At 32.1% G+C, this 144,179-nt stretch overlaps 3 protein-coding genes across 8 annotated transcripts; 2 read left to right on the plus strand and 1 right to left on the minus strand.

Annotated features, from left to right (window-relative positions):
• Positions 1 to 18,171: 18,171 nt before the first annotated feature.
• On the minus strand, positions 18,172 to 40,009 carry LOC148611191 (ryncolin-1-like). 2 transcript variants are annotated; one of them, XM_088591463.1, is made up of 7 exons: positions 39,897 to 40,009; positions 36,185 to 36,396; positions 31,751 to 31,787; positions 23,488 to 23,612; positions 23,143 to 23,239; positions 20,646 to 20,810; positions 18,172 to 19,058 (listed from the first exon to the last, which is right to left on the minus strand). In XM_088591463.1, the coding sequence occupies exons 4-7, from the start codon at positions 23,539 to 23,541 to the stop codon at positions 18,799 to 18,801; spliced, it is 576 nt and encodes a 191-aa protein (XP_088447589.1). In that variant the 5' UTR covers positions 23,542 to 23,612; positions 31,751 to 31,787; positions 36,185 to 36,396; positions 39,897 to 40,009; the 3' UTR covers positions 18,172 to 18,798. The 2 variants fall into 2 exon arrangements, with proteins under 2 accessions (XP_088447589.1, XP_088447588.1); XM_088591462.1 differs by lacking the exons at positions 31,751 to 31,787; positions 36,185 to 36,396; positions 39,897 to 40,009 and having other exon boundaries at positions 23,488 to 24,706.
• On the plus strand, positions 39,153 to 90,521 carry LOC148611192 (uncharacterized). 5 transcript variants are annotated; one of them, XM_088591459.1, is made up of 3 exons: positions 39,153 to 39,364; positions 84,926 to 84,960; positions 86,729 to 90,521. In XM_088591459.1, exons 2-3 carry the CDS (start codon positions 84,951 to 84,953, stop codon positions 87,934 to 87,936), a joined length of 1,218 nt encoding a protein of 405 aa, XP_088447585.1. In that variant the 5' UTR covers positions 39,153 to 39,364; positions 84,926 to 84,950; the 3' UTR covers positions 87,937 to 90,521. The 5 variants fall into 5 exon arrangements, with proteins under 5 accessions (XP_088447585.1, XP_088447587.1, XP_088447584.1 ...); XM_088591461.1 differs by lacking the exon at positions 39,153 to 39,364 and adding an exon at positions 70,832 to 70,900; XM_088591458.1 differs by lacking the exon at positions 39,153 to 39,364 and adding an exon at positions 81,058 to 81,932.
• A 37,370-nt stretch (positions 90,522 to 127,891) lies between these two features.
• LOC148611193 (uncharacterized) lies at positions 127,892 to 136,253 on the plus strand. The gene is made up of 2 exons (XM_088595279.1): positions 127,892 to 127,982; positions 135,826 to 136,253. The coding sequence occupies exons 1-2, from the start codon at positions 127,937 to 127,939 to the stop codon at positions 136,206 to 136,208; spliced, it is 429 nt and encodes a 142-aa protein (XP_088451405.1). The 5' UTR covers positions 127,892 to 127,936; the 3' UTR covers positions 136,209 to 136,253.
• The last annotated feature ends 7,926 nt before the right edge of the window (positions 136,254 to 144,179 follow it).

Raw genomic sequence — 144,179 nt, forward strand, 5'->3', positions numbered from 1 at the left:
GTTGGGGTTTAACGCAATATTTCAGCTAAATTCAGGCGATGAACATGAAGTGGACGATAAAATGAACATGAAATGATGATGAAATGAAAGATAGGATGGGACACAAGGATAATGGGTCGACAAATTTTGATTGTCACTGGAAAGAGGGAGAGGTGGGTAGGGTCGGGCAATTTAGCCTCCTGTGGCGGAACCCTATGGTTCCTACTTCGGGAGAATACCACAGTAGGGTTCTTTAACGTGCGAGGAACGTGGCATCTTTCCCAACACGTTGCACCACTATGGTTTGCGGTCAGGTTTTCCGTATTATAGCCGGACAACCCCAGCATGTTACACGCCAGGGGTTTCCCATTCCACCACCTGGGGCACACAACCCAGTTGCTCTGTGGGCAGAGCGCCATATCCCCCGGATAGGGTTCTGAGCACTATTTAGTCGCCTTTTACGACAAGCTTAGCGCTGCTGCAGGCCTATTCTTTTGACACCTGGACCTGCACGGGGTTGTATTGTGAAGAAAACGAAATGTAATATGATTAAGCAATCTTTGCATGTTTTTTAAAGCTTAGATATAGAAATGAATGTATTGAATAATATGATAAAAGTATACGACTTTCGGAATTTGTATAGCATGATAATTTATATCTAAACTGTTCATATGGCCTGCACTGTGAACGACTGAAAAACAAATAGTTTGTTGTATCAAATCATCATAACAAATTGAAGAAAAAGTTACATATTTACAATATTAATTTTAGATGCCAAGGACGTAAGACCTATGATTTGCACATATGGTCGTTTAACTGTAAAGCGCGAGAGATAGTAACTTTATTTACCGGTTTTATATGGAAATGATCTACTCATTCGTACTTATCAAATTGTCCTCCTCCCGAACATTACGTTGATGCTTGAGAATTAAATCATATTTATTTCTTTATGTTTAAATCATGTTTAAATCATTTTTTTTTATTATAAATAACTTATCACAGATTGGTGATTGTTATCCACATTCAATTTCTCGTCTTTTTCCTTAATTAGAAATTTCATTTGAGCTACTTAGTGCTTTAATTGTTTTAAAAAATCATTTGAAAAAATGTGATTCTTTTTTGTTTACATTGCAAAGAGAATTACCATTTAAGGTTGTACGTGTCTAAGTTTGATTGTTGATGACGTTTTGGACCGTATCGGTTTGTTGGTTAATGATAAAACTTAAGACAATTGACAAAAATGTCTTTAAAACCCCTTTTTATAATCTCATATTTGAAGTGAGATTAAACCATACCATATTTCACTCGCTGCCTGTTTCTTACAGAGAATGGCACTTGATTGATATTATTATAAGCGTAATTAAATTTATTTGGGAAAGTCTTTGATTAAAATTTAGAAGAAATTTGCCTTTTTAAGATATCACAAATTTTTACGCTACATAAGTATGTATAAATCGAAAAAATGATTTTGGGTAATGGTTGACAGTAACCTTGGTTGGAATGTTGTTGTGTGTCTAAATGGTTGCTGGACAGTCACTGCTTGAATACCTTTAGTAACATCTTTCTCCTCTTCCGGTGTTGACTTGGAATTGGGAGCCATTGTGTCTCAAGTGTTGGGTGGCACGACTTTTTGTTGAAAAAAAGTGATATATAACTGTGCATTTGCTATATGTAATTTAAAATGACAGCGCAATACATACTTGCAAGTATTTATGATAAATCCAAAGCATAGGTGCTCTAATTAATAATGAGTAATGTTCAAATTTTAGAAGTTTTCAGTCATTTGATATCGAACTGAGCATAGTCGGCTTTTTCGTATATCCCAATTGTTATTATCAAGTGTAAGTATTTGTAAGAATGAGTCCAAATGGAAAAAAAGCAGTCACATGTATATCAAAAACTGAATAAAACATTATTCGATCTTTGCAACACAGGCCTAGAATTTGCTCAGAAAATTCCAAAGAATGTTAGAAAAAGGAGATTTTGAGAGAGTTTCCTGCCATTGAATTGTTTATTTTAAAAGCATTTCAATGAAATTATAACTCAATTTATGGAAATGTTTGTCTTTTTCATTGATTCTGGTGTGCAAGTATTCTAATTAAACATTCAAAAATATGTTTGTTTTTATTATACCATGTTTCACTCCCTGCCTGATTCTTACATAGGTTGATTTGATTGATATAATTATAATCAAATTTATTTGGGAAAGTCCTTGATTAAAATTACCTGTTTTTAGAAGAAATTTGCCTTTTAAGATATCACAACTTTTTACACTACACAAGTACATGTATGTATAAATCGAAAAAAAAAGTTTTACATGTAATACAATTTGATTAATAAAAAAAATCATCAGTACTGTTTCATATCTTCAATAAATCAGAAACCTACTTTCAATTTCAAAAAAGTTTAAAATATTTTGTGGTTAAAAACTTTCGTTTGTTAATCTTATTGTTGATAAATCGTCAACTGTTCAAGCAAATTGACGTTGTGTTTGCGCATTTTACCAATATGTTGCGTGCACTTACTGTATTTTGACATTTTATTTCATTTTCATTGAAAGAAATGTTTATTTGAAATGGTTCTAAATAAAATAATCTCATACTTTTTGTTTACATGTACATCAGAAACGTAATGTTATACAAATACAACACATACAAAAGTACAAATATTGGTTACAACTACTTTAATTGAACACATTATCAACGTGTATTTAAACAATTGAAATTAAAGTTTATACTTACTCTTTCTTACACGCTAATGTTTATATCAGGTTAAGAAATAAAACGGTTATAGGTATGGAGTATATATATGTCAATGAGACAAATCCCAATTGGAATGAAAATGATAGCCCAAGGCCATCCATTGGTCTTCAATGAACGGTTGAACAATAATAAAGTTTTACATATTACGCCTGCTCAGTTAAAATTAGACTGATATCATGGAATCTTTGTCTAGTTCATCTTTAAAAGCGGTTTTAAATTAATCCATCTTTAGAACTTGAGATGAAGGATACAATAAACATCATGACGTCACCTTATACCTTGACCTAAGAGATCAATGGAAAGGAAAAACGTTTTACTTAACTATACCACAAACACAATGACTGTAAGTATCAAAAACGTTTCTTTCATCTGTGAAACATCCGTTTAATATCTGCGTGTGGAATTTTAATATCAAAGCTCATATGTTATTCCGTTGCTTGCCGGAAATACGCGGCCATGTTGTATCGTGCAAGAAGTCAAAATAATTAAGCTTCTTGAACTAGATTATGTTGCTACAAAGTTAAAGTTATCACAACAAAAGTGTTTTGGCTGTCATTTTGAACTCGTGGGTCGCCATAATGTATTCATTTGTACCATGAGATCTAATTTGTTCATTTTATGATTTATAACTCTGCTTCTTTCATATACACCGGTGGACTTTTTAAATAAGTAAACCCTTACCCCATCAGTGCACCTAATACATGTTTCCGGTTTAAAATAGAGTCTTAACGTCTTTGCAAGTGAAATCAGTCATAAAGTCATGGCGTAATTTGAAAAAAATGTTCATTACAATAAAGCAATATATGGAAATCTGCGAAACCACACACACAGAGAGAGAGAGAGACAGACAGACAGACACACACACACACACACACACACATACACACACACACAACTGAAAATAAAAGGACAACAAAGAAATTGCCATAGTCTTTGATCAATTGCATTATGTTTTAGGTAATCATCCACCAATTCCCAAGGTATAGTTTAAGAAAGCATGGATAAAAAATGTAGAATTGGAATAAATTTGTAGTAATTGTGGAAATTGACCCACCATGACGGCTAATGAACAAATAAATTAATAGCTTGTATACTGAGATAAAATTCAAATGAACATTAATGGTTAAAGGGGAGGAATTCTACTATTTCTTAAATTTTCTTTAACCATGTCAAACCTTTACCATGTAAAAATAACAGCCATTTGTTTTGTCTTCCTTTTGAAAGACATAATACCGCACTTTCGATAAGAAAAAAGTTAATTTCACAAATATCAGAATAATGACGACAAGGGGAAATGAAATTCCAGATCAGGGCTATGTAAACACGCTTTAAGGTCAGTCATAAAATTCATTCAATTAGACATTACGCTGCTTCATGCATGCAAAACTGTTAGTAAGACAGAAGCTTTTATTTGATGCTCCATCTTTAGAAAAGAACATTTTGTGTATCACAAACATTATAAACATAATTCAGCATTTTCGAGCAATCAAGGTTTGACCGTACGATATCTTCACGAATCAAGCACGCCCTTTTGAAATTTCACGGGAACAATGTCTGATTATGATAAAGCAAGATTTGAAGCCCCGAAAAGCCTTTATCAAAGAACAGAACTCCCTGTTTGTTTTACTAATCTTCACATGACAATTAATAAAAAGGTAGAAATTGTTAAACATGAATTAGAAGAGACAAATGAAAAAGTATAAATGATAGAGTCAGCTATGATGCTGGTCGATGACCAGATTAAGGTCTTTCATGATGAGACAGTTCCGATTATAGAGAAGAAGATTAACAAAAAGACAAATGAGAGACTCCGTTTGGAGCTATGGGGAGAAGGTAGAATACGTGATCGGTGGTATTGACGAAACTTTCAATGAGGCAGGTCCGCGTCACTGATAAAAAAAATGAGGATAATCTTTGAAACATCATTGAACATGCCCAAGGAAGAGGCGAATTCATTCTTCTTCCAAGCAGTTCATAGGCTTCCGGGTGGTGCCGACGAACACAACGCAGGATCATCGTTCGAGACGATATCTTAGCGGAATCAATGAGTCTCAAGAAAGGCACCGGCTACAACGTTGTCCCAGATGTCCCGCCGTCCGTGGCAAGCGCCGTGACAAGCTTCGTACGAAACGTAGTGATATGGCACCAGAAGAGAACAGCTATATCTACAATATCATGCTTTCGTGATTTTAGTTACTTTATGTTATTTGTTGTGTATGTCTGTTTTCTATGTCTGGTCTTTGTCCTTGGATTACATTCTTTTGGTTACCGCTATAACCTTGGTTCCCTTGATTACTCTTTCGTAAATCTAAACTAAGAGTTATGTTGAACAAATATTTGTTATGTGCTCATCCCAAAGAATTTAATTTTACAAAATTGGGTTACTAGGCAAAGTTTTGCCCTCATAAATCAACAGTGGAGGGATAGCAATCTTGTTCAAAAACTCATTTCATTTTGAAATTTAAAAGAATTATATAATGAGTCAAGCAATTTTCTGATCATTAGTATGAAAGTGCAGAGCTTTCCGTTTACTGTGGCAGTTGTGTATGGTCCAAATAATGACAATCCTGATTTTTTCGATAACTTACAGCATACGATTAAATCTCGCGGGAACAACTCTCTTATTATTAGCGGTGACAGGAATAATGCTATGGATACACTTAGTTATATTCACAAAAATAGTTCTAAATCACGGGAAAGGATACGTCAAATGATGGAAGAGATAGATCTTTTTTATACGTTTAGAGAACTCCATCAAGATACCAGAAGGTATTCTTAGCGATGTCCAAACAAGTCTGGATTATTTTCTATCATCTGCAGATTTTCAAGCCATCATTACAGAGTCTGAAATGGGCATTGCCTATCTCTCCGATCACTCTCCTGTTCACCTAACACCTATAATTTTAATAATAACCCTAGAGGAAAAGGAAAGTGGCATTTTAATAATTGTCTACTTTATGATGCAGAATATATGGACATTGTCAAGAATTGCATTTATGAAACTATCAGTCAAATTAAAATCGATGGTTGTGAAAATTCGTTTGAGTTTGCATTTAGTATTGATGACCAGTTACTTTGGTAAAAGCTTAAGGTGATGATTAGGGGTGAAACTATTTCACATTCATCTTATAAGAGAGACAAAAGGGTGATTAATTTAGAAAACGAATTGGCAAAATAAAATGAGAATCAATATAAAAACCAGGATGAAATAGATCAAACGAAACATGAATTAAAAACTATACATGAAGATAAAAAATATACGGGATATTATTTTGAGAACAATGGCAAAATGAAAAGTCGAAAGGGATAGAAGTACAAAATACTTCTGTAATCTTGAGAAAAAAATTTACACAAAATAGACATGGCGTTATTATCCAAAAATTATAATTAATAATAGTCTAGAGGTTATAAACCAGACAGACATATTAAATGCGCAGAAAAACCTTTATGAAATTCTGTATTCCATTTTGAAAACAGAATCTTAGATTAGCATTTGGTATTTTTTTTTATTAAAATAATCCCTTTATCTGCAAATTAACTCATGAAGAAGCCGAATTTTAGAAGGTAATTTAACACCTCATGAAAATGAAAAATGGAAAATCCCTAGGTATTGACGGATTTACCGCAGACTTTTACAGATTTTTCTGGTCAGACATAAAGTTTTTTTCATAATCTGATCAAAGACACAGAGGCAAGGTATTATTACATGTCTACCTAAAAAAGGCGAATCTGAATTTTATTTAAAAAATAAACTTGCATCAAATTTCACTTCTGAATGTAGACTACAATATTTGTGCTTCGGCAACTGTTTCCAGAATTAAAAACGTTTTACTGAAACTTATTTCAGGTATTCAGATGGAGTTTATGAAAGGAGGATATATTGAAGAGTGTGTAAGACTGATATGCGATATTATAGAAAAGTGTGACGAAAATGAAATCCCGAGTCTTTTAATGTTTTTAGACTTTGAAAACAAAAAACATTTGATTCTGTCGGGACTAAAAGGAGCTGTGAAATGGAACTTCAAACAAAAACTGCGGTAAAGTGGAATCACTCAGGACCATTTAAGCTGCTTGTAATCCGATACTCCATTGCAAAACCAGAAAAAAAATATAATAAAAACTTCTCTTAAAACCAGGAAAAGATAAAAAAAAAAAGGCTACTAAAGGACTAGTCGTTGAGAAATATATCCCTGACTGGAAAAGTTAAAATCATTAAATCTATTGGGTCTTCCAATTTTAGTGCAGGCTTTCACCGTTTTAACTGATCCTCCAGGGCGTGTTATAAAGGAAATCCAAGATATTTCTTTTTATAATTTTATGGAGTAGTAACATTGACGAAGTTAAGCGAAGCATAAATGAAATGTCGGAACTGATGATGAGGGAAGTCTAAAGGTCCTTCACATCCCAGCATTCTTGAAAGCTTTAAAATTTCTTGGATAAAGTAAACCTTAAATCCTAAGAATACTGCCCCTTGGAAGGTTTTGCTTGCTGATAAGGTAGACAACTTTGGCTAAGACTCATTTTGGTATTACACTGGGATGCATTAAAAGTCCATTCATATCAATTTAATCCCTTTTGGAGAGATGGTATAAATATTTGGGCATCTATAAAAGAAGATCCGACCGCAGCCTCATAAGACATTAAGCTCAACCAATTTGGCATAATGATAGAATAATGATAGATGGTAGACCAATCCGATTATCTCGCTTTGCTAACTATGTATTTTTTTAAATAATTTGGTTAAAGAAGGCGGAAATTTTCTCTCCTGGCATGAATTTAAAGTAAAATATGATATAACCATTAATTTTTTAGACCACAATAGCTTGATATATGCTATTCCACAAACTTGGAAACTTGACAATATAGTCTACAAACATTTATTACTTGTACGTGTCATCCATAAAGTTGTGGGACCATTTTACAACATTGAAAAATGTTTTTGTGTCTCCGTCAAAATCACAGACAAAATGGATAAAAAATTTAGATCCCAGAAATGAAGATTGGGATTTTTGCTATCAGATTCCTTTCACAACAATACTTGGCACTAGACTAGACTGCAATCATTTCAGTACAAAATAAATCTATATTTTTTTACACAAACAGTTTATTAACAAAATGCAATCTTTTAGAAACGGAGGCGTGTAGTTATTGTTGTGAAAGAAAGGAAACTTTGGTTCATTTACTTTTTTTTGAATGTTCATTAGTACGTTCCTTTTTTGGCTACAGTTTAAAGAAAGTATGAGGTCCAGATGTGGCATTTTGGTGGATATCACTCCATTAGCATGTACACTTGGTATTCCTCCTTCTTTTCCCCAACTGCGAAATTTTGAACACTTGTCTCATATATGTTTGTAGGATAAATAAAGAAACATTAAATTTGTTAAAGTGTCTAGAAGCTTTGAATTATTTCAGAGATCACGATTTGAAGTCTCTTTATCTTTGTTCTTACCGACAGTCACATTATAGAAATGCCAATACATAAATCGTATATTTCATTTTGACCAGTAAAGCACCATTCGGTATTCACGAATTACAAAACTATTGACCAAACTTTACGACAAACGTGATGACTTTTCATTCAGAATTGTCAACTTCCCTTTCATCTGTGGCAACATCCCTTCGGCTCCTGCGTATGGAGTGTATATATCACAACTCATATGTTATGCCAGAGCTTGCCGAAACTACGCAGACTTTTTGTATCGCGCTAGAACTCTAACAAATTGGCTTCTGGAACAGGATTATGTTGCTACAAGATTGAAGTCATCACTACAGAAGTTTTACGGTCGTCATCATGAACTCCTGGATCGTTATGGTGTATCCATCAACACCATGACAACTGATTTGTTCAGCGGGTCATAGTTTTCCTTTCCTCGTTTGTCTTCCCAGGACTTTTTATGAGCAACTCGGTAGGTGTTTCTAGAAAAGCAGGGGACGCTTACCCTACCGGTGCACCTGGTCCATGCTCCCAGTTTTCAGTGGAGTCTGAGTTTTTTGTTACTTTGTATGTATGATTTTAGTTACTTTATGTTCTTTGTTGTGTGTGTCTGTTTTCCATGTCCAGTCTTTGTCCCTGGAATAAATTCTTTTGATTACCGCTATAACTTTGGTTCCCTTGATTACTCTCTGAGTGTTATAAATGTCTTGATATTTTTGCTCTCATAAAAATAAATAAGAACAATGAAAGAACTTAATTTTGGATATATAGAGCTTTTATCTGCAACTTTTATTTGTTTTGTACTCCTTGCCAGCTGATTAAAGCAGTTGAACCTCGAAAATTATTTATTCTAACCATAGCAACCAGTCTGCTTGTTTCTGAAATTTGAGGTATAAAATAAGGAAACGAGTGTTTCCAAACAAGTGTCATTATCAAATAACGAAAGATGAAGTAAAAAACACATTAATCATAAATTTTATAAAGAGATAGAGCATCAGTTTTATACATTATATCTGTGCTTCCTGATAAATCATAATGCAGAAAGGGGTGGCTCCTAGAAAACGGCCACAAGTGTCAAGTGAAAAAAATGATGACACCAAGGCCACTTGTATTTATATTGATAATTTATAACAGTGAAATGTCACACACACACACACACACACACACACACACACACATACACACACACACACACACACACACACACACACACACACACACACACACACACACACACACACACACACACACACACACACACACACACACACACACACACACACACACACACACACACACACACACACACACACAGAGTTAAAGATGGTACACTGGAAAATTTATAATCAAAACAACAATAACAAAAATATATTATACAAGTTTGTGATACAGCACATTCATTTAGATAAACAATTCTTGCTTTTCAGTCACTTTTTTAAATAATAAGTTGTCGTAGTCATAATCTATGTATTAACAGCATTTCATTAGATGTAGCAATATTTAAAACACGGCTAACACATCACGAAAAAAAAAAACATTTTGTTTTACAGTATTTCTGCCCCTAATATCGAACATCTTATTTCTACGGTCGACAGTTGTTCGTCCATTTACACCTAACTAGAGGGTGCATCTGAATAACAACTATTTAAATTAAATTTAAAACAAAATGTTTTAATTTTGTCAACTTTTGATTTTAATATAAGTATCCTTCATGATATATGGGCAAAACAAATAAGATTCAATTTTATGTATATTGTATGTGGGAAAAAAGGTCTTTAACCTATTCATACCAAAATGATCATTTTGGCAACCTTATCCACAGGGCGCAATTATCCTGAAGGATACATGGATTTCTTTTTTAGACATAATTTTTCGAAATACACATACGTACGTTAAAATAACTAAACATGTCAAAAATAATTGACTGACATTTAAGAATCCTCTTGTTGATTTTATCAGAACCTGGTTTTGTTATCAATAAAGCCTATCAGATGTTTTTTACTAAATAAATACGGAATTTCTTTCGAACTTTTCACAAAATGGCGGTCGATATTTGTTTAACATTTATCAAATTGTTTCGCAAGATTGCCAATTGTAAATTGGCAAACAATGGAAAATTAAACATATTTAATGGTTGGAAATCGTGCGACAAATCCTCGCCTCGTGAAGACCGCAAAATATAATCGAACAGCCTTCCAAACAGGTGCCCGTTTTGTTCGTTTTAAATCCGAAAGACTTCCGAAGAGTTTCATCGTAGCAAACAGTTCCATTCGACACAAAAGAGTTTTAAAATGATAAAAAATATTGTATACGCAGTTATTACCTCTTGTTTATTTCAATTTATTTCTCAAATCACAAAACGTGTTCTAATAGTAGAACGGGAAGGCCCTATCACTAGATAATTAAGTAAACAATATGGCTGTCCGCGATTCAGTAACACTAGATGGATCGAGGAAAGACGCAAAATATAAGCTGTTTTACGGTTTAAAATTATATCTTTTTTTGAGTAATTTATATCATGATGCATGTAGCCAGGTTGCACTTTGTTGTGTCTGTAATTATTTTATGACATCTCTGTCAAAAATGTCGTCTGCTTCTGATGAAATTGATGGTTTTAATGCAGCTGAGGTTCAGTAAGCTGAAGCTATGCTTCGAAGGCTACTGCAATAAAAAGGTATAAGGGATGATGATACTGATGCTGATGGTAAATAAGTTCTAAAAAAATCTGATACTGACGGTTTCCCTGGCCCGGAAGGTGATGCCCAGTTGAATAATGTTTGGCATGATGACTTTGTGTATCATAAAAGAGGTTTTTCTCAACTTTTAAATCCATAGCACTATGTACAGGGCCAATAACGAAAATGGGGCAATAGAAAGATCCTCTTCACCTCTTTAAATTGCAGCAGTCATTCAATTTCTAGTCACAACAACTGACCGGTATACCCAGTTACAAAAAGTTTTGCATCCAAATGAAAAAAAATCATGGTCTAGTCCAACAATACGTGAGATGAGTGCTTTTCTTGGGCTCTGTTTCATGATGGGAATTTGGTCGTAAACCTTTAATAAAGATCTATTGGTCGACTGATTCATTTCTTCGTTCTACTTTATTTTCACAAAGTATGAGCAGAGATTACAGTTCAGACAAAATATGCCTAAACAAAACTTATAAATGGGAAGTAAAAGCATGGGTCAACCATTTTCCTCATTTATTCCGGTAGAAATTGAAACCAACAAGAAAATCTTTGGTAAAAGGGTGTCTAAAGAATTCAAATTTGACTAACAAGGGTTATCATGTTTATACCGATTACTGTTTTACCAGCTCTAAATTTTTTCTCTGATTTGTATGAAAATGTTGGAACGTCAGCTTGAAGCACTGTGAAATTCAACAAAACAGGTCACCCTAGAGACATAATGTGCAAAATAAAAACTGTTTGCATTAATGAGAGAGGTGATGTGAAATTTCGGTCAAAGGGATGTCTTGTTGGAAGGACAAGAACATTATCTACATGTTGTCCACTATATATGACAATGGAACATGAGCGGTTCAAAGCACAGTATGAATTGATGATTAGTTGATGAAGTACGTAAGACCACACCGAACAAAATTAAAATAGATCACTTAAATATTAATAGTCTTAGAAACAAATATGATGAGGTTAGAACAATGTTAACTGATAACATTAGAAACAAAATTGGACAGCTCTTTCAGAGAATCTCTTTTTGACGCTGATGGGTTCTAGCTCCAGTGCAAAGTCAGAGATAAACATGGCGGAGGCCTGGCAGTCTGGATAAGGGGAATATTCCACCCAGGAGACGTAAAATGAACAACTTGGTATCTTGGTGTATGATGTAATGCTTGATAGTATGAAATGACTAATTTATGGTGTCTACAAACTACCATCAATGCAAAATGACACATTAGTAAAATTATAGACCGAGGTATTCACCATTGTGAAAATAATATTGTTGTAGGAGATATCAACTACGACATGACTGCTGTAGATAAATCGCAAACTCTGTTCGACCTCTGCAAATTGTGTAATATGAATAACCTAATATCAGAACCATTCTGTTATAAAAGTAATTGTTATCCTTCTTTAGTGGAGGTATTTGTTTATTTTTACAAATAAGCTAAACATTTATGAAAAACCAATTAAGAGCAATACTTGTATAAGTGATTGTCACCACCTAGTATCTACATTTAATATCTAAAATTTAATATGTCAATTCTAAAACCTCAGAATTGCACATATAGAAATTTCCAAAAAGTTGATATGAATAGTTATCAGGAGGATTCACCAAAAAATATAATATAACCTCTTCATGAATATCAACCAAACATTGATGTGAATGAGCAATACAATATTTCACAGATGACTTATCTCGGATAGAAGATAAACATGCATTTATCAAATCTAGGCTTCATAGGAAACAAACTGTACCCTACATGAATTCAGAGATTAGAAAAGCAAATTATCAGATACAAATGCTGAGAAACAAATTTGAAAAATTTAGAACAAATTGTAATGGGGAGAAATTCAGAAAACAAAGAAATTAGTGACAAAGTTAAAAAGAAAGTCAATTCAGCTGTACTTTTTAAAGAGTTCTGCTGGTGGTTAGAAATCCAGGATTTCTGACCACCAATAAAACCATTTTTGTCTAAAAAAGAAAATCAGGTCAGCAAAACAGTATACTGAAATGTAAAAATAGTATTAAAAATAAACGTACAAAGGTATATGACACTTTTAATAATTTCTTGTAAATGACGCACAAGATATGAGAAAAGGAGTTTCATATAACCCAAAAACATATCCAAGCATAAAAGCAATAAAAAACAAACCAAGCATCCCGGCAGAATCAAATGGTTTTTTTTCAAAGTCTAAAAACATTAAAAGACTCGGGATTTTCAGTAACCAAATTATGAAGAGGTATCTGAAATAATATCAAAAATTGATGTCAAAAAAGCAACTGGAGTTGACAACATTTCAGCAATATTATTGAAGGCAGGTGCCTCTGTTTTAATTTCTTATATAACAACTCTTTTCAAATCTTCTTTTAAACGTGGTTTGTTTCCTGATAAATTGAAACTTCACCAAGTGACAACATTGTTCAAAATGAACCTCTAGAAGTAAAACAAAAACACCGTCCAGTAAGTATACTGTCAATATTTTCAAAGATATTTGAAAATATTATATCAAATCAATTATCTGAGTATTTTGATAGTTTTTTTCACAGTTTCTTAGTGCACTTAGAAAAGGGCATTGTTGCCAAACAACATTATTAAGATTGTTAGAAGATTGGAAAGCAGCATTAGATAAAAAAATCTATTTCATAGCAACAGTATTAATGGATTTGTTAAAGGCATTTTACTGTCTTCCTCGTGAGATCTTATTGTGTAAATTATAAGCATATGGTTAATCTGGGTCACCAGTCATTCTTTTGAAAAAAATTTTATCTAATAGCATGCAACAAATTAAAATAGAAGGTATTGTGCGCCAATGAGCATGCATTAGTTAATGTGTTCCACAATAGACCATACTTGGTCCTTTGCTATTATACAGTTATGCAGATGACAATACATTAGTTTTTGCTTATCCCGACAATGCTTTAATTGATACTTTAGGAGAAGAATGTCTTACTTTAACAGTCTGCTTTAAAATAAACTGTATGCAAGCTAATGCTGACAAGTTTCAGGCTCTGGCAGCAGGAAACAAAACTCACAAAAATAATCCGGTATTCAATATAGACGCTGCCAATATATCATGTGATGAAATCGTAAACTTTCTTGGTTTAAATATTAATAATGAACTGAATTTTAGTAGTCACATAAGGAGCTTGTGACGAAAGGATTCACAGATATTTCATGTTTTAAAACATATTGGCTCATATTTCTCTCGGCTTAATAAATTAACAATTTTTCACACTTTCATATTATCTAACTTTTACTTTTGCCCTTTGACTTGATATTTTTGTTCCAAAACTAACACAATAACGCTAGAAAAAATTCAAGAGCGTGCACTTTGGTTTTTGTACAATGACTATGCCAGATTTTATTACTGCAAACATTCCATCCCTTCACATTAGAAGTATGAGAATAATGGCAATAGAAACATTCAAAATTTTGCATAGAATTGCTCCTCCCTGTCTTGATAATATGGTTCATTTTAAAAATAGTAATTACAGTTTTCGATATTCTAATATTGTAGATATACCCAGAGTTCGTACAATATTTGGAAAACGGGCATTCAGATATAGTGCTGCAGTTATTTGGAATGACTTACCCGAGGATATCAGAATTTTAATCAATTTACAAATCTTTAACAGTCCTGAAACGGAAACATCTGTAGTTACGATATGTTCGTCTTAATTCTTGTGTCTGGTAATATCAGATATGTTGTTTCAATCCAGCTTTAAAATTTTTATTCATCTGCATGCTTTTTAAAAAAAAAAACATATTTTTGTGTTACTGCTAGTGCTTTGTTGTTAACCATATGTGTTTTTGTTTTTTGTTTTTTTGCTTATTAATATGCATGCCTTTCATTTTATAGTAATACTTATCTTAAGCTTTGTATACATACATGCATGTGTGCTGTTTATTTATATATTTCGGCATAAAGCTTTTCAAAGCTTGTGTTTGTCTATTTGTGTACATACTGACTCTCAATTAAACTTGTCTTATTTCCTATTGTTATTATAATCACGGGCCAACCAATACTTTGAATAGCATCACTGATACTTGTTCTTTTTCCCTGTTAATGTCAATTGCATTAAGTGTAAAGAAAAATTCCATTTAGCTGGGATATCAATTGTGACTTTTGGAAAATGGCACCCCTAACTCCTTCATGCTACGACGCATTTTGAATTAATTCTCTAAGGCGACGTAGCTGCAATGATTAACTCGGCACTGGAAGTTCGCCAAAAAATATTGATTCAGGGTTGAAAGTGTTAAACGATGTTAAAAGGTAACGAAAGTATTTAAGTCTATTACTGCTCTCCATAGTGACGGTTCATTTTATGAAATGGCAGCAATGTCTCTGTCTGTCTATCATAAGGTTAAAAATAAAGATTTACTGTTCATGTTTAAGAAAGGTTTAAATTTCATGTTTGCTGAAATACTTAATGTTGCAAAATACATCGTTTCAGAAAATTTAAAATGAGGTTCGTTTGACAGTAGAATTGAAATAATCTCACAACTCTGTATTAACAGATAATTTAACAGAAAGTCCCGTCTCCGGCAAATGAAAGTAAACACAAATCAACCGCGGTTAGGACATATTAGTTCGTAATTGGCATGTAGAAATAAATAAATGAATAGATATACAATATGATTGCAAAGATCCAGAGATATAATATAAGATGGAGTAATCAAAATGGTAATCAATAAGAATTTAACCTTTGACCTTAGGAGCACTGAGAGCCTAATTTCAGTCGAACAGAAATTAGCCTGTAATATTGAGTGAGGATCTTTACTAGATTTGTATCTTAAAAAAAAACAAAACAAAGTGTTTATCCTTTTAAGTAGCGGTCTTTATAAAACAAAATCAGACATGCGCGTCAAAAACCAAACAAAGTTAGTTTTATTTCTTGTTCAGAAACAGTAACTGATTACATAACCAATCTTAGTTTTTTATATGGTTGTTGTGTTTTCGACATAAAAAATATATAGATTGTACATGAAATTTGCTCTTTGCAAGAGTTATCGTTATTGATGTCGTTTCATTTGGTTGATTTTAGTGGGAGATAAATGTATAGTTTTCTAAAAAGCGCAGATCTAAATGCAGAAATGGTTATCGTTATGTGAATATATAGCATATGTAGACCGCATCATTTGTTTGGTGTTTTTTTTCTACACCAAAAATCACTTTACCGTAGGCAGTGGCTAAATTTTCTGTGGACTTGTACTTAAGCACACATCTTTTAGTTTTGTTGATTTGTGTAGAAAAATAAGTCCTAGTTGATGTAAACATATAAATGTATAATCATAAAAAAATCCAAAACATTCAACTTCGTCCTTTGAAAGGATACATCTGCGTCATATTTTTGTACAGTAATATTTTATGAATTGAACGTCAAATCAATTTTGTCTAGATACGGTACAGATTGATTCACAGTCTTTACACAATTGTAAAAGTATAAACATTTCTTGCGCCAAATTCACACATTGTATATCAATCACAGCAACCTCTTCGAACTTAAGTTAATGAGTTTACTTTCACTCGTCGTTGCATCTTACCGTGTTCGTATGTTTTTATATCAAAGAGTAATTATAAGTTATATATTTCAACATATAGCAGCAGTTAAATACAAATACAAATGCCAGACAACAATAATGTTTTATTAGTGCTGTGGACAGGTATCAAAAAGTGCGTTAGTTTTCGAGTTTAATGGGCCTAGAGGGTATACGGCTATATTATATGTCAATGGAAAGATAAATCAATGCAGTTTTTGAATATCCTTCTTTTTAAACTGAAAAGTGGTAGAATTTTCAGCCATTTTCCATTAACTAGAGGTGGGGTCTAAGATCAAATTTACCCAATACCCTTTGATAAGTAATTTAAGTGAAATAATTTATTGTAGGTATTAGAAAACAAGTAACATGTAAAAGTCACATGTATAGAATTTCAAAAATGGTCCATGCTCCCAGTTTTTACTGGAGTCCGAGTTGCTCATTGGCTTTTCTTTACTTTGAATGTAGGATTTTAGTTACTTTATGTTCTTTGTTGTGTATGTCTGTTTTCCATGTCTGGTCTTTGTCCCTGGATTGCATTCTTTTGATGACCCTATAGCCTTGGTTCCCATGATTACTCTTTCAAATAAAATCGGCCTTTACTATCATATAGACTGCGGAAAAGTTTCCAAGTTATGAATTGCTTATTTCCGATTCCTAGATTTTACAGCATCTTCGTTAGGCCAGGGTTACGGTCATGCCCCTTCAATTGTGTGAAGGGAGGGACAAGACCGTAACCCTAGGGTAGCAAAGTTTTACAGTTGTGATCCCATATTCAATTTAATTCTTTTTGGTATTTAGATTATAACAAAACAGAGTCAGTGTGAACTATAAATTGGCTCACTTATTCATTGTATGCGTGACTCATACATGCTTACTGCCCGAAAATTAAAACCATGATATTGTAATTGTTCAAAACAACTTCCCTACTTTGTCAAAATATGACAATAGAAGTAACGCACAATTCAATGCACAAATCACTTACTACAACTGCTCTGTACATGTAAGTTTAGGACAACTTATAGACAGTAAATATAGATTGTTTCCATGTTTTTAAACGTCTTGATCACAGCCCTTCTTTTTTTAATATTCTTGATCCGCCCCTGGCCTGGACAGTGATGTTTCCTTTGAACTAATATTCTATAACAACTATGTTACCATTGTGTCCTATTCATACGACTACATAAACTGGAGTCTTTTTGAGAGGTAAAGCAAATCTTAGAAGATTTTATTGCATCTGAGCTTCTTTCTTCTTTTTGTGTTAGAATTTTTACAAGGAATCTAGGTTTTTTTATCAACTCGTTTAGTATAATCCGTTCAGAGCAGCGGCGGATCCAGAGGGGGTGCATGGGATATTGTCATTTTCATTTGTAAAATTGACAAAAATGAGTAATAATATCCTAGTACACACACACAACCTTTTCTGATGAACCCCGTCCTTTTCACATTATGGATATTTCATTACAAGCATCAGTCTGGCGCACAGTTAAACATCATAAGACATAAATATTGTGACAACATGCATTTGCATGTTTGCACATGCTTCACTGCAAAGTTCACACTTTATGTTTTGTCAACTTTATTACGAAATCCAGCCTTACCATAAACCCCCAAGTTTTTTTTGTACATTTTTGTTTGAGAATCCTGATACATGGTTAAATCTTTAAGGTTTTATTTGAAGTCCAATCATATAAAGACAAATGAAACAAATACAAAAAAAAAATATGTATGATTTTTGTATGTGCAAAATTAAATTTCAAAACCTGAAGTCTTTTAATCAAAACGTACATGTGTCTCTGTCAAACAAATTGTCCGGAAACGATTCCGTGTTATACAATTTTAGTACAATTAATAGTTCAAATATGTGGAAATTTGCAACTTCAAACTCATTTTGCAAAGCACATGTTGCAGATCGAATCGAGAACGTTGAGTTTATTTTATTTGTTATTTAGTAACGAATATTTAGATATACATTGTAATTTTCTACGGTGTCTTATTATCTCTTAATCATTGAAAAAGCGCTAAAATGAAACCAATTTTAGGGTCACTTTTGTTATGTGGTTAATAGTCAACTTTTGACACATTCATGAAATTCTATACATATGATCTTTACATATTACTTGTTTTCCGTTACGTACAATGAACGATTTCACTTAAATCACTTATCAAAGTGTATTGGGGTCGACTGATCCTTGACCCCTCCTCTAATTAATGGAAAACCGCAGAACACTCTACCATCTTTCTGTTAAAAAAGAATGATATTAAAAAAATACATTGAATTATCTTTCCATTGACATATGATACGGCCATATACCCTCAAGGCCCATTAAAGTTCAAAAAATCCTCAGCCGTCCGCAGCACCACATAAGGTTAAAATCCTGAACATTGAAGGTTCTTCACTGAGGTCTTATTTTCATTGATATAGATTTTAAAGCATCAAAATTTCTAAAACCTCTCCAGTGGATTGAGTCGATTCCTGAATATCCAGCCGATTTATACAATCCGTTTGGATTAGAGGCAGTACAACCTCTATACCACCAACCTCCCATACGGCTGTCCCTAGCACAGTGTAAACTCATCGACACATCATTGTCTTTGTCTGGCGTCGAAAACATCATACCGTTTAGTGTGTAGATGTTACCGTCCATATTATTTCCTGGAAGTAAGAAACATTAAGAAGATATGTAGGCGATTTCTTTCATATTAGAGAGGAACAGAATTCCTACAAACCAGTCAGTCCAACTACAACAGAGAAATAATATTTCTATTTATTTTCCTATTCAAATATTCTTAAATGAAAATGGTAAATAAAGATAAGTACAGTTAAATTTTTCAATAATTTCTGTGTTCGAATTTCATACTTATAGAGTAATCAACACTCAAAATGCATTCTATAAATTTCATTTTCTATGTTCATTTTGATTCTTTAAACAGCATCAGGATTATTTTTTTTCATATCACAATCGTAAACTCGAATATTTTTTTTTGTTTGCTTTTTTTTTCACCAGGAATCAGCCTGGTTCTTATGAATTTATAAACTGAACGTTTTATCATGAAATTTATAAATGTTGTATTTAACTAACTCAAGGCTTGCATCTGAAAAAATGTTTGTAAAAAAATCAGTGGATTTCATTCACAAGAGTAATCGAGGGAACCAAGATTCTAGAGGAAATCAAATGACTGTAATCCTGGGACAAACACCATACAGAGAAGGAAATAGACAAACACAACAAAGAACGTAAAATAACTAAAATTATACACACAAAGTATTAAAATCGTTTAGTTAGATTCTTTAACCTCAGTTTCCGCTATATAGATGACGTGTTATCGTTAAAAAATCCTAGTTTCGGGAATTTTATACATAGCATATATCCCAGAGACCTTGAGGTAAAGGATACTACAGACACGATGAAGTTAGCCTCATATCTTGATCTACACTTTGAGATAGATGATAAAGGAATATTATTGACCTAACCTTATGACAAACGCGACGCCTTTTTATTTCAACTTTCTTTTCATATGTGGCAACATCCCTTCAGCACTTACATTTTCATATCACAGCTAATGTGCCAGAGCTTGCTGTAACTACGTAGACATTTTGTATCGCTCTAGTTTTCTTACAATTAGCCTCTGGAACAGGGTTATGTTGCTACAAGATTGAAGTCATCGATTGAAGTCATCTCACCAAAAGCTTTATGGTCGTCATCATGAACTCGTTGATAGTAACGGTGTATTCATTTACACCATAAAAATTGGTTGTTTCAGTGTGTCATAGTTTCTTTTCCTCTTTTGTCTACCCTTGACTTGATTTTTTATGAGCAACTCAGTGATTGTTTCTAGAAAAGCAGAAGACGTTTACACCACTGATGCACATGGTCCATGCTTCCAATTTTTAGAGGAGTCCGAGTTGCTTATTTACTTTTGTTACTTTGTGTGTGTTACTTGGGCTATTTTATGCAATTTGTTATGTGTGTCCGTTTTCCATGTCTGATCTTTGTTCCTGGATTACATTCTTTCAATTTTCGCTAGAATCTTGGTTCTCTTGATTACTCTTTTAAAATTCCATTATGACTTCATATTGTTGCGGAAGTTGGAGACAAACCCTATCCATAATCTTGCAGAGTTATTTGAGAGTCATAAGTACATATATCAAATCCTTAATTACTATTTTGGAACACATCTTCCATGTAGCTCCCTCCGAGAGCATATTTTTTATGCTTAAGATTTTTCTAAAAGATCATACCAGCTGTTCCCGTGTAACCACCAATCGTTAGCCTATATTTCGAATCTTCATCACCAATTGTAAACTTTGTATACTCAGCCCATGCAGTAGCTCCATCAAACGCTTCTATGTCTATTCTCAGACTGTAATTTTTAGAGTTCAAAATAGCGTATAGATTCTCATTCCCTTTGTAAAATAAAACAAATATGATTTAATAAAATGCACAAGTACACATTGAGTAATTTCCAAAATGGATTCTGAACAAAATGAGACATTACATAATTTTAGTTTTGATCTACAATAAATTAATATTGATTATTTGAGAAAATTAAATAAAAATCAAAACCTACCGAAGCCATTCATTACCATGTTACTAAAATCTATCAATCTCAGTACACACGGAAATTCACATAGATTTTTATTAATTTCAAGGAAACAATCTAACTTTTAGTGGCAGCTTTTTTTGTACAAAGAAAGCATGATTCCAAAACCATATCGTATACCAAACTTACTTAATATTCCAAAGCCAGTTCACGTAACATGTGACAGCTCACTGAAATCATCTATTGAATAGTTCTTTTTCATATTTACGGAATGCAAGCCAATTTAGTACGTTTTTTTTTTCAAAAGGACATAACCCACCAAGACATGACAACCTAGTAGTCCTTTTGGTCATATTGGGGAAAAGAAGAACAGTAAGCATTTTCCCTTGAAACTAAAACTATTGTCATTTCGGTAAGAATCAAAATGGCTTGAAATAAATTATTTAAAAGTATCCAAGTACTTACCACAACTTCAATAAATCAAACATTTGAATTTAAAGGCTAATGCTGTTCATTACCCCAATCGGACAGTCGACCAGTCTATCGGGCTGGAGAATAACTTTCCTTTGTTTCAAATTTTAGAAAACAAAGTCAAAGTTGGGAATATGCAAAAAAGACATCATTAGTCACTATGGAGCTTACTCTCTGTGGTCATTAAGGGGGTGAGGAGGGGCTAACGTTGAATGATATTGAATTAACGATATATATAATAGGGTATGGTTGCAATTACAGTTACAAAACCAAAAAAATCTTTGGATACGCTAATGGGAAAATCACTTAGTATATTTTTATTGCATAGTAAACTAAAAATTTTCAGGATGGTTTCGTAATTCAGTGTGCCTCATGTATATTTTCCTCAAATAAGTTATAATTGCATGTATCAAAATCTTGGGAAGAACTTTTTAAAGAGATGGGAAAACAGTATTTTGTTAATTGTAAACTGATTTCACCGAAAATGTTTTCATTCTATCACATTTTGAAACTCCAAACTGGCACATTTTTACATGTAATGGAAAAAAGACTCCGACCATCGGCAGTTTAACTGTAAGAGTGACATAAATAGAAGATGTCTTCTAGAAAAGCAGACCACGCTTACCCTATCGCTGCACCCGATCCATGCTGCCAGTTTTTAGTGGAGTTCGAGTTGCTCATTTAATCAAGTTACTTTGTATATTTTATTTTAGTTATTTTATGTTCTTTGTTGTGTTTATCTGTTTTCCATATCTTGTCCTTTTTCCTGGTTTAAATTCTTTTGATTTCCGCTAGAATATAGGTTTCTTGATTACTCTTTTAAAATGATCACAGAAATGAAACTTCATGGTTACTTATTCAATAGATGAGTTCACTTGGCAAAACATGTATCTATTCCAGTTCAACATGTTCAAAGGCCAAATTGAATTAAATACAAATTGAATACACTATAGTATATGGAACATGCGGTGATAAATATGGTCAAGGGTAGAGGTCCATAGACAAATAGTTGCTCTAAGCGTTCTTTAAACGTTTTGTTTTTCATTAGCGGAAAACCTGGTGTTCCAAAAAATAAATCGTATACAAATTCATTATATGCAGTAGTAAATATTTGAAATACTTTGTATGTGACAATGTAGTAATGAATAAGAAAATTGATTAGTCGTTGTGAGTATTATATCATAATGTTTTGTTGATAAGTATTAAGTAAATATAAAAAATGCTGTATCTACAGTTTAGTTTGAGGAACATCAGATAAATAACTAGACTTCAAATTCAAGTACCTTTTTCTTTCAAAGAATATTTCAAATGTGTTTTCCTGGTTTACACTTACTGTTTTTATACATATTTCCAATATATATATATATATATATATATATATATATATATATATATATATATATATATATATATATATATATATATATATATATGATTGGTGTTTTTTCTGAATATACAACTCACTTTTACACTTAAATATTTATTTGATTTTATAAACGTTAAAATATGTTTTGTATACTATCAGAACAGAAAATGAATTATCGTTTCAACTCTTTCAATAATTAACGATATACTCGAACGAACAAGATATATATCTTTCGTTTTGAAGGAAATATTCGAAAGGTGATGAGGTCTATTTGTAGAAAAAAATTAAAGTTTGTTAAAAAATGTCTTGGTTTGTTTTAAAAACCAAATGTACATATTTGACAGCATTTATTTCTTACCAATCCAGAATTCATGATTTTTGTCTCCAAATCCTTCCTTATAGGACAACCAGTCAAGGTAAAAATCTGTTAATCCATCGATTCTCCTTTGTATAAGCTATAGTTTAATAAGCAGAACAAAAACAAAATGTTAAGTTTTGATAAAATATTATATTAACCCTGACCAAAGCCTTAGAAAGAGTTGGCTAGAAATATTGAATTGACCAATGTACCAACTTTACTATATAACTTTAATAGCTTACATATAAGTTAAAGTGAAGGAAATAGAAATGATTTTGATCGATGTCAATGATAACATGTAAAACAAATTTTCATTGAAAATTGTCATGATTTGATTTGATTTACCGTCCATACACCACTTGAAAATTCACAGTAAACGTCAACAGGGAGGGACTCCATTGGTTGGATAGTGAATATTCCACTGGTACTTCCGGTTGGTATCTCATCACAGTCTTGTGGTAAAGTTATGCCTAAACAATTACATTTGTTGGTCATACATATCATATATGAGATGTTTGCTTTATAAACATTATATGCAAAAATATCACACAACTCATATGTGTATCTAAACTTATTTAATAAAAATGATGATTGTGATAATATTCGTGGAAGAATCCAACAAATTAATGTTGAATCACTTGCCATATACCTTACTGAAATTATTCACTTTACTCTTCCTCGAGAATAATTCTTCATTCTCTCCATTTGTCTTTCCAAGTTCCCTCAGCAGCTTTGGTGGTATCTTAAACACACTATTGGCATGCAAGAAAAAAGTTCTCTTTGCACTTGATTGGTGACAAGGGAAGAATTGTAAAGTGGACAGCGCCATCATGACTTATTTTGGCCTCTCTCCAACATTTGGTCAGATAGATAGATATTTTTTTTCTTGCTAAAGAGGTTTCTAGCGACCATTTATTTAATTCACTCATACTGTGTGTAGAGGTTACAGGTTATTCCTAGTTTTTACCTATTCATTATTGAAAACAAATTAAACGTTTTGTAACGAGTTAACAAAATCAATACAACAAATGCATTACTAAATAGACAGAAACCCATTTAACTGCCTACAAAATCACCGAATCTCTCTAAACTTTCTCACAAACATTTTATTATGATATGACAAACTGAAATACACAAAAAACTATCTGAAAACAATATATCGCGGTTTAACACTACTTTTAGTATTGTTCTTACTATAAACAGTTAATTGTTAAAATGAAGCCCTGTAAAAGCTCTTAATTTTCATAAAGGTCGCAACACCCCCACATAACTTTTTTATGCACTCTGTTGATATTCCAAACCCTGGTATTCTTGTCTTCTATTTTGTATTGGAAATTATGTTTTGATGAGCCTAAATGACATGAAAATGATTTTGATTATTTGTTCTAAATAATTTTTATAAGTGGGCTCTATCCCTTGCATTAATGGATTCAAATTCCTTTTCAATAAAGCGCTTTTCTTAATTATTGCGCATAACTACTGCTTCTTCTGTTTTGGACATCATCTCAATTTAACTAAAAATGAAATGACAATGTACTGCAGAAATTTATGGTTCGGTCTTTTTTTCTATTCACTAATAGAACTATTCGCAAGCTAATACTAAAACACTAAAACTTTACTGATAAACAAATACAACAACCAGAATATTACAGCTATGGCGACAACACACAACATTAATTATATAAGAAGGTCAGACGTAGCGAAAGCTGGAATAACAGGTAACCAACAGTTTAGCGTCAATTGTTTGTCTTGAAAGCCAAAATAAACATTTCATGTAGTTTGTCCAGAAACCCAAAATAAACACTTCAGGGAAAGTAGTTTAGTAATGAAAAAGAAAGGTCTGATTATCTGATTAATTGATTGCATCCCAAAGCGGTTATTTATGAACCTTTTGAAATGCCTGAACCAAGTAAGGACCATTGCGGTGGTTTTCCAATTTTCGGTTTTCCCGCTGAAATCGCATTTCCTTTAAGGCTATTTCTTTTGACTTCTGCTTAGATTTTATCAGTTCTGTAATTTTGTTACCCACCATAATGTTTTAAAATCAAAATACCTATTCCAAAAGCTACACTTTCATTTGAATCATGATTCAGAATATAGAGTCTTTATCCAAATATCGTTACTTTGCAACAGCCTTCATACATACAACACTTAATTGTGCTACACAGGTCATGAACATTAACATTACTAATTTCAATTTTGGGAAGTTTTTTAAGGTGCATCACACCAATTTTCCAACGACGTGAGGTTCAATACTGGGTGTGGCAGAAGTGGTTAAACTTTAATATATAATTTTTTTTTAGGAAATTGGTTTTAATCTAAAAGTATAAGACTAAAAATGTTTGAACTCAGTAAACGCTTATTTTTGGTTTGACAAAGTCATCCATCATAAGTCATTCACTTGCATTGTGTCATTGACACTATATAATTACAAGTTAATTTGGAAATATAACAATTATTCAAAGAAAGAACTTTTGATTGATGGTAGACTATATGACTTTGATTGTTAATATCTTATAGGTTTAATTTGAATTTAATAATCGATATAATTTAATTAAATTTTATCAGAAACAATCGACTAACACTTCTCAGATGTGTAATAAAGCAGGCTTTATCATAGCGAAGACAGAAAGACATTGAAACTGCGTGTAACTCTTCCGAGTAAACTAAAAACAAGCACAATAAAAAGCTTGTTTTCCCCTTTTACATGGTAATGATTAATTGTCGCTATACAGTTCGTTTTCAATAATTTTGAAATTCCCTATGACTCCTCAGAAGTAAAAAGTACATTCATAATAGATACATGCTTCAGTTTAGTTGATATTTTGGCGTTCTTGTCGTTTTCATCTTTTAACATTTTTTTATACATAACTATATTTAATGTTGGCAACATAAAAATAGAATAATGCCACTTCAAACGGACACTTTAGTGGATTTTTTTTCCGTTTGGAGGAATTGGAAAATAAATATATGTTAAATGCATAACTGCAATTCTTCAAATACAATTTCATCAAAATCTTTAATTGATTTAAGAAGATTTGTGCTCTCGAAGTGCCCGTATGTACAATATTGAAGCTAAATTAATTCCTTTCAATAAATCAGTTAATTTTGTTATTTTCCTTTCTGTACATATACTTTTGATGCCCAATCTTACTTATATGTACTAGAAAACATGATCCTTTAAGAGGATTTGTGCTAACGTGGTTTCAACATGCAAAATCATTTAACGGGATTATCGCCCTTTAACGCCATCAGACATTAATTAATTAATTAATCATATTTCTTTATGCACGTCGACATATAATGAATAACTTTCGCAAAAATTTCTTGAATGTTATAGGAATAGATGCCCTTACCGAGTTTACAATATTTAATCCTTGAATATGGGTATCTCAATTTGAAAGCATTTAAAGTAATCATATTTTGTCATGTACGGCTACATTCATATGTTTTCCAGCCTTTCAGTTGTTAAGAAGGCGTTGCACTTAAAAGATAGGTGAACAAACGAACGAAAGGACGGTAAGATAGATAGACATGGTGATTACTATAATCTTTGATTTTACAGTAGTCTACGTACAAAGCTATATGACAAACGAGACTATTTTATTTTAAAAATCATAAATTTATCTTTCTTGTGCAGTAATAGAATATTATTGCGTGAGGTTTTTAGCTTCGTGTCGTATAACTCTTTGTATCATATTTTCTCTCATGGATTGAAAATTTGCATCAATTCACTTTGATGAAACTCACCTAAAGGCCAAATTTTGGTTGTAATAAATGTCAAATACTTATTGAACAAATAGTCTTCAGACATGAATAATCATATAGTAATTTGTAAGGGTGTAAAGATGAAAAGAACTCATACCTGTACTTGGTGCCCTTTTTATATGTATAAAACCAGCATCAGTTTTAAGCTGAGGATAACAAACAGAATAAAGATCACAAACTGTTTTACTTTCATCATACGATGCGGAACAACATGTAAAAAACATGCTACAACTCACGGAACAAGCTATTACCGATTCCACATGATGACTTTGAAATACACTTGTATTGTACTTAATTCCCTCATTATATGTTAACACGAAGTTATTTTCGTATTTGTGACATTTCACACCGTATCCCAACCGAAAAACTAGAAAACGTGTAAAAAGAAACTTGAATAAATGATCCATTCGCAAAACAGTAGATATGCTAGACGTTGCCTTTGCAACCACGATTTCCTTTAATACAAAATGTTTATTGGCTATGTCTCGTGATGCTGAAAATGTTATGTACGTTTTTTGTAGACATAGTTTGAAAGCCAATAATTAATAGAGAAAATTCTATATATATAAACATAGACAACAAACATAAACGGAACAGAGATCAAACTTATTTTTTTCTTATTTAATAAGAAAATATGTTCAATCATTGACACAGTCTCCGCGCTGACACTTTTTACAATAGTGTACACCCAATGCACTTTTGTAGTTATAATAAACATACAACTATTCAACAAAATGTAAAACCTTAGAATGATGAAAAACGGCAATTTTACAGGTTTGATTTGTCAGGATAAAAGTTGTTCCGTTTTTATTTGTCCTTTCTTAATGTCGGAAGTATTATAGGTAACATCTCGTATATATTACAAATAAGATATTGTTTTCAGTTCTAACCAATCCTGAAAAATCTTGATAAGAAAGAATTAAATGAGGACTCAGGAGGGACAAAGATCACATTTCATATTTTTTGTTCAAAGACGCTCAGAGATGGGAATGGCCACAAAAGATTAAGGAAATTCAGAGGTTTCATTTCTATATTCATTTTCTTTTTTAACATTCATAACAATATTCCCCATTAGGTTGCAAAGAATTGGGAATGGTTGCAATCGAGTTGGGAATTAAGAGTGGTCGCGATCAATTCGTGGGAGGATAGAGGTCTCATTTCAACGTTGATTTACATATCGCCATTTACCATATAAAAACGTGTGTAGATAGATTCCAGAAGTAGACTGAGTAAATTGTACACTAAGACCAAGTTCATGAAAAGCTAGGGGGAATGAGGTCACTTTGAGACTCTTTTGCAATGTGTTACTTTGAGACTTCAGTCAGTTTACCCAAATCAGCCTTTAAAAGAGAAAATGCTATACATGTAGGGACTAAAATAACCAATGGTCAAGAACCCGTTATTCCTAGCATCGTTTTGCAAAAGAGCTTACAATTACTTCACACTCTCTTTCGAATACGTAGACATGTTGTGTTCATGACTTCTATTCAAGGGCGTGTTTTGTGAGTTACACATGTCAAAACGAGGTTTTCTTTTTACACTTAAGGTAAAATCTAATCAGTAATGTTAATACATTTTCAGTCTGAAAAGAGAAAAGCGGACAACGTACAAATTCTAAACAGAATCATTGTTTTCTTATTTAAAAAGTGGTTCTAGATGATTTGTTTCCTTTTATCTAGAAATATGGTCACTATTTAATCATGATAATTTTATAAATATATCTCCAATGAAAGTGTCCATGAGATTCTCTTTCGACAATCACTTTTGCATCTCGTGCCACTTATGATGTTACACTTTGGCAACGTAATTGATGGAGTTTACAACCCTTATTTCATTGGACGAAAGCGATAACAACCGTGAAATTCAAGGCTATATTATCGGCATTCGAGTATTTTATCGACCATTATATGAAATGATACAAAAATTAACTTATTGTTATATTGCCATTTTGATATTGAGTTGAGCATTTGCAAAATGCATGATTTCTTCTGAGAAAATCAATAATTTTCAAAATTGGTTCATAAATGTATCAATAAATGTGTTTTGTTCATAATTCACTGGTTATATGTCCTTGATTAGTAAGAATATACATTAGAAGAAGGTCATAGTCCTCGGTATTGCTTCATTACAGTCTTTCTTGTGCCACTATTGAAGACCTTGGAAATATGACTGGTCCATTATAAAAAAAACAACAGTTAATTAATACTATAAAAATATAACTAATTATTCCGCAGTTTCACTGCAAACATCATACCTATTGCAGTTGTATGCAATTTAATAAATACATTTGATGTTTTCACAGTTATTGGCATCTTTGTAATTGCCATATTATTGACATAAAACAACGAAAAGAAGAATTTAAAGAATCTATAATTATATAGTTGTAATGTACACGATGTGTTTGAATTATTAAATGTTATCTAATCTTAATGATGCGCTGTTCATTTAAAGATCCAATATGAATTTTATTTTCTTTGAGAACAAATATGATAACATTAAACATTCGTGTTTATTGTTTAACCTTACTGGTAACAATGGGCTTTGAAGAGAATACACAAAGAGCAGATTCTCTGGGGTACATATGTCTTATATACGAAGAACCGTTTATATTAACAAAAATTCAAACAGTATTAATTTGAGGAAAATAATGGCAGGAAAGTACGACCAAAATATTTTTTCGTCCTTTTTCACAATGTTTTTTTCGTCATTTGAATGAAGATTTTCCTTTGATGTTTTAAGAATAAACAAAAGTAGACCATGTAAATAAAAGTGTTGTTTGATATTGCATGAAAGTTCACATACTCCCATACAACACAATTGATAAACAGCCATGCGCTATCCAATTTCATTACAATAAATACTCAGAGAAAATTCCGTCTTTAAAAATAAAATAATTGTGACCTCTGAATTTGAACTAGGGCTACTTTTTCTCCTGCTTATAACCGCTACCAAAAAGGCAATTTCAATGAAATTTTATAATGTGAAGAAAGTACATTGATAAAGCAATAAATTCATGTATCGCTATTTTGTTTCCTACAGAACGTACTGAATTGAGCAAGAAAAAAAAATCATTGATTCATTACTGTTACTTTTAAACAGAAACTCGATGATTTCACAAAATAGACATAAAAAACCAAAAAAATAAATAAATAAATAAATAAATAGATAAATGAATGAATAAAAAAAAAGATAAATAATAATAATAATAATAATAATAATAATAATAATAATAATAATAATAATAATAATAAATGAACAACAATTCGTTACATTTCGGTATCTTTAACTGTAGGAAGATCCGATCGCTTTGTTTAAGTTCCTAGACCCTACGTCGGCAACTCTTTTATACGGAATTTAAGTATGCATCGAAAAATAACAAATCTCAAGTCTCTTTTATCAAAACACTTCTTGTCTTTCATGTTCATATCTTTGCAGTATCTCAATAATCCACAAATTATAAAGTATAACAACTTATGTGGATATTCTTCACTCTGGTCCGATCAGAGCATTTTTCAAGGAATATCAAACGACCCAATGCCTTACATGTCAATAGCTTAGTAGATATTCATATAATTTCTGAAAGTGGGATCAAGTTATGACAGTCTAATATCATCTTTTATTTTTGCCGTAACGTTTGCAAATTCAATATCTACTTCATTGTTTTGAAAGACATGGAAAAAACAAGTCACCTTTTTTTGTTTTTGGACTTAACAAAAATAAACATATATTTGTCAACATATTGGAGTATCAATGCTTACATGAGAAAGCAACAAATCATCTATTTCAAGCACGTCTGAAAGCGGGAGCGAGGGATAGGCTTTGCTTGGATCATCGTACGATTTCGAAATGAAGCTGGACTGGTTGCTGAAGGCAGATATTCACCACCAAACGAGTGCACGAGTTTCTTGTGTCAGTATTTTTGCATTGGTTAGGTAATGATTAATTGGTAAGCACAAATCATATCACAAATTATATGTAGCACAGATTTACTGAACAGATAAATACTAACTAAAAAGTAATAACTATATATTTGAATTTTTTTTAATTATTTTTTGCTTTTCCTTCTTTCTTTATTTACATAGTTTTCCTTTCCTCGTTTGTCTAAACCGGACTTGACTTTTTATGAGCAACTCGGCGGGTGTTTCTAGAAAAGAAGACGCTTACCCTCGGGTACACCTGGTCCATGCTCTTAGTTTTTAGTGGAGTCCGAGTTGCTCATTTGCTTTTGGTAATTTATATATGAGATTTTATTTACTTAATGGCATGTTCTTTGTTGTGTATGTCTGTTTTCCATGTCTGGTCTTTGTCCCTGGATTACATTCTTCTGTAAACTTGGTTCCCTTGATAATCCTTTATATGACACACTTTGCGTCGAATGTTTAACTGATTACAAAGTTTCGAGGCCTGTGTTAAAGCCAATGTCTTTGATTAATTGAAATAAATAATTCAGTTGTATATTTTAAAACAGTTTTAATTTGTATTATCATTTCTATATAGTACTTATTGATCTAACAAAGTCATATAATTTTGATATTTTTAAACTGAAAGCAATCACTATAAACTTGGTCCACTGCCTTTTCAAATTGTAAACATAATTGAATGATTGTTTATGTAACTCAAATCGTTATCTATTTGGAATCCTGAGCATATTTAGATTGAAAAATTCTTATAGCTTACTGAATAATTAATTATAAATTTAGTCTTCCCGTTTTATTCAGTGTTTCATCACTTTGATTTTTTATTAAACCTTATGAACACATCTGGTTTTAGGTTAGAAAATAATTTAAAACCATAATAAGGTTTATCAATTGAAAAACATAACAAATGAAGAGTGTCTTACTTTCAGTCGCCTCCTTTCCGCTCGACTTGTCAGCTTACTGGAAAAAAATAGAAGAAAATGTGATTTACGATTAAAATATGCAGATAATTCTAAAAACCAAGTAAGCGTACAAGATTTTCATGTATGCCATTACTCAGGGGCTCTTTGAACAATCTTTAAGGCTCAGTGATTTGAAAAAAAAATTACTGCAGAAAATTTAGCACTGATGTCATTTCCCAAATTGTCTTGTTTACGTTTTTGGTTCCTTGTAGCATTTGTTCTATAATAAACTTCTGTCATGGAGACCATCTAAGATTTTTAAAATTATACAATTATCTTTGCGAACTAAAATAGCGAATATTTAAATCCATGTAGAGAAAAAATCACTGTTGAGTCATCTGACCCATCCCAAATCGATTGCAACCATTTTCAACTTTTTGCAACCTAAAATGGCAAATATAAAAAATTATGTTGAAAGAAGAAATGAATGTTAAAATGTGACCTTGGTTTCGAACATAGCGAAGAAAAGATGTTTCTGGATTTGGTTAAAGTTTAAAAGTTAAAAAAAGTATTAGTAAAGCATATTAATCAAAATTTCTTTATAATAATTTCGATTTTTTATTGAGATATAAAAAAAGCCCTCCGTTGACTTGATGAATGTATGAAGATTCCAATTTAACGCATCAATACAGCATTTACTCTTCTCATAATTTTATTGTGACATTTAAACATTATTCATAATTTTCTTATTTCTCCCTCCTTCTTTTTACAGCACTAAGGGGTGATTATATAATATCACGTGGTCTTTGTCTTCTAAATGTGAATGGTCAAATATTTTGTTCTTAGTAACGTCAAAGTCACTCAGTTTCACTTTAATCAAAGTTACAATTTTTTTTCAGTTTACATTTGACATTTCTTTGTTCTGCAGTGTTTTTAGTAATATCTGTAGAGTGTTCATCAATACATAGATTTTCCATTTTTGTTAGTAAAAAGTAGAATGCATTCTCGAATTACTTTCTGTTTAATAAAATGCTTCCTTGAAGCACTGTGGTAGTTTTGCATATATCTAGGGGTTTTCGTACGGTGAAAGATAAGCGTTGGCGAATTATCCAAGAAATTACAAAAAAAAATGTTCAATACAAAAATTAATAAAAACACAGAAATAAAAAACGAATTCCACAAACTGTGATATAGAAATAGAAATGAATACATTAAATGAAGCTGATATTTGGATGTATGCATTTTAGAATAAATTATTGAATTATTATATCACAATTTTCTGTCTAGAAAGCGTTTGTCGAGTGTACTTGTTCAAACTTACAATTATTGTTGAAATAGTTATTTATTGTTTTGTTTAAAAAAATCTTTTTCTAGAAGATATCGACTTTCATAGAAAGATATTATTGATTACTTATATTCACTCCTTCAAACTCACACCCACATATTTGTTCTAATTCCATGTCATTTTGTCTACTATGGTTCATCTGACATTTTGTTCCCAATAGAATAACACATATCATATTTGCTGTATTTTTTAAATAAAACTCAGTACTTCTTTATATTCGAATCAATATTTAAATCGAAACGCTTACTTCAACTGCGTAATTCGAGCACTGGAAATGCGTTGACTGTTCAAAGATGAGATATACATTCACTATTAAATTTTTCATTGCCATTATGTCATAATTACGGGAAACCGTTAGTGCCATGATTTCTTTCACATTTCCCGATTGATGACAGACATTTCTTAGCTCCAAGTTAACAAACTAGTATCTTACTTTCAAGTTGACATTTCTCATTTCCAAAATGGAATGAAAAAAGTTTACTTGGAACTGCAAAATATCAACTTGTCAACTTCCTTCACTCTTATGAGGCCGATTTAATAGCTGATTTGGTCAAATTGGAAAATTATCAGTTTCCGCTATAAAGATAACGTGTTATCATTAAAAAATCCTAGTTTCGGGGATTTTATTCAATGCATCTACCTCAAAGAAATTGAGATAAAGGATACTACAGACATTGTGAAGTCAGCCTCAAATCTTGACTTAGAGATCGAGCTTGGCGTTACAACTCACTCAGACTTTTTGCACCGCGACAGACTTCTTACAATTAGGCTTCTGGAACAGAATTATGTTGCTACAAGATTTATGTCATCACAACAGGAGTTTTATGGTCGTCATAATGGACTTCTGGATCGTTACAGTACATCTATCTGTACCATAACTGCTTTGTTCAACATGTCATAGTTTTCCATTCCCCTTTCGTCTACCCTGGAATCGACTTTTTATGAGCAGCTCCGCAGGTGTTTCAAGAAAAGTAGTGTGCGCTTACCGTACTGTTGCACCTGGTCCATGCTCCCAGTTTTATAGTGGAGTACGAGTTGCTCAGTTACCTTTTGTTTCTTTGTACCTATTAATTTGGTTATATTATGTTCTTTGAAGTATTGTTGTATGTGTCTGTTTTCTCTGTCTGGTCTTTGTCCCTGGATAACTAACTTTTCCGCTAGAATCTTGGTTACATTAATTACTCGTTAAACAAACGGGGTAGACTGGATAGCAAATATATGCATGAAATGACTTTCTTCTTGTAAAATAGTTTGCGGAAAGTTTTTATGTTTTGTAAACTAAGACGACGGACGTTTAGACATGTTGCATATTCAATGACAGTGCTTATACTTAGCAATTATTGCATTTCAGAAGTAGATATTTTGATTAAACTTATTGAAACAACACTCAAAATATAATTTTGACATGATACCATAAACAAGATAACTCAAGATCAACAATAGCTAATATGTTTATTGTATTTTTGTATATAAACTGCTCCAACAATATGAAAAATCCATGCCACCTTGTTCTTTTATTTCTGAAATAAGGAAGGTTATAACTGTAATACTTATGAATGAGTAAGGTTTTACGACTTATCTGGCCCAGTAACTATAATGAACTTTGACCTGAGTCGTCAGACAAAAAGTACTAATGGACAGACAATAAATTCCAACCGATACTTGGATGTCGTGAAAGGGTATCAGTTACATTAATTACTCAGAGGGAAGTGTAGTAGAGACTTTAAACTCTTTTGAATGCTTGACAAAATGATGGATAAAATACATACAGAATTATTTTAGATGCAAACCAAGTGCCAGTTTCAAGGAGGACATTTAAGCAATACCTCGAGGTTTGGAGATTAGAGGAAAAATGAACCACACTTCTTCCCCCGATATTTCAAATGGAGTGTCCTAGGTGAATACCAGTCGATTTGAGTAGTCCCTTATATCCATATGTATAATATGGTCCAAGCTACAGCCAAAAATGTCAGTGTAAAACAGTATGGAATCATACATGGAATTAATAATTGAAGGACTGTGGCCATCTGTAGACATTTATATTATCCTGGCGTAAAACAAAATTCTAAGGACAAAGCACTGGCAACAAATGAAATGATATGTATGAACGTAGGAAACGGAACAATATGTAAAACAAGAAAACAAAAAACAAAAAACAAAAAACAAAAAACATGTTCTTAAAATTATTGTGTTCATAATACTGACAAGGAATATGATTGTTGAACATTCTTAATGCTATATTATCATGAAAGTTTTAACATCAAACTTACAATATCTAATAATATGTAATTTCAATAAGGAAATAATTACATTGTCGCTAGGAAGCTGTTGTATACCATTATTCTAATGGTACGTATTTCCTATTTCAATTTCTATTAACAAACCTTAAATATGAGAAAAAAAGTGTGATTTTAGATTACGGTTACTTTATTTTTCGTTATTTCAGAATCTGGTGAATACCTTCGTGGGGTTAGACTTAAACCATTGACTTTACAGTGTTATAATGTAGATAATGTAGATTTTGCGTTGTGTTGACAACTCGTGATTGGATAAAAAGATGATAAAAAAAAATCCAGCCGCCAATGATGAAAATATTTGAATGAACAATATGCAAATGACCATAAAATGGAAATCCTTCCGCCAATGATAACAATAATTACCGAATGACGTTGAGACTAAAATAGAATATCAATAAAACGAAGCATGCTAAGTGTGCACTTTTAAACAATTTGATCTCAACAGTTCAATCAAGCCACCTACTTGTGCATTTAACCTGGACGCCATGACATCACAAGATTTTATCTCGTAACGACTGAATGATTTCAAAACAAAATCAAAGAAGTATAGTGCGATACAAAGATTAATTTATTTCCCCATGATAAAGCGAAGAAAAATCGTAAAAAAATGTCATAGGCTCCCACAACCGTCTGTGATTATATAGACAGTCAGTTGATCTGTCGGAGGGTGAGGCGTTATCTGATCACCTGGGAGCTTATATTATCATCAGTTAACATTCTTTAAACAAAAGTTTACTTAAAACATCCTGTGTAAAAATGAAAAATAGGGATGAATTTTTTAATTGATTAATTAGTTGTTTTGAAAAAACGTACTTCACTAGTATATTTGTAGGGTCTGGAACATGCGAAGTCATCCCATTTCAATATTCCTTTGTGTTTCAAAACCTGCCCACAGTAAGCGTACGAGTTACGGGGTTCGTTTGGATGCCAGTCTTGAAAAGGTACATCGGTATTATCGGATACCCATCTCCATTTTCCTTTCACTTTAGTTAATCCTATCCATATCAATTGATCTTCTACTGTTCCTAAATGGATACATATATGCTTACAACAATTATTTTATTGAACAATTATCGCGTAAGAAACAGGAGGTACCATAATAATATAATGCTACACCTGCGTCACATTATCAAACTTCTTCATGATAGTCTTGGTCACATGTACCCACATAACATAAATATAATTGATCATATTCTGTTTTTGTTTTACATTTTCCTTCACATAAATCGTTTTGACCAAGTCCACACGCACATTTTGCTAACTCATGTTTTTATAAAGAACTTTCACCGAAATACATGTGTCGCAGTCACCAGTATGATTCAATGTACTATTAACGATTTTCCAAACTTTTGAATGATAGCTTTAGATCTTTATGAAAATTAATAGTGCTAGCACTTATACATTTTGCAAACGAAAATGTCGATTTTTAGAATTTTGATTGAAATATATGTGCTCAAATTACCACTATGATATTTATAATTTATTTTTTTTAATTTTAGAAAAAATGTTTTAACCATTTTTTAAATTAAAAGAGCTCGGACTAATACATCTTGTAGACTTGAATTTTGACTGAATTTTATGTGTCGCAGTCACACGAGTGATAGTTATATTAAAAAAAAAGAATTAACATTTTATTCAATAATTTTAGACCCTAACGGAAATTAAAAGTGCCTGCACTCATACGTTTCAGGAATATGTGATATGAACTTGAATTTTGACTAAATTTCATGTATCGCAGTCACCCACATGACAGCTAAATAAATAGAACATTTTATTCAATAATTGTACACTCTATTGGAATTTAAAATTGCTTGCAATCATAAATTTTGGAAAAATGTCAATTTTTAGAATTTAAATTGAAATATATGTGTCATACGTACCAGTATGATACCAATTTGTACAATTTTTACAATTTTTCAATAGTTTAAGACCCTTATGGAAATTTAAACTGTTTGAATTCACACATTGTGCAAGAATATGAAATTTTTAAAGAATGTTGACTGAAATATATGTGACACAGTCATTCATGACCACATGACATAAATATTTACAAAATAACATTTTAATCAATAGTTTTAGATCCTTATGGAAATTTAAAGTTTTCCCACTCACATATTTTGCAAAAATATGTCGATTTTACAGAGAATATGTACTGACATATATTTGTCACAGTTACCATTATGATACAGTGTAATTCTATTGACATTTTTCAACATTTTAGTCAAAAATTTGAAACTCTAATGAAAGTAAAAAGTGCTCGCACTCATACATTTTGCAAATATATGTTAACTTTTAGAATTTTTACTGAAATACAAGTGTCACAGTCACTAATATGAAACTAGTATTTACATTTTTTACATTATATGAAATAATTTTAGATCCTTTTAGGAAAATAAATGTGGTCGCACTTATACATTTTGCAGGAATGTACATTTTAAAAAAGTTAACTGACTTACATGTGTCATAGTCACCCACATGATAGTTATATTGAAAAAAAATTATATTTTAGTCAATAATTTTATACCCTTGTAGAAATAAAAAAGCTTGCACTTACACACTCTGGAAAACTACATCAAACACGTATATTTTGGGCGAAATATATGCGTCACAGACACCCATTTAATGCTAAAAGTGTCAATTGTTACATTTTATACACTGATTTGAGACCAAAATGTCAAAAAAGTACTTTCACTCAAAAATTACTTTAATCTTGATCTTTGTAAAAACTATCAATGATCAGAAAGTTATTGACTTCGCACAGAATCATGGACCTGTAACAAGTATTAACTTTACAAAAAGCTATGGAGGGCTTAGTAGTGTCATATATAAAGTAGGTACAATAGTGTCCTTCGGAATCCCTTCTTTATTCAACGCGTAGGTTTTAACGTTGGCAACGTGTTCTCACAACTCAGTTTTTAAACAGCAATTTCTTTAGACAATTATATGTATAAACTTCTTTCAAACAACTATTTTAAACGACATACAAAAGTTGAACAATTCTATTTAGATAAGAAACGGTGCTTTTGGTCGGAAGAATCCACATTTCAAACACCGGCTATATATCGGTCAACACACAGTCAATTAAACGAGACAAGACAAAATAGTGTATACTTCTATTTATAGATCGTTCGTCATACAATTTAAGAATAAATTTGGCACCAAAACTATTTTTTGATATGAATACATGTCAAGCAGTTCAAGATCATTTATTAAACTGAATAGTTTTCTGAGCTACCTGGTTAATGTAATTACACACCATAAAAACGTAGATTAATATTGAAGTAGTCTGCTCAAGCATATTTATTCTATCAAGTTTGATATTTTTAATAGTTTGGGAAGTTTGACTTTTTTTTAATGTACAGCGTTAAATTGTTTCTGTCTCGACATCGATTGACCAATAAACTGATATGTTATAAATTACATTTTTCGAGGCACAGCTTCTGATTGCAAGTAATTTATTCAAAATGGCGTTTATATCATATGAAACTAAAAGCTATGTTTCTGAAAGCGAAATTTAATAACATGCCTATGACAGAATATGCAGAATTATACATGTAAACAATTATTTAAACAATGAGTGACTGAGCCATGAGCGCCGAGTGTTGGAAAATGAATTACGATCGACTGATCACATTGAGAACTATATATGTAGACATTTCAATGATTCGTTGTAATAGTTTAAATTTAGATTTTTTTAAACGGATTTGTTAATCTGAATTACGTCACACACAAAAAAAGATTTTGTGTTTCCATTATCAATTGTACTTCCTGTTTCAAATTACACCACTCAAAATAGAATTAGTGTCAGGAACTCTCCTAGGATATGCAGTTTAGAACAACTTTTCGTATATCTTTTTCACGACCCAGGACAGTTCCTCTCAGAATCTGTCATGAATTGGGAAAAATATTAGGATTTCTGTTCTAACTGCTGTCAACGAACAGTTTTCCAGACAGATTCTGACAGCATTGAAGAGGTTAGAAGTGATCACAAATGTAGGCAACGTATGATATGTATTTTTTTTTAAATTTGGTACAAAAGTCTGTCACTCAGGCAACGATGACGCATTAGGAAATCAATATAGTCGCTCAAACAAACCAGGAACTGGCCATTTATGTTGTTATTTTACCCCTCGTCGTCTTTTCGAAAATTTAAACAGAAAATTAGCAATGATACTAGACACTAGGTTTGCAACAATAATACATCGATCGAATTGAGGCAAGTTAAAGCGTGGTAGGGTACCATTCTTTCGCCAATTTGGCCTTTACGTAGTCCAAATATTCATAGCTATAGTTTATTTTAAAGGAAGACGCTAAACAAATGTCTTCAATCGTAAAAAAGTAAGGAATAGTATTTTATTTTAAATAGAGGTAAAATGGAAGGAAACATGAAATTCAAAAATTCTTCGTTTTACGATAAGCGTCATTATTTTCACCTCAATCCAGTGAATTGTGTGCCTGAAAAAAAAACCGACTTATTACATACATCGATCAATGATGGTTTTAAAAAGTACAAAAATCTGCCTACCTTTACCAGTAAGAACAGATTTGGTCCATTTGTTTTCACTTTCATTTTCAATTTTTACCAAATTGGACTGTTTTTGTACGCAGTTGTTCTACAAAAGAACTTTTATATGTAAGTACAGAATAAAAAAAAAGGTGAATCATAAATGCACTTTTTAAATGAACGCGTTGTTCGACATGGTAATTATTCTTATTCGTGATATTAAAACAAATGCTTAACATATAACTGAAACATTGGAAGAATATTTATATAACAGGAATTTTCAAATTTAACAAATTGTTAAAACGTTTTAAAGCGATAATATGATACCATGAAAGTCAATAAATTGTTGCCAGATATATACAATAAGTGTATATTCTCACCTGTGCTTTATGCCAGGACATGGAATCATTTGAAAAGTAAAAGCAATGCCTTTTTAACAGTTTCCAACCGTCTATGCAATTCTCCATGTGAGCAAAAAGATCTTTGTGCAGTCCTAAAAACACATTAGCTTTACTTTTAATGATAAAAATTCTTTGATATAACATGATTTTTTAAGACTTTCTAGTTAATGTAAATTAAAACTAATAACAATAAAACATGACAATTTGTATTCATACGTGGCATGACTCCTGTGCTGGCTTATACCATAATGTAATTCTATGAATTGTTCAAAGTATCTACGAACTTAGAAGTAATCATACAGTAAAATTTCAAAAAAAAAATTTGTCTTGAACAAGTTGAAGGCTAAAACCTTAATTAGTATCTGAGTTAAGTTGAATTTAGTAGTACATAATCAAGTGAAATATTTTGAATGCAATTAATTTTTTTTTGGTCCTAGTGTTCATGAAAATGGAGAAAGTTACGAACAAAATGTTATATAAACCTCTGATTTAATTGAAACCTATTGGCATTATTGGGAGATTAAATTTCCGAATTACAGGAAAATTTTAAAATCATTTCTTATTTCAATGTTTAGAATTTTACAAAACGATGATTTGAAAAAAATTACCGGCGGAAAATGGTAGAAAATATTATCCTTATCGCTCATCACTTAAATCTTAATGGATTAAAATTGGGAGGACATTGTTAGAATATTATCTGAATTTTTGACGTATATTTTACAACAAAATTCTGGATAAGAAATTTGCGATTAAGAATATTTTTACATCATTCGTTTTAACTATTTTAAGTTGTTGTCTCAAATCATATATCCGAACATAAGGAGAAAATGGTAATACACGTACTTTTTTAAGTAAAACGTTATTACACGTAATTAAAGATATTTGTTTTAAAGGTTTTGAAAAACACATATTTGAAGTGTATCTAATATGTATTTTATTTCATATTACAGTTAGCTACTTATCTAGGAAGTAAGTGGGATATGCAAGAAATAGCTTGAAGTGTTTGGGTTCCTTTGGGATACTGTAACATGAAACAGAATAAATATTCATTTTGCTGTTAAAATGGAAAGATTTCAAGGTTTACGACTCTGTTTTATAGAAAAAATCATAAGTCTAACCGGACAAGATTTATAGCTTTAAGTGTATTAATTTCTTTTCTATTTGTAGATATATGCTTTTGGAGATTTCGTATTTTTTGTTGCAAGCGATCTACCCCTTGGTTGTCTGAAACTTCACTTTTTTATCCATTTGCGAAACGTTACTAGTATAGGAGCCTTGTTCCAGTCTTTCCGTCTTAAAACAAAATCTATATTAAGACAAGTAGATTGTAATTTAGAAGATTGGCAGTCAATGTATGAGACTCACTTGAGAGATTTTTGACTTTATATATACTTGACATTACACGGGTTATTTCATATTGAACAAACGGTTATTATTTACCTCTATCAAGCCCTCATTAGGAAAAAGTGAACGAAATAAGGACAGGTCAAATAATATATAAAAATTCAGAAAATATCTTGTATTTATTTTTTACTAAACGGTAAATATTAAGACTTGAATAAATTTTATTTTAGAAATTGAAAAGTTATATCGTCAGTTTATGTGGTTTCAAATGGTGAAACAAAACTTATAAAAATATGCATGTTGACTAATTTAGGGATTTTGTTGATTTTTTGCGATTTTCGTAGTCAGAATTTATCAAAAAAACAAACAATTGGATTTTTGATTTTTCGTTAAAAGTCACATAAATTCGCCAGTAATTGCTCATTCAAAACGTCTCAATTTTGGAATTATTAGATAAATAATTCATTATTCCACATAAAGAAACCACGAAAAACTAATTTTCAAGAAAGAAATTTTAACAAATGTTAAAAATAATACTCCAACCCCTAGGAAAGTGGAATAAATTGGTATCAATATCAAACAGAATCCTCATTCACAGCATACCGACACCGTAGAACTCATATTTTAGGCACTCATAGTTAAGATAATGATGTACTTAACATATCTAATCAATTCAGGCGCTAAGATTTTCCTTTTGGGGAGACAAATACTATAAAATCGAAAAAAGGGAAATTTTCAGAATTTCAGCATTTCTTCTATATCATCCGTTATTTCCATGTTTTAAGAATACAGTAGTTTAAACAAGCTTGTATGTGATTCATTATATTAATATAGTGTGTTATCTTCCAAATGAGCCCATCCAAGTAATAAATATTATGAACTGTTCTAATCCAATCTAGTGAAAAATTGCAAATCCCACCCATGAAAAGAATACCTCATTATGACCAGAAAATGTTATTTTTTAGCATATAATCGATGTAAAAAAGACATGTTGGGTAATTGTGTTTTATATATCGATATATCCAACATACCTTTCATTTCAGGCCCGTAAATGCCAGATAGACATTGTGTACATTTCGTGTATTCTATAAGCGATCATTTTCTTGGAGCAGATTTAAGTGGGTATGGATTACACTTGACTATATATAGGTCATATATATTATCAGGACACCGATATCTATACATAGCAATTGCCTCTTGTTTAATCTGTTTCCGGGTTATTGAAAAAATTCAGATCATCGTGGTTATTAAAGAGTACGCAAGCTTATCATGGAAACCAAAATTTAAGCGGAAGTCAATATCGCATTCGTGCCATTTCGGATGTTGAAAGTAAGCCAAAATCAGTGACAGAAAATATTTGACGATAAGGGACTTTGACGACTTCAGGTTTGATTTCTTTATCTAGTTGTTATTTTTGGATTCTGCACTTTAAGATTAACAATCTTACCCTGGTTCACTGATTTCTCTTTTAAGACTTATTATTACCTAATACATGCACTGTCAGCCAATCGGTTCGTATACATACTTCTTTCGTGTAATTCTTACACACGTAAGATAACACAAGTTCTGATGACGGTCATCATGTCAGCCATGAAGGTCCGGATAGTCGTCTTCGGACAAGTAGTATTGGATCTGACAGCGGAACTACTATCTCTGGTATTGAGACCCCTAATGTAGGGTCTGGAGATATAGCACACTCCCCGTCTGGTTTCGTGAAAGAACAGACAGTTAGTGTGCTCACCAAAATAACAAACAAAAAGTTAAGTATGTTTACTGCTGATGATAATGTTACCAATGCTATCATTTGATCAGAGAAGCATAGGACGGGTTGTAATAAATGTAAATGAACATTGAAGTTACAAAGTATGAACTAGAGTAGGACAGATTTAGGGGAACATGAGTTGGTAACAGATCGAAAAATAAAATTGTGCACAATATATATATTTGACGGGCTTCTCAAAATAGAAACACAAACTGCCCTCTGACCAAGAAAAGATGACTTAACTATAAAAATGTCATCAATTGGTTTTCCATGTCAACGGCAAGGACACTTCAACAACCATTCTATCGATGATTTTTACTGGATTTCATTTTTGCAAAAACGATCGAATTAAATGCAAGAAAAACAATTTGATTTGTTTAAATACTATTCATCATTACATACTTTCTAACTTTAAAATACCACCTTACGGCAATTATTGATCTGTTTCTTTTACATCTAAACTATTACCAGAATATTATTTTTAATTTAGAAAAGCATTGTAGGACATAATCGTAGAAGCGTACCTTTAGAACCACCTGCCTTGCGACTTTTTCAAATCCTTATTTTTTTTCAACCCCTCTTGACGTGTCATTACCTTTTAACATTATTCAAATTGGGAATCTCCGAAAAGTGAAATCTCACGGTTCTGAGTGTAGATATCCGCGACAAATAAACTGGTATCATAATTTTAAAATCCTAATTGTTATGTAAGAGCTTGTATTAAGGGAAAGAAGGAATAAACACGAGAAGAACTAGACATACTGTCCGATAAGGTAAAATCATTTAGGTCTTTCTTTGGTACACCGTCGCATTTACAACCCAAACCACTTTATACAAGATCAATCTATTCAAGTATTCAAGGACAAAGACACTGCAAATGTTTTTTCTCGCTTCATCTTACAAAATTTGTGTGTAGAGCACAGGACTACGAATGCTTAATGAAAGAACTAGGAACCGAAGATAATTCTACAAAAAAACTCAGTAAGTATGAAAAAGATGAAAATTTCCCTTATCTCAAGTCCTTTATGACCTCTTGATTATTTCTTCAAAGGAGAAGTCAGATCAGTTACATTATTTGTATTGGATTCAAAAACTAATTTCCTACAAATCTATACAAACAATGTAAATAGCAGGATATCTACTTGTTAAACAAATAAACTGTCTGAAGACAAGATCAGTTTTTGTCCGCAGTAAATGAGAAACTACAAAATAAAGTGAAAACCTTTACTTGCATTTGGAAAATGATCAACCACAGATAGAAATTTAAGACTTATTTTACTTACACTATTCTGACTTCATAATGCGTTATCGTTGCCAGGGATACCGGCCTTTGGGAATATATTATACAGTCTAATTAACTCATCCTCTGACAAAAACATTACATGTGATATATTTTGATAATATCAACAAATTTAGCTCTTTTTTCGTGGTCTTATTTTTATCTTGAACTTGACGCGTCCTCACTACATAGTTCAAGTCCCATTTTCACATGTTTATTGTTTGTATCTTTTATACCGATTTGACTTGTGAATTACAATCTTTGATTTGTACCAATTTATATTACAATGTACAGGAAATATTTTTTTTCCCGTAATTGAAGTGGGGCGGGTAGGCGAGCTTTAAAACCTGATTTAACCCATCTTTTCCAACGAAAATACCTGTTTCAAGTCAAAATCATTGTGGTGGCCTTTTGGTTTTTGTACCTCGATATTGTTATTTGATATACTGACTTTCGTATTTACAATTCATTTTCACTATTGCCTAGATTTTTTTTGTACCGAAATTTTGTTATCACCCTTTATTTCTCTCTTAGAAAAATTTCGTAAAATTTAATCCCATCCAAGAGGTCATACAATAATTCAGAATACGTGGATGTCCGGAACTATCGAAGGAGCTCCTGAAATATAGCGAATTGTGGATGCCCAGAATTTGGTAAAGACATCCTAAAAATGATAATATTGATAATATCCGCGCCTCATATACAAAGACACAAAATAAAATGAGTAACCTGAACTCCACTTAAAACTGAGCAATGACCAAGTGCAACGATAGGGTAAGCGAAACACCCGCCGGGATGCTCATTAATGCAATGTATAGGGTTTGATAGGAAACCGATTTTAGTGATTTCTTGATAACACCAAATGTGAGCCATTGCGATATACGTAGTATTATAATACCTAAATCTTTAAATAGAATATTGGCTGTTACTCGACATTTAATCCACACGCGTCCGTTTGTTTTCAGTTATGATGTATCACATATACTATTGAGTTACCTCTCTTTGTCTTATCAACGGTACGGTAAAACGATTTCTTTAACTTCTATAAGTAGTTATAAAGTTACCTACACTGCCTCATCCGTGGATACACTATATAAAGTATCTTGCTTGCCACGTGCGTTGATTGTCATGAGTCATTCCTCTTTGCTTGCCACGTGCGTTGATTGTCATGAGTCATTCCTCTACATATGAGTCCTCCAACATTTGATATTCTAATATTTTATGAAAAAGTCTTTGGTTACGACTCGAAATTATTATTCTGAATCTTATTAATATAATATAATATATATATATATATATATACAACGTCTCAGAATGTGACGACTCTATTCGCTACACTGCTCCATCGGATCAAATTGATACAGGGAAGATAACGTAAACTTATAGAAGGGTCTAAAATTTTTGGTCGTTTCCTCCGCGGGACTCGAACTCGTACCGCTGTGACATCCGTGGCAACACCGCCTGCACAAAGTCCAGCGCCCTAGACCACTCGGCCAGCTAGGCTATATAAAATACAGCTTTCGCTGGCCGGGTCATTCCTCCTCGTAGGATTAATCTAGGGCTGTAACTTAGTACACGATGTATGGTAGTACGGTCTAGGGCGCTGGACTTAGTGCAGGCGGTGTTGACATAGATGTCACAGCGGTACGAGTTCGAGTCCCGCGGAGGGAACGACCAAAAATTTGCTTCGCAAATTTGACAGTTCTAACATCGTTGGGAATTTTTCAGACCATTCTATAAGTTTACGTTGTCTTCCCTGTATCAATTTGATCCGATGGAGCAGTATAGCGAATAGAGTCGTCACATTCTGAGACGTTGTATAATATTGATTTGTTGTGACATGCAACATTAATTTGATCCTCTATCCTACATAATAACACCTAGATGAACTGTCCCGTACTACCATACATTGTGTACTAAGTTACAGCCCTAGATTAATCATACGAGGAGGAATGACCCGGCCAGCGAAAGCTATATTTTATATAGCCTAGCTGGCCGAGTGGTCTAGGGCGCTGGACTTAGTGCAGGCGGTGTTGCCATAAATGTCACAGAAGTTCGAGTCCCGCGGAGGGAACGACCAAAAATTTGCTTCGCAAATTTGACAGTTCAAACATCGTTGGGAATTTTTCAGACCCTTCTATATATATATATATGTGTGTGTGTGTGTGTATATGTGTGTACTCATATTCATATGAAAGTAAAGTTTTTAGATACCATATATGAATAAAATATTTGATTTTATTCATTTGCATCGAAATAAATCAAGTACATTTTCGTCGAAAAAGAAAGAAAAGTAACAGACGAAAAACGAGTGGACAATAAAAATATAACCCTCAATGACAGGAACGATTTTGATTACATTTTCGAATTAAGTAAAGAATGTGATTGAATAAAAGAGGATTTAGAATTTAAAGAATGTATAACCTCCCAAACAATCAGGCTTTATTTCCAGTATGGCACATTGCAGATCATATCATTGCTTGGTTTAGCATCCTATTCAGATATGTTTGGTTTTGAATTATTATATACAATATATTGCTTAGATCTTAATCTTTCAATGTATTGAGTGTCAGTCTCAGAGAGAACCAAGCGGTAGAAAAAAAAGTGTGAAATAAACAACTATTTTGAAAGTTTAACCAAGGAAAAAATAAAAGATTTTCAATGTTATTTCGTACATCGAGTTACAATTTCATTGAAATGCGCAGAAAACGAACATTTTAAGGGCAGATAACTTTGTCAAAAACCTTATTTTACCAAATTTCTGAGCAAATACAGTGATGCAGAAATCAAATAATGGTCTTTGAAATAGAGAGAGTATCCTTGAGTAAAATCATATTGTCAGATCGGTGGGTTTTTGAATGTATGTTTTTCCCATACAGATTTTTATAGATTTATATACATGATTAGTATTTAATATTTGTACCCTACCTAAACTGTCAGAAGAAGATTTGCTTTTTTTTCATTATGTGGTTGTTTCTTTGAAAAGCAGGTGCAAATATAAGGATGTAATACCGGATACTATTTGTCATTGGTGTTGTGAAATAATTATAGATCAATCCTTGAGTTTAGTTAATTTATTAAACCGAATTCAATGAGGTAAGGTTGACTTTTAGATATTGAGATGCATGTTTATTACAACCGCTAACGTCTATGGAGCAACAGGATTCACCATATGTTAGATAAAAAATACTGTAAGGAGATTTGTATCGTTTAATTATCACATGCATATAACTTGAACTCGTGTCAGCTGACTTACTGTACCGTTCGAATATTTGATTGTTTTTTTTTTAAGATTAAGCCGTGCTGGTACTGATTAAAGTGTCATTTATATTCTAAGTAAAACCGTCCAAATGTAAGTAGTGTATGAGAAAATACCTTTAAGCTATCTGGCCTATGCGTTGTATATTGATCTTTTTTTAATCGTAAAAATAAATAATGAGGACAAGTTTCTACAGTGCTCTTCATCTGAAGTGTCCTCATTTTCATAGAAATGTAGGATTCTAAAAATTTAATTCTTCGTCTGATGTATTTATCCTTTCGGACAGACTGCATTCAAATTGCTCCAGTCTAAAATGATTATATGAAGACTCAAGTCTTTTCACTTTCACGAATTTTCATATTGATGACATAGACTATTTCTCTCATATTGTCATAAATTTCTGTTATTGTCTTCGTTTAAAATCGGACATCATATCTTGTGTAGATATGTTCGAGCAGAAAGAATGGGCATTATTTGGAAAAGGAGCAAAACACAAATCATGCGATGAAGACAACAACAATTGTTTAAACTGTTTATTTTTTATTATTAAGCTTTGTTTTTTTCTGTGGTTTTAGAATATTTGCTTTTGGTGGTTTTTCATTTGTCCGTTAGAACGAAATGTTGTATCAAAATAATAGTATTGTTTATATATTGAATGAATACCAGTTTAACAACACATAACCTGAAATTTCAACAAACAAGGAAAAGTGTCAAATCAAATGAAATTCACGAATAAAAATTACAACTGGAACCTTTAAACAGGTGATATAAGAAAAAGATTGCAAATTACACAAAGGAACAATTACGAATATTTACGGAAACGGGTATTCTGAACCAAATGATAAAAAAGCATATGCTCAGGAATTTATTTACCTGGTAAAACTGTTTATGAAGGTAGTGATAAATAAATATTGTTACGCACTAACATGGGTAGACTGAATATTTTGTTAATATCACTTTGTACTGATTAGTTTGTTTGGAAGTGTGCCCTTTAAGCGGAAATATTCACATTATTTTTAAACATAAATAAAAAGAAATAGAGATATTACATTTAATTTTGGTTCCCTTGATTACTCTTTTAAACTTCGCAAGAGTTTATACAGAGTACAGAGTAAGATCTACAGCAGATTATGTGTACGTGGAAATAAAACTCTAGAGATGGTTCCCATTGTTAGTAACAAGATAGGTATCGGTAGTCGGCAGAAACAGCCTTTACCGGAAAATTCCGCAAAAAATAAGTGTAGTTGAAACGAAAAAAAAACAACCGGAAAACGAAAAAGAACTTTATAACATTTTGCAGTTGTAACTGCTTATAGTGGACATTAATATTTTAGCAATTGCCAACGCGCGAACGTAGCGCATGGTTTGGCTCTTTATTTGATGATGGAAGCGTGACTTTTTTTTTCGTCAGTCTTACAGGAGAAGAATATTTTACTGTTTGACAATGAAAAATTCTTAATCCATGCTATCGATTCAGTCCTCACTCCTTCAGAAATATGTAAAGTTTTTTTTTCAAAGGGACAAAATCTACATTTGTAATACATTAGTCTCAATTCTAACATTGGACATTATTGTTAGCCCATTCCGTAAACATCGACATTATTTCGTAATTCTCAGTATGTTTGAAGCGTTTTACAGCACAAAAAATAATAAATTTTAAAATTCAACGTGTTTTAAATCAGTCGAAAACAGTACTTATATGCTAAATACAAACATTCCAATAATTTGTAAGAGTTGTGTCCCTTACCCCAGGTCTATCTCCTAAAATCAGTGGAAAACATTAACGACAAATAATGTGTGAGACATGTATACCTGTGGGCTGTTGTATTTTTTTTAGTTGCATCATAAAGTTCCGCTAAACGTGTCAGGGTAGTTAAAAGAATGGCCTGTTTTCGTTCTAAAAAGCATGAAACACTAGAACTACATTCAATCAACTATATACATTAACTAAATACAACATTGCAGATCGTAAAATATACTGTGGTTAAACAAACACGAGGTCAAAATCTTTTAATGATACATGAATGTGGGATCTTTGAAATTATTTCAGCAAATTGTTTTCTCTATTCAGTTGGAACCAGGGATGGGCACGATTACTGTCAAATGTAATCGATTAATAATCGATTACATGAAGGATTTGGTGTAATCGATTAATAATTGATTATTCTGATTTTTGTTTGTAATCGATTACAATCGATTACTTTATCAAAAGTAATTACATTACTTTTCGATTACAGTCAATTACATTCTACAAAATAATAAGAAATAGCTATGAAAAAGTTACAACAATATTGCTGTTCAACATATTTATAGTGGAAAATAACAAAATTACATTACTTTATTTAAAATAATTTAAAGCTTTAAAGTCAGAATTTAATTAATTTGAGAATTGCATTTAATCATTATCAGTTTGTGGAAAGTATTATCACTCAAGCGACATCTGTCAGGACGAAAGATTTTCCAGCAATACTAAATAGTCTTCCAGCTGGTGCAGAAGAGGCCGGTATTGCAAGGAATCTCTTAGCCATTGATGCTGGTATTGGATAATAATTTTTATATGCCTGCTATTACGTGGACCAGGGCAATAGTCACTTCTTTTTGTTTGGGATCATTTTGACTCTATTTGGTACTTTTGTTTTACAAACTGAATTCAATGTTGTTGTTTATTTGATTTATTGTTGGCAGATGTATTTATATATAGCTCATTGCGATGTTTTCTCTGAAAAAAAAGTCTTTAAATGTTGGTCCAGATAATTTTATAAGTTAATATTTCAAGTAAAATTGTATAGTTGAATTATTTCTTTGTTTTGACAATCTCCTTAATCACAGGTTATAAAACTACAAATAGAGTAAAACATGTAACCTAAGGCAATTTAATGTAAATCTGACACTTAATCAGTAAACCAAAACAGAGTCTTGCTGTCATTTATTTAAATCTTTCTTTAATTGACCAGTATTAAAAGAAAATGCATGAAGTTGTATTGTATTGGTTCATTGTCAACATGACGTCTTATTCTTAATCTTAGTGTTATGATGAATCAAAATGCTCACTATTGTAAGTGAGTGAACACAATTCTAAAGTTTAATATTGCACCAGAAAAGAAGGAAAACGAAGTCTGGACTAGAATGACAAATAAAATGAACTCTCATTGCAAAATTGTGCATTAAGAAATTTCAATACAATCAACTTTTTTTTTATTTTAGTGTAGTTGGGATATTCATTCAGCCTTTGATATATTTATTTTGAACATAAATCAAAGGCCATTTGTTTCAAAAGCTGGAAAATAAGGTTAATTTGTAAGTTGACAAAAGGGACTTTAAGAGAACAACAAATCTAATAAAATGCAACTTTTCAGAACTCTCAAGTCATTTCATACATGATAATTTATCTGTATCTGTACAAAAGAGCATTACCGGAAGAATGCATCTAAGGCACTGAAATAAAGTATTATTATGTCAAACTATTTTTCTAAAGAAATCGAAATGTAATCCAAAGTAATCGATGATTACAGCATATATTTTGCTGTAATCGGTTAAATTACGATTAAATGTAATCGAAAAGTTGGTCGATTACAGATGACTGTCGATTACTCTGAAAAATGTAATCAAATACAATCGATTACGATTACATATTACATCTTATGATTACCCCATCCCTTACTTGACGAATGTATACAAGAGAGCAAACTATCTAAAATAGAAAGGTAAACAACAGCAAATACATTTTAATCTACATATAAATCATATATTACGAAAAAAACTTAAATGCAATACAATAAAAGAGAATAGAAGATGCCCCACTTGCGGAATTTTCGGGACCATAATTTTGCACTTTTTTATAATTTAAAGAATGGGAATCGATATGTTTGCAAACGGGCAAAGCATAAAAAGTATACTCCTCCTGTGCATTTGAGATATTTATTTTTTTTTTATCTTTAAATCCGATCTATAATCAACTCAAGTACAAATAAAATCTGACAAAGTAGATATTACATCACCGGAGTAGCTGGTACCGCAGTGGTCCTGATTTGGTACAGGCGTTTCAAACGAAATGGTGGGCTAAATATAGATTTTAGATCGCGTAACTGAAAAAGAATTTGGTAAGAGATCTTTTGAGACGCATTTCCTCATATCCCTGTGCAGGAGTCTGTTGCGGAGATATTTATGACGTTCACGGAAATCAGAGTAGTTAGTACTTGCTCCAGCGTAGCGAGTTAAATGTGAAATATAAACACCATATATAGGAGATTAAGTTATATTCCTGCTGAGGTAAGAAAAAAGATTATAATCTTTTATCATAAATTTTAATACTAAAATTACCACCGCTGTCGAATTAAAGATGTAGCTTTAAAAAAGATGCTGAACAAGCTGTTTCTGTAGTCTCCTCTATTTCTATCTCTTTTAAATATATTGAAGGTAACCGTTTGCCAAATGAAGGCTTTTTAATGGACATTACATCATCAATATAACTGTATGTAAAATTAATTGATTACGCATCTTTTATATATTTTTCTTCTTTACGAGATATTGAAGAAATCCAGTCTCGTATGAATTTAAAAACAAATCGGCTAGGAAAAAAAGCACAATTAATGCCCACTTGACTACCAACTTGTTGCTGAAAATAGCTCCTTCGAATATGACAAATATGTAATCAACTAGGAAATCAAGCATGCTGCAAATCTGCTTTTTCTACGTAGCACACTTTACCCTTTTGGGACGTTTAAAAAAAATATATGGATTTATAACGTAGAACAACATAATTTCTAAAATCAGCAATATCTTTTCAAATGTCTTTTTAAACGGGATTTCAGTTATCATGTGGTAACCAAGTGTAAAAAGCAGAAAAGTCAAACGTTCGAAGAAAACTAATTTCTTATGGATTTTAACGTAAAACTTTATGATTGTGGGAATCCAATACAAAATAAAGCAAGTCCTTAAATTTTGTTTCGATGTTGAACGAAAACATGGAAGATTTATGGATATTTGTGATATTTGTGATTTCATCTTTTTCAAAGAAAGTACGTTTGTATGTTGCATTACAAGTGGTGTTTTTATCAATGTCCTATTCCTTGATAAGGCAATGAGGTAATAGACTTTGTCCGTAGGGACGATAACATATTTGTCATGAAGCGAATACCCCATGATCGTTAAATACGGTCGTTTATTGACACATTTCTTGCTTTTGACAATACTATTCCGTACCAACGATCGGACGGTTCGTATCCATCTGACAAGGACTCGACTTCTGGTCCTTGGTCCTATTCTCACTTTATCCATGATCTTGCATAATCTTCCACAGCATCCATTATAGTTTCAAAATTATGTTTCCAATTGAGCGATGTGATTCTTTGAATTTCGAATCATGAGTAACTGTCTTATATTACTAAGTAGTTCATTCTCAGTGATATTCAAATCAAGTAATGACATGACCAGAAAGACTGTTATTAAATATTCCTTAATGTTTAGATTCTGCAATGCATTTTTATGGTTGAAAGAGTAATCAAGGAAACCAAGGTTACAGGGTAATCAAATGAATGTAATCCAGGAACAAAGACCAGACATGGAAAACAGACATACACAACAAAGAACATAAAGTAACTAAAATCATATATACAAAGTAACAAAAGCAAATGAGAAACTCGGACTCCACCAAAACGTGGGAGCTTGGACCAGGTGCACCGGTAGGATAAGCGTTCTCTGCTTTTCTAGAAACACCTGCCGAGTTGCTCATAAAAAGTCAAGTCCGGGGTATAATTTAATGTTCAATCTAATTTAATCCCCCCAAAAATTATACTACTTATTTTCTCAGTACAGCTTTAGAAGACAACAGGAACAGATTGATTTTTGTAAATACGGTGTAATTCTACAAACTAACTCTTAATGGTGAAGAATATTGCTGATGTTTATAGCATATATTCCTTGGTTGGAAAATTGTATATAGACATAATTTCCTCAGCATGAAGATTCTCAGATTTAACAGGCTCGAAAATACGGAAATGAGCCACGTCCCATATATAATGCTACAAAATCTGTATTTCATCGAGTGCGAAATCTCTAAGATCTTTCAGAAAACATGTTTTTGTATAATGTAATAAACACCTAAAGGGTGATGATTAAAAATATTATTATATCTGTCTTAAAGTGAATATAATTCAACAGTATCCGGTGCATCTTTTTCCGTAGACATCGTTTGGTCATGGCTGTGTTTATTTATTTAAAACATTTCGGTAAGGTACACGAAATGATCATTTTTAAATATTCCTTATTATTAACAATCTAATAATATTTAGGGTTGCATTGAAATTTTCAATCTTACAGATTGAAATTTTCATATATTTGTATTTTTGACAACTTGAAAATCAAATACTGTTGGAGGTTCAGAGGTTCCTGAGGGTTTTCACAGGCCTAGTTATTAGAATTGTTTAACCCGAATAATGTCAAAATAATTCAAAATTTGCAGTTCATTATGTTTAGAAATCATAAATCCCGAAAACATTTAGGTTTCACTCCCGGAATTCCATACAGTAGAACATCTCGTTGCTAGATTTTGCCTTCATATTTGACAGTTCTGGTTATCAATCTTTCTTGCATACAAGCAATTTGGTAATTTAACCTTTTCATTTTATGAAACTAATTCTGTTGATGGGAGGTTACTCTTGAAACATGTCTACAAAAAAACCGACATAATAAATGTATGATGAAGAGGATAGCACAATATCCAATGTGATGAAGATGATAGCAAAGAATTCAATATGATGAAGCGGATAACACAATATCCAATATGATGAAGAGGATAGCAAAGAATCCGATATGTGATGAAGAGGATAGCACAGAATCCAATATGATGAAAAGGATATCAAATAATCCAATATGATGAAGAGGATATCACAAAATCCAATATGATGAAAAGGATATCAAATAATCCAATATGATGAAGAGGATATCACAAAATCAAATATGATGACGAGGATAGCACAGGATCCAATATGGTGAAGAGGATAGCACAGAATTCAATGCTAAAATATCAATTGAAAGAGTAATCAATGGACCAAAGATTCTAGCATATATCAAAGGAATGTAATCCAAGGATAAAGGCTAAATGCTGAAAATAGACATACACACACACAAAAAAACCCAAAAATAACCAAAATAACATGTAGAAAGAAACAAAAGTAAATGAGCAACTCAGACTCCTTTAAAATCCGAAATCATGGACGAGATGCACCGGTAGGGACGGCTTCCTCTGCTTTTTTAGTGAAACCCTCCGAGTTGCATATAAAATATCTAGTTCAACATAGACGATATAGTAAAACTTTGACATGGTGAACAAATCGATGCTCATGCAGATTGATACACCGTAACGATCAACGAGCTCATGACCATAAAACTTCTGTAGTAATGACTTTTAATCCTGTAGCAACATAATCCTGTTCAGGAAGATTTTTATAAGAAATCTAGCGCGATAAAAAAAGTCTGCGTAGTTACGGCAAGCCCTGGAATAATGTATGAAATGTGATGTGAAAACTCCAGATGCTGAAGAATGAAAGTAATCGCGTTTAGTTTGGTCACAATTGCTAAAGAGCTGTTGCCAAAGATGGAAAGAAAGTTGACAATACGGTATGAAAAGTCATCGTGTTTGTCGTATAGTTTGTTTCCATTGATATCTTAAGATATTAGGTCGACTGATCTGGAATTATCTCGAAATATACTTCATTTCAGGTACTAGGGTATATGCGTTGTATAAAAACCTCGCAACTCTTAACAACAATACGTCAGCTATAAAGCGGAAAATGGAAAGAGGATCTGGCTAAACGATGTTGCTTTTTTTAAGAAGATCAGCCTTTAAGAGTGCAGGAATATATCAGTGAGTAGAGGAGCACAATCTGTTCCTATTGGGATGCCGACCGTTTGTTGAAAAACCGCATCCATCACACTGGACAAATATGTCTTCGATAAAAAAAAATCCAGGAAACATGTCATTCGGTATATTTGGAGGATGATTTGAAATCATTGTTTTAAACGGTATGGTGATTCTACAAAGTACTACGTACCTGTATCTTGGTGTATTGTCTTTTTCTGGAGTAACAACGACGTAAAATGATTTTGAGTTTGGTCTTTCACTGAGTATTTGGAATATTGTATTGTAACCTTGAATTGGGAATTTCCCGAAAATCTTTGTCAGGATCCACATTGATCTAATAACACTACGGGAGTAACAAATGTCGTGGTAAGACTTGAAACAATCTTTGACAGCTGTGAGTATAGAATGTAAAAGTTTTGATAGAGGTGTTATGGTACGTATACATTTTGCAGATTCGGCTATGAAGCGTTGTCGTTATGGTGTAACTATCTGGTGTGTCATAGTTTTCCTTTTCTCTTTCGTCTGCGCTGGACTTGACTCTTTTATGAGCAACTCGGTGGGTGTTCCTAGAAAAGCAGAGGACGCTTACCCTACCGATGCACCTAGTCAATGATCGCAGTTTTTAGTGGAGTCCGAGTTGCTCATTTACGTTTGTTACTTCGTATGTATTATTTAAATTACTTTATGTTCTATGTTGTCTGTTTTCCATGTCTGTTGTTTGTTCCTGGATAAAATTCTTTTGATTTCCGCTAGCATCTTGGTTTTCTTTATTACTCTTAGTATGGATATTTGTGGCGTTTCGTAATCCAGTACGTAGACGGTGGGTCACATCGTCTTTAGTAGAAATACAAAAACAGAATATCACGGATTTATGCTTGTCCACTATCTCTTCTTTGGAGAGTATGGTAGCGGTATACTCACTTAGTTAGTTTCTTCGTCTACTTTGTTAATAAATATTGAATGTGTTGTGTCTTGCAGACAAAACCTATGACGTTTTTGGTTTTGTCACATTAACAATATCTTTTGAAGGATTACATTTAAGAAGGTAATTGGCCGACTAATATTGACATTGCTCTTTTACTTGTGCTTACATTCAAGTCTCTAGTCAATTTTATCAAAGGATGCCATATACAGCTTATAATCAAGCAATCCCTTATGAAGAAATATGATGTTTAATGAAAAAAAAAATACACTGAAACTTCCAATGTTTATCAATCTGTCGTCATCATGGTCGATGCCGAGGGTATTCTCTATCATATATTATTTTTATTTATAAAAATATAAAAATTGAGATTCACTAAACACCTAGGCTTCATTCCTTTTAATGGAAACATGGGGCTATAATTATGAACTCCTTTGACATTCTTTTGAGTAATTTAGTGTCGCATGTTTCGGCTTCTTATTACGAAATTTGTGGTTTAAAATACACCTTGTATACAATCTTGTTTTGAATATTTAATTTCTCTAGTGTATGATGCTACTGCTGCCGATAATACGTTTCTTCATGAAACAAGAGTTATATAATGTGTAGGTTTGTATTCTGTGATCATCAAAATACAAAAATAGCTTTTTAATCTAGCAAATAATGTTCAAATATCTTGATAGTTATCATTATTTTTTTTATATTGGCTAATATAATTATCCATGCACTCCTAAAAAGAGTATGGCCCTTAAATTATCATTTGTCAGGCAATATTAAATTTCATACTGAGTGCAAACTAATAGGGATAGGATTAATATTTATAATTTTCTATGAATCATCGGTGGCACTTGGTAAAATTGAGCAATGAATGTATGCATATTTATCAATTATTAGAGTATTAAAGAAATTTCCAATGCACAATACACTGAAATATTGTTTTTTTTGTTGTTTTTTTTTTTTGGCATGAACCAAAAAAACAAAAAACAAAAAATAGACTATGAAAACCACAATTTATGATATTGACTAAAAAAATACATTCAGAATTTACTAACTTGCCTGGAAGTTTTGAATTTATGAAAACATTGACATAGATAATTCAAAGTATACAGTTAACTAATTACTAAAATCCAATAGCGCAAGGCAACTATCTTGGTGCCAATTTGTAGCCTTTTCAAATAAAATCCTTCTGGTCCCGTCGTTACGGGAGATTTAAGCATCAGCTAAAACGAATATCTGCGTAAAGTCCTTTCCTAAAGATCCATGGTACTTAACTTGCTTCATAAATTGGAATTATAAAGTTCTTATAGATGCAGTGGCGACTACGCAAGAAAACTGATAAAACGAGAACAAAGAGACATTGATTCTCTTTCAGAGTGGGTAAAGGCCGTGAGGTCTTTAATTTTGAAAAGTGTGAACGTTTTTAGTAGGTCAGTTATTAGTTTTCCTTTCCTCTTTTGTCTACAACGGACTTTATGACTTTATTTATGAGCAACTCGGCGGGCGTTTCTAGAAAAACAGAGAACGCTTATCCTACCAGTGCACCTGGTCAATGCTCCCAGTTTTTAGTGGAGTCTGAGATGCTCATTTAGTTTTGTTTCTATATTTTGAGTTATTTTTGTTATTTCATGTGCTTTGTTTTGTTTGTTTTTTTTTATATCTGTTCTTTGTCCATGGATTACATTGTTTTGATTTTTGCTAGAATCTTGGTTCCCTTGATTACTCCTTAATATTCAAATAAAAGGAGAGTTTGTAACCGATAACCCGTTTATAATTTTGATTACTAAGGAAAACGCTCTAAGCGTGGAATGGGTCATCCCTATTTGATGTTCAACAACGAAAATCCATATAAAATTAATATGTAACAGCTATCCATGATGACTTAATAAGAACTTATACATACATTGATACCACATTTTTTTTACAATCGAAGTCCTAAATTGGCCAGAAAATTTATATAAACATTAATATAGCAAATTAATATAGTAAAATCCAGAAAAAAAATTAAAAGAAATTCTTTTTTTTTTTTTGTCTCTGTCAGAATTCAGTGAACATTTTTTAATAAATTGTGCCAAGAAATAAATAAATGAATTGTTTGGAAGCTTTTCACAGTTAACAAAATTTAAGATTTAACAATCATTAAAATTACAGTTGTCATTTGAAATATTATTTTTAGATAGGGTTATATTTTTTTATTTTTTCTTAAAAAATAATAAAAACTTCATAAAATTCAAATATTGCAATAGTTTTCAAAATGAATTTGATGTAAGTAATAGATAGTTCCCATACCGAATGAAAATATCTGGCGTCTTGACATGTTACTAGCCATTTGAAAGTTAACCACCTGTCAAAACTAAAAACTTAGGGTTAAGGGGTCACCCTTTTTTGTTAAAATTATCTACTTTGCAATAATTGCCAATAGGCACCAAAATTAAGAATGTATTTTAGTAACAAAATATCCTAGTGCCATAAATTCCACAGAAGGGAATCACTGTTTCCTCATGTGGCCCAAGGACTTTTGTCTGCAACACTGTAGAATTCGACAGAACATAACATTTATTTTGGCAATACTACGATTTCACTCAAAGCAAAGCAATGTGTATTACAATAAATTTGAATGGAATGTGCACAATAATATGGTAATAATAATAAACAATGCTGCGAATACTGTTTTTGTTATTGATAATCGACATTCCATAATCTCTTTGAAAAACCTCTGAATCTACTTGCATTTATCGTTTTAGAACATTTGACTTCTAATTCAGATTTTTGACTCGACCCAATTAGTTTTTTTCGTATAGATGATTGTAGTTCGAGGGATTCCAATTTTATGTCTTGGAAGCTGTTGTTCGTGGTTTTCATTAAACTGATTTCAAATCTTAAATTTTCATATATTGTTATTTTTTATTTTTAATCAATTTCAGGGAGTACATTGAAAACAAAAATGAAATAATGTCATTTTTATAGCATAAAATCAACTTTTGTGATAAACATTCAACAAATTACAGCAGTATCGAGCTTTTTTATCTCGCTCATAAATTTTGATAGACATAACATTTGCTCCGATTTTCTTGATGTAGCTCCGTGGTTTATATTAAAGTACTGAAATATATTTGTAGTGGATAACGTTCTCCAGTCCTTAAATTAATTTAAACGACCTTCACAATATCCCTATTGACTAATAAGTGGTGTTTATTCGGTTATCATATCATAAATGACCTACATTTGTCAAAAAATATTCTTCTTCTTAAAACGGATATGATCTTTAAGTGGCGAAATGGTGTTTTTATGGTGCAATACCCAGTGTTAGAAGCATGATTGGTGTATTGCATGAAGCAGGAACTATTCACCTTTTAGAAAAAAAAGTGAAGTTCCACATGTTACAATGGGGTTCTGGTCCGTTGTACGAGTACAATTTATTTGTGCGACATTTTATTCATCTGCTTTGTTTTATAGGTTTGCAGCACTGTTATTTCCATTTCAATTTTTCCTGCAAAACATTAGTTCGAGCTGTTGCTTTATGGAAAAGTTTGTGACAACATGCATAAGCCGTTTCACTAATGAATTATTATTTGAACATTTTTTCATGTCAATTGTATTCTGCAAATATTTTGATTTAGAAATGAAATTCTTTTCGACTTAACTAATTCGAATATGAAGGAAAAGTTAACTAAGAAAATCAGTGCAATCTGTGTAAGACAGACAATTTTTTTTCTGATCTTTTTTATTTATTTCATATGATGCAGGAGTAATTTGTACGAGAACGACACACCGAGCCTTCATTCCTTGCATTGCATATGGTAGAACCTCTCGGTGATGGATTTAGCTTCCTCTTTCGACAAATTTTGTTATGTGTACTTTTTGTATACAACCAATATTTTGATTATGATCTTCCTACATATTTGGTTGCAATGTTGCTAATTTGAGGTTACTCCTTGAAACACGTGTACAGCATATCGAAATTTACTATAAATTAAAATTGGTATTTTTTGTATTTAAGAACCACTGGGTCGATACCACTGCTGGTAGACCTGAGATCCCCGAGGGTGTTCACCAACCCAGTAGTCAGACTTGTCTGACCCCGAATAATATCACATTTTATCTACCCTATTTATGACATCTTGCAGTATTCCAAACTTAAAAATACGTAAAACACCGAGGCTTCATTCCTTGCATTGCATATGGCAGAACCTCTCGGTGATAGACTTGGCTTCCTCTTTCGATAGATTTGGTTATGTGCACTTCTTGTATACACTAATATGTTGATTATGATCTTCCTACATATTTGATTGTAATGCTGCTAATGAGAGGTTACTCCTTGAAACACGTGTACAGCATATCGATATTTACTGTATATAAAACTGATATTTTTTGTATTTATTCTTTTTTAAAACATTATAAAACTTTGGGGTGTGAGCTTTGAACATTTTGTTTTGTTTTTGTAAGATACGGAACTACAGTTGCGGTCCCTTCTAACCTCTCTTCGAAACTGTCAGGATTGGCTGTCATAGAACAGTTCTAAAAAAACTAAAAAAAAAGAAACTGTTCTGATCAGCGACAGACCTTGTCAGGGTCTGTCAGGACTTTGGACAAGCTCTGTCATAATCTGTAATTGGTCCTGACACCCTCCTGCCAGGAACTGTTGTAGGTAGAACAGATACGTGGATTAGAAGAGTTTCTGACAGATTTTGACAGTCATTAGATCGCGAATACTTCTCTGACTGAATCACATACAGTACATGTACGTGATTCTGAAAAAAAAGCGGAGCATCCAAATCTCGATTCGTACGACGGGAAGGAAGCCTTGCTATGTTTAAACTTGATTTTTTTATATTGTTTTCTCGACTTTTATGTATGGCATGCACTACCAACAAAAATTATTGCCTGCCGTACCTGCTACGCCCCTGACATCAAAGAATTTGGACTGAATTCTTTTGGTTGCAGATCTAGACACCGGTATGAAACAGAGTACCTATGTATATATTGACAATGTTAAACAATTTACACAGACATTTTAAACTTTTATGGAACTTAAAAGTATTCAAACTCGTACATTTTGAAAGAATATGACATTTTTTAAGAATTTTGACTGAAGTCGCAGTCACCCACATGGTAGTTATATTACACAAAAATAGCATTTAAGTCATTAATTTTAGACCCTCATGGAAATTATAAGTGTCCGCACTCATTCATTTTGGAAGAATATGACATTTTGAAAGAGATCTGACTCAAAATAATGTCACAGCCATTATATGACAGTTATATTGAGAAAAAATTAGCATTTTAGTCAATAATTTTATACACTCAAGCAAATTAAAAGTGTGCGCACTCAAACATTTTGCAAGAATATCACATTTTAAAATAATTTTGACTCAAATTAATGTGTCACAGCCACCACGTGATATTTATATTAAAAATTTAGCATTTCAGTCATTATTTTTAGATCCTCATGGAAATTAAAAATGTTTGCACTTATCCATTTTGGAAGAATATGACATTTTGAAAGAGATTTGACTTAAAATAATATGTCACAGCCACTGTATGATAGTTATATTGAGAAAAAATTTACATTTTAGTCAATAATTTTATACACGCAAGCAAATTTAAAGTGTGCGCACTCAATTATTTTGCAAGAATATCACATTTTAAAATAATTTTGACTCAAATTAATGTCACAGCCACCACGTGATATTTATATGAAAAATTTAGCATTTCAGTCATTATTTTTAGACCCTCATGGAAATTAAAAATGTTTGCACTTATCAATTTTGCAAGAATATGACATTTTTAAGGAGATTTGACTCAAAATAATATGTCACAGCCATTATATGATAGTTATATTGAGAAAAAATTAGCATTTTAGTCAATAATTTTATACATTCAAGCAAATTAAAATTATGCGCACATTTTGCAAGAATATGGTATTTCTAAAGAATTTTGACTCAAATTAATATGTTGTAGCCCCTATATGATAGTTATATTGCAAAAATAGCATTTTAGTCAATAATTTTAGACGCTAATGGAAATTAAAAGTGCGCACACTCTTACAGTTTGCAAGAATATGACATCTTTAAAGAGATTTTACTCAAAATAATGTGTCGCAGCCCCTATATGATAGTTATATTGAAATAATTAGCATTTTAGTCATCAATTTTAGACCCTCGATCATGGAAATTAGGAGGGGTCACACACATACATTTTGCAAGAATATGACATTTTTAAAGAGATTTGACTCAAAATAATGTGTCATAGCCACCACATGATAGTCATATTGAAAACTTTAGCATTTTAGTCATTAATTTTAGACCCTCATGGAAATTAAATGTGCTCATACTCATACATTTTGCAAGAATATGACATTTTTGAAGAATTTTGACTTAAATCAATATGTCACAGCCACTATATGATAGTTATATTAAAAATATAGCATTTAGTCATTAATTTTAGACTTTCGTGGAAATTATAAGTGTTCGCACTCATACATTGTGCAAGAATATGACATTTTTAAAGACTTTCGACTCAAATGATATGTTGCAGCCCCAACATGTAAATGATAGTTATATTGTAAAAAAAAACATTTTGTGGGATGACAATCACGACGAGCTGTATATATATAATTGGACATTCAAAGTAAATTTTGAAATCAAGATTGTTTTCCTAATCGGATTTTCTAATTTACATTAGTCACACAGTTTCATTTCCGGACTTCCTGTTCTAAATTACGTCACACAGAATAGAAAGATTTAGTGTCAGGAACTGTCCAGGGGTATGACAGTTTAAAACAGCTTTTCGTATTTTCTTTGTCACGACCCAGGGCAGTTTCTGTCAGAATCTGTCAGGGAATAGGGCAAAATGTGTTCTGATCCAGGACAGCCTCTGTAAGACCCTGTCAGGATCTGTCAGGATTTCGGTTCTATTTGCTGTCGTAGAACAGAAATCCTGACGGATTTAAGAGAGGTTAGAAGTGATTGCAACTGTAGTAAAATCCTTACTCCATATCACTGTTTGGCGACCGGATTCTAATTTTATCCATTACGGTTATCAGGTTATATGTTCATGTTAATAAATTTGCTGTCAGACTGAAATAAGGCTCTCAGTGTTTTAAAGACAAATGTTAAATTCTTATTGAATACTTCTTAGTGAGGACTTCGTCCGCTATAACTGCCTATTATTAATTATGTATCTCATTTACATTATTTATATCACTGGAAAAGAGAGTCTTTTATTGTCTTCTATTGTATGCCGTTCGTGTCTCGTTTTTATTTTAAGAGATTTATACTCTGTTTATGTTTCAATATTATTAGATCTGAAGCGATTCCATAGTATTTGAGTATAAAAAGTTTTTCCTATTTCATTCCAGTTGTCAGTGCAAACTACATTTTTAATTGCTAATAGTAAAAGTGAATAACATTTTTTAGTAAAATTGTTTTTCGATGTGACTCTTAATTGACAGGCCATATAAAGCAACAGAACATTCACTTTTTCAAATTGTATATTATTATATATTTGTTGGAAGGCAATTATTAACATCTTTACATTATTGTTCTTTAACATTCAGTAGTAGCTGATGTCTGGAATTCGAAGTGAACAATAACTCTTATCGTATTGATATGATGTTTAAGAACTGTAATATTTCATTTTATGACAAAGGTATTTCAATGATTTTTTTACCTGACATTGACATTTGCTAGAACCTGTTTCAGGTAGATACTTAAAGCTTTCCAATGACTATGTCAATTTTTTTCTGGTTATAATGGCGAGAAAAGTAAATGGATGGCTGAAAAAAAACGTATAAAATAATGACTTTAAGAAAGACAGACGTTTTGTTGTGTTTTCCGTATTACTGTATTTATTATGTTTTTCTTCAGTTACATTGTTTATATCGAAGGTAAAGAGAGTATTTTATTGACTTTATTTATATGTTGTTCATTTCTCATTTTATTGAAAAATGTTATTTATACATTTTTTTGTTTCAATGATAGACATGAAGAAATCTCATAATATTTAAGTTGGAATATAAATGAAGAATTATTTTCCTATTTCATTCCAGTTTTCGGTGATAACGGCATCTTTAAATGTATCTATACATTTCATTTTATACCAATGGAATTACCGTGAATGTGTGTAATTTTTTTTTTTTTTTTTTTTTTTTTTTTTTTTTTTATTGTCGACATTTTTAACTTTTTAAAGACAATGCATCTAGTCCAATTACGTCTATCAATATTTTGTAAAATCATTTTGCCGAAAATGATGGTAATTATATAATTGTCATAAAAACAAGAACAGTGATGACTGTTTCCCTTTGTTGTTATAGGAAAGTGGTATCTATCTTATTAATAGCAAAATGTCAGTATGAAGAGCAGTGATTCACTGTTACATTCGTCAGTTTACGAAATGTACGATCCATTCCTGGCCTTGATAATGTTACATTCATTTATTTCTGCCTATTCATGCCAAGAAAAATACACGACGCCTGTTTTATAGGCTATAATAAAAAGAATATTCCGAATTAAAATGTCATTTATTACAAATGACACATAACATTATATACATATGTGTACAAGGGGAGCTAACTCACAAAACATTTTTAGAATATTTGTGTTAACTCCACAAAAAACTGCCAGCCTACAAAAAAGCTGGCGTACCAAAAAAGGCATGTAACAAAATAATTACAAATATTTTGTAATACATTATTCTAATATAAACATAAATGACATATAAAACTTGTATTTGTGTGGTATGAAGGGGTTGGGGTGGATAAATTGATTTTAGAAATTTTCACAGTAAAACTAACTGTACCATTAAACATCTTACACCAAGTTGAAAATCAACGTGCAAACTAAACAATATTCATAGCCGACATAAATTAATTTAGGCCACTAAATTTGGGTTTTGTGGAAGATATAAAAAGGTAATCACACTTTGACAAGTTGAACTTTGGTTATTCTTGAAAAAATTGGATTCATTTTTATTAAAAGGCACCTCATGCTTATTGTAAGTATGAACAACTGTTGACAGTAAAAAAAAATATTTCTAATGTAAATTTTAACTGACAACGCGTAAAGCAAAAGACAATTTACGTTTTCGTATCATACATTATTATGAATTTGTTTTCACGAAATTATTACCATCATTTTACTATTTTTTCTTTAAAATTCCTGAAATAAAATGCCTGAAATAACTCTTTTTTGATTAAAATAATATCTAAGAATAGTAATATTTCATTGTATTGAAAAGGTGTTTCAATGTTATACCTGACCTTGGTTTTTGCTAGGACTTGTTCCAGATAGATGCTTCAAGTTCTCAATTATGGCAACAGTAATGGATGGCTGAGGATATAATGTATGAAATAATCACTTTAAATAGATAAATGACTAGCACAATTGTTTGTTTTTTTGTTGGGGTTTAACGTCCAAGCAGCAATATTTCAGCTATATTCAGACGATGAACATGAAATAGATGATAGAATGAACATGAAATGATGATGAAATGAAAAAGGGATGGGAGACAAGGACAATGGGGTAAACAAATTTTGATTGCCACTGGAAATAGGGAGAGGTGGGTAGGGTCGGGCAATTTAGCCTCCTGTGGCGGAGCCCTATGGTTCCTACTCCGGGAGAATACCACAGTAGGGTTCTTTAACATGCAATGAACGTGGCTTCTTCCCAACACGATGCACCACTATGGTTTGCGGTCAGGTTTTCCGTATTATAGCCTGACAACCCCAGCATGTAACACGCCAGGGGTACCCCATTCCACCACCTGGGGCACACATCCCAGTTGCTCTGTGGGCAGAGCGCCCTAGCCCCCGGCTAAGGTTCTGAGCACTATTTAGTCGCCTTTAATGACAAGCTTAGCGCTGCTGCAGGCCTATTCTTTTAACACCCGGACCTGCACGGGGCGACTTGCACAATAAAAAATATTCCAAAAGTCGTTTTTTGTAATAAATCATGCCATTTATTGATTTGTGATATCAAGTTTGAGATAAAATTCTCGAATTTAAAGAAAAAAAGTAATTGCGTATGTTTTGTGGTAATTGTCGTTACCTAAATCTTTTTTTCGGATTTGTGTCCACTATTTCCACGTTATTTATTACGCTTAAAACAAGATACTTAGTTATAATGAATGATTTCGCCCTGATGTCAAAAGTGCCCCGGTGGAGCAGGGCATGCATTCCCTTCCGTATCACTAGATGTCACTTCCGGTTTTTGTGTGAGTTCATATTGCTAGTGGTTTAGTTTTTTGTTTGATGTCTTGTTTCTCTTATCTTCAGTTTTTATGTGTAATCTTTTTATTTTGTGTTCTTCGTTGTGCATGCATATCGTCTCTGTTTTATGTGTTCACTTTAAGGTAATAATTTTGGATTTTTACGTATTTGAATCATCCCACTGCTGATGCTTCTGTTTCGAGCGAATGTGCCTTCAATATTTTGTACAAAGGTAGAAATACAACGACAAATGGTTAACCAATAGAAATCTATATGGTATACATGTAGTTTCGACGAAAATATTTATACAATACTAATTTGATATTGTTATGATTCTTCGTTAATATTTGACCTTTCTGTACTTATCATAATACGATATTTTGTACTTATACTGTGATGCATCAGCCCTTAATCATCAAACAAGTAAGCACATTCAAATTCTTACAAAAAATGTTGTTGTTTATATTATTCATTTCGACATGTATTATTTGTTTGTTATTGATAAGTGACTGACCTATCTTTATATAGTGTTAAATATCTGTTTACTGTAATGTGGACATAAATAGCAAACACCACGAGTCCAAAGTACTTAGTTCGATGTCAACGTGTATTGAGTGCTTAACATTTTTATGTGGGAAAAGATATGCAGAAAGTACAAATGCTTAGTCATCTAGACTATCTGGGCGGCATGTTTGATTAATAGACTGAAAGTCTGAAATTCGTCTTGTGTCAAATAGTTTTTAAGTAGTTTTTTTAATTTTGTTATTATTCTTATGCATGTGGTTTGTTTCTTCACAAGTACATGGAACATTTGCCTCCGATTTTATGTAAACAAGATACATAACGGGAAGCAGGTTGCTATGATAGATTTATTTGATTGATATAATAATGAAAAGAAACGACAGAAAATGAAAATCTATTTCAACCATGTGTAAGATTGAAAGATTTTAAAAGAAAGATTGAAGTTTTATAAGAATGATTAACACTTTGATCTTGCATGTTTACAATCATGTAATACACTATTACACTATTGCTAGAAAAGCAGAGGACGCTGACACTTCCGGTGCATGTGTTTCATGCTCCCAGTTTTTAGTGGAGTCCGAGTTGCTCATTTACTTTTGTTATTTTGTATGTATGATTTCAGTTACTTTATGTTCTTTGTTGTGTATGTCTGTTTTTCATGTCTGGTCTTTGTCCCTGGATCACGTTCTTTTGATTACCACTATAACCTTTGTTCCCTTGATTACTCTTACTTATCAATTTCATACCGCTTTATTACATGTTTCCCTTGTTTAATTAGTTTGGTGATTTCTATACATCCAAATATGTGTCGCTGTAACAGACATTCTTTTTTATCAATTCTTCGATTTTGACCATGATAATAAAACATACATATTAAAAAGAAAGAGGAAATCATGAATGTAGAATTGTAATAAATATGTTCATCAGGGTTAATTAAAATAAATAAATGTTTCAGTAATAAGTCTCGGATTTCGAGAAAAAACATATAATGGTAAGCATGCCAAAACAACCTTTTGTAGATCTCAGGCTTTATTTTAAGTGTGATGGGTCCTGTAATTCAATCGAATAAAATATTTATTGCTTTAGTGTTGCGTGCAAAGTAACTAATGAATTTATTCAATCATTGGCAATTTATTTTATATATGAAAATTTAAGAATTTGCATCTTCGCAATCTTCTTCTCATAAAATAAACCCATTGGGCAACTAATGTAATAATTACTCTCGTAGTGTGCTTAATACGTGTACATCAATAATGTTGGGATACATTCAGCAGGATGTTTTATTACAAGATGTTTTTATGTTAATATAATTATGGTATTTGGGAAGCTGAAATGCTTTAACGTCTGCTCAAACAAGATTACGACTAAAAAAAAAATAATACAAAATAGTTATAAAGTCTAGTCCACTGTTAAAGTCATTGAACTATTTTAAATCATATTGGCTTACAACCCCTTCTACCTTAACAATAAACATGAATATCTTATATTTTAAGTAAGTTATTGGTGGGTGGTACATGTAAAGTGCCTTTATCTTTGGCCTTGGCACATATTTCAACACATTTCAACCCAATAACAGACATGACATTAGTTTAAATTTATATTCGTTTATATATAACGTTTATCGGTGAGATAGTCTCAAGGTGATCAAACATCAAACCTTTTCTAGTGCAGTTTTAGAACGCTGATGACCTTTCGAGTGAGTGGATTGATGTTTGTAGAATTGTTGTAATGAAATACAGTGAAACTTGTAAACTAAATAATCTGTAAGCCTGTCTGAATTGAACAATGAATAATCCAAAAACCTGTCTAAACTGAACAATGGATAGTCAAAAAAAAATCTGTCTATAATGAACATTGAATAATAACAAAAACCCTGCATAATCAAACAATTTGTTTTACCTTTTAAATATATTTTGAACATTGGTTAAAAAATACTTGTCTCAACCAAACCAACTTGGTGAAGGCCTTATAAAATTAATTAAACCAAACCGCAGGTTTCATGCGTCGTGATTTTAGTTTTTAGCTTTAGTTTGATCTTGAGAAATTGTCATCGTTTCGATACCGCCTTCCAGAGCTTGCTTAAAGATATGTTTAATTCCATTAAATACAAAAAAGTGACCTCTTATTTCACATTATTAAGTGCAATAACAATTTTATTTAGAGGACGGGAATGTTGTGGTTGTGTTGAACATTATCAATATCTGCTTTTATATTATTTCACTTATTAAGAGGGTCACCAAAAGGAACCAATATTCTAGAAAACGTTATGCTCACATGCAATGTAATTTTGAATTTAGATTTGATGCAGCATGACCAAGTTTATTGCTCAAAATAATGTTAGAAGTTTAACCCTTTTAATATTTATTTTACGAATTGATCATTAATAATAAAATCATTATTATCTAAACCATAAAAGTTTCCATGGAGTCTAATTCTATCAACAACAAACCTGGTGCTTTCATACTTCTTGACAGTAGATTTGGTTGTTCAAGTTGCACAGTACTTATATTGGAAAATCTTCATTCTGTAGTGTACGAGGGATGGAGAAACGGAAAAGGGGGATGAGGATTTAAAATGGTTAAAAAATTCTAACAATTAAAAAAAAAGAAATTATTCAGTCACATAAAATCATTAAATTCAGTCAGTTTAAAATATTTCAGAATATGTATGTTTTATGGTTGTAATGTCATACATGTTATTTAATGAAGAATAAACTGCCACGCCATGATTTTTGATATGCTCGTGCGACATGTAAAAAAAAAATATAAAATATTAAAAAATGTGCCATGCCTATAAATGTTATAAATTTCATCACAAATTTTACATAGCTTCAAACCTCGCAACAAACAACTGTGAATAGTTTGAAGTAAATCGAACAGGCCATGCCAAATGTTGGATGACATGTAAAATCACGATCGTCTCTCTTTTTGATATAATCTCATAATTCAGAAACTAAATTCACTCCAAAAGGTATACAGACCGTTATTCACTCATAACAATTATTTGTAAAAAGTCTACAGTTTATTTGAAGTATGGGTTTTTATGTTACAGCTCGACGTGCTATCGATGATGGACGGACAGACGGACAAATATTTGTATACCATGTTTCGACCTGTTTTTGACGGCCGTATAAAAAAGGGACGGGGCCTTTATGGGGAAATTGAGATTATTTTCGTTAGGAATTGGGGTATACAAGCATGAGGATGACGCAAAGGAAATGGTGGTATAAGTCATAAATATGAAGTTATTTTTAATATATTTCAAAAGCTGTAATGGGGCTGTATTTATTACAAATAAGAGCAAACACTGTCACCAATTACAACAGTCCCTGCCAAGGTATGTTTGTTTTCTTCATGATAAGAAAGATTTAGTTTTAATTTCACAATCTTCATTATCGTGACTTATGCTTGTTGCCAAATACAATTTGTAACAGTGACTGCAAAAAACCGTATCGAGTTAAGTTCGATTAAGGTAGGCTAAAATTAAGTCAAATTATTTAAAATTTAAAACAGAAATCTAATTGCTAAATCAAAACTATATTGCAAAATTATTAATCGTTCTCGTGTAAATATATGTGTATATATATTTAATGATGAAAGGGCACAAGTGTGATAATAAAAGTTGATCAAGGGTTTAGTCCCAATCCCAAAATAACACCCATGGCATAACTCTGAATATTTCTTACCAAACATATTACATGATTTTAGTGCATAGAGGCGTAGGAAGGAACAAAATATCGGTACGTTTTATATCTTCTAGATAAAGATTATTGGTACGGTCGGAGCCGTACCAACCGTCTCGGTTTCTACGCCCATGGTTCATATTCCACAGTATGTATTTGAATTAAACTACTGAAGAATGTGATTCATGATTTTAGAACTTTTTAAGAAATACAATGTTTTTTATTCATGCATTTTCGTTTTAATTTGAACTTTGAAAACATACATCTTATGTAGATATATCAAAAATTCTGATCCCAATAATTATACAACTGACCTGAGATTTTCGTTAAAAAGAAATCCCACAATATTTTTTCTCATCTGTTATATTTTTATATAGCTTAAAAAACTCGAACACAGTCCGTACTGTTGTGGGTTATTCGTCTAGTTAGTAATTTCTTTTTTTTTCTTCCAAAACGTCTCCGTTAGTTTCTTTTCATTTTGCTCAAGAGAAACAGCACTGAATCATAGCAGTATGATCTTTACTATACCGGTATTTGAACGACGTTTTACTGTTTTATAAATTGTTTTCTGTATTACTTTTACTTTTCTAATTATTTTCTTATTCGATTAAATATTTTCCTTACATCCTTAAAACTAACTGTGACAATTGAAGTAGTAAAAAGATTAAAAATATTTAAATTTTATTAATATGATCAAAAGAATTCCCGATTTATGGACCTTAAACAGAAAAAAAAACTTTTTAAACCTTACCACTCCTTATTCGAATTTGTTTTTCCGCCCATCAAACAATTCGTCACTCCACATAGACGTTCAACGATTACTCGTGTTTTGTTTTCTTACTGTGGATGAAGCCTTCGGTATGTTTCTTTTGACCTTTTTCAATTTGTTTTCATTTCATTGATTTTGTTTTGTTGGTATTTGTTGTATTATAGTTTGTTTATTTGTTCTGTTCAGGATTCTGCTAGCAGTTGGCCTCAGCTCTGACATTTAGTTGAAAACTAACTTTCTTTCTCATTGATATATAGTTCATGCAAACCCTTTTTCCCAGGAAAAAGACCTTTATCGTTCGTATTTATAACTACTCTTTGCACGAATTTTTCATTAAACTTTGAATTAATGTTGGAAAAAAAGACGAGTATTTCGAGAAAACATTCTTCCCACTTTGCAAAAGGTTACTATTAATCTCTTAAAAAATAGTACTGAATAATAGCAAATATAATAATTTTATTAATGTTATGGCAACAAATTCTGTTTCCTTTACATAAAATTTGCCTTATTGTATATAAATCGGTTTTGTCTTTTATTATTGCATTTTAATTCGTCTTCATGACACAATGCTCTATTATGCAAACACAAAAAAAACTAGCGTATCTAATAAAAGGAAAACGCAGTTTAATATATCAAAGCAGATGCATTTATAAAGATCATGTATCTGAAGAAAAAAGGCCACCTTAGGTTTTTCTTATGCTTATTGGTGTCTCAATCTACATACTCGTCAAATTTCCGTTTCTCTCCACGTCATTCAATTTTTGTTTGTTTTTTGCTTTACTTATCTTCTAATCTGATTTCGAATTCCACTACAATAAATTTAACATTTGTAGGATAATAGATTTTTAAACTTAATAATTGAAATTTAAAAAAATGCATGTGATAATGATGTAAAGGATCTTTTTGACACAGTGTAATATATTGTCCTAACTAAATCTACTTTTACTCAGTTTATGAAGGAAAAGGTGACCATTCTTTGCAAATATTTTTTTTCACAGTGAGAATCATACATGCTTTTCATGTTTTAGTTATTGTACATCAAGGGGACCATAAAATACAGAACAAAATTGATCAGATACAATGTACCTTTAATAAAAGGGATGACTTTTGACAGAAGTAAACATCTTTTTCATATTTATAACAAAACTGACCAGTTTAATATGAAGAAGTAATCTTTAAGGGATTGACATACTGGCACATTATTGACCACACTCAAAGGAATTTGATCAACCGTTCTACAAAGATATTTAATTTTCTAACCTAGTTTAAAATGTTGATTGTAAACATCTTTTTGTAAGGCAATGACCGGTTCCTTTTCATAGAAATAGGACATTTTGATAGCAAAATAAGAACATGTCATCATATGTTACCATGTTCAGGTCACATCTACTCCATCATTTAAATTGTCAATGGTTAAAATCTAAAAACATAAATATCAAGGAATTATCAATGAATATTACATGTATGTTGATTATACGAAACATGGTATTGGTTTAATTTTGTTTCTATAATTACTTTCTATAAGCATCTTGTTCGAGATCTTCTGTCGTACTTTAATTTGTTCACCTGAATCCACTTATCATACAGCCTTGACATAACTCAACAAATTATCAGACGATGCGATGTAAATTTTGATAAACTTTCTGAATATTGTAATGTTTTATCGGTTATTCAAACGAATTGTATCTTACCCTTCTGTGACGATTTCGAAATATTGATACGTCGTAACAAGGTCAGGCTTGAATTTTGTACCCATGACATCCATTTAACCCTATTGATTTCTTGTTATTGTCAGACCGGGATCTCAGAACGAATTACCACAGTATCAGAAAACACAAATGCTGTACCACCTGAAGTTATGTCTCAGCATTTAAAAAATCGAAAAAAGCGACATTTTGAAATGGCAGCTAAAAAAATGGAAAAGGTCAAAATATAGTACATTGCAATATTTCGGAAATTCAGGTAGTCAGGAACTTGAAATTTAGAACAGTGGTATAGTTTGACATGCTTAACAAGATTATGCAAAAACAAACCGGAAACGATATGTTCCTCGTTGCTTTGACAACCGATTTTCCTGCTAAAATTGCAAAATTCTCCGATTTAAATGAAATTTGGTTTATTGGATAATGTAACATGCATGCTGAGTACATATTTATAGGTTTCAAGACCTTTCAAAAGTCCCCGTTGCCATGGACACCGATTATCCCGTCAAAATTTCATTATGCTCTGATTTTAATAAAATTTGGTTTATAGGGTAATATGATATAAATGCTGAGTACATATTTATTGGTTTTAAGACTATTCTAAAGTCCCCGTTGCTATGAGCACCGATTTTACTGCCAAAATTTCAAAAGGATTCGATTTTTATACAACTTGGCTTTCAAGCTGACAATTACACCCTGAGTCAAATTTTGTGGTTTCAAGAAGAATTAAAAGTTGCCGTCACCATGGTGACCGATTTCTAAATGTCTCAGACTGGGATGAAACTTTGATTCAGTGGTGCAAATGACTGGGTGAGTCCACATTTCCAGATTTAGAATCAATTTGATAGTCGCCGTTGCCATGGCAATTGATTTTTCCACAAAAATTCTAATTCCTCTGACTAGAAGAAAATTGGATTTTATGGTAAGAATTTTAATCCAAATGTTAAAGCATTTTACATCAAAATCAAGTCGTAGGAGCGTTACAATTCCTTTATGCAGTGAGCAAACGAAATTGTTGAGAATATAAACAAAAAACTTCTACAAATACCTTTTTTTTTTTCAAAATCGCTTAAGGCTAATTACACAACAAAATCCTCCGCAAACCTATAAAAGCTACTTGATTCATAATTTACCAATTTGCCAGCTCATAAATTAACACGATTGATTTTGATTCTCTGTCAGAGTGGTTAGAAAACGAGAAGAAGAAGACATTGATTCTCTGTCAGAGTGGTTAAAGGCCGTGAGGTCTTTAATTTTGAAACGAATGAAAGTTTTAAGTAGGCCAATGAGTGCCAAGGCTACATCAGTATTGTAAAACCCCGATGTAGCAAAAACATTGTCTACTATACATGACAAATATGTTGTCATACCAGTAGAAAAGCCCAAAACAACATTGTTTTTGTCTGCAAAACGTTCTACATCCAATGTTTATTATCAGAGAGAGACGTAAAAAATAAATAGCAGTGATAAGACCTATACTGCTACCACTCTTTCCAAAGAAGAGATTGTGGAAAACCATAAATCTGTGTTATCCTCTTTTGGTCTCTCTACCAAGGGCGATGATTGTGATTTACCGTCTATGTACTGGATTCCTAAACTCCACAAGAATCCATACAAACAACGTTTCATAGCTGGATCTGCAAAATGTATTACCAAACCTCTTTCAAACCCTTTAACTTCTATATTCACAACTGTCAAAGAAGGTCTGCAGTCTTACCACAACACTTGTTACTCCCGTAGTGGTATTAATTCAATGTGGATCCTGAAAAATTCGAAAGAACTTTTGGAGACAATCAATTCAAGACTATTATCTGAATATAATAGCATTAAAACCTATGATTTTTCAACACTGTATACTTCTATTCCCCATACTCAGTTCAAATCCCGACTTAAAAACATTGTACATCGTTGTTTTTCCAAAAAAGATGGTACACCTAGATACAAATATATAGTTCTTGGTAGAGATTCCTCATACTTTGTAAGAAATAATTCCAAATCATATTCCAAATATACAGAGGAAGATGTTTACAAAATGCTGTAATTTTTAACCGACAACATATTTGTCCAGTGTGGTGGACGTGTTTTTCAACAAACGGTCGGCATTCCAATGGGAACAAATTGTGCTCCTTTACTTGCTGACCTATTCCTTCACTTTTATGAGGCTGACTTTATAGCAGATCTGACCAGAAAGAAAGAATATCGTTTGGCTAGATCCTTCAATCTCAGTTTCCGCTATATAGATGATGTATTATCTTTAAACAATCCTAATTTCGGGGATTTGATACATCGCATCTACCCAATAGAACTTGAGATAAAGGATACTACAGACACTGTGAAGTCAGCCTCATATCTTGACCAGACATGGAAAACAGACACACACAACTAAGAACATAAAGTAACTAAAATTATACATACAAAGTAACAAAAGCAAGTGAGCAAAACTGGGAGCATGGACCAGGTGCACCGGTAAATCAAATCATTTGAACTTACAACTTACTTATCTGTACAATGGCAAAAAAAAAAAAAACGTCATAAACTATTTATATATGTGCATGCTGCCTTGTTTACGAAATTTTAAGGTTAAGTTGAACGCTATTGGGTCGATGTAAAATAATAAAAGACGGAATATTCATTATTATCTTCTCAACCAACGCATTATTCAGCCCTACAGTTGCTACTCTATTTCTTACTTGTCTTGTGCTTGGCGGAATAGCAGTCTTCGAAATAAATTTAAGGTGCTATCTTTAGGATAATTATCACATGGCTGTGACAACCTTACCTTGTATACTGTCAACAAGTTGCAGTGTGATAATTTCACACATCTAATGATGCACCACTGAGGTGACTTGGATCACCAGTACTATACCACATAAAGGAAAGTTTGTGCTTTAAGTTTTAAATCATTTGATTTTTTCCTTTTCTTTTACTAACAAGATAAACTTTGTGCATATTATGATTAAGCAGAAGAGTAACATATATACCCTTTTAGCATATCTTATTTATGCTAAAAGGGTATATATTTTATCAATATATCCAGAATTACTGTTTAAAGTTGAATACACACTGTACGAAAAAAAAATTAAAAAAAAACATTTTGAAAATAAAATAACAGTATTCCTGTTGTTTCACGTGTAAAAATTTACTGGTATTATCTCCCCGTGCAGGTCCGGGTGTTAAAAGAATAGGCCTACAGCAGCGCTAAGCTTGTCGTAAAAAGCGACTAAATAGTGCTCAGAACCTTAGCCGGGGGCTAGGGCACTCTGCCCACAGAGCAACTGGGATGTGTGCCCCAGGTGGTGGAATGGGGTACCCCTGGCGTGTTCCATGCTGGGGTTGTCAGGCTATAATACGGAAAACCTGACCGCAAACCATAGTGGTGCACCGTGTTGGGAAAGATGCCACATTCCTTGCACGTTAAAGAACCCTACTATGGTATTCTCCCGGAGTAGGAACCATAGGGATCCGCCACAGGAGGCTAAATTGCCCGACCATACTCATCTCTCACCATTTCCAGTGGCAATCAAAATTTGTCGATCCCATTGTCCTTGTGTCTCATCCCTTTTTCATTTCATCATCATTTCATGTTCATTTTATCATCAAGTTCATGTTCATCGTCTGAATATAGCTGAACTATTGCTGCTCGGACGTTAAACCCCAACAACCAAACAAACAACTGGTATTATCAATAAAAACATTTTTTTAAGCCGAGTTTTTTTAAATTATATTTGACCTTCAACTTTCAGCTTCTGAGGTTTTGTAAATATTGACGAATAGCCGGGTACACCGTTATATCGTCGTTGTTTTTGGTATCACTCTACTTTCATGTATTTTTTTAAAGTCACGGCTTACAGTAATTTGAAAGAAAACATTTTTGTGTTTAGTCATACAGTTCATGTTAAAGATAAGAAGAACTTGTTCTCGACCCATAAAATAAAACACGTGACTAACGTGACTGTTGCGATAAAATTTCTTACATAATTATGTTGATTATCATACGTTTCAGAAAAGCTAATTTATAGAACTACTGCTCTTCGGCTCTGTAATACAGATCGAAAATGGTTTTTAAATAATGAGTGCTATTCACTCCTCATTGCCAAAATAATTGGTAATACATTGTACTTGTGGGCATTAAGAAGAGGGGTATTATCTGAACATTTGATGCCGTTATATCAAACTTGCACACATAATCGGTATTGGGCACGTGCCATGCATGGAATACAAAACTTTAACGTCATGTTATGAATGAAGACCGAATGTTGAAACCACCGCTTTTGAGTGTGACTTGGTACAGCCACTTTCGATGGAAATGATGAGTTGAGCGGGCAGGATAAAATTTCTACCGGCCAAAATGTGTATAATCAACTGTAAAAATAGTGCAAAATGTGTACAATCAGTTGTAAAAATAGTACAAAAATAAGAAATGATATATAAGTGAATATAAAAGAAACAGCATACAATTACAATTTAAGTTCAGCAAAGAAGACGCCAACTTCAAAATCAGTCTTCAACTTTTTGTGGGGAAGACGTGTGAAATTCAAGGATTAAAATACACAAAACAAATTTGTTGACACCATGAAAGTACATCATCTATTATTTGTTTGTCAAAAACACAATGATTCTCAATGACATCTCGAAGTCGGAAGGAAATTTTCATATTTACAACCTTTAGATATTTATATATTAAATAATGACAAATGATTTATCCCTGCTAATGAATATTTTTAAAAATTAAAAGGGTTGCCACATCAACACTTGTTTCCATCTACTATAAATAATTAAATGCGATGTACATAGTATGGCGATGCATTGAAAATATTTTAATATGATAAAAAGAAATCAGTATAGAGCAAACGTTTTTTGCCTGATATTTCTTCTGGAATCATACCATGAAAGAACTGCTGTTTAGAACATCTATTGTCAAGATTTGCACAAATTTGATTTCTCAATATAGTTTGAATTTTCAACTGAAAACTATATTGATCTAACGGAATCCTCGAACCACAATTTATACCCACGAGTACTTGCACATTATTCGATTTAAACATCTTAAAAGAAACGTATGTGGTCACTCAACTCTTTTTTAAATATCCTAAGATAAAACTATGTACTTATTGAACTCTTTTTAAACATCCTACGAAAAACATATATAGTTACTCAACTCTTTTTGAAATAATCATTATTATTACAAACAGACCGGTATATATAAATTGTCGATTTTTGCGGGAAATTGTCTGACAATATTTTTTTTTATACCATGTCTGTTTTCAAATTCATTTGACATAACTTTTATCAGACTCTTGATTCGTAGCTTGATATATTTATATTTAGGAGTCAATAAAAGTTAATTTGGCATGAATTGTTATGGGTATAATTACATATCAACCAAGTGCTCTGGCAAAAAGATATAACAAGATACACAAAGGGATTAACACTTAAGCATTTTATACGCTGAATTTAATTGCACTAATAATAGTATAAAATGAAAAATATTAAAAAAAACAAACTAATCTGTAATTATTAAAAACTACCAGTAGAAAAGAAATCAATTCTAAGAAACAATTTACCTGATTATTTAAAAACCTGTTCATTTACAGATACACAACAAGTTCGTAGTATGTATGGAGTTATGATGCAGTTTAATTTAAACTGACGATAAGGTAAAAAAAGATCTACATGTAAGAAAATGGAAGTGATCTTTACAGTTTGGTGAATACGTCAAATCGGGATATTATTGTGAGAACATTTGCAAAAAGTTTGTAATCGTATCGACGAACACAGTATTATCGAACTTTTTGGTGTTTAACTGATAAATCACATTTTCCAAATTCTCAAAACTTGAATCGTTAAAATATAATCGTATAAATAGATGAAATACAATATCCTTCATGTTTAAGACGTCATCTAAGTAAATATTGTGTTGGTATTTTGGCTCATTATGATCATTTAGTTTCACGCGCTACTTTTACTAAGTAAAGGGAGATACCATTTTAAAAATTAAAATAACAAAGTTTATCTTCGTCAGGTCACAACACTGCTATAATGATTTTTATTCTGCAACTTAGCTTTCTACTATACAAATAAAGGGTGCAGAATAACGCAAAGTTTTATTCCTCCACTGCATAATATCGTCTCCTGGTTATGTATACATTTTCAGTTATGAGCAACGTCAACAATATAGAGCAGCTAGCAAGTTTAAATGTGCCTTTGCAGACCGCCGCGCACAAAAGATTGTTGGAAAAAATAAACTGATTTAAATAAATTTTGCACGTTTTATTTAGAAAAAGTGGTTGCAGATTAAAAACAATACATGAACATTGCCGAAAATATCAATATTTATTTGTACTCACTTCGAAACAGTCAATATTAACTCGGGGAACCCACGCGATCTGACTGTTCCTAAAGGTGCTTCAAATAAATTTGATATTTCCCGGCATTTTACATGTATTGTATATACACTTTGCTTATAATGTTTTGAATATGTAGATCGCACTACATAAAGGTAAACAACAGCAGCTATATGAGCACTACTGTTGACATAAATATCTACACACCATTGGTATCTACACACCATTGGTATATACACACCATAGGTATCTACACATCATTGGTATCTAAACACCATAGGTATCTAAACACCTTAGGTATCTACACACCATTGGTATCTACACACCAGAGGTATCTACACACCATTGGTATCTAAACACCTTAGGTATCTACACACCATTGGTATCTACACACCATTGGTATCTAAACACAACAGGTATCTACACACCATTGGTATCTACACACTATAGGTATCTACACACTATTGGTATCTAAACACCATAAGTATCTACACACCATTGGTATCTACACACCATAGGTATCTACACACCATTGGTATCTAAACACCATAGGTATCTACACACCATTGGTATCTACACACTATAGGTATCTACACACCATTGGTATCTAAACACCATAGGTATCTACACACCATTGGTATCTACACACCATTGGTATTTAAACACAACAGGTATCTACACACCATTGGTATCTACATACTATTGGTATCCAAACACCATAGGTATCTACACACCATTGGTATCTACACACCATAGGTATCTACACACCATTGGTATCTAAACACAACAGGTATCTACACACCATTGGTATCTACACACCATAGGTATCTACAAACCATTGGTATCTAAACACGATAGGTATCTACACACCATTGGTATCTAAACACCATAGGTATCTACACACCATTGATATCTACACACCATTGATATCTACACACAACAGGTATCTACACACAACAGGTATCTACACACCATTGGTATCTACACACAACAGGTATCTACACACCATCGATATCTAAACACCATTGGTATCTACACACAATAGGTATCTACACACCATAGATAACTACATGCTTACGGTGAGGAATCTTGAAAATGTTTTCAGATGAAAGGGTTGTCAAGATTGATTCTCTCTAGAAAAGACATTTTGACCACAGTTAAGCGGTTCAGTTATTTCAGTAAAAACCTACAAAATACTAGTTCGTTTTGTTTTTTGTTTTTAGTTTACATAGTATTTTATTATATAACTACACGAAAGCTATAATGCATTACTTTCCAATAAGAATTCAGGACAAAGTTTCGGAAGAACTTATATAAATGTATCTCCTATAATAGTGAATTTTAATTTTCAAAATGTAACACGCGACATTTGAATTAGTTCCCTAGTGACATGGGATAAGACATATTTTTGTTTTATGTTGGAGTTAATTGCATCTATAATCGAAGTATAAAAAGCCTCCATTTTTTAGCTATTGCATATCAGAGAAAACCTTAGTATTCTTATTGGTAAAAACACGTGTGTCTTCCTGATCTATCATTTGTTTCTTGTATTGTTCTAGCATAAAATGTCTCAAAAGATTTCACAATCGTATGATATCCCTGTCATTTTTAAACAGAGCAGCATACGTCTTTAAATGCAGTTTGGAAAGTTTGTTCTCCAACGCTTTAGTAATCACTAAATTGAACGAATAAACAACCTGTTATTGGGATTAAATTCAATAAAATAAATAACAATATACATGAACATATATTCCGATGTTATTAAGATAATGCAAAAAAATATATCTTAAAACATTGTACCGTGAAAGATACTTCACAAAGTTTTTTTTCGTCAGTCGAGATTACGTAAATATCACATGCTTCGAGTTATCAGTTTACATACAGATATCTAGGTAACCTAGACAGAAGAAACTATCGATTTGAAATGTACACGCCACCTATTCGTACTTCCGTCACCCCATTTACCGTTACAAATAGATGGCTGACAAAACTATTTTTCCATGAGGTATAATAATTCACCAGTTCAAGTAAGTCAGCTTTTATAGATTTAACCATGTCAGATGTCAATGGATATAGTTGAAGGGTTTACAATTTTAATTATACATATTGTAGAAATTTCAGTTATGTCTTTTCATGATGTTCCAGACCATAGCTTGTCGATGCTTAGTGGATTCCCTGTACAATGATTAGCATTTTAGCAATAAACAGAGGAGCTTCACAAGTAGACTATGAACGACCGACTGTTAATTACAGACCGTATATGTCTACTGGATTGCAAAATTTGGATCACAAGAAAAAAAAATAACATATTGTTAAAATTATTTGAACAAATACGAGCCTTCAAAACTGTGGCATGTTAAAAAGACCCGTCTATGCTAAAGTAATCTTCCCTGTATCAATTTGATCCGATGGAGCAGTGTAGCGAACAGAGTCGTCACATTCTGAGACGTTTATAGAGTGTTGTAACTGGTAATCATTCAAAACAATAATTTGGTGTCATTTATGAAAATGATCGTTTGTATTAGTTTCAACTAATTTAGAAATCACTGACTGATTTCTCAATATGAACAGCTACAGCAAGAACAATTGAAAGAACCTTTTTTGATAATTTTATTTTTGTCCTTTACAAATGTTTCAAACGAAGTTGTAAACAATAACTGAAGCTTATTAGAATTCATCACATACATCTAAAAATTGAATGTCAACAATTCATCATAGGAGTATATAATCCGAATTTTTACTTTAAGAAACATACTAAAAGTGTTTTATACACCCGCAAAGGAACCTTTTGTAATGGAAATTTTGCCTTACATTTAAATTTCTGACGGCTTTGATCATATTTGTTATGATAAATGGACTAGAGGCCGTGCAAACGTTAATCGGATTTTGATATTTATAAAATGTAGACTTTTTCCTTTTTAGTTGTTTTCCATTTACATAAGGGTTTTTTGTAACCTGAATCGAAGAGCACAGTTTCAATAACCTTTTGTAGGATTTTTTATCTAATTAAGTAGATTTCATTTAATTGCAACGGACGTTTATAGCACTTAGTTCTATATGATTAACTTATGCTGTACATTTCCAGCTTTTAAAATTAGAAATCATACTAATAATTTTACATTTATTTCAATGTTAACTTAGGTATATAAAACCCGAATATCAGTAAAGGTCTGCAAAACTTATTGCAGAGTAACAAATTGTAGCAAAATGTTGACAATGAAAAAAAATCACATTTATAGCATGTGCTGATTACATTATTACCTACTGCTCGCGGTGACAAATTATTTTTTCTTTCCCCTTACAGAGATTCCTAGCGTACATTACGGGTATGCATTAGTCATTAATAGAAGACGTACTTCGCTGTATTTTCGACCATCATCTTTTCTGACCTTTCAGGTTGACGAGGTCTTCCTCATGTGTGACTACATCTTCTTTTGGAAAAGTGCTTTATTGGTTTTTAGCCCGGGGTCTTCTTTATACTAGTATGCTTCTATTTTACTTTATGTACTATGCTAAATTTCCTTAAAAATAGGCATTTCGGGGATTCCACCTCAAATGTACGTCTTTAATGCACGAGAACTGTACTCGAGATCGGTCAACATGATGTATCAATACACTTCCTTTGTATTAGTTTGTTTTATTTTAAACAAAGCTAAGATCATTTTCTTTTCGCGGATGAAGAAGACTGGTATTTGATTAATTGGAATTTTTTCAGCAGAGAATTTGAATTGTCGCTAAAATTTGGAACACTTTCTTTTTCACAGAAAACAAGACCCCTCCTTCTTGCTAATAAAATGGTTGGCGCCTTTAACCATTGTTACTCTTGATTTTAAGATGATCTTTTAAAAAAGGGTAGTTTTTGTTCACAAATAACCGCGTTGTCTTATATTGCTGCTTCAAAGGTTTCAAAGTAAAAAAAAAACTTTAGTTTCGCTGTGTTATTTAAATCGTTTTCATAGGGAAGTTAAAGGAAGTATAATTATACATGAAAATGAGGTTTATAATTAGAAAAAAATCACAAAATTCATTCAGAAACTCAAATACATGTACTGTATTAAGTCCAATTTACTGAACAAAAGTATCAACATATAACATTTTTATGCTGTAGAAGAGGAACTGAGTTTTTATTTCCCAAAATAACAAAAAGGGACAATTTTCCGCTACCTGTCTATATACAAACCTCTATTCCAAAAAGAAAAATTAAAAATATTCAATGCTCAAATCGAAAAAAAATATATATATTATGGACCATTGAAATACAAAACAATTTTGAGAAACGTCCACCGTGCAGTTTTTTAATATTTAAATGGTCTTCAGGTAAGGCATTGGAAAGAAATTATCAGTTATATTTTGAAAAAAAAATACCTTAATGGCTTAAATCATGTAAGCATTCAATAAGCTACCATAATTTAATTATGATTATTTATATTGAGAAAAGAGCATTATCAAACACAACATGGTTCAATAAATGATGCAAAATAATGTCAAAAAATATTTATTTTCTGTATAAACAGACAATGTCATATGATGAAACTGCATAGTCATATGCTAATTATAGGCACACCACGAAGATAGAAAGCTTGAAATCTCATAAGGAATTATACTTCAACTTTAAAAGGTTAAGGAGTTATGAAACTGGAAGGATATAGATTGAAAAGCTGTATTGTCTCGTACCTGAGAATTATATTTCAACTTGAATAATTATCAGAATGAATTTTGGTATACAATAGAAGGCGAGATTTCAAATATTTTCACAAGTGAAAGATATATTCCTCAATGTATCCATTTCGAAACATTTAAACACTATTTTACTTTTGACTTTTTCTAGTTTACATAGAACAGTGTTGCTTTAGGCTGAGATCTTGTTCTTGATGTTTACCCTTTATTTGCGGTAAACTCCCTTTTGCATTAGTATTATATTGAAACTAGGATTTCCTTCGTCAACAAAACCAAAACACTGACAAGAACTTTTATATAGATATGTGTATCTTGTTGTAGATATATATAAGAAGATACAATAAATATGACAGAAGGTAAGTACATATTACGCTACTCCAATTTGTTTTTGCAAAGTTCTATATTACTTCTGGTTCAAACATTTCTTCCCACATTAAAGATTATAAACATTCGCAATTAATTGTAGACACATTGGGAAAGTGTTTTTAATATAACACTCACCAAAACTTAACGGAACATGTTTAAAAATGTTATTCTTTTCCCCCCATTTCTAAGTTTATATTTAAATATATAAATGAGCATCAAACTTGAATTATATTTTGCAAAATAATTTGTCTACCTTATAAATTATCAACATAACAAATATCATAACTACTTATTGTATAGCGTAAAGATGGCATCATAACTTTTTTTGTGTTAAAGCAAACCTCACTAAGGTCTTCTTTTCCCCCATCCCTACGCCTCTAAGGCAGCCATCGTTATACCTTCCAGTGTCATCAGATAAATTTGCAAATATAAGGTTTGCGATTCCATGACTATTCCATACTGTTATGATACTTTTGAATTGTTATTTTCACAGATTTGATCCACGGTGACATATAAAGGAGATTTTATCTAATTTTTGAATATTACTGAATTTGCTGACAAGTCGCCTTTCAATCAAATTGCGAATGTTAGGCTTTTATACAAAATCTTTACCATTTGTACATGAGCTAAACTCATTCTCATACTACGAAAAATGCAAAAAAAAACCTTGTTTATCATGGATAAAATGTAAACAAATTTATTAAGGTCTTCATAAGTTAAATATTTACATTAAGCCTGAAATTTTCTCTACATCTGCAAAATTTAATCAAAACTTAAATTTGGAAAATAATTAAACTACTTTTGTAAAAACATCTCCCCTTAATGGCTATAATCAAAGCGATAACAAATTATCATTAAATCGTTTAAAAGCTTGGACCTTTGTGTACGGAAAGCGAATCGGTTAATTCTACGAATGGATGAAAATTAACTAATCAACGGCTCGCAAAGCAAAAATGTAATGCATTCCCCCTTTTTTCTTTGAAATCATGTATCATCACTTCTTAAAATCACATTTTATTTGTATAAACATCTTCAAGACTAGTTTGACCTGAATATTAAAAGGACAAATTATTTCCGAATCACAATTTTTGATTGATTGACAATAAAAAAAACCAAACACAATGTTGGTTAAATAATAAAAGATAAAGTATCTTATTGTTTTTGTATAATGAAGTATGACAAGGGTCGTGATCCTTGATGTTGATGATTTGTTGTAAAATCTTAAAAGGATGACTAGACACATACATTTTACCTTGTGTAGGCAGACGTTTTCTATTGACAAAAATAACAAGGAAAATGATTAATGCCCAAAAATTCATTTGAAAACATTTTACATATTACTAATTATATAATTACTACCTTAAATGATGGGTACTGAAACGTTGCTGTCAGCATGCAGAATATTTATTTGATTTGACGTCAGTTGTGCATGCCGTTTATTGGACGAAGTCAGAAAATTGCCGCTTTATTTAAAAGCAGCAAGCAATACAATTATTTAATAACAATTTTAACCCATGCTCCGAAAAGTGAAAACAATTGAATATGAAGTTCAGAAATTTTTTAAGACTTTCCGGTGAACTGACTCAAACAAAGGGTAAGAATTATTTATGTTCTCTACTTTCTTTGTCTAGTTTTCTGCTTGTTACATTGAATGTTTTTATTAAATTTATAGTAAATAAATTTTGATTTTGTTTTCAAACTTATGCTTGCTTTTAAATTTCATGACGAATTTTGTATAATATTTTCTCTATTTTTCAGGTGGAAAAGGAGAACAAAAAAGGTGTTCATCTCCCATACCCATTTTGTCATCTGATAGAAGCGTTATATTTGATTTAGGAATTGACAATCCAAGCCATATCAGCCCAGACAGCGACAGTCAAATAGATAGTGGCTTTGGGGAATCATTTATTGGTCACTGCAGACATAAGGATAGCATAGTTTCAAGTGCTTCATTTGAAAGAGAAAATTTTTTCGCTTTACTGAGAAGGGAGAACAGAGTTTCTTCTTCAAATGATGGAGAGGAGTGCAGTCTTTCAAGATCGAGAACATTTTCTCTGCATGACGAATATGATCAAGAGAACAATAGGTTCAAAGCATATTTACACAACAGATTTGGAATGACCGGATCTGAACCCGGGCAGATACGGAATGGTACCGGTATTTATCATATCTATAATGGTACTGTTGTAATTACTGACGTTTTGAATTCATCTCTTCTACTTTATGCAGCAAGCGGAAGACTTATTAAATGCATCCCAATAAAGAAAGGATCTGAACCATGGACCACGTCGGCCACGCCAACTGGAGAATTCGCAGTATCTCTAAGTCGCGAAAAATGTGTATTGGTTATTTCTCATGCTGGTTCCGAGAAATTTAAATTTGGAGACAATATTTTGCAATATCCGAGTGGTGTTATAGTTGATAGGCGAAATAGATTCATTGTATCAGATATTAAGCAAGATAAGATATTCATATTTTCAGACAAGGGCGAGCTTATTAGATCGGTTCCCGATGAAGATAATGGGTCTTTCTCTTTGAAATCCCCGCGTCATGTTACTTTGTCGCATTCAGGTAACATTATCGTCTCTGACTCTGGAAATCATTGCATTCGCGTATTTGATAGACATGGTGATCACGTGAGAGACATTGGAAAATACGGTTCCGAAGACGGGGAATTCAAATTTCCGCACGGAGTTTGTACTGATCATGAAGATAATATTATAGTTGCTGATTATTACAACAATCGCATTTCGATGTTTACAAAAGACGGGACATTTATTCAACACCTTCTTACATCTCATATGGGACTCAAACGACCCCAGGCTTTAACGATTAGGTTTTTCAATGGAAGTTATATAATTTTAGTCACATATGGAGACAGCAAAGCAAATAAAGTTGCTGCTTATAGAATTGTTGACTCAAAATACAAAAATGACATGCACGAAGAAATTCATGCAAGTGTATGAATTGTTTTTACTTCATTCCAATCTATATAGAAAAAATGTATATATAAATATTAAGTTAAGGGTTTTGTGCAATAATAACTATATGTTTGTATATGATAAACATTTACATAACTGATGATATAAAGTGAGTTTAGAAAAAAAAACATTGGCTCAAACTTTTATTCATAGTGGTGTCTTTTTGTAAAAGAATTTGGTATTAAAACATAAGATATATTCTATGTACAATTTTACAGAAAAGGCCCAAACCAAAGAGAAAGTAATTACTAAAATCTTACAGCTTTACTAACTTTACATAGCAATCGTAACAAACAAACCAACGTTTTTAAGAAGGTTTTAAAAGAAATGACAAAATTTAGCTTCCTTCAAATAGACCGCTTATTTAAAACTTTTTCACTCTTATGTTACTGTTCTTCCTTAGAAAATTCTATAATGGAAGATCACTAGATGTATGTACATTTTGTTCTCAAATATGACCTTAAATGAACATTCTGTAAGATTATAGGATAAAAACACAAACACCGAGCTTAATTACTAGGTAATTGACAATGAATATAGCCTATGTTTTCCTACGTTTTAAAATATTCTATAGGGGATTCTCGTTGTTTTATTAACTTTTTTTAAAAACAAGTATATAAAATTTCTTTGAAAAATTGTATGAATGAAACTGTTCTAAAATTATTTTATATTTTAAAAATCAAATTTTGTTTTGGTCACTGTTTTCTAGTATATGAAAGAAAACTCAAATTCCTATTACATTTCTGTAGAAATTTATCACGTTAATTGTCTCCCGCTCGAAAGAGGGTTTTACAAATTAGTGTTAAATTTTACTATATCTAGTTTTATTCCATTTTCTTTATTAGAATTAGAATTTTTTTGACATCATTGTGAACACTATTTGCGAACTGAAAATACTTCTGTATGATTTTGCAAGACGACAGAAAAGAATGCTCCTTGTAATGGAAGTGATCTACCTTTTGCAAACTTTCTATTCCATCCGATTTTTTACTCGTTTATCAGTGTTTTCATTGAAAAAATCAAATCATTTGTTGAGTTTTAAAGTTCTTATGTATTAAGTACATTTATTTTATTTTTTATATACTGGGTCAATGACATAACTTATTCAGAACTTGGCTCTATTACTTCAGTAAACAATAACATTTTTAAAGTCAATGAATGAACAATATACAAGATCGTAAAGAAAAATAAAGGAATAATAATGTGGAGCATGTATAACCTTCATCCAGAGTCTTCATCATCATCAATTACTTCTCTTGATACTTCTGAAAATACGATAAACACACAAAGATACAATGAGGCCAAGCTGCATTATACCATTGTTCAATACAATTCTTATTTTGAGTAGATTGAACAAATTTGACAGCTTTTTTTTGCTAAATATACATACTTTCTCATTTAAATACTCACTAGTGGCTAGTGACAGGAAAGTATCTTCATTGACAGAATGGAGTCTATTTTTGTAAACTTACCAACATTCGACATCGTTTGAAATAATCCAAGGATTCACGATAACGTCTAACAAATGTAAAACAAGAAATTATGATATAAAAGGAAGGGTTGATCTTCCCCTGATCATGCATCTGTAAAATATGTATTAGCTTTCCAGATTCCAGGAAGAATTTAACCGTATAAAATAGCGAGTCTATCATGTAAAAGTATTTATCGAAAGGTTTATGACAACTAATTTCAATTTAAACAGATGTACAACCTGTGAAAAGGGGAAAAAAGAATTGAGGTGATTAAACTAAAATACAAATTCAGTTAAAGAATTTGCAAAAATCAGAAAAATCAACTCTTAAAACAAATCAATTACAAAAAATATTGCCTATTTTGGGGTGTATCACATTTTTCAGATTTTGCATGATTCTTACAAAGACAGCTACTTAATTAAATTGTTCGTTTTTGACAAGTTTTCACCGCAAAGTTTCAAGATATACTTTTTTTTAAATTCTAAAATGTATAGTTAAGGCAGGTTTTGACTCTGTATGAATCAGACTGTGTTTGAAATGTGAAATGAAATAAAAAAAAAACACTTTTACAGTGTAAGTTGACTATTTGTATCATCAGAATCAGAAACGGTAAAGACTGGAGTTTGGAGATTATTTTGAATAAATAGATTTTACAGACTTGCATTGCAAATGAGCATTTCAGAGGTTGATAGCCCTGTCAAAACCGTCATTTCTGAAACGTTTTTACATTAAAGTGAAAACAGCACATCCATTAGTGCAGAGATCAATCAGTGGTCATTTTTAATAACTTAACGATGTGATATCGCTATACTGCTATGTTTTTAGATGCATGTTTCGGAGTTTGAATTTTGACGAAATTCACTAAACATGCATTGAATGGGAATGGTTTTACCATCATTGGTTTTACCATCATTGTTGACATGCTACAATGATTTTGATCTAACTGTTTAACATTTCTGTTTAATGGAGTTTGCATGTATTGTTAAATACAATAGATTTTTTTACATTTCATGAGTTGAGATTATCTTTCTACAGTTACAACTTTTAAACTGTTCTCCTGATTGTCTTGCAAATATAAAGTACTATTAAATATTTGTCTAATTTTCATTTTCAAAATTACACACAAAATGTAAAATAGGCAATGGTGTCAACATAGGAAACAAATTCCAACTTCAATCGTTTATTTGAGTATTTTTTTTTTGAAATGTATAAGTGTTATCTTAAAATTTAAAAAAAATCTTACATTCTTGACATGTACTTTAGTGCCAAAACAATAGAAGTGAATCATTTATATATTTTATAGGAACTTTTATCTTATAACACCAATAAAACTCAGCTTGTGCATGTTATTTTATTAAGATGCATTATATAGTTGTTAATACATCAAAATATCTGATATGTAATGTCCTCTGTACATTGATGTACCTTCCAAATTTCATTATTATCACATTACTATGACTATATCTAATAAGTTATTCGTCATAAACATGCTAAGCAGTTTCTAATGCTTAATTAATTGAATACTACGATTTTACGATCTACGGTTCAAGTTTTGACAGAAATTATCAGCATTATTCATAATGTGTGACTCGATATCTTTAAGTTTATTTCAGTCTTTGAATGGTTTAGTATCGATTCTGTGGTATTTTTGATCTGAAGTATTCAATGCATTGGAATAGGGAGGACATTCAATGGGCGATTAAGGATTTCGATTATAAGAGTCTGTCTATAAATATGATATTCTATGTGGTAACAATTAACTGTTCCAATAATTAAGAATTTAGAAATAAATTTGGAAATATTGGAGTTGAAATATGGAATATGCATTGAAGATTTTATGGGGAATGGTGTTTACTCTTCAGGAAATAAGAAGGGGTAATTTGGGAGAAGTATTGAAAATAGAAAAACATAGGACATATAGTGTAAAAAGATAACTATACCACTCAAGATATGTTAAACCGAGTCGTAATCAAGATTTCTGTTTCAATATTAATTCAGAATGATATTTATAGTGAAGTCCTGGTTGCCTACTTAGCCCTTTATGTCTTAGGTATCGGTTCAGTTTAGTGTTGTTTATGTTTTCTTGTTGTAGCGTTAGTTTTAACATCATGAATGTTCTGAAATCTGTTCTTATCATGTTTTTATTGCTTTAAGTGTCATTTTAAATCTTAGATTAATTAGGAAATGATAAAATAGTTGCATAAGTAAACAAAGTAGATAACGTCAAGTACTCGTTGGAATGAAACGTGAATTAACAAATGTTCTTATCATCGCAAAAACAGTTATCATTCCGTAAAACTAACAGCATTTGAATATGACTCAATATGTTATTTGTTTAACAGAGTAGGTGCTTTGAACGATGTTTTGAGCATATTAAATGGCAGAAATCACTGGTGAGATATTTTAACCACCAATTAAAAACTGATTTCATATCGGTATATGAACTTAACCATGAATCAGGGTTGTTTCCAGCTGATATGCCATTTTCATTCAAACATTTGGCCTAAAATGTTATTACCGTACTTACGTTTTGTAAGGCTAGGTATATTTTTTATATATAGAAATAATATTCTTGTTTGCTCTTTCAAGTCATAAGGACGTATTTTTATTAAGTATCCCCATTCAGTAGCCCATTGAATTAAGAAAAAAAAATGTCTGAAAAATAAATATATATTACCAGAAAATTAGATAAAAACAAGATGTAAGACTATCGTTTACACGATTCACCGTATAAACACAATACAAGTAAGTCTAAATCACCAATAATCATTTTTGTAAAAATTTAATTAATATTGAAATTTTATAATAGAAAACTACGTCAAAACATGGACACAACTGTGACGTTATAAAATAGTTTTAAAGGTAAAGTAGGTTAACATTGTGATAAATATCCATTAATTCACATTACCTAAGTCGCCAGTTATCTCAACTTGCGATCTTTGAATGATAACGTTACCATGCCAAATCTACAGTTGTTTAGTTGTTTGTAAGATTTTCAAATTATAAGCTAATCATAGTTCAAACTAAGTTTCAACAAAAAAAATAATAATTGATGCAACCAGTAGAAATAACCATCTTAAAAAGATATTAAAATATAGAAAGGGTCTGGGTCACGTTGATGTACCATAGACATTTGTAGACACGTTTATGATTATACTTTTTGGAAAATCCTAGGATCAACTAGTGAAGAAAAACTTATCTAAAAATAGATGACAAAAACAAAAACAAAAAAAACCCCACAAAACTTAGATTCTTTTTACGTACAGGCTATTATATTTAATAGCTTAAATACAATCAAACATTATACAGTTACAAATCAAATAGATAGGCCATGTACAAAAAAAGTAGATCATCATACCGATATATCAAACTAAGTAAACAATCATAAATGATAAGTATCATAATTAGTTCTACGTACACTTCAACTATTTCTGATTACAATGTATCGAAACAAAAGTTGGTACATCAAAAACAAACATGTACAGAAAATGTTAAGACAGATATCGCCGTCTATCCAGTAAGAGTTGTCGCGAATTTAACATTTGACTTAAAATATGACGTCACAATATTATTTTCTTTTATGACGTCATTCCTTATGACTATTTTTACAATTAATGACTTTTCGTTAAATCAACATGTTTACCTAGCAATATTTACAACTGGTGTTGGAAGTCAGGGTGTTTGTTTCCATTTAGCGTTATCTGTTCCTTCTTTTACTTTTAAATGTCAGCCACTGTTTTATTTTCTCTTTTATGGGGTTGTTTTATCTTTGAACAATTATCATTTTGGCATTTTTGTCTGATATCGCTGACAACTTGCAATTAAGGACGTATTTTCCTATGTTTAGTGATGCATGTTGGTCTAGCTCGCTATCAATTTTGTTTTAGAACAAACGTAGTTCTTTTTACCGTTTTTAGTTTTCATCTATGATCTCATATGATATTCCGATAACTTCACGATATATATCTTGATATAATCTTCTGATAGATTATTACGTTAATGTAGAGATCATGGTCCACATTGCATGTCAATTTCTCAGGTAGTTACTTTGAACATGTAGATCAATATAAAATGTCTTTATTGTGTATATTTACAATTACTTTTTCCTCCCTTACAATTCGGAACACGACACACGTGTTTCAAGGAGTGTGCCAGAGCTTGCCGAAACTACGCAGACTTTTTTGTATCGCGCTAGAACTGTAACAAATAGGCTTCTGGAACAGGGTTATGTTGCTACAAGATTGAAGTCATCACTACAGAAGTTTTATGGTCGTCATCATGAACTCGTGGATCGTTATTGTGTATCCATCTGCACCATGAAAACTGATTTATTCAACGGGTCATAGTTTTCCTTTCCTCGTTTGTCTACCCCGGACTCGACTTTTTATGAGCAACTCGGCGAGTATTTCTAGAAAAGCAGTTTTTAGTGGAGTCCGAGTTGCTCATTAGCTTTTGTTACTTTGTATGTGTGATTTTATTACTTTATGTTCTTTGTTGTGTATGTCTGTTTTCCATGTCTGTTCTTTGTCCCTGGATTACATTCTTTTGATTACCCTATAACTTTGGTTCCCTTGAGTACTCTCTCTCTCATCAGCAGCAATAGACTCAGTATTAGCATATGATATCATTCTTAAAGCAAGAATAATGCCTCTCTAGGTGCTTTCTTCGTCTTTTTTACGTGATGACGAATGCGACTTAATTGTTGTTAACCAATATGGTTATCGATGATATCACTTTCACGATGGCTCATCAGCACATTACTTTCGAAAGTGTATTAGTTTGTGAATTTTCCTTTTTCATCTTTTATTTTAAAAAAATGACTATGCAATCACGGTTTCCCGGCTTCAATATATTTTAATTTTAAAAAAATGTATTCAAACTTTACTCGACGTAAGCTTTGATTTACAAAATCTAAGTACATGACTTTTTTCTTTAATGCACATGTATAAGTATACGTCTAAAATCCCATTCTAATAATTTAATAAGAAGCCGTGATAATGATAGTACACATACAAGAAAATTGACTAAAGATATTACTACTAAGTCTTTCCAAAAGAACTTATTGTGGACAAAAGTCTTATGATTTTACGACTTACAATGCAGTTATAATATAAAATTAGAAAATGTGGTATGATTACCATTGAGATATTCATCCAAGAAAACCAAGCAGCGAACAACAAAACTATTACAGGTCACCACACGGTCTTCAGTTATGGGCAAAACCCATACCATAAAGCTGAATGTTAAAGCCCTTAAAACAGATGAAGTGGAACTATTCATAAAAAACTAAAATAAACCTAATCTATAGAAAAACAACGTATGAATAATAACAGTGAACATAAAAAAATAACGACAACCACAGGACTACAGGTTCTTGGCTTTGAAAAGGCACATTATTTATGAGACGGGGTCAAACATGTTTGTGAGTGCTCAACCTTCCCCCTAATATGGGAAAGTGGTGAGATAATACAACAAAACGAACTATAAAAATCTGTTAAAATCAGATTTAACTCTTAAGCTCGATAAGACATTTCAATAAATTCGACAAAAGACAACAAGCTGTATCTATCTGGAAAAGGTACTCGCTTCTTCTATAAGCTAGACAAAATCCTAAAGCAACTGATAAGCACACCTTGCTTGCTCAAACAAACAACAAATCAATAACAAAACACGTCCAACAGGATCTGGTGAATATATATATATATATATATATAGAAAGGTCTGAAAAATTCCCAACGATGTTAGAACTGTCAAATTTGCGATGCAAATTTTTGGTCGTTCCCTCCGCGGGACTCGAACTCGTACCGCTGTGACATCTATGGCAACACCGCCTGCACGAAGTCCAGCGCCCTAGACCACTCGGCCAGCTAGGCTATATAAAAATGTAGCTTTCGCTGGCCGGGTCATTCCTCCTCGTAGGATTAATCTATGGTTGTTACTTAGTACACGATGTATGGTAGTACGGGACAGTTCATTTAGGTGTTATTATGTAGGATAGAGGATCAAATTAATGATGCATGTCACAACAAATCAATATTATACAACGTCTAAGAATGTGACGACTCTATTCGCTACACTGCTCCATCGGATCAAATTGATACAAGGAAGATATGTAAACGTATAGAAAGGTTTGAAAAATTCCCAACGATGTTAGAACTGTCAAATTTGCGATGCAAATTTTTGGTCGTTCCCTCCGCGGGACTCGAATTCGTACCGCTGTGACATCTATGGCAACATCGCCTGCACGAAGTCCAGCGCCCTAGACCACTCGGCCAGCTAGGCTACATAAAAATATAGCTTTCGCTGGCCGGGTCTAAATATATATATAAATGCCAAGCTAAAAACAAACGACGTCCACAAAATAATGTAACGTATGATTCGTTAACCTTTAACTTTTTTAAAGAACTATTACTAGAAAACATGTATTTAAGTACTCTAGTAAATAACTTATTGATTCAATTGATCATATAATTATCTGTATGTTAACCAACTTGATTTACTGAAAACAAAAGGTCTAAGTAAAACAAGATCTTCGTATAAATGCCAACATAAAAAAGTAATGGCAGGAAGTAGCACGAAATGTAATTTTTAATTCATAAACAGGATAATCAAATTTAGAACCAAAATCACATAATCCAAAGATTAAACAATGGTATGGTAAAGCTAACCTTTTACGAAAAAGTTTATTCAAACATTTTCCCAGACTAAAAGGATTCTGTTTCAACTTTCGAGCTTTATTTATCGCATAACCATAAAAACTAGAATAATTTTTCATATTCAGTAAAATTCTTTACTATTTATCGGAGATTTCGTTCATTAAAATCTACATCCTCGCTACGAAAGAAGATATATCGAAAAAAATGAGGAATATATACACCGTATAAAAAATTCAAAGGAACATCCCTTCAATAAGGGAAAATGAACAATTTCGTACGAAACATCTTTCCCTTGTCGTTATGCTTAGTTTAGAGGTTACCTCATAAAATAGAATGTCCAAATCCAGAAATGGACAATTAAAACTGTCTGATCAGCTTTATTTAAAGTCAACTCTTTAGTGTTAATTTCAGCAGAGTATTTGAAAAAAGTCAAAATTATTCATCTAAAAAAATGCCATCAATGTAGCAATAAATTTAATGAAATTTGTCTGTGAAATCTGATTTGTAAGGATCTTTATGAAGTGAGTTTCATAGTAGCACAATAATAGATCTGCTATAAAAGGAACCCGATTTTGCCCATCAGAATACCCACAAAATGTCTATAAATTGTATCCTCGAAACGGATATAATTGTTGTTAAGAAGAAAATTGACTGAATTAAACATGTCCTCACAGGTCCAGTAAGATTTGTCTCGTTTGTCTGAGACACATGACCTTTCATTTTGGTTATTTCATGTTCTTTGTTTAGTGTGTGTCTGTTTTCCAAGTGCTCTTTTCCCCTGGATTACATTTTTTTTATTTCCGCTAGAATATTGGCTCCCTTGTTTCTCTTTATCACAGAAAATATATTTTGATCTATTTTATAGAAACGCCATTTGATAAGATAAGAAAATTTCTGTTGAATGAGGTAATACGGAAGTGTGGTATAACGTGTTGAGAAATCATTACTGTCCGCACTATCTACAGGCTTATCCAAAGCTTCTAATTTATTTAAAACTTCTAGCGAGTTTTCACACTCCAAAAATAGTTAGCACCATTACGCTGATATGCGTATAGTTAGTTCCTTTAATTTGTTGAGGTCACTGGTTAAAAGGAGAAAGGTTTGAGTAGTTGTCATGAAAACAAATTAAATGATAATAAATAAGAATAAGAAACAAATGAAAATAATTTATATGTGATTAAAATAACCATAAACCTTTTCTTTTAATTCAATGAACAAGCATATCTCCTGTTAAAAAGTCTAAGTAGGGATTATTACCTTAACGTCGTCATTTGATTCCAATTCTTTTGGACCTCAGTAACTATGCTACAAACCTTTACAAACAAGTAACTGAGAGTTCACTCTTATTTTGCTTTTTTGTGTTAAGATCATATTTGTGTAATATTTAATGATATTTGTTCCATTTCAGAATATATCTCCTTATAATAATGATACGCCTGAACTTTTTATACAGAATCATTAAGTACTTACATGTAGTCAAGACACCCAGAAACCCATTATGCAGCGTAAAATGCTTATTAAGCGGGACAATTTGACAGTACACTGTAACTGTTTTCCGAGTAATGTATCTTTCTTCAACAATGCGGTACCAGCTGCTCCGGTGGTGTAATATCTATTTTGCCAGATTAATGTTGGATTTGACTTCGTTATGGATCGGATTAGTGTTCGGTAATTTTGTTGTTTTTTTTCACTGTATTTGATTTACTATTTTTAAAAACAATGCATAAAGATATTATTGTCATTGTGTATAAAATGTATTTCAGCAATAGAAATTACAAAAACAAAACCTTTGAAAGAAGAAAATTTCCACAGACCTTAAAATATGTAATACTCTTTTTTTTCTCTTGGATCTCAGTTGGAGCTGATTTTCTAAGAGTAATCAAGGGACCAAGGTTATAGCGGTAATCAAAAAAATGTCTCACAATTGCAACTTCGGTAGTCAAACAATTATAAGACTTCGTTTTTCATGAATTCCTGTTGCCTATGTTTGCCTTTGTTAAACAGAACCTTTAATTTAACATAAAATACTTGAAGACAAAAACAAGCAAACAAGAAAAGCACTATCAAAATTTGAAAGATAAATCCAGAACACTAATATACAGATAAAAAAGAAATAACAAAGTAAGCTTAATTATGATAGACATTTTTTTGTTATTTATCGTCATTCATGCCTAGCATGGCTGAATACTCAATCCACTTCTGTAACACGACTATTTCAAATATGTCCTAGTCAGTGTAACAGAAGTTTCACATATCATTTTGCTTAGCTTTCACTCAAGACAACAGTAGATCAGGGAGATCTCTCCCACACAACAAAGACTGCCTGTAACTAGCAAAGTTTTGTGGAATAAACGCGTACAATCGTCACATCTATATATATGACATATATCAATAACTAAAAACAACATAAAGAATACTATTAAAATTTGAGTTGGAAAAGTACGAAACCCATAAAGAAATTGTAAAAATAAAGCAATTACACTGTATCAATAGCTAGGAAAATGAATCTGTTATAGCGGGAATGTAGGAATCATGTGTCTACTGCACTCCGACACTTTGTTGCTCATGTTATGTCCATTCTTTATGGAAGAAAAAAATCCAACAAAAAACTTTAGAGGAAAAACATTACAAAAATTAGTATTGCTTCAACAGTATAAATAAGCCATTAGTTACTAAAGCATATCTATTCCGGGGGTTTCGACATTGAAACAAATGCCAATTTGAACTATTTTTTTTTAGGTAATGGTATATACTTTTTAATTACTCCAAACCCCTTAGTGTTACTGCAACTTCTTTCGGTACGATTAGAAAGCTGAGACACTTGGCTTAATGATCATCTCAATATACATTTAGTTTCTTCACCAATAAAGCCCAAGGAAGACTTTGACTCTCGAACAATTGAGTAACAAAAATGTTTGCTTTTTGTTTCAGTAGGATACAAATATAGGCTTAATTAGACTAAAAAAGAGTGGAACGGTGGAACCTCCCATCCCATGGACTACGCTATATTACTCAAACTGCGTATGAAAGCGTATGAAAGCGGACCTTGTTCAAGGTCATAAATAAAAAATAAAAATGTTAACTATTTTTTTTCAAAGCTAAAGAGACACAAAACTATTACGAAAGTTATTTTATACTTATAGTCGAAATTAATTTGATTTTCCCAGACAAAGTCATTTCAAAATATGTTGATATACACAGTTTAAGCTATTTAATTGCGACAATTAACATCAAGATTATTTTACAATGATACGGAGTTCGTGATCGTAGGAAGACACAAAAAGCTGTAACGTAATCAGAAAAATCTTAAAATTTAAAATTTAATTTCCAACTTTGTCTAAATAGATAATAGTCTTTGACTTTCAAGAATAGACGATACAGAAGTGCATTCATATCTTAGAGACAACTTACTGAACAATTGGTCATTCATTTGATAACGTTAATTGATAACGATTCTATTAACTGAGTGTCCCGTGCGGGTCCGGGTGTCAAAAGAATAGGTCCGCAGCAGCGGTAAGCTTGTCGTTTAAGGCGACAAAATAGTGCTCAGAACCCTAGCCTAGAGGGGTGTTTGAATGGGTTACTTCTGGTATGTTAAATGATGGGGTCGTCGGGCTTAAGTGCCCAACCCCTACCTACTTCTCCCTATTTCCAGTGGCAATCGAAATCCGTCGACCCTATTGTCCTTGTATTCTATCCTATGTTTTTCATTTCATGTTCATCGACTGAATATAGCTGAAATATTGCAGCTCGGGCGTTAAAACCCAACAATCAATCAACCAATATTAACTTAGTTGTTGACACTTTTTTTTACTTTTGTTGCTTTTACGTGTTAATTTGGTTATTTTATGTTCTTCGTTGTGTGTGTGTTTTCCGTATCTGGTCTTTGTCCTTGGATTACATTCATTTAATTTCCACTAGTATCTTGGTTCCATTGATTACTCTTGTTTCTTTTATAATTTGATAGTTTACTTGTTTTCCTGTTTTACATTGTTTTCATACTTTTTTCTTGTTTGATTGTTTCAGTTTCACTTTTTGTTTTTTTTTTTTCAATTTTTGTTTCCTATGTTTGCATTCCAATGCATTACGAATATTTGAAACATGTTGCTAATTGCAAAACAAGAGGAAATTATTACATAAGATACCCAGTTTAAGGAAGTAAACAAAACCATTCTATCAAAGTATACAATCAGACAATATTTGAATATAATATTAATGCATTTCTAATAGAACTCAGTAGTATATTAATTAAGGCGAGTTAATAGGATGTAAACTTTTTAATGCCTACTCATTGTTGCCTTAGTTTGATATAAAACACATTTATACAGAAAATTAAAACATTAAGATTCAATATTATGTCGACGAATTCAGTTTAAACCAACCGATAGTCAAATTTAATGGAATTGCCAGTGTCAATGTACTACTTAGGAATTTTTGTCAGACTGTGCCTAACGGTTGTCACGTTGTAGACATTATATCAACTAACAGAAGAATGGAATTTTATAAGTTTAGGCCTTATTTTAGGCCTTTTCTAATGGCCAGTCAAGACGTTCAATGCTAGAACTATTCTATTTTGAGCAATGCCACAGTCGATTTGACGTAACATCGCCATCGGAAATTGCCGATATTCTTAATATCACGACAATAACCTGAGACATGCAATTGTTATTAAAAATGTACTTGCGTTTCTTGCTATTTACTTTCTTCATTTAAAAAAAAACATATCTTCCTCAAAATTGTCCTCAACTAGTCATTGCTCTTCGGAACCTCACATGTCAAAAGTCTAATGATTAGTCTTGTACCAAGATCATGCAGTTACTTTAAAATAATTTTTTAATACCTTAAGAATACCTTCCATGCAAAAATTGGAATGGTAGTAGACATGAACTAATCTGTTCACATCTTGGGACATTGACAATTTTGTTGACGAGTTCATTTTCAGTGAAGTCAAAAAAGGTAAAGTATTGATATATTTTTGGCGGGAAAAAGTCCGAGAGGGCATATGCAGTTTATTTTACACATATTACTCTAACACAGAACAAGTTCCACGCACAAATTAATTTTTTGTGATTTCGATAATATGTTGGTTATTCATCCTTTCTAATTAATAATCGTTTTATTAAGTTTGAGTGTTTTGCCTGATTATTCATTAATTTTTAACAGTTGATATTAAATTTGATCGGATAAGGATATTGGTTTTGTATGTATTGAAAGTTGTGGTTAAAGCATTGTCTCAGTTCAATATCGTTTGAGTAGTTACTTTTAAAAAAATCTAGTACCAGACTAGTTCAAGTCACGACGTCAGGAATTAATCTTGTTTTGATGTAATAAATACAACGCATATATGCAAGGTTATCTATGCGCCCACGAAATTTTAAAAATAGCATTATGCATTTCAAAAAGTTCAAAAATCAACAAAGGGTAATTGATTGCCAGTAGATAGGAGCAAAAATATTAAAAATCGTGAAAGAAATCCAGTCGATGAGTCTGGTGTGTTCAGGACATTCGTCAGATCAATGTGCTCATGTCTTGGTTTTTCACCCTATCATATTTATAATCATAAACAGTTTTCTTTAATTGTTTTAATTGTTTTTGTATGGCATATTTTGTTAAGAAATATAAATTTGAATAATGTTTAAAAACCAATTTATAAGTAATAACTAGTGGAAAAAAATCATTTTGTGCTTTTGATATAGTTAGTTATCCATTTTATTTCGTCGTCAAATATGATTGAGAGTTCATACTTCCTGCGAACATGCGTGATAGATCAACAGGGTTGACCTTAAAAATACACAGAGAATAGTACATTTTACCTAGTTTTGTTTCATATAGAAGTTTCAGACAAATAACTGTGCATCATTAACAAACTAGAGATTTTTTGTATGTTTTCTTTCCAATGATGATATTCATATCAAAACGTTTTCCAAAACGAACAAAACTGCAAACTATAAGCGTTTCTAGGGTCTATTCACTTGTTGAAACTTCTTTGCTCAAAGTAAAAAGAAATCAAACTATTACATCGTTACCATTATTTATTATACAAGTTTCGAATAATTTTAAAACGCAGCGTGAAAAAATAACTCACATACAAACAAACATTAACCTTTATAAAATGTTTTACTTTTATTATATTTCAATTCATATCAAACTTTTCAGTATCATACGTAGACAAATAAAGTGTCATTAACAGAACCTTGGAATGAAATGTACATAGAGGAATCGCTTCACAATGACATATCTATCCTTAAGGAGGTAGACGTAGGGTAAGGGACATAACTCTTGATATCAGTGATATGCTTGGATCATATTCAATTTCATCAAAGCCTATCAATATTTCATTTGAAACAGAATGAAATTAGTCCCAGTTACTTTACCGCTTACATGAAATTGATGTAAAAAGGCTGAATACAAACGTTCCAATGATTTGTAAGAGTTGTGTGCCTTACCCCAGGTCTACCTCCATAACCCCCCCCCCCCGAACCTATCTCGATTGATAGCATGCCCTTTTCCTTGAGCATTAACATCTGTATATCCGAACATATTGAATTTAGAAAAACCGACATTGAGAAACACATTAGAAAAATATATTAATGATCAGCATTTTATTTTCCAATGTGTTTGAATAAAATGTCTTTACTAATGTAAAGTCTGAATAAATCTCTGAATAATAAATGGAAAACCTTCGTCTAATAGACTTTCCTGGTAATGTTTGTAACAATTATTCACTGTTGTATTACATTTTTCTAAATCTCCCTAACAAATGTACAAAGAAAACGTCAATGTCAATATATAAAAAATAATATAAGGGGGGAATATTTCGACTTAACACAACAACGCCCGGAACGGAAACAAGTTAAACACGAAAAAAACAAGTTGAAAACATAAGAACTAAGAAATGTACGTACAGAAAATCGAACACTGTTATAAATCATGTTGAATGCAGAAAGTCTGGAAGGTCTATGCTTAATTCCCATTTCTTGCAGGAGAATGTTACTAATTGAAGGCCATATCCGGTGAAAGAGCAGAGCCCGGTCTGATAAGAAAAAAAGTCTAAAATTGAGATTTTCCTAAAAATCTTTACGTTTTCCTCATATCTTCAATTTAGAGTGATCTGTTAGTTGAAATGTTAGTTGAGGAAGGATTTGAGTAAAATCTCAATTTTTTTATGAAACCGCCCCCTGGGGTATTTAGATATAAATTTCATGGTTAGACATTTTAACGTCATGATAAAATTGAACCAAACAAAAATATCAACGTTAACAGTCATAAAATTTCATATTTCATTCAGCGATGATTTTTTTTTCTGCAATTTGTTGAAGACTTTTTTTATTGTAAATAATAATGATTAAATGCATATTTAGAAGATGAAGAAAAGACACAACAACATGACCATTCATTTGACATTCTGATAGACATGTTTAACCAAAAAAAAACTTATTAATAATTATAAAATGCACTATATCGTACAAAATATTTTGCAACGACATGATTATTCTAGCCAATGAAGAACCAAATTCCTTCAACACCGACAGTTAATTTGCCAGAGTAAGAGGTGGCAGCAAAAGATACAATATTAGCATGGAAATGTGCATATAATTGTACAAAAGAAGGAATTGTCTTTAAAAAGTTTGACATTAAAATCGACATACAGTTCTAGTAGACAGATAATAATTCCATACGCAAATGTGAAAAGATGTCATACGAACTCTTGAAACAATCATTTAAACAAAACATACCCATCACCATGCCTAAGTCTAGGAGACTGAAAGTCTCATGTCTGCATTTACCTGTCAAAAATAACTACTGTCTCTTATCAAATTGATTCAGTTCTTGTGGTAGGCGTACTTTAAATATAATTAATTTATTATTTTATGTCAAACTTACAAATCTTAAAAAATGTACGAAATAAAATTTAACCAAGACATTGCTTTATCATTATATAAATTCATTCTATTTGAATGCCATTTTTCCAATAGAATCCAATAGAAATACATGTGGATGAACATCTTTTTTTCATTTACAATTACCACAAGAATAGACACATAATACAAATGTAATTTATTCTGGTCAAGACATTTCGATTGATAACAACAATGTAACCAAAGACAATTTGCCATCGATATAAATTTATAATTTTCCTTTCATATCAGTGTATGACCCGATTATATATATTTATTTTTCAGCCATTTTTGCTGACAAATAAGCTACCATCTTTAAAAATTTGGAAAATGTTAAGAAAATCTCTGCGTTGTCATGATTAAGACTGATCCTTCAATTAAAGCAAAACAAAAATATAATATTTTTAGTATCACTGTTCGAAAAGGTTATTACACATGACACATTTTTCTTACAATTCCAATATTCAGACAGGGATGATAGGAATGTAAAGCACGAGGTGGTTCTTCAAATCACGTTTACTTCATCCCGCAGTACGGGAGTGAATTTCATTCAATGAACAGTTGTGTTAAGATTTTTGTGTACACACATTTTGTGCTTCCTTGCCAAGGGACATAGCAAACATATTACAACGGATTACACTTCCAAATGTATGCAACGTCTGCCGTCGACTTAATTCCGTTAACTAGGATTTGTCTTCAGTATCCTATAGCGAACTAAGCCATTGATAACGAAAAATTCGTAAATTCTTATATAACGGCAGTTAAAATGAATTAACTATAAATAATTATCAATAGCTAATGGTAGAAAGTAATCGAGGGAATCAAGATTCAAGCGGAAATCAAAAGAATGTAATCCAGGGACAAAGACCAGACATGGAAAACAAACAAAGACAACAAAGAACATAAATAAGTTTTCATGGTGCAGATGGACACACCGTAACGATCCATGATGACGACAATAAAACTTCTGTAGTGATAACTTCAATTTTGTAGCAAAATAACACTGTTCCAAGAGCCTAGTTGTAAGAAGTCTAGCACCATACAAAAGATCTGTTTTGTTACGGCAAGCCCTGGCATAACCTATGACAAGGACTTGGGGTTTAAAATAAATATATCTGCACTTAATAGACCTTATATCATATTTATTCTACGTATGTACCCAAATGTTCGGAAATATTTTTTTTCATAAATGATGAAAGACAAATTGATCAATAACAGTATGCTCTTATTTTGTTTAAGTATGTATGAGAAAACTCAATTTCAACTGCAACGCCTTTTTTTCAATAGGTGATGTCTTGACCAGCAGCGAGAATGTGCAAGACTTAACTCACTCCTGCGTGAAAAAGTCGAACAATCACTTCCGAATTCTATCATTTCGAACCGAAAGAACCATTCAAGTTTCAGACGAACTTTATATTCAATGCGTTACTGATGCTCCGCCCCTATTTTAAGCTAATATTGATAGTCACAAAAATTCTTGTCCCGAAAACACACATTAATTGACCTCATGAGAGAATAAGTTTTGCACATACGTCAGATCAATGTGAACATGCTGTGCTTTTTCACCCCACCGTATCTATAATCATTAACTATTATTATTTTTTAAGCCTTATTATTGTTTCTTTTGTGAAATATCCTTGGAACAAATATTGATCATGTTAATGTGAAATTTAGAATAACGTACAAAAGAAACATGCTATGTAGTTATGAAGTTTTAAAGAGTTTATTACTGGACGTTTGATTTAAAATAATACACCACTAATTATAAGAGTGCTAGGTGTAGAAATATGAGACACGCAGTTCTCTGGCTGAAGATATGGATATTATTTTTGCTAGATCTTTTGTGAGACAATAGTGGCAAGATACCTACATATACAGCCTATGTTATGTGTACACCACTGACTTTCTCAGTTGAGTGAAGATAATGTCAAATAGACAGATTGTTTTGCGTTTTAAAAATTCTGCTTTTCGTCATCAGGACGGAAAACCACGGAAATCAGTGAATTACCATCTGTGATGAAGTAAAGACCATAGCCCATGAATGGATTATACAACATATTACAATGACGAATGTTATAGTTTAAAGGAAGAGTGTAAAACTTTGCAAAAATTGGTAGAAAGAATCTAAAATAATAGTCTTTTAACACAGAAGAAATACACCAACGGGCCAGCAAAAATAAGAGATTCACTTGTTATGAGTGTTTTAAGAGTATAACCATAATTACATATTATCTTTTTTATTGTTTTTACTTGTTTTCTCATGACTATCTCATCGAACAATGAAGACATGGGAAACATCCTCAAGCTGCTACTAAAATCATAGATAATCTTTTTATCACTGTCTCTTAAAATTGTGAGTTCATCTCATTTGAATATTTTGTCGTATCTTAATTTTATTCTTTTGAAATACTTTTATCATGCATTTGTGAACATGCTCAATGACGGATAATAGAAAAATTACCCAACTGATAAATACACTAGTTAACAGTTCGGTTATTTTGTTTTTACCCATCATACGAAACCACGAACCTTAAGGTACTAGGTTGAGCTTAAGACTAATCACCTCACCTTCGAAAAAGAAACCGAATACGGAAACCTTAAACAAGTCGAAATATACAAAACAAGAAAGGTCAGTTTTCAAGCATGCTTCGACTCAACACAATAAAGAGTTTACAAAGACGCGTGGGGATGAAAGCTCAACGAAAGTCCAAACGCTGAAAGATACACTGGCTAAGACACAAAGAGCATTGATACACAGGGGGCGTCCAAACAACGAATGCCACAAGAAAACATGAAAAAAGACGGTATCTATGAGATGTTTTGGGTAAAATGAATGCAGAGAAGGACAAGGGTAGGCACGATCAATACTCAAACCGGAGAGTTCATCATTTACTCCGGTATATCAAACGACAATTACAGTAACAGAGTTTCCATCGCTATGACAAAAGATGAATCTAAATCTAAATCATCAATCAGTGACAGAATTATAACAGCCCGATTGTGGTTGTAGAATATGAAAACAACCATCATACAAGTGTATGCGCTTACCCACGATGCCGACGATGGCTAAAGGGATAGCTTTTCATTTTCCAAACAGTTGCAGAAATGCATTGGTAAAACACCACATCATGATACTCGGCTTTCGATAGGAACCCTTGATTCATAATTTGGAAGTAAGCTTGAAGTAGAAGATGGAATCGTAAGAAAACACAGCATACAATGCGAAAGAAATTACAATGGAGAAAACTTGACAACGTTGCCATAACAACAACTATATTCCCTCACAAAGACATCCACCTACACACTTGGATATTACCTGACAGTGTAAAAAAATTAATACGTTGCAATTAATGGAAATTCAAGAGATCAATAAACTATGTCAGAGTTATGAGAGGAGCAGACGTAGGAAGCGACCACAACCTGATAATTATCAAACGAAAACCGAAACTGCATAAGGTTCAAGGCAAAAGCAATTACATTAAAAGGATCATATTAATTGAAAATACAAAATGTACCTGTAATAAAGGAAAATTCTCCATAGAACTGAAAAACAGATTTAGTGCACTTACTGAAAATGAAGAGTCAATGAGTCGAACTGAAGAACTTACAACGAAACACCACAAAAGATAATTTGAAATAAGAAATCGAATCAAGAGTGCAGACAGCGGTAAACTTGTCGTCGAAAGAAAAACAGTAAAAAATAAGATGTACAGAACAAGATCTGAGAGTGTAATAAAATACTACACCAGCAATATAGCAATAAAGACGAAGATGTGCAATAGAATATGAAGAAGGGTAAAAAAGGGGTGCAACAAGATTGCAAATGGAGCTGAAAAACACCCAGTAGAGAAAAAAGCAGTTTATGACAAAAAAACTGAAATAAAGCATCATAAATTGAGGATATTAAGGATTAAATTGGGATACTTTTGACAACAGAAAACAAGTAAAGTCAAGATGGCACTTCAACAGAGTCCTCCAAAGGTCTGAGCCACCAGTACAAGCTAAAAGATTGACAGACGGAATTGAAACACTTCCTTTTATGTAAAACATCCAACCTAGAAGGAAATCAGATTTGCCATTTAAGAAAATCACCAGTGAACTGGTAAGAGCTGACCCTGACACACCCTCAAAACAAATTTTCACGCTGCTAACAAATATATGGAATGACGAAATTATACCAACTGACTGGAAGAAAGGCTTAATGGTTTAAATGCCTAAGATAGGGAACCTGACTTGCTGTGCAAACTGGAGGGATAGAATACTGATTCGAACAACATCCAAAATACTTGAAAACAGTCAGACGAAGAATAACAGAAGAAGTAAACAAACATTTAATGGAAGAACAAACAGGATTTATAGAAGAACAGGACACAAGGAAACAAATCTTCGTTCTCAGAAACATAATTAAGCAAACTGTTGAATGAAACTTATACATCTGCCTCATCAAATTTGGGAAAGCATTCGACAATATACATCAAATAACTCTTTGGAAAATTATGAAACTATAACATCCAAAAAATATTACGCATTACAAAATACATTTCCCATGACATTAAATGTGTTGTAGTAACATCCAATGGAATCTTAGATTGGTTTAAGGTCACATCTTGAGTAAATCAAGGCTGCAACATGTCCTGTTTCCTGTTCCTGATAGTAATGAAATGCCTTATGAAGAAATCAATGTCAGAAAACAACACATGAATCCGATGGAAGGGTAATCAAGGGAACCAAGATTATAGCGGTCATCAAAAGAATGTAATCCAGGGACAAAGACCAGACATGGAAAACAGACATACACAACAAAGAACATAAAGTAACTAAAATCATACATACAAAGTAACAAAAGTAAATGAGCAACTCGGACTCCACTAAAAACTGGGAGCATGGACCAGGTGCACCGGTAGGGTAAGCGTCCTCTGCTTTTCTAGAAACACCCACCGAGTTGCTCATAAAAAGTCAAGTCCGGGGTAGACAAACGAGGAAAGGAAAGCTATGACATTGAATAAATCAGTTTTCATGGTGCTGATGGATACACCATAACGATCCACGAGTTCATGATGACGACCATAAAACTTCTCTAGTGATGACTTAAATCTTGTAGTAACATAACCCTGGTCCAGAAGCTTATTTGTTAGAGTTCTAGTGCGATACAAAAAGTTTGCGTAGTTTCGGCAAGCTCTGGCATAACGTATGAGTTGTGATATGAACACTCCATACGCAGGAGCCGAAGGAATGTTGCCACAGATGAAAGGAAAGTTGACAATTCTGAATGAAAAGTCATCACGTTTGTCGTAAAGTTTGGTCAATAGTTTTCCTTTACCATCGATTTCTAAGTGTAGGTCAAGATATGAGGCTGACTTCACAGTGTCTATAGTATCCTTTATCTCAAGTTTTTTGGGGTAGATGCGATGTATCAAATTCCCGAAGTTAGGATTGTTTAAAGATAACACGTCATCTATATAACGGAAACTGAGATTGAAGGATCTAGCTAAACAATATTCTTTTTTTCCTGGTCAGATCAGCTATAAAGTCAGCCTCATAAGAGTGAAGGAATAGGTCAGCTAGTTAAGGGGCACAGTTTGTTCCCATTGGAATGCCGACCGTTTGTTGAAAAACACGTCCACCACACTGGACAAATATGTTGTCGATTAAAAATCCCAGCATTTTGTAAACATCTTCCTCTGTATATTTGGAAGATGATTTGGAATTATTTCTTACAAAGTATGAGGAATCTCTACCCAGAACTGTATATTTGTATCTAGGTGTACCATCTTTTTTGAAAAAAACAACGATGTATAATGTTTTTAAATCGGGATTTTAACTGAGTATGGGGAATAGACGTATACAGTGTTGAAAAATCATAGGTTTTAATGCTATTATATTCAGTCTTGAACTGATTGTCTCCAAAAGATCTCTCGATTTTTTTAGGATCCACATTGAATTAATACCACTACGGGAGTAACAAGTGTTGACTGTAGAACTGTAGACCCTCTTTGACAGTTGTGAGTATAGAAGTTAAAAGTTTTGAAAGAGGTTTGGTGGTACATTTTGCAGATCCAGCTATGAAACGTTGCTTGTATGGATTCTTGTGAAGTTTGGGAATCCAGTACATAGACGGTAATTCACAATCATCGTCCTTGGTAGAGAGACCAAAAGAGGATAGTACAGGTTTATGGTTTTCCACAATCTATTCTTTGGAAAGAGTGGTAGCAGTGTAGGTCTTATCACTGCTATTATTTTCTACGTCTACCTCTGATAATAAACATTGGATATAAAACGTGTTGCAGACAAAAACAGTGTTGTTTTGGGCTTTGTCTGCTGGTACAATAACATACTTGTCATGTATAGTAGACAATGTTTTTAATACATCGGGGTCTTTGAAAACTGATGTATTCTTGGCACTCATTGATCTACTTAAAACTTTCATTCGTTTCAAAATTAATCCACTATGACAGAAAATCAATGTCTTCTTGTTCTCGTTTTATCCATTTTCTTGCATAGTCCTCGACGGCATCAATAAGAACTTTAAAGTTATAATTGCAATTTATGGAGCGTGGTTCACGGTACTTGGGACCTTTAGAAAGGATATTACGCAGAGATTCGTTTTCGATAATGATTAAATCTCCCGTAACGACGTGACCAGAAGGACCATATTTGAATGGAGAGGTTTAGCAAGAACAGTCAGGTGGTTTAGCCTTGAAGTCCTCAATCTCGAGGTTCTGCAATAGCCTTTTATAATTAAAAATTTTGGATGCGATGGGTGAAGTATAGGAATATGAAGTAATTGGTATGGATTTGTCTTTGAAATATGGGGGAATTTTGTTGGTAACGTTTTTGTGATGGAGGATGTTAGCCAAATTAATTGCATTTATACCTTTGTTGACAAACAGTAGTGGAAGAAATGATCGTTTTTCTTCATCTTGACTTTTCACACAAACTGGTTTAAAGAGTCTGTGGAAACCAATATCCAAAATGATGGCAACAAGTATGTATAATGATGAGGTGGGGTCAGAAACAGGAGTGTCAAGACTTGTTTTGTAAAGAGAGTGTAGTAGAGTGAGAGGTATAGAATAAAGTTTGGTTCTAATGTGATGAAGTCCAAGAGGTTTTTGTAGGAAAGGAAGGAGACCATCTATGGAGACATCATGTAACTTAGGTGACGTATAGTGGCGATGGCCATGACTCCTTTCCCGTCTTGGATTTTTGTCAAATAAATTCATCACATTTATGTTATTGTGATATTGGATTGAAAGGTTTCCTATACTTTTGATGTTGTCATTGCATCCGTAAGGTATTGCAGTACCTAGTCTGCGTATCCAGTACTCCTCTTTTTCCCAACTTTGTTACAAAATTAGACGATTTAGATTATGCAAACGACATCACATTACTGTTAAGCGCAAAAAATCAATTTCAAATAAAACTGAATGATGTAAGCAAAAGTGACCACTCCACTGGCATTAGAATTGATACTGTAAAAATAAAATTGAAGGAACTCAATGCCAACACCAACCAGCCAATGGCTAGCACAAACAAAAAGGATATAAAAGACGACAAATCATTTACATGATTAGGAGCAATACTAACGAATACAGGACTTATAAGGAAGGAAAAATTGCCACGCAAGATCAACCTACTACATATCAAATTCCGTTTGAACTACAGCCAAATCTCAAATAGAACTTAATTCCGTTTATTCCATTCCAACGTCCTATCCGTCCTCTACGGGATCGAAACTTGGAATTTGACGAAAAATGATGAAAACATGGTGAACACTTTCCTATATTAGAGCTTGAGAAGATATTGAAAATATACTGGACACAGAAGGTTACAAACGAAAGGCGATGATGAAGAGGTTGGAAATGGTTGGGTCATGTATTTAGGATGAACATCACCAGGCATGCAAAGATAGTCACCACAAAGACATCAAATGATACAAGAAAGAGATGCCGTCCTACAGAAATCTGGAGAAGAACAATTGATAAGAAAACAAAATCTTGGGTTTCAGTCATGGACTGATGTAACCAAGGTGGCAAACGGAAGAGACAGATGGAGAGGACTTTCAAGTGGTCCGATTCATGTCAAAGAAAGACGAAAATATTTTTTTTTTAAAAGTTAAGTCAAACAACGGTGGTTGGTTAAAATTGTACCAGATAGAAAACTTATAAATCTAAAAGCACAATTGTCTCGTTTGTCATATATTTTGTATTGAGAAGACTGCTGTGTTCAAATTCGAGATGAATGTCGAAACATGACATAGCTGTGTCAATAGTCTCTTTACTTCATATTTCTTGAGGATAGGTTAAAGTTATTTACATGTATGAATCAAGAATTGAATTTGTCTTTGGTAATGTACATAAGTAGATTTACTACGTGTATTTTACATGTATATTATTTAATAAAATTTTGGCAATATACTTGGTTGTATTATTTAGTAAGGTCTGTGTTAGAGTTCTTCTAATAACTAATTTTCTGCCAATGAATAAGTTCAATGATTTTATTTTGCAATTTTCGTTGATTTAATACTCTTCATGCCCCCATTTTGAACCACAAAAGTATGAGAAAATACCACAATTTGATTGGTATAAATGATCTAATAAATCACTCATTATCTTCTACAACAAAATGTTGTCAGTGCACTACAGATTTTTTTTTTATTTTTAACCCAACCATCAACCAAAACTTCGTTCTCAACGCTTATAATAATTGTGGTATTATTGAACTGTAAAAGTAATATTCCTACTTGTATGGGGATCTTTGACCCCTTTTCTTACACCAAGCTTTACATTGTAATGTTTAGTTTACTTATGTATGCTTTGCAGGTTGTTTTCATGTATGAATCAAGAGTAAAATTTGTCTTTGTTAATGTACATAAATAGTTTTACTGCGTGTATTTTACATAATTTATTAGTAAATGTTTGGCAATATACTTGGTTGTATTTTTTTTTAAAACTAAATACCATTAATAAACTGTATCACAGTACTTTATGTTTGCCCTTATTAATTTAGGATAATACAGTTCATTTATTGTATAAAAAAATCTGCATTTGTTTTAATCGGAATACATGTTTCAAAGAGTTACCCCTCATCAGCAGAAGTAGAACCAAATAATCCGGAAGATTTAATATTGCATACAAGAAGTAGAAATAACCAAAACAAAAATAATCCAGGAGATTACCACTAGAGTATGTAAAGGGTACTTTATTATTGTTCCATTCATAAAACAAGACCCCAGTGTTCAATGCGTGGGCAGACAATACTGATAACTTGGATGGTGGATACATTCGGAGAACTATGGTCTTCTTGTAGTTGCATATTTCCAGTGGTTTTTAAATTTGAAAATAGTGGGCCTTGAAAAAGCAGTCAAAAATGTTGGACTTGCATTTGTACGACATTTACCTGCATGTTACTAATTTTGCATATTAAGACTTTTCTATCTGAACATGCGTAATTACTGTGTAATATAAATTGAATATATAAATAGTACATACGTTAGGTTTTGCGGTGTACAGTTGGTCATTCTTTAAGATGTATTTTGTTAGATGATCTGAGTCCTTCGGGCCATTCTCTGTGTTGATTGTAATTTGTTTCTTGATTCCTGATAACTTGTTGGATGGGATGTCAGTTTTACTTTATGCGGTTTCAAGACGTTTCTGTGGATTATTGACTTGGTATATTTTAAAAAAAACGGCCAGACCTATTACGCACCTTTAAACGTTTACAATTTGTAGTATGTTTCAAGCAGGTTTGCTTAATTTGAAATATATACAATTGATAAATGAAGAATAGCAGCATGTAAAAAGTACAAAGAAACTAATACAAATAAAACGTCATAAAACAAAGAACGGGGACCAAAATTTTCGGCCTTACAACCTTCGTCTTGCAAATAACACTAGCCGAGAGGAAGGGACAACTTCTAACTTAGACTGAAAAAGATTACCTTTAAAATAGAATTCATGAACTTTGTTTGGAAGATTTGCGAAGTTCATCATTAAAATAATAAACGACGAGTGATGAATGTGCTATGATAGTTTTTTATACTTTATTTAAACATCCATACCAAACGGGTCGGATTTCCGACGAAAACTGATTATCCGCTGTTCAAGGAACTACCGCTGTTTTTCACATGAACAAAGTTCTAGGACAATATTTGCATGTAATGTACAGAAAATGTTCACAATCTGGGCGATACTGTCCATTGGTGACGTTTTGTTTGTGGCCTACAAAACGATCACATGACCTCTGATAAGTCTTGCCAAAATTAACCATATTACGTATTGTAAACCACAGCAAAATTGACCCTTCATGACGTACAGATGAAAGATTGATCATGGGAACTAAGATTTTAGCGGGAAATATGAATTCCAAAAAAAAACTAGACAGGGAAAATAGACACATACAACAAAGAACTAAATAACCAAAAACGAACAAAGAAATAAAAGTAAATGGGTAACCCGGACTCCACTGAAAACTGGGAGCATGGAACAGGCGCATCGGTAGGGTAAGCATCTTCTGCTTTCCTAGAAACATCCGCTAGGCTGTCCAAACAAATTCTAAACGCTTGACAAATCGGTTCTCACGGTGCAGATTATGCATCATAACGATCCACGAGTCCATGATATCAACAACTAAACCTAGTAGAGATGACTTTATTTTGTACATAAGTGAAAGGAGAGTACATATATATACGGTTACACATATATCAAATAATGAATTACTTTGCAGATGAATAATTTATATCTGAAATTACAAACATAATAAAAACGAATGTTTTAGTGGGGATGTTATACAAAAGTCAAATATAAGACCAAAAATTGCGCCCCCCACCAACCCTATTTGGAAAATGTGAGCCACTTAAAGAGTTATCAGTATGTGAATTTGGTGTAAACATTCTTTGTTTTATAGAAGCGCATCTCAGGACGAATATTATGACTTGCACAAATATGTCTCCATGTCCTTGTCTTGGTCATGTCCAGACAAAGTAGAAGTACGAATAATTGTCATAATTTTTCTAATATGAAATATATGAATAAATTCAATTATTTAAGTCAAAATCTAATGAAATAAAACCGTAACTAGTTAATTTTCTTAACGGAGAACCGGCTAGGTCAAATTTAAATTTAACACATTACGAGTGGATAGATAATAATCAACTTATTTGATATAATCATTTGATATATGTATGCACAATGAACATTATAAAGAATGCCCAATACTTGAATAGCAAAAAACTGCAAACATTCTTTGACAAATTATATAAATATTTGAACCTTTATTCCCTCATCTAAGCTTTTGTGTTTTTTTTTTCAATTCGTGATATTTCGAGAAAAGTACATTTAATTCAATGTTTATATTTTATTTTTTTTATAAAATTCTACTAATATTGCGATGTTTTTTATTGTGGAAAATGCGCTTGACTATACTGCAATGCAGAATGTGTTACATCACTGATGAGAGATTGTACTCAAAATCTAAAAAAAAAATAACAATACTATCTTCGACTTAGATTTTTTTTAAAATGGCACTAACCAATCCAAGCAATGATTTTTACATTTACTGTATTACAAATCTTATCTTCAGATGGTGGGATAGATCTAGATTGTTCATATCATCATAATTTATTTTTCATTACTACGAAGTCATGAATATATGCTACTGGTCCGGAAACAGGGTTCACATCCAGGACCAGGGCCTGCACTTTTTATGTACAATTTCAAACAAAGTCACACGACACATTAACTATGGACACAAGAACTCCGCCGTATACAATACCGTAGAAAGTTTACTTTATAATGCTTACGGGTGCTGTAGAGAACTATGCCAGAAGACAAATAAAACGAATACAAGAAAAACATTGATTATCGCTGTCATTATGAAGCCTTGTGTCTTGAGAGTTCTAAGAAGTCAATGAGCAACAATACACATTAATTTTCGAAGATGCCTATGTAGCCAACGCATTATCTACTATAGATGACAAATATGGTGTTGAACCAACAGACAAATCTTTAGAAACATTTTTTTCCCTCTGCGACACGTATTTATTTTATGTTAGTTTTCGGAGGTGATAGTGGAAATATTTGTTCTTTTTATTTATTTTTTATTTTGTCTCCCTACAGAAGACGAAATTTTCTTTATTGTGGATACCAAAACTCCACCAAAATTCTTACAAACAAAACATACATCTTCCGTTATAATGCTAGATTATTATCGGAATATTATATTATTAATACCTATGATTTTTCGACTATTAATTTTACTCTTCCCCATGCTCTGTTGAACTACCGACTCAGACGCATTATACATCGATGTTACTTTGAGACAGTTGGAATTCTAGATACAACACGGGGTACTGTGCCGACAGTCTACATACTTTGTAAAAAATATTTCGAATCATGTTCTAAATACCAAAGGATAAGTTGTCAAAACTTTGAAATTTCATAATCGTCAACATATTTGTCCAGAATGGTGAATGTGCGTTTCAACCGATTATCGGCATTATAAAGGGAACAAATTGAGCTCCAATATTCGCTGATCTACTCTTTCACTCTGATGAGACTGACTTTATTGCTTTTTTATCCACAATATTTAATATCGTTTAACCAAGTCCTTTGATTTCATTTTCCGTTATGCAAATGACGTTTTGTTTTTAAACTTTATTCTAGTTTCAGGGATTTTGTACATTACATCTACCTACAAAGAATTTGAGATAAAAGATACCACAGCCTAATACCGTATTTCGGGTATTTTTGGCGTGATGCTTATTTTGTATTTTGATGGCAGGAATAAAAATATCGCCTATGAAACAACGACCCCATTTTACATTCAAAGCAGAATGCATAGATACCGCTATTCATATCTTGACTTTTTATGAGCAACTCGGCGGATGTTTCTAGAAAAGCAGAGGACGCTGACCCTACCGGTGCACCTGATCCATGCTTCTAGTTTTTAGTGGAGTCCGAGTTGCTTATTTGCTTTTGTTACTTTGTATGTATGATTGTAGTTACTATATGTTCCTTGTTGTGTATGTTTGTTTTCCATGTCTGGTCTTTGTCCCTGGATTGCATTCTTTTGAATACATCGTTGTATTCCCAATACTCAGTTAAAATCCCGACTTAAAAACATTATACATCGTTGTATTCCCCATACTAAGTTAATATCCCGACTTAAAAACATTATACATCGTTGTTTTTCCAAAAAAAGATGGTACACCTAGATACAAATATATAGTTCTTGGTAGAGATTCCTCATACTTTGTAAGAAATAATTCCAAATCATCTTCCAAATATACAGAGGAAGATGTTTACAAAATGCTGGAATTTTTAATCGACAACATATTTGTCCAGTGTGGTGGACGTGTTTTTCAACAAATGGTCGGCATTCCAATGGGAACAAATTGTGCTCCTTTACTTGCTGACCTATTCCTTTACTCTTATGAGACTGACTTTATAGCTGATCTGATCAGAAAGAAAGAATATCGTGTGGCTAGATCCTTCAATCTCAGTTTCCACTATATAGATGACGTATTATCTTTAAACAATCCTAATTTCGGGAATTTGATACATCGCATCTACACAAAAGAACTTGAGATAAAGGATACTACAGACACTGTGAAGTCAGCCTTATATATTGACCTACACTTAGAAATCGATGGTAAAGGAAAACTATTGACCAAACTTAACGACAAACGTGCTGACTTTTCATTCAGAATTGTCAACTTTTCTTTCATCTGTGGCAACATTCCTTCGGCTCCTGCGTATGAATTGTTCATATCACAACTCATACGTTTTGCCAGAGCTTGACGAAACTACGCAGACTTTTTGTATCGCGCTAGAACTCTAACAAATAGGCTTCTGAAACAAGGTAATGTTGCTTCAAGATTTAAGTCATCATTACAGAAGTTTTAAGGTCGTCATCATGAACTCGTGGATCGTTATGGTGTATCCATCAGCACCATGAAAACTGATTTATTCAACGGGTCATAGTTTTCCTTTCCTCGTTTGTCTACCCCGGACTTGACTTTTTATGAGCAACTCGGTGGGTGTTTCTAGAAAAGCAGAGGACGCTTACCCTACCGGTGCACCTGGTCCATGCTCCCAGTTTTTAATGGAGTCCGAGTTGCTCATTTACTTTTGTTACTTTGTATGTCTGATTTTAGTTACTTTATGTTCTTTGTTGTGTATGTTTGTTTGTTTTCCATGTCTGGTCTTTGTCCCTGGATTACATTCTTTTGATTACCGCTATAACCTTGGTTCCCTTGATTACTCTTTGAAAAGAATAGATACGAGGACTGAAGAGACACATATAAATTTTGTCATTGATGCGTATCAAACGGAACATCATCTTACACCATCGAAGCAGTTAAGTTCAGTGAATGAATAAAACACACTTCACGTCGATTCTATTTTCAAGATTGTAATTTATCTTTGTTAAATCATTTACTAAACATCTATATACAGTTACGGTTATTGTTATATCTATTAACATTTAAATGTCTTATAATGAAAATAAACTTCCGTTTCCTTTTATTATATAAGGCTAAATAATGTCACAGTTTTATCTATATTTTTCTCATGAGACACGTTCTGATATGGCCTTGACAATAATAAGGAAGAGGTACTTTTAATCATTCACATTGTATACACATATGGTGAAACATACATCGGTATTAATCTTTGTCATATTGATATTTCATTGTCATAATTGGTCATAGGCATTAAACCTTACATATGACAAAAATAAATATATATATATATAAATAGAGTGAAAACAACGAGGCAGTAATTCGCTGTGTTTACAGAACAGCAAATTGTTTTAATTGATTTATTTATTGAGTAGGAAACAGATCTGAAAGTACATCTACAAAAATCATATCGTCATTTTATGACTTTGTATCAGGCAGTGAATAATAATTGAAAGAAAACACAATCAGTACAATAAGAAATAAGGTATTTACATCACATTTGTTATAAAGAACGAAAGCAAAACCCGGTAGGATATGTAGTCAAAACAATACAAAAGATATCTTGATGACAATATGAAAATCAATCATATTTGATATTTTTTGTTAGAAAGAGAGTATTTTTCAATAAGATATTGCTTTCGGAATTTATTTCAGACAGCGTATGAAAAGTATTTTAAGCCTTCCAGGTAATTAAGACAGCGATTACGCATCAAAAAATAAAAATTGTAGCTATTATTGAAGTCACATTCACCGTCTTGTAAATTACTATATCAGTAGCTATTAGCTGTGGCATACCTTAACAACTGAGGAATAAAACATAAAATGGAGGAGCAGCTGCTTAGTTGCTACACACGACAGGGAAATTTATAATTTTAAAATAAAACTCGTCTTATTTATCATACATTTTTTTACTAAGTCGACTTCTGTTGTCGAATTTGAGATAAGGTTCTAAACATGACGCGAAGGTATGTCAGTATTCTCTCTGATAATTGAGGGAACATCGTCAACATATCGATATGTGAAATTAAAGGTTCTAGATTCTTCTAACTTCTTGTCCCTACAAACATACTGAAAACAGGTTGTAAGGTGAAGCAGGGTTATTTTTTTTATTTCGACGAACCATGTTAAGAATAATAGGTTTGGCACAACTATAATCAAAAGGCTAAAAATAACAATGCAGGTTATTCTTATTATCTCCCCACCTATGACGACAATTTTAATATGATATACATGTATTTAATAGATTACAATGTTTCTCATCATCTTGATGCTTTAGGGTCAAGAGTAATATTTTCTGGAACCTCATTAACATGTATATTTTTTTTTGCAAAATATTCTTTCCCCTTATGCTCTTCGATACACTCACAAAGAACCTTACATATGAAAATTAAATAATGCAATTGTTCTACTAGAACTAGTTTGCACATTAAAGAGTTTCTGATTACTTGGATGACTATTAAAACAAGATAATAAAACTTAGGATCGATGTTAATGAATCATATTGGATTTGACCGTAAACTTCACGTGGCATTACATATATGGCAAATTTATCGTGACAAAACTCACCGTAGTATACATGGAACTCTTGGGCTTACCAATAAATGTCTTCCATTAACAATCCCAGACAAAAAAGGGAAAATTACGTATCATCTACAAACTATAAAAAAAATAACGCTGTGGAAAATTTCAAGGACAGTGCACTAGGCTGGCAAATACATGAAGATTAGATGACAAATTTTGTAGAACGAATACTGCTAAAAAACAACCAGTAACTGATATGGCCTATTTTTTTTTTGAAAACATGATAATGCTTGATGTTTACATTAAATAAAAATATCACATATTGGTACATTTTATTTGAAGTGTAGTAAAATCAAATCCTTTGCTGACAATTCAAGTGATTTCTTTATCATGTCAGTCTTGAACAAAATAATAGCAATATGAACAACAAAGCAACCTTGTAAAATTATTTGTATTATGATACTATAGTATACATCCTAATTAATATTTATCTTCAATTTCCCAAATGTCAACGAACACAACTGACAAATGAGCAAAATTGTTGGCATTATCAAAATATTAAACAAAATCTGTTAAAAAAAGATATAATTCAAAAAAGGGTAAATTAAGTAATAATACCGCTGTATATACTTTTTAAGATATCATCATAACAATGTAAGTCTCTATCAAACTTATACGGTATCAATGTTCAAAAAAGGTCTCCATTCCGTATCTTCAAATTACCGTCATCTCAATTATGGTACTACTAAGTTGTGGTAGTAAGAGTTTATAGGTGATAGTAAATCCAATATGTCTCAAATTCGCTTATGTGAAAGTACTGATAAGAAACCGTACCAAATATTCTACTGTACACCAACATCAAGAACTGATCGGAGGATAAGTATTGTAAGCAATTGAGGATTTATATCCTGATAATTGTAGTGAGTACAGACATTCCACGTACTATATTTAGTACCTCATTTGTTTAATTACAAGTTATCACAACCATAGGGTAGAAACGACTGTAAATGAAACAAACTGATTGAAAACGTAATCATACCGTTTTTGTTTTAGTTCACGTGCATAATAGTAATCGAGGGAACCAAGATTCTAGCGGAAATTAAAAGAATGTTATCCAGGAACAAAAATCAGAAATGGAAAACAGACAAACGCAACAAAGAACATAAGTTAATCAAAATAATACATACAAAGTAACAAAATTAAATGAGCAACTACAACGCCACTAAAAACTGGGAGCATGGACCAGGTGTACCCGTAGGGTAAGCGTCCTTTATGACATTTTCTTTGGTATACTTGGAAAACAATTTGGAATTATTTTTAACAAAGTATTAAAAATCATTACAAAGAACTACATATATGTATTTAGGTGTTCATATGGCATTTTTAGTATTAAAAATGATGTTTTAATAATACAATTTTTTTTTCTAATATTACAAATTAGATTTCTTTTATCACAAACACTTTTTTAATATTAAAAAATCATTTTTTTAATGATTTTAAAAATTTTTAGCGGCAATCATAAGAAGCAATCCAGGGACAAAAACCAGACATAATATGAGAAATTCATTTTCTAATATTAGAAAATAGATTTTCGAATTCAGTTGCGATTTTTTAATCATTTTCTTATATTAAAAAAAATGTGACTGATTTTCTAATATTACAAATTCATTTTCTAATATTATAAATTCATGTTCTAATATTACAAATTCATTTTTCTAATATTATAAATTCATTTTCTAATATTACAAATTCAATTTGTAATATTAAAAAATGTGTGATATTTTATTATATTACTAAATCAGGAATTTGTAATATTAGAAAATGAATTTTTAATATTACAAAATGAATTTCTGATATTAAAAAATCTTTTCTAAAATGAAACATATGATTTTGTAATATTAAAAAATCAATTTCTAATATTACAAAATTTTTTTTTTTTGTCCATTTTGTCTTGCCATATGTTCAGTCTTTTTTGGATTAACAACGATGTATGTTTTTAGTCGGGATTTTAACTGGGTATGGGGAAAAGAAGTATAAAGAGTTGAAAAATCATAGGTTTTAATGCTATTGTATTATGATAATAATCTTGAATTGAGGGTTTCCAGAAGATCTTTCTTTTTAGGATTCCAGTACATAGACGGTACAATGTAGATTACAATCATCGTCCTCGGTAGAGAGACCAAAGAGGATAGCACTGATTTAAGGTTTTCAACTATCTCTCCTTTGGAGAGTTTAGTGGCAATATAGGTCTCATTACTTCTATTATTTTGTGCGTCTACCGCTGATAATAAACATTGGATGTAATACGTTTTGCAGACAACATCATGTTGTTTTGGGCTTTGTCTGCTGGCAGGGCAACAAATTTGTCATGTATGGTTGACAATGTTTTTGCTAAATTGGGATCTTTGAAAACTGGTGTAGCACTCATTGACCTATATAGCTACATAAAACTTTCATACGTTTCAAAATTAGAGACCTCACAGTCTTTACCCATTCTGACAGAAAATCAATGTCTTTTTTTCTCGTTATCCATTTTCTTTAAATATTTTATCGAGTGTGACTATTAAGTAGCTACATAAGTATCAGACAGATAGTGATTCATGTCAAAAACCCAACAAAGTCAGGTTTATTTCTCTTTCAGAAACCGTTATAGATCACGTAACCAGTCTTAGTTTTTTTTCATTTCTGGGTTGCACCTTTGAGATAAAATTTATATAGATTGTACATGAAATGAGCACTTTGCAAGAGTCATCGTTATTGATTTGGTTTGATTTGGTTGATTTTAGTGGGAGTTTAAAGTGTAGTTTTCTAAAAAGTACTGATCTAAATACAGAAAGGACTATTGTCACATAAAAATATAGCATAGCTATGTAGACCAAAAATGCAACGTCTGACCCATGTTTTTTTCTAAACCATGAATCACTTTACCATAGGTAGTGTCTGAATTATATATGTACTGATTCTTGATAGAGCAATCAAGGGAACCAAAGCCATAGCGGCAATCATAAGAAGCAATCCAGGGACAAAAACCAGACATGGAAAACAAACATACACAACAAAGAACATAAAGTAACGAAAATCGCACATACAAAGCAACAAAAACAAATAAGCAACCCGGACTCCACTAAAAATTGGGAGCATGGACCAGGTGTACCGGCAGGGCAAGTGTCCTCTGCCTCTCTAGAAACACCCGCCGAGTTGCTCACAAAAAGTCAAGTCCGGGGTAGACAAACGAGGAAAGGAAATATGACCCGTTGAACAAACCAGTTTTCATGGCGCAGATGGAATCGAGAAAAACTGTATATTGCTTTTCTATGTCTTCTGTAAGAAAAACGCCTCTGAAGTCAGGTAGTTACAGTTTTGGTAACAATTTCAAACAGAAGCGAGTAAGAGGGATCCTTTTTCACAAAGATTCAGACCTTGAATATCAAGCTAAAGGCCGGGGAGGAAGGAACGAAAACTCTTCTTCCGAATATACCGAAGAAAATGTTGTCAAATTGCTTCATTTATTATCAACAACTTATTTGTCCAGTATGGTGGACGCAAATTTTTAAAAGAAAGTCGACATTTAAGTGGGAACAAATCGTGCTCCTCTACTCGCTGAACAATTCCTTCACTCTTATTTTGCTGACTTTATAACTAATTTGATCCAAAAGTAGGAACACCGTTTAGCCAGATCCTTTGATCTCAGTTTCCGCCATATAGATGTTATATAGATGACGTAATGCCCTTAAAATACGAGTTTTGGAGATTTTACACAACGCATCTATCCCAAAAAAGTATTCGAGATAAAAGTCACTATAGACAATATAAAGTCAGCCTCATATTTTTACCTACAGTTAGAGTTCGATGGAAAAGGAAAATTCACAACCAAACTATACGACAAACGCAATTACTTATCATTCCGCATTGCAAACTTTCCTTTCATCTGTGGGGACATCTATTCAGCGTCTGCATGTGATGTTGTCAGATCAGAACTCATACGTTATGCCAGTGTTTGCCCTTACTACGGGGATTTGTAATGTTCTAGACTTCTTACAATTAGGTTTCTTTAACAGGTTCATATTGCTACAACATACAAGTGATCACTACAGAAGTTTTATGGTTGTCATCATGAGCTCGTGAATCGCAAAGGTGTATCCATTTGCACAACTGTGTCATAATTCATGATTTTTATTTTTATATTTATTTATCCCGGATGTGACATATATGAGAAAATCGACAGGTGTTTCTGGAAAAGAAGAATACGCCTAACCTACCGGCGCACCTGGTCAATGCTGCCATTTTTTAGCTGAGTTCTGGATGTCATTTACTTTCTTTGAACGTCTTATTTTGGTTATTTCGTGTTCTTTCTTGTGTGTGACTACTCTCCCTGTTAAATATTTATTACTATAATATATCCTTTAGATTTCTGCTCAAATCTTGGTTTCCTTGATTATTTTCCAAATGTTTAATAAAATGTAAAATAAAACCACTTCACTGGGCTAATTCGGCTGAGAGTTCAAAAACTAAGAATCTTCCATTGAGAAATGGTGATGTCACCATTCTTTGATTTCGTCGATAATCAATTATTTTGTTACCAAAAAAAACCGTGTAATTATGCTGATTTCATATTTTTTGCTTGTTCCATTAAATCTTTCGCTATTACTATTAGTAAAGCTATTACTATAACAGGTAATGGTGCGGGTTGGGAAAAATTAATGCCAAGGACACTATAAACTAAATATTGTGATTACCCTTTTCGGTGTTCAGTGACATTTCAAAAAATGGCGTCTAAAGATGAAAAAATATTGTTAGTTGCTGCTTAATTGTAGAGGATTCATATTATATCATTGATTATCCGCTATATAACACTTACGGAGATGGTCTCTTAAATATTTTTAACATAGATTTAATACATGTTACATGTAAAAATATTTAGTTAACTAATGATCAGAATGTAATTGATTTAAAATAGTAGTTCCGTTCATTAAATTATTCAAAATATTCACAATAATCTAGTTTCGTATGAATACGGTGTTAAATAAACCATTCGCAATTGAGACTGTAATGCGTCTTGTTTTCTTGTGATATATATTGAGAATGTCATAAATTATAAGTTATCTAATATTTAATCTACAAAAACATGTTTTGCTATAAACAAAAACTTAAACTAACATTGTATCTGATTTGACGCTTATTGCAGGAATCAATATTACGATAGTTTTGGTTTTGAGTATTTCTTGTACCTGGTCCATGCTCCCAATTTTTAGTGGAGTCCGAGTTGTTCATTTGCTTTTGTTACTTTGTATGATTTTAGTTACTCTATGTTCTTTGTTGTGTATGTCTGTTTTCCATGTCCAGTCTTTGTCCCTGGATTTCATTCTTTTGATTACCACTATAACTCTTGTTTACAATTAGTTTGTGGATTTAGATCTTCCTATATATATATAAATATATATATAACGTCTCAGAATGTGACGACTCTATTTGCTACACTGCTCCATCGGATCATATTGATACAGGGAAGATATACAAACGTATAGAAAGGTCTGAAAAATTCCCAACGATGTTAGAACTGTCAAATTTGCGATGCAAATTTTTGGTCGTTCCCTCCGCGGGACTCGAAATCGTACCGCTGTGACATCTGTGGCAACACCGCCTGCACAAAGTCCAGCTCCCTAGACCACTCGGCCAGCTAGGCTATATAAAAATATAGCTTTCGCTGGCCGGGTTATTCCTCCTCGTAGGATTAATCTAGGGCTGTAACTTAGTACACGATGTATGGTAGTACGGGACAGTTCATTTAGATGTTACTATGTAGGATAGAGGATCAAATTAATGATGCATGTCACAACAAATCAATATTATACAAACGTCTCAGAATGTGACGACTCTATTCACTCCATCGGATCAAATTGATACAGGAAAGATATGTAAACGTATAGAAAGGTCTGAAAAATTCCCAACGACTGTTGGCGGTGTTGCCATAGATATCACAGCGGTACGAGTTCGAGTCCCGCGGAGGGAACGACCATATGTATATATACATATATACAACGTCTCAGAATCTGACGATTCTATTCGATACACTGCTCCATCGGATCAACTTGATACAGGGAAGTTAACGTAAACTTATAGAAGGGTCTGCAAAATCTCCAACGATGTTGGAACTGTCAAATTTGCGAAGCAAATTTCGTCATTGCCTCCGCGGGACTCGAACTCGTACCGATGTGACATCTTTGACAACACCGCCTGCACTAATACATATATTTGATATGATATTTTACCCCTTGAAACACGTGTTCAACATATCGAAATTAGTAATATATATATATGATTAGTATTTTGCATTGAGAAACAATCTTAAAAGGGAAAAAGAATACACGCACAATATAAACAAAATCTTTATTTTTAAACAGTATAATATATATACCATATACCACAGAAATCAATCTCATATTTCATTAGTACAAATATAGCACACAATTTATCACGTTCTCTATTAAAAAAATGCATTAAAAGCAAAATTGTATACTTTATTATACAACAGGAGGGTAATTGCATGATTTTTTAAAAATATTTTCTCTGGTAATGTGCATTTGCTTATTGCTTTTGAAATTAATCGTTCTACGAGATAATACTCTAAAAAGACTCGATATATTCATGTTAAAACAATACTATTTACGTCAATTAGTGTCAACCATTTTAACTAAATACCGAAAGGGCTTTCATCGGCAAGGTGTGTGTGTGTGTGTGTGTGTGTGTGTGAATACACCTTATATAAGAATCATTAATTCTGTTTGGTTTATTGCAAATGTAAGCCCTAGCCCGCCAAACTTCATTCGAAGTTATTTTGTTTCATCGCTGAAAATTACGTAACATGATAAATCAATTTTGAAAACAAAACTGAAGTGTTTCGAGTTTTAGTAATGTCAGACGATATCAGAACTAGAAAAATATGGGAACGCTCATGAAGAAGACCCCGACGTTTGAAACGATTGCCACTTTTTAAATTGCTATTAGATGTAATAAAACCGATAAATCATGCAAAAACACACCCCAGTCTGCCATGATATATCTATTCAATGTCAAAGTTCATACGGACAAAGAAAATTAAAATTAGAAATATATCCATTGAAGTCATATTGATCAACAAAATATGGTAAAAGTGTATGGAAAAACTCATACTTGTTTATTTTAATTTTGGTGTAAAACCGTAATCGTTCTAGAATTTCACGTTGAGGCCGCGTGGTTAGATTTTTGACGCTACTGTATTTCATCCGATATTTGGTTTCTTGTAGTAAGACAATTTTAAAAAAAATAACGAATATACCATTTAAACAGTCGTAAATGATAAGAACAGAATTGTGCACAGAATTAGTAATAGTATTATAATCAAATGAATAGATATCGAAGCTAACATAAATTCTGTAGAGCTTTATTAAGCTAAGGAAAGTAATGAAATCCAAATCACCGACATTTTAATTTTGAAAATTAACTTTCCACTTTTCCAAATAATAGTTACTTTATCATGAAAACCAGGACATAAATATTTCTTATTTTCCATTTTAAAGAATAAAAAATGTTGACATAATTTCAGACTTGTGTGTCTACCAAAGCTATTTATTCTATTGATTAACTACAATGTAATAATTCAAAAAATTAGATAATTTTCATAAAGATAATACATATTTGACAAAATTGAGATAACATCTCAGTCATTTGATTTCACTAGTTAAGAAATAAATAACAATCCTTTCCTCCTACAGTGGGATGTGTCTTAGAATATTCTCCAGGAAAGGAAAACACATTTGATACCTATAACTGATAAATCATACATTATATTTTTCCAATAGTAGAAGGATTTTGATCTTGTCTAGGTAATTATATAAAAAGTACGACGAGGTTGCCTGGAAAAGTTTTGTAGGAGTGATAACTGTACGTATATATAAGATCATTTAGATCCACAACAGCCTTATACACCTGTGTTTGCTCAAGATGCACTGGAGATATAATGCTGTCCTAAAAGCAGTTTTAGCAATAGGTAAGATAACTTCATTTACTTTCATTTTGTTTAAACCAGGTGAATTGACCTTATCAAATTGTTTATTTGTGCGTATGCATTGTATTCTGCATTGGTTACCACAATAATAACGGATATATACAATGGCGTAATACAAAAACCACTTGACGTTTTCAATAATCATAATATTAATAATAGAAATAATTAAAACAAATAATAATAATGAAGAAAAAATAATAATAATAATGCACATATTGAAATACTCTAATTTATCATTGCTAATTTTAGATCAGTACGAATGTGCAATGCAATTATTTGAAACTGGGTAAACTTATTTTTTATATGTTTTCTTTGCATTGGAACTCGCTTTCAAAATTGTTCCCCTCATTCTTCTGTTTGTATCGCATATCAAGAGCACACACAAAACAAATGGTATTATACCTTGGTTGATTGCGTTTTCGAAAACCCTGTCTTAGCATTGCTACGTACACTTTTTATTTGTGTCTGTGTGAATATTTTTTTTGTATAAATTATATCTATATGCGTCTTTGATCATGCTTAAAATATGTAGAGCTATTTGAATTTACAAAAAAATTGGGCCACTAATAAGTAGTTGCTGATTTAATTCTGCTTAAATTATTAGTATTCAGTTGACAGTCATCTATATGTAATTTTTATAAAACACAAATTGTCATTTAAAAATAAATCACTTGGTTCACGCTTTCACCTAGTGATCCTTCACACAGAACAATATCCATGTTGAATAAATCAAGATAATTGATTTATATTTAAATATACATATTTTAATTTTAGGAGATAAGATATCTGGTTCTATTTAGGAATCATTTAAAGGTATTGGTAGATAACTATGAATGAAACGGTTTTACTGAATGATTTTGATTCCTGCCTGTTGAATATGTTGAGTTGTAAAACGTATTTTCAGTTTTCAAATAATAATCTCTACACTATCCAATTAAAACAAAGGTGTATTTCAACGAATATTGATGTTGCTGTTAAATATAAAACATTTTGAAGAGCATTTTAATAGCTTTATAAGTGACTTCGGTAAATTCATGTTCAATAAAACGGTTGACTACGACTCACCTTGTCTCCTACGCTTACACATTTACCATAAATAGAAGGTATTGGTTTTAAGTAAAATCACGCTCCTAATAGTCCTTGTTCTATTGCCATGCGAGTGGCGGAAGGGGGGGGGTAAAACTTTAGTTCGATATATGTCAATACATTATGACTGAAAAGAGACATATCCCTGCTTCCGTACATCTGAATAAATTTTACTAAATAAATAAAATAATGTATTATATCAGGCCTGACAAAACCTATGAAAGGTGTTTCTTTGGGAGCGTTTAGGATTTTACCTTCCTCATGTTATACCATATTTATAATTTGATTTGTAATATTGGTTTAAATCAAACGAGAAAACATATCCTTGAATATTGAACTTATACCAATTAAACTACCCATGCCTTTTCTCCTAACAAAACAATTAAGACGGTCTTTTTTCAAATTTTGCGGTAATATATCCACTCCTTGAGATGACAATCTTGCGTACTACATAACAACATCAATCAACCAATATATGTTAATTAAGTACTATAACTACAAATTTCTAAATCAATATATATTCATAAATGATGGTCCCTGGTCGAACGTTATGGCTTATTGCCCATGCAAAGGTAACGCTTTTAGCAACCATTCAATAAGTTGTCTATTGCCATTAAAAAAGTTTTTGTAAGAAGTGATGGTATTCTGCTATACAAAATTTCAAAAAATTGAAAAATAAAGAAGAAAAGTAGCAAGTTTGCTGTGATTCGCTTTAGAACATTTCATTCGTTCATCAATTAAACCAATATGTTAGATGTTTGTTCGATGTTTGGCGTTTCATTGTATTTACGAGTCCCCTTTGTATGATCAATTAACATCTTCTGACTTCCTTATTGTTGCAAATAGATCACTAATTCCCACTTTGGGGAATCGAATGAATTACACCAAGTAGATAATATACAACATGTTACTTGTTTGTTTGTTTGTTTGTTTGGGTTTAACGTCCTAGGAGCAATATTTCAGCTATATTCAGACGATGAACATGAAATATACAACATGTTACACATATGTTCTAATAGAAACAATCTTACCTAATGTACATGGAAATAAAATAATATTATGTAATAATTAAGTACATAAGATACCGGTCGTGCAACATAACTGGCTTCCAGTTTTTAATTGATATCGATTTATACCGATTTTGTACCAATCTTATAGGAACTTGAGTGAGATATTTTGTTATCTTGGGGTAAAACTTTTTTATAATTTATTCTATATGCATTTCATGCTTTATCTATAAATGAATAAATCATTTGAGTATTTTTTAAGAATGTATATGTATATGTTTATTAGCATTACGATTCGACAAAATGTCAATAGTTTAACCATGTTTGCAAACTTTCTAATTATGATCATTTTAACAGCATTAATGTCCGATAAATATAACAGTCTAAACACAAACCCAAATCCTAATCGGTATGTTGGTAAATTGCAAATTAAATATTAATGCCAAACATATCTCGTAAAGTTAAACACATCTGATCATAATCTACAGGTATGACACAAAACGGAATCATGTTTCTCCTAAGTAGACTTAAAGTTCAATATTTTCTTGATAACTATATCGTTAGAGAGTTACGTGTATGCGGTTATTGTGATCTAAACACGAGTACAGTTTAATGTAACTCGACAAAATTTGCTTCTTCTAAATAAATTTTACCGGTTTGACGTTAGCAATAGAAAATTGTTTCTGGGCAATAAAAAAACACTTATCTTAAGTTTGATGCATATGTCAGTCAAACATTGCACTACCTACGGCAACACACGATTAATATGTTTGTAATAATTGTTCTGAATTTTAAATTTTCCACAGCAGGAAGTCACAAGAAATCGATTACAATGAACAACATAGTTTTTACTTCGTCAAAATAAAACTCATATGACAAACCAAATATATAATACTTATTTTTTCTTTTTGTTTAATATGTTTTATTGTCAAAGAGTTACTTACACAAAACAGCTGTAACATCGATTACATAATACCCGTTACTCAGTATATTCATTTTCATTAGGTTGGCGTTCAGAGCGACAGCAATTTATTTTTCTAGAAACACTCATCGAGTTTTTGTATTCCAACACCTCTGAAAAAAAAGCATGTGGCTGGATGCTTCGGTACCTTTGTCGATATTCAAAACCTAAGTGGACTGGCTACGCAGTGTAGTGATTTTGTCTTAACTTTAAACTTTTCTTCCACCCTTGACTTCTAAGAATTATGTTTCTTGAAAAGGTCTATAGTGATATAAGAAAGAAGTCATCACTACAGAATTTTTATGGCCGTCATCATGAACTCGTTACGATGTATCCATCTGTACCATGAGAACCGATTTGTTCACCGTGTCATAGTTTTCCTGTCCTCATTCGTCTCACTTGTTGGTGGTTCTAGAAAAGCAGAGGACGTTTACCATACCGGTGCATCTGGTCCATGCTCCCAGTTTTTATTGGAGTACTAGTTGCTTATTTACTTATCTTTCTCTGTAAATGTTACTTTGGCTATATCATGTTCTTTGTTGTGTGTGTCTGTTTTTTTTCTGTATATCCCAGCACTGCATTCTTATCATTTGCGCTAGAATTTTGGTTCTCTTGATTACTCGTTAAAGATAGATAATTCGTAAATATCTGGTTTTTTTTAGATCCCTAGAGATTTTATTTGTTTAATTTGTGCTTTATAAAATTATTTTCTTTAATTAATATGGTTAGAAGTGCAGTTTTTATAACATGTATATCCGTGAATCGATTAGTGCATAATGCATAGTGTATTACATGTATACATTATTATGTTTTAATTGTATACCGATAAAATTTTATTTTCGCGATATGTATATTTATCCTTTTCCTTTCTTTTTACAAATCTTACGACATTTTGCAACCGGCGATGCTTAAATGGTTACAGTTGCATTTAGCGAAATAGCAACAGTTTTTGACATATCAGTGTAGAACTTTTGTTTTTTGTTTTTTTGTTTTGTTTTTTTTTCAAATAAGAAAGCCTCTTTATACAGTGTAATAACGAAATTATTCGACTTGCCTATATCTAAAATACCATGAAAAACTTTCAAAATTTAACAATCACAGATTAAATCTAATTGATGCCAACCATAAACCGAGAAATGACAAATTGTATGCGTTTTACAAGACGAGGCGAATCGTGTGGTGTCGTAAGTGATGAGTTTGTATCTCATAAATATTATTTTCCCTGTGAATCTGAAAAGAGTTCTAGATGACTTAGTGTTTTACACATCGTTAGTGTACAGTAGAAAGTCCTATCTATAACATGTTTTACAGGAAATATTAATAATATTTTAACCTTGGTTCCCTTGATTACTCTTATGTTTCGTGTAAGTATATCCGATCTGAACTTTTTTATCAACAGACCATTAATATAATGTAACGTGTATTTTGGTGATCAATGTTCAAAGAAATGTAAATATTGAGATGCCAAAAAAATGGAGATATTAAGGAGGAATAAATCTTGGAGAAAACAAACTCGAGATCTATAAACAACGACAATAAATAAGAATAATCAAAACATATTAAATAAAAAATAACGACAAAAAAATGACGTTCCCGTTAGGAGGAAACAATATGTCTTATATGTAGTTAAAAAGTCATTTAAATTTGTTTCCTGTTTTCACGTTGTATTTTTGAAGTACCTTAATTGATCCATTAAGTATTTTTCCCGAGATCAAGTCTTCCACACATGTTATTGGAATCGGGTAGACACTTTCTTAATGGCATAAGCAATGTTACCGTTTTTGTTGTGGTTTTGGATTTTTTTATCTTTAAAAAGTCTTGAAACTGAAAAGTGTTTTTTTTTCCATTTGTACAGGATGTTTTTCTAACAACCTTTCGTAAATTAAGACTGATTCAAATGAATCCGTCCTTTAACATGGCTGTATTGACTAAGAATATTCCTGACTTATTTAGCATAACGCATTACCATTGCCATTTGCTTAACTTAAAACCATCGATGGAAATTTGAAAGAAAACGAATATGTTTACAAACTTGTGTAAAAAAGTTTCTTATCCAATTATTACTTTTTTGTAAATTCGAAATGCATGCAAGAAATCATGTGATTAAAACTGTGGTTTATTGTATGATAGATACATCTGCAACTTTTTCGTTATTCGGGAATTGATGACTAATTATGTCATCTTTTCAGACTCTTAACATTTCTAATTACTTTACCAATTCATCTTTTCAATGAAACAGAGGGCGTTTAAAATGATGGAGAAGGGTGCTTGAATTAATAACTTAAAGTTTGAATGAGCTCATTGCTATTTCTTGTTACTATTTCTGTTCCCAAACATTATTTGACTGACATTAAAACTATTCCCAACTCATGCATCGTTACGGTGTTTTAATCTGCACCGTAAATATTGATATGTTCAACATGTCATAATTTTCCGTTGCCTTTCGTCTACACCGTACTTTATGAGCAACTTGGCGGGCATTTTTAGAGCGATTAGCCTACCTCAGAAACAAAGACAGCAAAATAGGAAACCAAATATAGCACCAATAAGTTCAACCAGAGTATTCAAAGGGGCTACCTTATTGCAGTCCCATGTTCAATACGAGGGATGAAGCCTTAGTGTTTCAGAAAGATCAAATTATGTGAAGCGGCAAAATTTCGTAAATAATCAGTAATATCAATCTTGGTTCCCTTGATTACTTTATCAAACAGCATATTATTATTATCTTTTAAAATACAAATCGAAGAAAGTTTAAAGATGTAATGTGTTTCAAACAATTGATTTGCGTAAAGATGATATTATCATAATTTTTTATAATTTTTATCATAATAGGACTTGACTTTTTATGAGCAACTCGGCAGGTGTTTCTAGAAAAGCAGAGGACGATTACCCTACCGGAGTACCTGTTCCATGATCCCAGTTTTTTGTGGAGTCCGAGTTGCTCATTTACTTTCGTTACTTTGTATGTATGATTTTAGTTACTTTATGTTCTTTGTTGTGTATGTCTGTTTTCCATGTCTGGTCTTTGTCCCTGGATTACATTCTTTTGATTACCGCTATAACCTTGGTTCCCTTGATTACTCTTTCAATTATATTTGTGTTTTATTTTCGTCAATTTAATAGAAAAAAAATGAAAAATACCTTTTTGGTTTTTTTTCGTCTACCAGAAAAGTTGATGAAACCAATGTCTGAATTTAACATTCAATACGTCCGTGTAAGGACATCAAATTTGACAAAATCATATTATGTAAAAGCGAATATATTTGATTTAAGAGCTGTAGACAACGATTAATTGACATATGCTAGTACATCGAAGAAAAAACATTATACTTAAGATCCCAGAGGACTCACACCTACTGTCTTAAATGCCAGTTTAAACAGACGATCGCTTTTTTCAAACCTTTTCTTTGGTATAATTTAATTTTACTTGCCATGATACCTAATTCATTAGATGTCCTACTTAAATTTAAAAAATGACCGTTTAAGGTTATTATTCAATATTGACATTATTGTCTTTTATGAATTCCGAACTTTCGCTTTCGTATTTAAAGCAGTATGTGTTTGTACTGAACAACTTGTCCTAAAGTTGTGGATTTAAATATTCAGTATGAATATAATCCATCTGTTAGCTTTTTGATAAATGTTTCGTATAGCTGCTAATTCTATAGTGAATACTCGTCTATAAATACATTGTGCTGAATGTGGGGAGATTTTTTCAATTCCTACCCAGTAATTACTGGCACCGTGCTATCACGTAGAGTAACAATTTGCATTGATAAAAACATTCATTTATAAACACTCACAATATGAAAAGAAATCAGAGGATAATAGGATAATTCAAAAATATAAACCTAAAACATACATTTATAAAAGTTTTAATGGCTTTAAATTACATTTCTATTTTTTATGTATATTACTGTGCATAAATGTAACCTGATGAGTGTATTTAAGTGTCAGTCGCTGTCAGAATCAGGCAGTGGGTGAAACGTGGTATAAAAAAAACTTCGTTTTGATAGTTTATATGACTATTTGCACAATCAGAATCAAGTAAAAAAAGGCTATATTTTCCATATCATTTTGGTGCATTGAGTTATAATTTCATTGAAATGCACTGAAAATGAACATTTCAAGAGCAGATAACTCTCCCAAAAACCTCATTTTTCTAAGATTCTATTGAAAAATTTCTGAGCAAAGCCAGTGATGAAGAGATTAAATAATGGTCTTTTCAAAGAGAGAAAGTGGTCCTTGGTTGATTTTACACTGTCAGATCGGTGGGGTTGTGACATGCATGTTTCTGATTTTTCTCACTTTGCCTGATTCTTACAAACACTTACACTTAAGTCCTCAATCAAGTTCCAATAAACATCAACTAATGTAAATACTGTTTTTTTCCTCTCATCTGTGGTCATTTTTTTTGTAATTTCAATTTGTGTGTGTGTGTTTCTTTCTTTTTTTATTTGTGTGCGAGTTTGAGTATTGTGCATTTTTTAGTTGTTTTGATGACATTGGTTATTGAGGTTATTGAGTTACATTGATGATTTTTAGAGTTATGTTAGTTTAAGTGTTAAAATTTTCGTCGGAAGACTCTTTTTATTTTTCACAGTGTATGGTAGTATGTGGTAAGTTACGCTCTATTAAAATCTCGGCCTTTTAAATATCTATTATCAGGTATCATATTTAGCTGATTTTACACTCGAAGTAAGCATGGTAAACCTGAAACATATCAGTATACAGTTTTAATTGCTTTGAATAGTTTTCATATTTATTTCAGTTGCAGTATTTGTTTGTAATGCCGAGAAGAGTCTCCAGTGCTCCTGTCCTGCTGATTCTTGTATGTCTATGCCTGATTCCGAAGCTAGATGTCAATGTTGTGTATTTGTGTTTCTTGGTAAACGATCAGGTCCGGGTATGTCCGACAAAACTCCAAAACCCATAACAATTCTTCAAGACAACAACGAATATAAACTGAATCAGGAATATACAAACGATGGCATTCGATTGCTTAAGTTGATTGCTCGACTTTTATCAGTACCAAGTCTGAAGAAAAACAGACGACAGACAAATGCATTTGTGAGAGAGCGAAACTCAATTTACGGAGGATTGCCTGTTTACAACTTTGCAAATAGAGATGAGGGTTTATGGGCTGACATTTGATACAACTCGAAGATTTTATTTTTGTAATAAAAAATGGTTGTTTTATTTGTCTACTTAAGTTGTTATTCATAATATCTTGTTTCACATAATTAAAGCATTTTTTTATATATGAGTAATTGGTACAGCATATATTTATTTGATTTATGTGCTAGTACGAGTATACTTTATCTTTATTCCTTTGCTAAAGAGTACAAATTGTTTGCATTATAAGAATGCAGAATCGGCGATATAAACGCAACTACTAAACTACATTAGTATGACAAATATTGGAATAGATATAGGTATACTTTGACAAGCATTTTTTTTTTTTTTTTTTTTTTTTTTCTCTTTTTTGACACTTGGATCACAACAACTCTAAAACAATATCCTGCGTGGGTCACTTTAAAAGTATTTTTTTGCCAAATATGTTTATAGTTTTACTACTATCATATCATTTTGTTTATAAAAGTAACATTGTCGATTTTACTGCCAATATCATTATACTGTGTCGTCGAGTTCGTCATCTCTTGAAATTTACTTGATTATTCAGATAGACTAGAAATCAGAACACAGTTTTCAAATCATATGTAAAGATTCACAAATACAAGGTTGAAAAATAAAAAGTAAATTATATAAAACATGACTACAAACAATATATCTAATTCCGAGAGCACGTGATTGAAAATGTTTTACAAATGTTTTGCATCAGTGGCTGTAACTTGATTGCTTTAAAGTGAATATTGATCATATTACATAGTATCAATTGTCTCACTTACAGTTCAACGCGTTAGGAAGATTTTGTTTCTGTCATTTTCTCGCTGTGTACTGTTAACCTATGTTATACATTATAACAATATAGCCCCAAATAGCTCAGGACGAGTTATACAAATATTCTTTATAATATTTATTTCGTCATTTAAAATACCTAAAGCACCAAGGCTTCATTCCTTATCATACTTTAGATTTGTAAGGATAGAAAGTTTGTCCTAAGTAACTGCCACCACTGACGAAAAGTTAAAATAACAGACAGTTTAACATACTTTTATATCATATATTTAAAGAGTGATTTGTAACAAAACAATTCAAACTAAAAATCTGTACAAGTTAAATTATTCGATGCTTGGCATTTGGAGGATGACTATCTCATCGGTAATTATATAACATCTCCTATTTTTTATAATCGTACGGTGTTGCTTTATTAGTAGCTATATGAGACTAAGATATTTTTTAAATGAACAAATAAGTCAGGAATTACAACGCGAAAAATACTTTTAAATGCCGTTTTTGATCAGGTTGTCTGTGGTGAGGTTGAAAAAACGAAAGTCACATATATATGTACCAAATAATGACTAGAAAAATAATATGCTTTTCCAATGTTCAGTATTTTGTAAAACAGCATGTGTGTGTGTGTGTGTGTGTGTGTGTGTGTGTGTGTGTGTGTGTGTGTGTGTGTGTGTGTGTGTGTATTTCACAAACATTGAAAAGCTTTGATTGTTATATCGATTTGGTGTAGGGAATAATTTAAATAAAAAAACGTATGAACTTGTTATCATCTGCAAACGTGTTATTAACACAAACATTTGAATTTTACAAAACATTAGAATTTCACTTTCGTTTGTTTTATTTTTATTTTGGTTTGTAAGTATGATTATTTTGGTTGGATTTTGTGGATTTATTTTGATTAGTTCTTTTCACCTTATGTTCTGTTTTCTTTTGTTGCCTCCGTATTGACATTATGTATTGTTTTCGTTTGCTAGTTGTTTGTTTTGTTTTGTTTTTGTTTTATTTCTATTTTGTTTCTGTTTTTGTTTTATTTATTTTTGTTTTTGTATTTCTTTGGCTTAATTATTTTCAGCTGGAGCCGGGAAGCGTTCTTGGCGATAGCCTGATAGCCTACGAGACTCGAACAGGGAAGCCTTCCCGTGCGGTGGCACGATAGCCTATGCGGCTGGAGCCGGGAAGCTTCCCCGGCTATAGCCCTATAACATGCTGGAAGCTATCCTGTCCGATAACTAAGCAAAGTTTGCTGTTACGTTCCCGGCTTACGTGAAACTCTTACACGTATTAAAATAAAAAGACCTTATTGCATTGTTTTAAATATACTTATAATGAAAAGATCTAACTGTTTACATGGTACTTTTAATATAATCACCTGTTTTCAGTCTTTTGTTGACCAACGTTATAGTGGGAGTTGGTACATTTTTGTGCGTGTACATTTTAGTTCCTTGTTTTTGTCTGTTGTCCCATCCGGTGTTCCAAGCATTGGTTTTACAGCGGATTTGTTGTCGATTCCGATGTTCCCAGTATTGGTTTATCAACGGATTTGTTGTCACTTCAAGTGTTCCCATTATTGGTTTATCAACAATTTCTTTGTCCTTTTCGGTGTTCCAAGTATTGGTTTATCTGTTGTCACTTACGGTGTTCCCACTATTATCTATTGTCACTTACGGTGTTCCAAGTATTATCTATTGTCACATCTGGTGTTCCCAGTATTGTTTTATCAAAGGATATTTTGTCCCTTCCGATCTTTCAACGGATATAATTTTTTATAGTTTTCGTATCACAACTCATACATTATGCCAAAGCTTTCTATTACTACGCAGACTTTTTGTATGGCGCTAGAACGCTAACAAGTAGGCTTCTAGAACAGAGTTATGTTGCTACAAAATGGAAGTCATCACTACAGACGTTTTATGGTCATCATGAACTCGTGGATTGTTACGATGTATTCATCTGCACCATGAAAACTGATTTGTTCAACGTGTCATAGTTTTCCTTTCCTCTTTCGTCTACCCCGGACTTGACCTTTTATGAGCAACTCGGCGGGTGTATCAAGAAATACCCTAGCAGTGCACTGGTCCATGCTCCCTGTTTTTTGTGGATTCCAAGTTGCTCATTTGCTTTTGTTACTTTGTATGTATTATTTTGTTTACTTTATGTTCTTTGTTGTGTTTGTCTGTTTTCCATGTCTGGTCTTTGTCCCTGGATTACATTCTTTTGCTTTCCGCTAGAATCTTGGTTCCCTTGATTTCTCTTTTCCCCATACTTAGTTAAACTTCCGACACAAAAGCATTATACACCGTTGTTCCTAAGACGGTATACCTAGATACAAATATGTAGTTCTTGGTAGAGATTCGTCATACTTATTAAAACAATATTCTTATAATTATTATATTTTTGACTGTTTATTTTCATTTATTGTTTATCTTGATTTGTTTTAAATGTCTTTTAATGAATAAAAAAAACTTAAGAAGGCATTACCCATAAATACGTAACTGTTTATATACTTGCCATTTCGAAACTTTGAAAAATAGCATCGCCCGTTAAAACGTAACTCCAAGGAGAAAAGGAGGCTATTCAAAAACAAATTTGAAAAGCCAAATGACTTCAAAATGATGTTGAAACCTTCAATTTGACATATAAATAGACAAACGGATAAATTTATGAATTTCATTTGTTCTTTGTCATTAAGATGAACTGTATAAGACATTTGCTGCCAAGAAATCCACCCAGAAATTGCATTCGTTGTCTACATGGGAAAGTATGTTATTATTATTCATTTTTTACACTTACTTCTACTACTACCATTACTGTTTAAGGATCTTTTATAAGCTTTGTTAAAGATGCATTTGAAAATGAAGGGTAGCAACAAAATTACCAAATACTAATCCGAATCTTAATCAAATCCAAAATAAATCTGGTAAAAATAGATATTACACCACCAGTGCAGCTGATACCGCAATGGTCCTGACTTGGTACAAGCATTTCAAACGGAATGGTGGGTTAAATCTAGGTTTACAGCGCGCCAACATCCCCTTTTTTCCATTGCGGCCTGAATATATTAGTGGTGATTAAATAAGATTTACATGATATCGCGTCATAATCAATCAGCACAAGGAACAAGTAAAAAAAAACAATTATTACCATATTAGTATTATGATTATGATTATGATTATTATTATTATTATCATAATTATTATTATCATTATTATTTTTATCATCATCATTATTATTATTATTATTATTATTATTATTTTAAAAGAAACTGGGATTTTTTTCAACCAAGGACTGATATCTAAAACAGAATTTGGTAAAGATCTTTCGAGACGTATTTCCTAATACCCTTGATTCATGAGTCTGTTTCGCAGATATTTATGGCGTTCAAAGAAATCAGAGTAGTTGGTACTTGCTCTAGCTTAGTCGTCTCTTTCATCATAAATCGTATTGCTGAGAAAACCACTATTGTAAAATATGAGATGTATCTCTATAAAAATTGGAGAACAAGCTGTTTCTGTAGTCTTTGTTATCTCGAGCTCTGGTGGATATATTGACTGCAAACATTTACCAAAAGAAGGGTTGTAAATGGACAATACTTCATCTATATATCAGTATGTAAAGTTAAAGGATTAAGCATCTGTCATATTTTTATTTTTTTCGAGATTTAGTCTCGTCTGAATATATAAACAAATCGACTGGGAGGAGAGCACAGTTAGTGTCCATTGGAATGACAACTTGTTCATGAAAAATATCTCTTCCAAGTTTAACAAATGTCTTATCAGTGAGGAAATCAAGCATATCGCGAACCTGCTTTAGAAAAATATGTGGATTTGTAACCAAGAACAACATAATTTTTCGAAACATTCACAAAAGATTCACAAATAAGTCCTTTCTAACGAAATTTCAATTTATCATGTGGTAACGGTAACGTAGTGTAAAGAGTTGAGAAATCAAAAATTTGGAGAGAACTAATTTCCGAAGGTGCCGGATTTTAAGTTTTGAGGTAATTTTTTAAAACTTTTAAGTAACCACATATAACAGTTACCATTACGAAAGAAGGTGATATTGCACCTAGCTAGCTGTCCATCCTTCACTGCGGAAATTATTTTTGTAAGATGAATTGACATCTCCTAATTACATTATTGGGTTGAATTTTAACAACCAGTGCATGTAAGATTCAGACACTCCCTCATGTAGAGATGATAGATGGCGTAGAAAAACCCACTGAACAAATGATGCATTTTCGGTCTACATATGCTATATTTTACGTAACAATCGCCTCTTCTGTATTTAGATATGTATTTTTTTTAAATAAAAACATTAATATCCAAATAAAATCTGGAAAAGTTTTAATAAAAAGGTTTAGTGGTCTGTAATAGCTTCTGAATAAGAAATAAAAAAGTAAATTCCGTGGGTTTTTGACATGCATGATTCACCCTCGTCTGTCTGATTTTAATAGACTGGTAAAAAGCATATAGCGCAACGCAGGAGGTATTTCACTACTCGGCGGGTGTTTCTAGAAAAGCAGAGGACGCTTACCTTACCGGTGCACCTGGTCCATGCTCCCAGTTTTAGTGGAGTCCGAGTTGCTCATTTGCTTCTGTTACTTTGTATATATGATTCTTTTTACTTTATATTCTTTGTTGTGTATGTATGTTTTCCATGTCTGGTCTTTGTCCCTGGATTAAATTATTTTGATTACCGCTATAACCTTGGTTCCCTTGATCACTCTTAGACTAGTTTACTGCTTTAAAAGTTGCTACCATGTTCCAATACAGCGCGAATATGAATTTAGATATTGTCCTATAGTAGCACATCTTAAAAAACGAAGGTCATGCTGTCGCCACTATTGTCAAATAAGAATATTTACATCTGATATATCTGATTTCAAATAAAACATATGTAAGATAAAGGTACATAACGTTTTGATGTCTGTCAATAATTTTCTTTATCAACACATTTCCATTGAGAAAATAATCAAAAAGAATAGTTTTGATGTTAACGGTCCTAAACAGCTTTTGGGAAACTAAAATCCCTGTTCAAGGAAGGCCCTAAATAGTTTTTGGAAAATAATATTCCTCATCAAGGGAGGGTTTCTAGCCTTCACTCGAAGCTGAACGAATTGCAAATATGCAGAAGCTTTGAACTAAGAAATTCTATTACTTTAAGTATGATGAACATGCATAGACTATTGTTTACAACAGTATTGAAGTAGAGTGATATAAGTCACTGCAACTGGGGATGTGCATGCAATTTCATGATCTTTATTACAGTCTTATTGTTGATTCTTCCTTAATAAAGAAATAACTGTCTTTGTAGATCATTTGTCTTATTGCAACTAAATAAAATAGTTATATGAGCGATGTAATTGCTGTGCACAAAAGCCTTTTTTACGTTAGCCGTCCTATATTTGATCCACAATAATGTGTCACAGTTTATTTAAAATGGGTAATGATGTTTTGTGAGTACATTTGTAGGATACATTCAAAGATCTTAAAATTTAGCTCAAATACAGAAGGTTTATGCAAGACTTCAATCATTGCTATGATAATATTCACCTATTGACATTTTCATCTTATTAAGTGCCGACCTTCAACCGTTATTTCTTACGTAAAATAAATACATTTGTACTGATTATCAACCTAAAAAACATAAAATAGTGTTAAAATCGTCAACAGGTACTGAAAATAAATTATTGTCAACCAAAACATCTAATTATTACCTCAAATATATAAATATATGGCATTCAAAGAAACTTACAAAGCCAGTGTATATATGTGAGATGAATGTACTTTTCACTTACAATGTCTATGGTTTTTAAAGGACACCTGTTATATGCGTACTCATATTCGGATCTAGAGGGTTCAGGCCGCAAGATTTCTGGATCCGCAAATGGAGTATTTAAAGAACAAATATTGGAATTTTTTTTTAAATAAACTAAGTCCTTGCGAATAATATTACTACAGGATTCTTCTATGTGTAGTAAAATCAAAGTTACATACGGAGTTAGTTTTTTTCTTTCCCGGAAATTGAGAGGTAGCACTATAGTATTTTAAGAGATTTTCAATTCACATTTCAGTGTTCAGACAATGCGTGTCTTCATAGTTCAGTTAAGAGGCTACGGATTTAAGAGATAAGAGTTCATAAAACGTTTGATTTCAAATTTTTGATTTATTATTTTTTTCTCAGACTTTACAAATTAAGGTTTTAGAATCCATATTTCCTGACGTATAATTACAGTGTCAATGTTTCAATTTGTTATTAGTTAATGCCAAACATTGAGACATTTAACTTATCTACGCTTTAAAAACCGTTCCTCACCAACAACTGGTGGACAGATTAAAGATTTTAATTCAATGCTGCTTTTTCAAGAACGATGGCAAATGCAGGTATCAATACCTTGTTTAAGGTAGAAATACTGCACACTTAGATCAAAATCACTCAAAATAAAATAACAAATACACCGATAAAAATATCCCTATGTTAATTTTATTTAATTTTTAATATTTTTGAATTTTTTATTTTATTTTATTTTATTTTATTTTTTTTTTTTATTTATTTATTTTTTATTTATTTATTTTCTTTTTTTATGGACTAATATTTCTTAAATTGGTGGATAACCTTTTCAACGGGCAATCGGCATTGCAATAGGTACAAATTACGCGCCTCTTCTGGTAGATATTCTACACCTATCGACCAAACTTCTCCAGGGTTTACTGTAAGAAAACAGTACTCATGTAAGCCAAGTCTTTTAATTTCAGCTAGGGGACATCTAAGTCTGAATAGTATCGCGACCTTTATCTCGAAGTAGACAATAGAGAAACTTTAACAAAAAATCTGTACGAAATACGTGACAACTTTGATTTTCCCATTGTCAACTATGAATTATATTATATAGCCATGTGTCAGCTGCCAAAGTGTATGAAGTCTTTAATAAAAATCATGCAGATTTCTTTGTAAGGACTACGTGGATTGCAAATGAACTACCAAAATACGTTGTTCAAAGACTGAAATTATCGTTTCAAAAATTGTATGGTCGAGAAGCACGGCGAGGTCTTGCAAGAAGCAGGAACGGCTTACTTTCCAAAACATTCAACACTGGTTTAGTTATTTATTTTCTTCTTCTTCTTCTTCTTCTTCTTCTTCTTCTTCGTTATTTATTTTCTTCTTCTTCTTCTTCTTCTTCTTCTTCTTCTTCTTCTTCTTCTTATTATT

Source organism: Perna viridis, chromosome 7 (assembly GCF_037379345.1).
Source record: "Perna viridis isolate PV_CMFRI_1.1 ecotype Kerala chromosome 7, ASM3737934v1, whole genome shotgun sequence".
NCBI classification, from domain to species: Eukaryota; Metazoa; Mollusca; class Bivalvia; order Mytilida; family Mytilidae; genus Perna; species Perna viridis.

Excerpts from the sequence above, each read along its gene's own strand:
- LOC148611193 (XM_088595279.1), top strand. The coding sequence starts at position 127,937 with ATGCACTGGAGATATAATGCTGTCCTAAAAGCAGTTTTAGCAATAG. Across the intron at positions 127,983-135,825 it reads AAAAGCAGTTTTAGCAATAG|TTGCAGTATTTGTTTGTAAT; the intron begins GTAAGATAACTT and ends TATTTATTTCAG.
- LOC148611191 (XM_088591462.1), bottom strand. The coding sequence starts at position 23,787 with ATGGCAAGTGATTCAACATTAATTTGTTGGATTCTTCCACGAATATTA. Across the intron at positions 20,811-23,142 it reads AAATCATGAATTCTGGATTG|GGAATGAGAATCTATACGCT; the intron begins GTAAGAAATAAA and ends TATTTTACAAAG. Across the intron at positions 19,059-20,645 it reads TGGTTACACGGGAACAGCTG|GAAATAATATGGACGGTAAC; the intron begins GTATGATCTTTT and ends TCTTACTTCCAG.